This window comes from Juglans microcarpa x Juglans regia, chromosome 7D, assembly GCF_004785595.1.
Source record: "Juglans microcarpa x Juglans regia isolate MS1-56 chromosome 7D, Jm3101_v1.0, whole genome shotgun sequence".
In the NCBI taxonomy this organism is placed as follows: Eukaryota; Viridiplantae; Streptophyta; class Magnoliopsida; order Fagales; family Juglandaceae; genus Juglans; species Juglans microcarpa x Juglans regia.
The window spans coordinates 171,737-278,379 of record NC_054606.1 but is presented as its reverse complement, the minus strand read 5'-3'; the positions used below and the strand labels follow the sequence as shown (position 1 = coordinate 278,379).

Genomic DNA, 106,643 nt, shown 5'->3' with positions numbered 1-106,643 from the left:
TAGACGTTTGGAAAAGTCATAATAATTAAATGAAAAAGTTGAATATTTAAAATTGAAAAGTATTTTATGATTGAATAATGTTTGATAATGAAATTATAAAAATTTTTATGGTTAGATCATCTTAACTTCTCGAACGATGCCCAAATTGAAGGTTCTTTACCTATTCCATTGGCTTGATACCTAGGGGTGAATTTGGTCCCGTTCAGTCGATCCATATATAGGAAATTTTTAGGACCGGACTGAACCTTTTCGATCCAAGATTTTCCCTCCCTAGACCGGACCGAATATCCATATGGACCAGACAGGACCGTTAGCTATTGATTCATTCGGTCCGACCCAATAGCAAATAAATAAATTAATCTTTATTTTTTTTTGGTAGATAGATTAATAAAAAAAATTATTTAAATTACTAAAATTAAAATTAAGTTAATTCTTAATGTGGATTATAATATATTATTAAGTGATAGTATATATTGTTTAACATTTTATATGATCAATGATAATAGAATAGATAAAAATTATATAATTAACTTATATAATTACTATATAGAATAATATATATAATATTTTAAATATATATAGTTCGGTTGGTTTTGGTTCGGTAGGTTTCAAAAATCACCCACCCCGAGACCAGACTGAAAGTCGAGTTCCTCGAGGACCGAAACCGACCAAATAAATTTTACAGCCCTGTTGATGCCAATTTGGGTTTGGGAGGGGATGCCTCTCCTTTCCCGATCTTCGATCGCTCCTGGTTTCATCGTGTTTTCAGGTTAAACACGAGAATTTAAAATTTTCAACCCTAGCAAAGTTAGCCATTGATAATATGGTAAGCGATTCACGGAAAAAGAAAAAAAGAAGCAAGTTTGTATATCAGTTTCTTGGCAAAAAATAGAGCTAGAAAAATGGATTGCGTCATAGATCAAGAACGGTCATTGTTTTTTTTTTTAGTTTAATTGATCAATCTTTTTTCTTAGCAAAATTACATAAACTAGTGAAAAGTACCGTGGATCACAGCTTAAATCCACTCAACATTTGTCCTCTTATTATGATCAGCATCGGATAATATTACAACCAAAAGACCCCTAAACTTCTTGAACACTTATTCATGGAGCCTTCCTAGCTCGGGTCTAGGCTCGTATATCTTACTTCATGATTTGGCCTGCACTCAAAAAAAAAAAAAAACAGAGCAAGGGCACAATTTTAAGATCAATATCGTTGCATGATTTAAACTAAATGACGAGGTTAGTGCAATCTCAATCTCAATGTGGCTGTATTTATAAGAGTAATCTTATTTAAAGGCTTATCATCTACGTAACATAATTTGATTTGTAAAATTTAAAATTTATCTTTTAAATCAAATTATATCACGTAGATGGTATGTGGTGTAAACATCTTCAAATAGAATTATTCTTGTTGATAATGATGCAAAGTTCAGAGGAAAAGTGTTGACCTGGTCCTTCAGTATAAGATCGACTTCAAGGCCCATTGCACTGCTCGATCTTTTAACACATTTTTGACAGGGAGGTAATTGGGAACAGGCTTAAAACGACCCTAGAGATGGCATTGGTTTGGAATGTAGTTTGGTACATTTACTATACCCGAAAATGGAGACCCCAAAAAGCTATACTTACAAATAGTTTGTGTTATCAATCGGGAAGTTTCATAAGTTCATAACTCAAGGCTGTGGAGCATAAAACAAAATAAATAGTTGTGAAAGAGAGAGATTACATGGTTCAAAGTTGGCGGTGCACTTCTCGGGGAGTTGCAAAGCCATGTTCCGGTCCACACCAGAGATTGGGGTCCATTCACAAGCACACATAAGCAAGGCTGGCCTAGAGCTTTGAGGGCATTGCAGCAGGCATCACTTGGTGGGAGTGGGCTAAAAGGTGCAACTGCTGCCCTGCATGGTATCAGCTGAACAAGTGCCGAGAAGAAGGTGCTGGGACAAGAGGCAGCGGCCTTTCCCGGCTCCATCAAACTAATTGTCATGACCAACATCAACACCAGCGGTGGCAAAACCTTGGTACCAAAATGCGTCATGTTTCAACTGAGACTGTCTCCCTTATTGAATACTTTCTCCTTGCAAACAAGGAGTCTGAGAAGGGTTCGGATTTTATAGGAGGCCCAGGCTCATGCCAAATTGCAACTCTGTCCTAACTTGGGATCACACTAGCCATCCCACCTTCATGCCAGCTATGCTATTTATCTGTTTTGTATCTGGAAGAAAAAAAAAATGCAGAGAAATACGATTGGTGTTGCAGATGAAACGGTTAATAAACTCAAATATCGTGACTAGCTTCTTGCACTACTTCAAATTTTGATAAACATTTAGCATGCTCTACTGCACATCTATTTTCACAGTTTTATGCTCTCCAGGCCAATGAATTCCATTAATGAATCAGCCAAAACTACTTCACATCATATATAGTTGATAATTTAACTGCGGCTTGATGGTTTTCTTCTCGTCTTTGCTCATTTATGACAAATTATATATTTTGTTTTGCCTTTTATTTATAATGTCTTTTGCGCATAGCGACCATTTAATGCCAGCCACCCAAAAGAGACGGGAAAAAGCTCCACATGAGCTCTCTGCCAGTGACCACCGACTGCATTTTTATATTCAATTCCACTCAGTCAAAGGAACAAAATCAGTGTTCTCGATTTAGAAAGAAGATAGTCAAAATGAAACAAACTTAAAACCGTACGTAGCAAAACGAAACAACGTCATGCATGGTGCATGTTGCTCTTCTTTAATGTGACTTGTTAACGTCGTGTTTCGCGTACCTTTAGGCCAAATTCCAACAATTCATGTAATCGAAAACGGGCCTTGCACAAGGTATAAAAGGCTGCAGCTTTGAGAGGGCGGCCTAGGAGCCGGGTAACTTCCGATGCCAAAGTTAGTAAATATTATTGGAGAGTAGCAAATAAGTAAGAGTGTTTAGGAATCAGAAAAATATTCTCGTACCTGAGATCTGCTATTTATACTACAGGCCTGAGAAGCAGATAGTGCCTGCTACCATGACATCTCTATTCTCCGTATTGTTCCTTGTGTCAGAGTTTTTAAATGTGGCGTGGTTGTTCGACAACGTAGTTAATATGGCGTGTTGTCCGGGTGGTAGAACTATTAATGCGGCATAGTTATCCAACCTCATTTTCTCAATAGCTATTAATGTGACATGGTTATCCGACCTCATTTTCTCAGTCTATCTCCCTTCTGGTCCATTCATCCCCTTTCTGTCAGTAGATCAATGGCTCCTCGTATATTATGCCTGCTGTGTGGGCGGGAGCTCGAGAACTGGATACTACTCGAAGGGGCCTCAGATCAATGAGTCTCATCCTTTACAGCACCATTCCTCCTGCAGGTTGTGTATAGAGGAGCTTTCCCATGGGCTGGGTTAGGGGCTCGTTACTCCGGGCTAGGTTTTTTATCTTACTCCCTTCCATTTACGGGCCTCTTGGGCTTTTAGTGGGGAAAATTTCCTTACATTTACCCCGTTAATTCTCACTGGACGAGTATAGTGAGAATTTCTTTCTGATCTAATCCCGCCTCACTACCATGGCCGGGAACCTTATGATGTTATTCTTAGGCCCAGAAGGCTTTTGTCAATTGGCGTCTCTGACGGCGTTCCTATCTTCCTTGATAGGCTCACCTTTTCATGACACCTTTTCAAGTTCATTAATAAAGGGGTGTCAGGCAGTTTTTTCATGCTTGCATCGCTTCGTAAACCACATTCCTAGAACCCGAAACGGTGAGTACCCTTGTCGCCATGGTGCATGAGAGTCTAACCATCACCCTCTACTTATAAAACGTGGGAGAGAGACCTAGTTTCCACCCACTGCATTGTGATTGTCCCACTTTTTAGTTCTCTTGATTTTTCTTATCTCCGACCAATCTTCTTTGCTACGCTGGTGGTGATGGCCTCCAAAAAATATGTTCAACTCAACGTTTCCAGCGGGGTCTCTGCAAATACAAGGCCATTGTTTTTGGGCAGCGGATGGCGCTTGACTACTAGCAAACCAACTCTGACCTCCTTAGCCCTCACCTACCAAGTACCAGAGTCCGCTTCCTTTGAAGTTCCTGGTCCTGATGAAGGCGCCATCGACGTTGAGGGTCATTCCACTAGGGTGCCCCTGCACCCTTCCATGTTTACATGCGGCTTGAGATTGTCATTCCCTCGCCCCGTTCGTGATCTTCTAGATCATCTTGGTTTGGCCCCTTCCCAACTGCACCTAAATGGTCGGAGATTGTTGATGTGCTGCAACATTATCTGGCGGTAGGCTTTGTTGGAATCCTTCCCGGATGACGCGAACCTTAATAATCGTGAGTTTCTCCTTACCCACAAGGTGTTACAGCAAAAGGAGAATGTATGTAGTTTCAAAGCAGCCCATGCTCTAGTCACCTTGGAGTCGCGGTACCGCAAAGTAAAGGATTAGTCTCCCAAATTCTTTTTTGTATCTGGCCGTGGATGAGAGTTTCCAGTAAACCAGGTGAACCGTCGGGAGTTTCCAATACGGACAGATTGGGGAGGTCGAGATGGACGTCCTCCTCCATAGTATCTTCGTGTCCACCACTCCTAATGAGGGACATCAATCTTCTTCGTAGATCTCTCCTTCTTCGTCTCGTTTGGCCGTCGGGAGTCATTCTCTTGAGGCTGCTGATAAAAGGGTGGCGGCTACTTCTAGCAACCTCATAGAGGCAGATAATCATACAGAAGGTAAGTCCCCTCCAAACGTTGCAATCCTTAGGAGTTCGAAGAGTCCCACTGTAGATTCTTCTGTCCAGGTCGTATCTCCAGAGAGGGGAGAATTCCTTTCTACATATCTCAGTCGATGAGGGTCCGAGGAGTTCAGTCATCGACTTACTCGTCCAGGTTGAGTTCCCCGAGGGTGGTGGTTCCATAGGTGATACGGTCGGCGAGGGTCCACCTAATGAACCACTCACCCAGGCCGAGTATCCAGCAGGGGGTGACTCTCTTCCAAATGTCGCGATTGGTCCTCGTCCGGGGGGTTTGAGTGGGGATTCGTCTGCTCCTCCCAAAGTTTTTGCGAGATTGCCTAAATTTCAAGGCTTTGTGGAAGCTCTTCCTTCTTTGCCCTGGCTGGCCATGGAAGGGAGTCGAGAGGAGGCCACTGGTAGGGTTGTTGAGTGCTTGTCAGGTTTTTTCCACGAGGTTCGACCGTTCATTTCCCGCCTTTTACTCTTTTCTCTTTTCCTCTCCCTTTTTCTTAGTCTTTCCTTTGTGTCGCCAGGGTACGTTTTAGCTTGCAACTTTTATTGTGGATGGCCAGGAGGCAGCCATCCAGGAGAACTTGGGTCGTGCTCGCGATGAAAAGGAGGAGAGGGAGCAGTTGAAGTGAGAACTCGAGAGGTTGAGACTTAACCTATCAGATGAGCGCAAAAGTGCAAAGAAGCTGGAGCGTCACCAGTGGAAGCACAAGCAGAAGTGGGAAGAGGAGAAGACCTAACTGGAGCGGCTCAACCAAAGTCTTTAGGATGACTTATCCAGAGTGGGAGGAGAAGAAGTGGTTGGAGCAGCTGAACCAAAATCTTCAGGACGCCACCCTCTCCCTACAAGGGCAACTGAAGTGGTTTTCGAGACTTCGTGACGAAGCGTGGGGACGTGGGGTCGTTGAAGGCCGCAGATCAATATGGGCATTCCTTCTGGAGAGTCCAGAGTTGCATTCGAGATCTTTCACTAAGTAGCTTCAGAGGCTTGTGCTTGCCAATATTCCCACCAGCGAGACATCCTTTCAAACCAACCATGACCTAGGAAGGAAAGAGATGCCTGATACTTTCCCTCATTCGATCGTTCCTGCACCGACATTTGTGGAGTCAGCCAACCCTGCTTCTGCTGCCGTTGTGACCAGTGCCCTTGGAGCTGAAATTTAAAGATTTTATTGTTTCATTACACACACTTTCTCTCTTTTTTACACATGTATCAACCCGTTGTCTCCCAGCGGCTTGTAGATACATACATATATATATATATATATATATATATATATATATATATACTTTGACTAGTACCCATATTTTGTTTGTCATGTCTTGCCTTTGCCTCTCTCTCTATTTTTTTTTTTGGGTAGTCGGTCATGTTGCGCTTGCTTATCCTTTATAGATAGTCATTCTCAGAATACAACCATCGTTTTAATCGTACTGTACTTTGTTATTTGGACGGTTATGTCCCGTCGAGCTTTCAAAGATTCTCGACCCACCCCGTTGGCATCCGGTTTAACTTTTTTGACCCCGCTAGCCGCTTAGCCATTTGTTCATATCTTTAATACTGATTGCCTCCCTCGACATTTCTTGATGTGCTCTGTGCGAATTTTGGGTTCCTAAAAGCGGTCACAGACTATTATGCTGACCTGTCTCGTCGACTATTCGGCGCCCCTTCTTGGGAGATGTTTCATCCCTTAGGCAAGTTTGGGGGTCCTCGGCTGGGTATTGGTTGGAGACCCAGTGGGCTTTAAGTAGTGGGGACAAATTCCTTGTAGTTACCATGCTAATTCTTCCCATACGAGTCCGGAAGGAATTCTTCTCATTTCTTTTGACCTTGTGTCTAGTCAAGTTCTCAGTTCGTCTTGCCGCATGCTGAATGACCACTCATATTTTGCATACATGGCAACACAACGCCAGTTAAGCTTCCGCATTGAATGGTGTCCCTTTGATTTTTATGTCATGGCTCCATTTTTCATAGTCATTGATTCTGCACATCGTATCAGTAGATATGCTCTATAATGGTTGCGATAATCAAGGGTTTCTGACTTTCTTGGGAGAACATGTGGTGATACATGGAGTTATGACGCCTTGAGAGGCTAAACATCAACCTCGCCTATATAAGGACCCTCCTCTACATTAGGAAACCCATTATACTCACTTTGTCTTTTTTTTCTTTTATTTTGTGACTCTTGCTCTGCTGCTTGAGTTCTCAATTCCTTTGTTTTTCTTTCGAAGTTCCTTTGCATTTTCTTCTATCTTTCATAGCTCTGACAAAATTTTCACACCCTAGTGGGCGATGGGTCCTCTGGCGTCACTCAGGCCGCTACTGGCTTTGGCGGCCTAAGACACAGTGTCACTTCAAGCCCTATGCTAATATTTTCTTCCATCTCTTTCTTTACGAGAATTGAAACTCTCTCTCTTGAATCAGATAATATAACCCAGATATATACAACATTACATGTTCAATACTGCAAGTCCTATATTATAATCTCTCCTTAAATTAAACCTTAATATTTAATTTCACAATGATAGGAAAAATCTCCGTAGATTGTTCACAACTCTCTCTTCTTTTTCCTTTTCATCTCCCTCCACAATGGATAATCAAAACTTTGAAGAAGAATCTTGGGTACTAGAAATCAGTCGAAAATAACATAAATTGCCATTTTGATTACAACAGAAATGAAAAAAAATCTTCACGTTTCTTGGTAATAGAAAGAAAATAGATATCTACCACACCTTCAAACCAAAGAATGAAAATACCATTCAGTAATACAAAGAGAAAGAACCTAAAAACCTCTAACAGTTTGTAGATAAAAAAATAAATCACACATTTCGTAGATAAGAAAATCCTAAGAGGAAATTATGGAATGTTAATAGAAAATATACCCATTTAAATAGGACATCGGATTTGTGGTAGCAGACGTCGGAAATGAAGCTTCGTGCCGGAAGTGGAACTGCGTGCCGAAAATTCGAAAGTTAGGATTTTTCGGGATGAAAGGAAAGGAAAGTTAGGATTTTTTGGGATGAATGGAAGGGGAAATGGCTCTTCCCAAAAGATGAAGACGAAGGGAGGATGACGAAGGGATTGCTAACTTCAGTAGGAGACGTGGTTGAGGGAAGGAGGAATCGAAGGCTTCGTTCGTATGGGTGGTCTCAGACTTTCAATCTCGACACTGAGGGAGGTTGTAAGCGTCAGCTTTGAGTGGAGGGACATGGGCTTCAAGGGGACAAAGAAAGAGGATTCTCGTGAGGAGTAGAGAGGGAGGGAAGTCGGCTAGAAAGAAAAATCGAGAGGGAAACAAGTTTGGGTTTCACAGAACTCACTCCTAACATCCAAACGCAGCCTAATACTATTGGAGAAGAATTGTTAGAGAAAAATAAAAAGTGAACAATTTTAAAAAATTAAGTCTTTAGAAGAATAGTGAAGACGAGAAATATAATAATTGAAATTAAAAAAAAAAAACAGCGGCGCATGAGAATAAGAAGATAAATGATATTTGCAGTCGTGGAATGCGCAAGTGCCGCACAATTCTTTTGAAAAAAATAAATAAATACAGAACTTACATGAAAAAGAACTAATTTTTTAATCGTAAACCTCACTCTTTTTAAAACGATTGTACGATACTTATATATTCCACGAGTGTACTTAACATTATTTGAAAAATAAAGCCAAACAATTCAAAAATAAAGTTAGAAAACTAACGAAACTAACATTTTTTTCTGAATAAAACAAATAAATCAGAGAAAACTATATATATTTTTTAATTTTAGTTTTTCACTTTTCTTCATTTTATTTTCCATTTTTATATTTATTTTGAATTTATTTTTTTAATTTCTTTGTAAGCAATTCTCATCTTTTTATGTTTTTCGGATTCTTACAGTTTTTAATTTAAAATTAAAATTCGTTTTATTTTCTTGTCACGGCTCTAGATAAGTTAGGGCCCATTAAGCCCAAGCTAGGGTTTTGGATGCCTTTTGCACCTCTATATATATCCCTCTCAAACTAGGGTTTTGTGGCAGAGCCTCTCGTTTTCATTCACTTACGGCGAGAGAGAGAGAGAGAGAGAGAGAGGAATCCATGGCGCCGAATCAGAGAACCCCAAAGGTGAGCAGGAACCCTGATCTGATTCGCGGTATTGGGAAGTACTCAAGGTCTAAGATGTACCACAAAAGGGGTCTTTGGGCTATCAAAGCCAAAAACGGTGGCGTTTTCCCTCGCCACGACGCCAAGCACAAGGCACCGGCTCCGGTGGAGAAGCCCTCCAAGTTCTACCCCGCCGATGATGTCAAGAAGCCTCTTGTAAACAAGCGGAAGCCTAGGCCCACCAAGCTCAGGTATTTCTTCAGATCTCCTAAATATATACACGGTATGCTTGTTCGTAAATTCGGTTGTTTTCTGAGGGGGCTGTTTTGATGTTGGGTTCTTTTTGTATTGTTTTGTTGCTGAGAAATTTGGAAATTGTTTTGCTTTACAGTGGGTGAAAATGTCTACATGGAATTATAAGAGGGGTAGCTTTCATTTCAATTAATATCTTCCTGTCTATCTCCATTGGTAGATAATTGGAAAACGTTGAAAATTTTTGGAAGTTATGCTCGTCATTCGATGGGGTAGATTCGTATGTCTATCTAGTTTTTTTGTAGGGTTTTCAATTTGGTTTAATCTTTGTGAAATATGGGGTGACAGAAAGTGACGGAATAAATTAAAACTTCTGAATCCGGTTTACTAAAGCTATTATGGTATTTTTATTCACGCGCTTGGTTTTAAATTCAATTAGATGACTGAATTGGGGTTTTCAATTCTGGCAGCCGAAGTACCCATTTCTTACTGAAAAATTAATTACATTTATTATGTAGTCTTTATTATTTTTTTGGAATACATGTATTCATTTGATTTTATTTTCTTGCAATTTGTAGGGCGAGTATTTCAGCGGGTACTGTGCTGATCATACTTGCTGGGAGGTTCAAGGGAAAAAGAGTTGTTTTCCTGAAGCAGCTTACATCCGGGTTGCTTTTGGTCACTGGTGTGTAGCTTGTGTTGGTTAATTTTTTGTTCTGTTTTTGGATGAGAAGTTGTTGTATTAAGATAAATAACTGTTGATATCATACTAATTTGAGTTTTTGTTTCTATACATTATGTTCTACTTGTGAAATATTTGGAGTGTACTTGTGGTTGGAGTTGCATGAGATTGGTTTTGGGATAATTTATCAGACAAGTGTTGGTTTTATTGATCATCAGAGTGAGGTGCACTTTAATCACTGATTTTTTTAAGATATTACTTTTACTTACCCATTCAGGACCGTTCAAGATTAATGGTGTTCCTCTAAGACGTGTGAATCAATCTTATGTGATTGCTACTTCGATGAAGATTGACATTGCTGGAGTTAACGTGGATAAGTTTGATGACAAATATTTTGCTAAGGAAGTTCAGAAGAAGAAAAAGAAAGGAGATGGGGAGTTTTTTGAGACCGAGAAAGAGGTTAGTAGCTTGATTGCAAATAAAGTGAATGGTGTTTGTTTTTGAGAAATACTTTAGCCACAAAGAGATTTTATAAAAGTAAATCCACAAACTTTTGTGTCTTAATGTGATACATTAGATTGTAAATGTACTTTTATTGTAAAGTAAAACCTAACGTATCATATCAAGATATGTCAATTTGAGAGTTTATTTTTGTAGGATTTTTTATGGCTATAACACTTGTCTTGTTTTTTGGGTTTGTTTATTTTGATTATCTATTGTGTGTCCTAATTGTAGGAGAGAAATGTGCTCCCACAAGAGAAAAAAGATGATCAGAAAGCTGTTGATGCGGCATTGTTAAAATCCATTGAGGGAGTTTCAGACTTGAAGGCCTACTTGGCTGCAAGGTTTTCTCTCAAGGCTGGCATGAAACCTCATGAACTGAAGTTTTAGAGGAAGCGCTGGCAAATTAATAGGGCTGATTCTCTTCATTACTCTGTTTACTTTTTTCGAACTTGGTCATGGTGGTTGTACTCATCTAGTTCCATTGGTAATTGACAGTTACATTTTCTGTGTTTTGTTCGATGGATTTTCCTTTTTCCAATTTTGGTTGTGGAGATGCAGGTGACTAATGATATGCACATATATGCATACATGGTGATCGGGCGAGGCCATATTTCAATGAGATTGTTTTTGCACTCGTCGATTGAGTTACATATCATTTGATTGAAATGCTATGCTATGCCATTCCTATGTTATTTGCTCAAGGAAAAGAAGGTTAGGTGAATGCATTAAACGCGTTATGATCTTGATCTAACTTCCAACTGTGCGCCTCAACCCCGTTAAGTAGTCTGGCCAAGAGGAGAAACTCCAAGTTATCTGCTTCTGGTCTCTGGAAATGGTGTATTTTACGTAGGTTAACTTCCCGACAACAACCCCTAGCTTGGTTTGGTTTCTCTCTCTGTCTCAATAGATGGGTTCCCTGCTTGATCTCCAGCGGTATTGTTAGGTCTCATGATCTATACTTGGCTAACGGTAAAAGGAAAACCAAGAAGGTAAATATCCAAACGAATAGGAAATCAGTAGTGAGGAAAGCACGGTGAAATGAGCGCTGTAAAGCATGAATATAGCGAGAAGGAACTTATTATAGGCTCTGCTTCATGAATCATGATGTTGTATATTATTGTGGAATATATCTCGAGTATAAAGGGAATGCGTTATGAAAACTAAAAGAAGAAAACAAAATATTTATTGAAACTCAAACTCAATCTCAAACGAGACACAGATTGAAGTCACAGGAACGAAGGTATCCCCCAAACTAGAAATTCGAACCATTTGTATCACAGTAAGCTGTCTGTCTGAGCTGGTAATCTCTTAAAGAAATTGCTGGGTACAGAAGGCAGCTTACTCCGGAACCTAGGATGCCGCAAGTGATACAAGCCTGCCAACAGAGCCACTACTCTGAATGGTGTCACATAGAGCACCACAGCTGCACAAAGACAGAACAATATGAAGAGGCCAGTCGCTCTTGGGTCTCTCCAGCTGAGAAGAGACTGAAATCTCTCCCCCTGTGTTGCTATGTCTCCCACCACTGTTTGAATCCTCCCTGCGACGCTTCTAAGTCTGTCATACCGCATCCGAACTATATCATGCGGTCTTGAAGTAGGAAATGTGTCAAATTCCTCGTCAAGCTCATCAGGGTGCACTGCCTCTGCCCATGAGAGTTTAGTATCCATATGAGGCGGGTGTCTGGGGTGGAACCTATAGTTCCATAACCCAATGAGGAACATGTAGAGGAAGAGAGTTGGAAGAATAAGCTCTGGGTACCAAATCAATATTAGAAAAAGTATATGAACCAGAACTGATGTGATGGGGTTCTTCCAGTTGCAAACATCACCAAACCATCGGCTCACAGAAAACATGCCTGAAAGAAGCGAAAAAACTCGAAAGAAGTTGGCTTTGCTTCTTCTCATACTCCACATGTGGGAATCTATATCCAACATATATTCCACTACCTCTTTTCTGAGAGGCGGTTCGGCTCTACCAAGCCGTACTGCTACAATATTCATGGCTTGGTATCTCAAACTGTCCACTTGGTTCACCGTGAAAGGATGCAAGTAATGCATTTTAGGAAGCAAAGGATGCCCATAAACATATACCATATTAGCTAGAGAGAGTGTAGTGAAACGAACCGCTAGTTGGAGCTCCCCCATTTTCTTTACTCCGCGTGGTTGTAGAACAAGAAGTGGGTAAGCATGTGTATGTATCCTATGAGCTTCAAGTGTTGATAGCCGAATCCGCACCTTTCCAATCTGCGAGTCTTTTGCTGCATTGCCTGTTGATCTCTCCCCTCCACCCAAGTGGCAATTGTCGAAAACCCCCAATGTTATGACTGTGCAAGGATCGTAAACTTCCCATGTGTACTGCTCGTTCCACTTGGGACTCAAAGTGTCGGGGATTGTTCTTGTTCGAACCCATTTCTGGCCATACTTAGCTACGCAATAAGCGTCCGTACTTCCTCGGCCATCCTTCATCTTCATTGGGAGAAGTCCCTGTGCACTCAAAATGCCCACTTCCAATATCCCAACTGGTTGTTTCCATAGCTGCCTTGCTGTTGGCCTTTGATCACTTGTGTACATAGTTGATTCATCTAGTACATGGTATCCACCTTCAAGACAAACTCTCAGGTGAATTCTGCTTGAGAACTTGAGTTCTTTCCTCCTGTCAGCTTCCAATACTCCAAAACCAAATTTCTCAAGATTGAACCATCGAGAATGAACTGCTCGGTGGTCCAGTCGCCTTTCAAATGTGTCCAGCGGTAGGCTTATCTTTCCTAACACCTCATCTTTCGAAGGATGCATACGATCCTCAATGGTAATGAACAACTGCTCTTCAAAAGGCTCAGCTGCTACAAACACTAAATCTTCATTCCAAAGGGGGTTGGTAGTTGGGGTTGGACATATCTTGGTTTTGAGCACTTGGTTTCCAACCTGAGCTTTGACAAAAACTTCTGGGAGGCGGTTTCTGTCATTGGGCATCACATCCTGAGCTTCAATAACATTTACCCTGAGGTACCAGAGTTTGGGAGATACGTACACCTTTGACCGAGTGTTGAAAACACCCTCTCCATATACAAAAGCCGCATCTGAATGCCATGCCTCTGGGAAGGCTTCATCAGCCTGTGTTCCCATCCAAACTGCCAGCATGATCTCGCCCTTTACCTTCCCTTGTCCCCGCCGGTCCTCCAGTCTGTACCACTGAGGCGCCAGTGTGCTGTCAGGCGGAACCCTGGTTGGAATCTCATTCAGGTCAAAAACCACTCGTCCCAGATAATCATCCCTTCCCACCATTTCTTTATCCTTTACAAAAACTTCTAGTACTGATGACTGAATTCGGTCTTTTGAGAAAGCGAAGACCTGATTCCACTCTGGATTCAGTTTCTTCTCATAATGCTTGGTTCTTCCTTTATAGTTTCCTAGCTTGACTTCCACATAAGGATCACAACTACTTGTGATGGAGCTAGGAGGAAGATCTTTTGCTTTCACCACTCGAACATACAGATGAAACGTCTGCTCAACAAGGTCGTAAGTGCTTGTAAATCTCTCACTGCTCATCCATCCTCTTCCGCCATATCCTGCACCATTTGGCCATCTCTCACCAAGTTGTGGGTTGGTGTCTTTCAAATCATAGTCGTCTTGGTGGCTAGGATGGCCTTGTGGATTGACTTGGTGCATGGTGAATGGGACACTTTGTGAACGTTTATCTATTGATACGCCTGGATGCTGCACAAATTGGTGTTTGTATATGTGTTGGACTCTTCCTGCTCTCTCTTCTACAAGTTCTTTTACCTCCTCTCTCTCTTCAGCAGGATCAGCACCAGTAGACTCAACTGCTGCAACTGGGGAACTGGAATTGTTTTCAACAGCAACTATGGAAATTTCGTTCACGGTTTCTGCTGTGGTAGTTTTTGGAGTTTTGACAAAAGGAACTTTTGTTTTTGGAACAGTGGCTAGTGTTTTGACTTGGAGATTTGTATTTTCTGAAATGGGAGGGGTATTAAGAGGAGGTGGAGGTCGAGAACTCGGGGCTTTTGTTGGAGAGGATGGGGGAGGAGATTTTGGGTCAAATTCTGGTGTAATATATATTTTTAGTCCAATCTCACCTTTTACAGATGAGAAGAACCACTTCCTTTGTAATTGGAATCTCTGATAAGCTTCCTCACCTTTCTTGACAATATTTGAGCAAGGAATTCTTACTTGACCAAGGAAGTTTCTGCCAGAAATTGGTTTCCTCTCGTTGTAAACAGAAATTTCAATGGCTTGGTAATGATAGTTTTTTGTTTCATCAAAATCAAAGAGAAGTATCTGGTTCCAAATGGGGTTGAGGTTTTTTGGGATAGTTTTGGTTCGGCTTGATTGGTTTTCAAAATCAACTTCTACAAATGAACTGGCAGACCCTTCACCATCCTTGGGTATAAGATCATGAGCATCCACTACCACCACCACTAGCTTCATTCTCTTTTTCTTACATAGCTCCTATGAGAATCTACAATAAGTAGCACCTCACAAGAAATCTCAAACCCGATTCGGAAGCAAAGACGTTCTATTTAAGAAGGCAGAAGATATTAAAAAGAAGATAACAGTTAAAAGGTTCTCTCTCTGCCACAGCGGTGGCTAGTGTTATATATTTTGGATGAAGCAAAGAATGCTTTGATGAAGAAGCTGCCTGACTATTCGTAGAAACGCAAAGGACCAGAGGGAAATGGAGGGAAAGCATAAACTTTTTTTTTTTTTTTTTTTAAATGTGTAAAAAGTGCCAAAGGTTAACATTATCACTGTTGGTTACTTTGGTTGACAAGACATTAGAAATAAAAGAAAAATAATTATGGCTTAAATAATAACTTTGCTAATCTAATAACTACATTTCAAAAAATAAAATAAAATTATAAGGTTCAATTTTTCTTTAATAATTTAAGAGGTCAGATCTCAATGGTGCAGCTCAAGATTGTTGCAGTTTCAATTTCCCTGCACGCGTATGCTGAGATAAAAGCTGCAATTTAAGAGTTAAGCAGCTCGTTTTATAACAAGTAATATCCTTCCGAAGGACTAAACTTGGTCGACTTTATTTCACAGTGAATAAATAACATATATCAAGGATGGATGGCATGAAACTTGCATAACCAGTGCCCTTCCTTCTGCGTAACCATGTTTGAATAATATACATATAGATATAGATATAGATATATGATTCAAGGGAATGGAGGTCACGTGCTGGAAAAGTTATATATATACTAGCTAAATCCCTTTCTTCTTCGGACAGGAATGCCAATGTGATGTAAAAAAAAAAAAAAAAGGGACAGAACGTAAGATTTAAAGAGAAAGCAAAAGGCAGGTTAAGGGTTTGTGGAGCTTGGCCGAAGATGCATTTGCCGAGCTTTCTTCTCTTTCCTACTTTTGGATCACCGGCATTAATGATACCTTCACAAGTACCTCCAAAAACTTCATCTTCTCCATCAATTTGCATGGCATGTTACTAAAGACAATCAATTCCCCTTCAAATATATATTACTTGATCATTATCATGGTCTGTCTAGTAAGGGTTGCTTTCTTGGATTCCAAAAACCTCATCCTTATCTGACTTGTATTAGTTATTAATTTTGCAACATTCTACATACTTAATCAATATAAAATTTAATCCCAAACTATACATAAAGCTACAAAGTGATATCTTACAAATCCAACAACAATACAAATGCTAAACCTAAACGATTACGTCTCTCCTTTAGTGAGTCTAAAACTCCCCTATACCGCACGGTTCATTTGCTTTCTCTTTGGTAATGTCAAGTAGGTTAATTTTATGCTTGCCTTCTGTAAAGTACTTTCAGATTTACTATTTTACCAAATTGCTCTTAAGACCCTTAACCGCTTGACGTGTAGCTTCCCTCTAGAATGTAACGATGGATTATTTTGATATTATTACATATATATACCCCTTAGTGCTTTAGACATGGCTGAATTGTTTTTGGACTGATATTTTACGTGGGCTCTGATCTCTTTGACGGGCTTAAGTCTTATTTTGTTACAAAAATTAATAAGTTATTTTACGTTGGGCTGGGCTGGATTTCTTAAATAGAATTACATTGCTTAACAATTAAGTTAGGCTTAAGTTTTAAACTAAATATATTAGTGTAGAAATTTTAATACGTTATCAGTATTTTTTTAAATAATTTAAGATGTTAGCATTCATTGATTTTCATATTAAATATAATATTTATTTTATTATTTCCTATGGTATGAATTTAATTAAGTAGGTTATTAGGACACATTTTTCCAGACAGATTTAGTAACGTTTAATACTTCGTACATGTGATGAGCTACGAAGTGAGATCCAGAAAGCAGCGCAGCGATGTAAGTAGTTTAATCACAAATTAGGATCATCACATGTTAGTTTAGATAAATTATATTATTAAAGACAATTCTTCATAACCTCTTTTACATGCCACGTATGTCATGATTGTGCAAACATGTCATCCAGCATAGCATACGATCATGTCATTCCACATCATGTTCATAATTAGAAATTATAATTATATACGTATTATGTCATGCATCTCACATCGCATAAGATACGTAAGATATTTTAAGTTCAAGTGCAAAATAAGATCATATCAATTTAATAAATTGTTCATTTAGATGCATAGTACCAATGCAGTTTCAGGGTGGATATGCAAGCCACAGACTCAAGCATAGTCCACCATAATATGTCATAATACTATCAGCAGCTCCCCTTAGGACCAGTGCACAACCTTGCACACAGGGTTAAGTGTGTTGGTCAGTCAGATCAGTTAATTCAGATAAATCTGTCATGCATAACACAAGCATCAGCATGAAGAGTTTGAATTTTAAGCTTTCAGCATGAAAATTTTAAGAAAAATCTTATATTTCTTACATTTACGTTGTAATGGATTTCTTACTGAGTTTTTGACTCATTTTAGTTTATTTCATGTTTTTAACCATCCAGGTGAGAATGATGAACAAGAGTAGGCAGTGTAGGATTAGAATGAGCAATTGTTTTAATTTTAGACTTCCTAGAATAAAATTTACTTTTATGATAAAAATTTTATTCAGTTTATTCATTTAATATTTTTAGAAGACATTTTATTAGACAAATATTTTTATGAAATAAATGCTAATTTCATGTTATTAATATGGTATCTATTACCGGATTATATTTTATGAAAATTACGTAACACTCATAGTCTACGGGAAGATGTGTTACACCCACCAATCCAATACCGACAAGTCAATGAGGAAAAATGATGGGCCTAACAAAAACAACCCATAGCCCAAGAAGCTTTCAAATTTCCCAACATCTTCTACACAGAGCAAGACATAGGAAAGCCCATTGTGGCACGCACGAGCAAATCAAGTCAGAAGCTGAAGCATGAACTCTACCCATCAGCAACTCTGCCATCACTCAGCGAGAAGAAACAAAAAGCACAAGGGCCGAAATGAGTGTTGAGGCATACACCACTGATCCATGAAGATAGTTAGCAAGCAAAACTAAAAGTACAAAAAATCATCCACAAACCCATAGTTCAATCCAATGAAAGTGCTATAAAATCTATCAAAGAGGATGAATTATTGGCTCTTATGCTGCTGGAGATGCAAACAAAAGCTTCTGGGAAAATTAAAAAAACAAAAGAACGTTGCAGAGTCAAACCTTACCACAAGGTAACCCCACATGCAACTACTTTCAGAAAATCCAAAAAAGTTAATGAGGCGGGCTTAACCATACCTCTCCCTGCTCCATGAAGACTATGGTATAGAATTGCAGGGGTTTAGCCCCGCCCCAAGGCAATCAGAAGTATAAGGAAAAATATTAAGAAATATAACCCCAATATTATATTTTTGTCGGAAACTCTGATGCTCATTGAAAGCACTTTATCCATTATAAATAGTCTAGGTTTCCATCATTTTGTACACTTCACAGGCTCAGAAAAAAAGGAGGTCTTTTGCTAATATGGCGACCTGATGTAAATGTAGAGCCAGTACATGTTAATATGAATGCAATATCTATTTTAATCTACTATGATCCTCCTAATCACCCTTGGCTAGCAACTTTTGTTTATGCTCCAGCATAGTGGCAACACAAAGAGAAATTCTGGCAGCTGTTGGAAACAATTTAACTCTCATTTCCCAGCCCATAGATCTGCATTGGAGATTTCAATGATCTATTAAATCAAACATAAAAGATAGGGGGGACGCCCAGTAACATCTTCCTCAATTCGCGAGCTGAAAAATCTGATTACAACACATGGTCTAATAGATATCAGCTACACAGGGCCTACTTTCACTTGGACAAATAACCATCATAGTAATGGGTTTATCACAGAAAGACTAGATCGTAAAATAGCAAACCTGAAATGGAGGCTACTTTTCCCGGATGCAACCATCCAACACCTTACCTCCTCGGCATCAGACCATTACTCACTTCTACTCAACATGACCAAAGAGGAGAGGCGTGCGACATCTTTCAAATTTGAAGAATTCTGGACCCGAGAACAAGAAGCATGATGCAAACATTTCAATGGAAATACAGACTTTTTCTTTGCAGCAAAATTAAAGCCACCAAGGAAGCCCTCAAGCACTGGAATAAAGTTCACTTCGAAAAAATCCAAACCAACATTCAAGAAACCGAAAAGGAGCTTAACTAGCTATAGTGCAAATCTCTGAACCCACAAAATTTATTACGAGAGAGGTAGCTTCAAGTGAACCTACAGGACCAACTGAAAAATAAAGAAACTCTATGGCACCAAAAATCTTGAATCAACTAGCTCACTACTTCCGACCTGAACATAAAATTCTACCATCTTTCCACAACAATCCAAAGAAGAAGCAACGAGATCGACTCCATCAAATTAAGCCAAGGTAATTGGTCAATGGATCCAGATGTTATCGAACCATCTTTCATTAACCATTTCAAGTCCATATTCACTTCTACCAGACCAATCATTTCAAAAGAATTGGAGATCAAAAAACAAATCACAGATGAGGAAGACGTCTCTTTAACAGCTCTACCAAGTCAAGCAGTAATATATGGGGCATTAAAGCAAATACCAAATCACAAAGCACCTGTACCCCATGGAATGACGACTCTATTATACAAACATTATTGGTTGATTATTGAAAAAGAAGTCATAGTAGCAGTCCAAAATTTCTTCTAAAGAGGGAAACTTCTAAGACAAATAAACTACACCAATATTGCACTTATTCCAAAAATAGTAAATCCATGCTCTCCAAAAAAAATTCGCCCAATTAGCCTGCCAAACGTCATTTAAAAAATCATCACAAAAATTTGGACTAATTGACTCAAGCAAACACCATCCAATATCATCTCACCATTTCAAACAACTTTTGTCTTAGGGCGTAATATCAAAGAAAACACCATAATTGCATATGAGCTGTTTCATAAACTCAAGAAAAATAGGGAAAGAACTAGTCAAATGGCAATCAAAATAGATATGAAGAAAGCCTTCGACTACATTGAATGGAATTTTATGTTTGTGGTGATGAAGGCTCTGGAATACAGTGGCACTTGGATCAATTTAATCAAGGAATGTGTCACAACAACATCCTTTTCAATCCTCATCAATGGCTCTCCCCGATATTTTTTTAAAGCTAAAAGAGGACTCAGACAAGACAACCCCATCTCACGATTCCTCTTTATATTGTGCACGGAAGTGCTCTCAAGATTAGTAGCAAGATCTGAAAGCACAAAGAAAATGGAAGGCATCGAGTTAAGTCAAAACTGTCCCCCAATATCTCATTTACTTTTTACAAATGATTTAATTACTTTTGGGAAAGCAGAGGAAAGGAATGCCCAAACTATTAGCAATAACTTGGAAAAATATCATGAGTGGTCAGGCCAGAGAGTCAACAAGGAAAAATCGTTGATCTACATCACAAGAAACACTAGCCAAGCCAAACGATTAGCGATACTCTCCCAAATGCAATGCAAAGAATCAACATCAAGAATGAAATATCTGGGAATACTAACATCATTTAGGAAATCAGAGAAAGAAAATTATAAAGGACTGATGGACAATATCAACAGAAAAACTGGAAGATTGGAAATCATAAATTCTATCACAGGCAGGTAGAACAATGCTCATTAGAACAGTGGCAAGCACAATTCCCTCATATCAAATGTCAACACACCTTCTACCAAAATCAATTTGCAAATTGCTAGATACAAGTTTCAAAAATTTTTGGTGGGGCACCAAAAAAGATCAAAAGCACAAACTATATCTTAAATCATAGAAGTCGATATGTCAACCAAAAAAAGCAGGAGGCCTGGGCTTAAGACTGATAGAGAATATGAACTTAACTCTTTTGGCTAAAACAAGATGACAAATAAGCCAAACGAATCAAGATATGTGGCACTCACTCCTATTGAAGAAGTACCTAAACTCTACTCTTTCCTGGAAGGCTAAACAAAAAATATGCAACTCAATTTTTTGGAAAGGAATTCTGAAGACAATAGATCTACTAGAAAAATGTACGTGCTTTCAGATTTTTAATGGAAGAATAGTCAAAGTTTGGTTAGATCCGTGGATATCAACACTAGAAAATTTTAGACCCAAACCACGGAACCAAGATATATAAGCCATTCCCACTCTGAAAGTTTCTGATCTATTTAACCATATATCCCATATATGGGATGTACACAAATTGCACACCCTTTTTGAGCAGGAAAGCATAAAAGAAATTCAAAAAATCTTGCTGCCCCAATTCAGTCAGCGAACAGATTGTCTGAATTGGATAAAAAACCAAAATGAAAATTTCTCTATCAAAACAGCCTACTATATTACAGTTGGAATTGCAAACCTTTCACTGCCAAAATTCCCAAGCAGATTGATGGGGGGAATTTGGAAATTAAATATCCATGATTGGCAAAAGCTCCTTTTATGGAAAAAATTGCAGAAGCCTGCGCAGCTTCCCTTGCAACAAAAATGGCATAACACTTGCAAAAAGTTTATACAAAAATGTTTATACAATCATAGAAGGAGACTCACAACTTGTACTCTCGGCAATTCAAGGTGAGGATCAAGCTTGAAAAATAAGACCTATCATTGATGATATCACTTGAATGCGGGAAAATCAAATAGGCTAGAGCGTAAAAAAAATAGATCGATCTCAAAATCGATATGCGCACTCAGTGGTGCAATGGGCATCAACCAACTTTTTTTTTTTTTGCTGCATACCCATAGATAAGTTACCTACTTGTATTGTATATATTAACAGTGGAAAGGACCCTCCCTCAAATAGTCTATAATATTTTATTTTCTATTTATGATAAGAAGACTTAATTAGAAAAAAAAAATGCTGGAGACGCATGCGTGCGCACACAAACTAGACTCGATATATGCTGAAAAACGTTGAGCACCACCCAGATAAAAAAAAAAAAAATCAAAAAAAGTCTCTCCCACGGCTAGGGGTGTAAAAAAAATCGATGAACCGATAAACCGGGCTGAACCGGTGGGTTTGGTCTTGTACTGAGTTTGGTTCAGTCCGGTATTGATTTTATTTTTCTTAAAATCAGTCAAAATCGGTCCGGTTTTAATTTTTTTTCTAAAACCGGACTATACCGAACTGGACCGGTTCATATATATATATTATAATTTTTTAGATTGTATATAATTTATATATAAAATATATAATTATATATAAATAGTTTTGTATTATATGATAAATTACTAATTAATATAAGATTAAATTTAAAATATTATATCATTATAGTCTATAATACAATTACAATATATATTATAATATATTAGAATATATTATCACTATACTATTATATATTATAATATACTATTATATATATTGTATAATATAGTATATAGTATATTAAAATCGAAAAATCAGACCGAATCAGACCGGAACAAGTAAAATCGAAAATACTAGTTTAAGGGAGTAACCAGTGTAGAATCGGTTCTTGAAAATGTAAAATTAGTGCATACTGGTTCGATCTTAAATTTTGTCTAAAACCAGATCAAATCGGATCGGTTACACCCCTACTCACAGTCACAGGGCTTCCATCAGATAATTCAGATGTGCTTCTATACATAAAAGAGAAATGATAGTTGCAATCGTGAGTATGCAAGCGTCATATAATCACTTTAAAAAAAGTGAATAAATACGAGATCTGTATGAAAAAATTTAATTTTTTAACAATAGACCCCACCATTTTTCAAAGTGACTACACAACCTATTACACGACTGTATATAACATTACTATTTTATTTTATTTTTTCATTTTTTCAATAATAAATATATGGTATATAAATAATAAGTAGAATAATTCAATTAATTTAATAATAATAAAATAAAAAATAAAAAATAATTTTAAAATATATAAAATATGTGTTGTGAGATGATAAGTATGCATAGTAAATAAAAGAAAGAAAATAAAAATACCCATCTCTCTCTTGCTCTCTGCTCTAGAACCTTCCTGAATGTCACCAATTAGGGTTCTCTAGGGTTTATCATAATAAACCCCAAAACCCTAAATCCCTATCGTTGATTCATTTTCATACTCGCAAAATGGTTCGCTCCAACGGTGTCAGGCTCGTCCACTCTCTTGCTAGTCGCTCTCTCCTCTCCAATTTCTTCCACCAATACAAGAATTCCGTAAGCCTTCTCCGTCATAGCTCTGGTTTCTTTTCCTTTCCTTCAATGACAATTGCCTTTTTAACTCAATTCTCTAGTTGTTGGTTTTTTTTTTTTTTTCGAAAATTTTTGTTTCTTTGTTGGTTTTGTATGGATGCCAACCCTTTTTTCTTCTTACAGATATACGAGGCGGCGTGCAGAAAGGGATATAGGAATTTCAATTCAGGGGTTTGTAACCCATCTCGAATTCTTGGAAATTACGCTTCGAATAATGGTAAATATCATTTTTTTTCAAACTTAAAGATTTTCGTGGCGTTTTTTTATGGTTTCTGTGATAATTTCGGAAAATTTTGAAATTGTGTACTGTATAAGTTGAATGAAATCTCCCCATTTCAATTTGATGTTCGATGAAACTTTCTTCGTTTACTTATAAAAAAATGTGCGATGAAACTTCTCAACCAAATAAAGCACCGAGTCTACGTTTCCCCTACGTTTCCCTGCTTTCGGATTAAACTCTCGGCCAAACATGGTTTTCTTTTGTTTTAAATATGATTTATGTTCCGTGATGTGCAGTGACCCAGAAAAATTGGTTGCTGTTGGGAGCTCTGAATGCCAATTGGAGTGCATCTAGATCAATTCACAGCACTGGTATTAAATACACTCGCAAGGGTTATATTGCCATCTTATCTTTATATATTTCTTGATAAGTCATATATATGTATATACATATATGTATATATTTATACATACTTTTTTTTTTATCGGTAATCAATATATATTTATACATATAATATATCTATCTATATAGTAATCCTTTGCTCTTTCCCATTTTGGGATCATTTGTTCATTAACAATTATTTGGGAAGAATTTCCCCCCTTTAATGGTTCTATGTTTTGAGATATTTTGCAGAAAACCCCCGTGGGTAACCCAAGTGGTAAGGGCGAACTTGTGTGCATGAGCCCCATGTCAAAGGTTCGATTCCCCCTGGGATCAAACTGCGACTTAAGTGGGAGGCCATGGAGGCGGGTTACTATGCTAGTCTCCCGGGGGTTTAGGTTCCATGGGTGAGTCCTAAGGGCTCTACCGTGGGTTCCCCCATCATTTAAAAAAAAAAAGATATTTTGTGGAAAGGCTACCATGCCTACTTATATGGAAATAGTTTTTCGTTTTGTCTTCTACTAAAATAAAACCATCAGGAATTTTAAGTAAAGAAGGAGCTCAAGGTTGTGGTTGTTTATCGTCTATCCAACATTTAATGTTGAAAGAAACTGTGATATATACTGGGTTTGTTCTTCAGCGGTTACAAGAGATTATTATGATGTCCTTGGCGTAAGCAGGAATGCAAATGCATCAGAAATAAAGAAAGCTTATTACGCGGTAGGTCTTTGTCTCATCTCTTGATTTCAAATATAAATTTTGCACAAAGACGCAGATGCAGATACTCAGAAATACCAACAAAAACACGTTTATGCTTATTATGTGTGTAAAGCACGGATTACAGATGCTTGTCTGTCATTTATTGCTCACAGCATTGGCATGATTGTCTGCTTAAGTATAAATATGAAGCACTGGTAATTCTGAAGAGACAAAAAACTGGTAATTATGGAGCACTTTTCTCCAATACCTTGAATATGTGGGGTGGCATGATTGTTTCATTAGTTATAATTATGATACACTTGGTTTTTTTTTTTTTTTGGATGAGTTATAAGTATGATACACGTAAGTGAGAGAAGCTATTAGTTCTCCTTGAAAGCATAATGAATGATTGATTTATATGGCAGTAGGAATAAAGGCATGTGATATACCATTTATATATGTCGTTTGCTAGGATCGCATACTCCATTTTTCAAATTCCTGAGGTTTTTTTGCTCTGAACGTGTTACAATCTATTGTATTTTTTGTCATCTGGCATTGTTCTACAGCTTGCAAAGAAGCTACATCCAGATACAAATAAAAATGATCCTGATGCTGAAAAAAAGTTTCAAGAAGTTCAAACAGCATATGAGGTTTTTGTTTTTGAACTTTTAGAGTCTTTTGGATATCTTTGCAAGACTTACCCATGTGATCTAGTAAAATGTACTCTTCCTTGACTATTGTTGTAGGTTTTGAAAGATGATGATAAAAGACAGCAATATGACCAGGTTACACTTCTAATTTTCCCCCTCTTGTTATACTGCATCTCTACTAACAATTATTTCTTGATTATCATTCTACTGGAATATTTTGGCAGATTTGAATGCTGAAGTAGATTAGTAATTGTATATTACCGTCCAAACTCCTTGTATTTGAAATTCTTTACAAGTAAATTCTAGGTTCTGTTATGTATATAAAACGGAATAAGATGCAAGTCTTGAAAAATTGGAATCGGGTTCGGAGTTGGATAAGGACCGATTCAACAAATTGAATTTTGTTGAATCGGGCGATTCATGAAAATTTTGAATTGGTTATTTTAATATTGATAAAAGTATTAAAAATCATAGATAATGAAATTCAAGCATTTAATATCGTGTATAAAAGAGTATAAAATATTAATTCATTGACCAGTTTCAATAAAAAATATGATAGGAATCTAAATAGTATCAATAAACATGTAATTTATGCATTTAACCTTAATTGTCGACATTTTTTGGCGTTATATACAAAGAAGATCAAGACTTTTTAAGTTATAAGCACATGAAAAATGTAGTATTTTATGCACAACCACAAATTTAATACAAAATACTTGTTCATCTTCTAATTTTTTATTCTACTAAAGAAAATAATGAAGTACATGTTTTATCTGTCAATTTCTTTGCGATTCTTATTGAATACAATGATGAAAAAGTTAATATATGTTTAGTTTTATTCTATTTTTGGAAATAAAAAAAAAAAAACCTCAGTTGTTAGACAACGTAAAAATAAATATAGTTTTGAATTAGTTGGAACTGATTCAAATCAGTCTAAAATCGGTTGACTGAAGCAGTTTAGTGAATGATTAAAAAATTTCACTAAAATTGGTTTGGTTTCTGACCGATTCAATTTGAATTGAATCGGCTGAATCCGCTTGAATCGAACCATTTTTTCGAGCCTTGATAAATGCAGAAACTTGCATTGAATTGAACTTTTCTTTAGGTATGTCCATATTCTTTCCCCTAATGTTAAACCTATTACAGGTGTCCTACATATAATTATGAATTTTGAGAATCATGTAGTATTGAAGGAGTATTTCATGTTGCTCATAGAGACTTTTCTTAGCGTGCTTCCTAAATGTATTTGCCATTTGTTTTGTAACCATGGAGTTATCATCAAGCATGTGGAAATTAGATTTATTTAATAGGATACTTTTAGCCACTTGGGCCAAGGTTTGTAATTGGCTGGTGCAATATTTTTTTAATAAGTAATAAATTTCTTTCAAAAGCATAGAAGGCGCAATCAAGGTACTTAGGATGTATATAGGATAAATATCTTGCTAGAAGTAGATAAAGATATCAGAAAATCATAAAAGTTAAGCCCGTTAAAACCAATAGCAGCTGTCCAACGAAAGAGAGTATTGAAGAAATTTCTGAACTCCTCCAGCATCCATTCTCCATCTTCAAAATTTCTGCCATTCTTTTATCTCCAAATCATATGAGGCAAGTAAGGACCATCTTCCACAGTATTGCACTTTGTGGACTACCACTTGACCTCTCCAAGAACCAAAACGGTCCACAACAGATTAAAGATGCGATAAAGGCATCTACTTTCTAGTCATGAGTCGCTTTGATAAAGCTTACATTCAATTGAGTGAGGCCACTAGATATCGAAGCATCCTTAACATGAGCAACACTCTTCACATTCACTCTTCACATTCAGGAAAGCTTCTTGAGAGCTCTCTCTCCAGATCACAAATCATCCCAGAATCTAATTCTAGAGCAATCTCCCACCTAAAATCTAGTTCCAAATCTTTCTTGTGTTTTCCTGTAATCCCACTCCATGTGGCCTTAGAACACCATCCACCTATTGGCATACATATATGTAATATGCTACATCCCTCCACAATGCCACTCTCTCAATCTAATGGGGCCAAAGCTACTTCCCCAAGAGTGCACGATTAAACAAGAGCAAATTCAAATTCTTAATCCACCCTTAGAGATTGGAGAACATACCTTGGACCAGCTTACTAGGTGGAAGTTGACCTCTTCTTTTAACCCACTCCGAATAAAGTTTTGTTGTAGCTTCTCTAGATGGATAGCCATGCTAGAAGGAAATGGAAAAAGAGAATGCAATACGTGGATAAATTAGAAAGAGTTCTCTTAAACAAAGTAATCGTACAACCTTCAGATAAATACATCCTCTTTCAGTTAGTGTAGCAACACTCGATCTTGTCGATAACCCTATCTCTAATAACCTTGGCCATGAAAGTGGATCTCTAAGGAAGACCAGGTACAGAACGTGTGTTAAATTAAGGACTTCATAATTCCTATACTCCAAAAAGATACCAAATAGGAAACCTCCATTAGCATAGGCAGATATCATTTTGCTGAGCACCTATATGACAAGGACAAAAAGTAAAGGAGACAAAGGATCTCCTTATTGTGGGCTGTTAGAGCTTTTGAAGAAACCAAAAGGGGTTCCATTTACCAGATAGAAAAATGAAGAGGCATAATGCCCAATCCATGATCGCCATTTCCCCCAAACCACATCTCCTTAGTAAGTGCTTTGGGGAATTTACAGTAGCTTGCTTTTTTAAAAATGTGATAAATGATCTTGAGTGGGCCTTTGCCGGAGTTTATGGGCCAAACCTGGTGGGAATGCCTTGGTGCATTGGTGGTGGCTTCAACATTACCCGGTTCCCAAGTGAGAGATTGGGGGAGGCATCTTTGTCCCAAGCGAGAGATTGAAGAATCATTCACATGGTCATCCAATCGGGATTGGTCTAGATTGGGATAGGTTTCTAATTTCTGCCTCTTGGACTTTGTTGAGATCATTTCCCTAGCATGGGCTTAATGTTCATGATTTCCTTATATCAATTTCTGCTTCCTAGCCATGATTTTCTTGTTTCTATTACTTCTCTCTAACTAGGTGTGACCTTTTGTATACCATCTTGTGTACTTGTGTAACTCTCCAATGGAAAGCCCAAACCACATGGCCTATACTCCAAAAGGACTAGTCAATGATACAATTGGAGTCCCATTAAAACCTTATAAAGAGCAAAAACTTCTCCTTCCCAAGCAATATGGGATCTCATACACCATCCACCCTTATCCATAGCATATGGGGTATCACAATCTACCCTCCTTAAATTGCCGACGTCCTTATCGGGCCTGTCCATTGTAGGTGGCACGGCTCAAGTCCCACATTTTTTGTTGGGATAGGCTCTGATACCTTTTGTAATGCCTCAATGGAAGGCCCAAACCATATGGCCTATACTCTAAAAGGACTAGTCAATAATACAATTGGAGCCTTATTAGAACCTTATAAAGAGCAAGAACTTCTCCTTCTCAAGCAATGTGGGATCCCATACACCACCCACCCTTATCCATATCATATGGGGTATCACAACTTGGGCTATGGCTATTCACATCAATATAATTATTCACTTATATATATATATATATAAAAAAAAAATTCTCTGCTTCCTAGCTAGGTGTTTCTCTTGTATATATACATCCAGTGTACTTGGCTACAACTATTGATATTAATAAGTTTTTACTTAAAAGAAAAAAAGTATAAAAGGAACTCCCAGTTAACATTATCATAGATATTCTGAATGTCTACTTTGTAGACCACTCCAGGCTTTCTAGATCTCAGCTTACTATCCAATCTCTTGTTAGAAATAAGAATGGAGTTTGGTGTATTTGGGCTATGCCTATTCCTTTCATTAAATATACTTTTATCATCAAAAACAAGAAATAAGAATGGAGTCTATTTTTTGTTTACCTTTGAAAAATCCATTAAGAGGTTTTGAGATTTTTTTTTTCTATCACTACACATCGCCTATTAGCAAGAACTTGAGAAAGAATTTTGAAAACCTTGCTCACTAATCTAATAGGTGTATAGTCTTTAACATCCACAACCCCTGGTTTATTGGGTATGAAAGCAATGAAAGTGGCATTAAAACTTTTTTCAAAATTTCCATTGACATGAAGATTGTGAAACACCTGTATAATATCTTCTTTGACTACTTCCCAACAGACTTGGATGATTGGGGTAATGTTGTTTGATTCTGGAAAAATGGTTTTAACACTAAAACTAACGAAACAAGGATGCTGTTTATACAATGGACTGTGCAAAACTGACTAACAATAAATTGGTGGCAAAGCTTGGGGAAAATCTTGCTTGTACAGTTTACTGGCTTGAAAATAGGATTTGAGCTTGGGGGATCAAGACGGGCTAGCAAATAATAGGGTGACCGGTACGAAAGTTTCTAGATTATCTTGCAGTTTGTGAATTAGGGTGTTGAGAAAGGCCTGAGGTTTGGTTCAAATAGAGTAAAAAAACTGTCTTCATTGCTTGTATGAGGGGTGAAAAGTACCCAAGGACTGTAACTATGGATTATAAGTACTTTAAAGGCTTACTAAAGGTGGGAAGCGACCATTGGTTTTGCTTTTTCATAGGAAATCTTAAGAAGGATTTGTTGTTTGGGAAGAAAGAAGAGGAAGAGAAGAAAAACCGTGGAGGAAAGCTTTTTTCTTCAACTCAGTTGGAGGGAGATAAAAAAAAATGTATCAATATCAGTAGGCATAGCCAAATACATTGTATGTAATACGAGAGAAGACATCTAGCTAGGAAGATGAAATAGATACAAGGAAATCATGAACATTTTTTTTTATAAGTTAAACATTAAGCCCATTAAAATCTAAAGCTATTTCCCAAAGCTAGGATACATGCACGCGCCATATATGAATGTGCATATAAATAATGTCTCCATACATGTATGTCCTTATGTCTCATAAGTTCTTTCATCCTATGTGCAGCAATGGATATAAAATGGTTCCATATGGCATACTTTGCTTATGAATGGTGCTGAATATGGGGAAGATTATTCTGTTGACTTTGCTATGTGAATGAACTATGAATTACACCTAAAAAAAAAAAAAATGAACTACGAATTACTTTGCACTTGTATCTCAGTTAAAACTAGCATGTATAAGTATGCATTTTAGATGATTAATTTCTCAGATGTATGGTGCTTTTCCCTGGAGGTTATCTTGCCATATTTGAACTTAATTCACTTCTATTCTTCCTAGATGTCTGTACTTACATTGTCTGTATGCATAATCTTATAGGTTGGCCATGACACATACGTACAGCAAGGAGAAAGTGGCTTTCCCAATGATTTTCACGGTCCATTTAAAGATTTCTTTCGAGATAACGTAAGTACTTCCTTTTTGATATCTTTGAATTGGCTGTGGTTCTGTCCATGAATCTTCTTTGTTCAAAATCATTTTTTATGTACATCTTTGACTCCAGTTTTATTGAGGTTTTGAATGTTACTTGCTTTGGTCCTAAAAGAAAATTAAAAAAAAAGAGTTCTCTCAACATATGCTTTAGAGCAGTGTTTATCACGTGATCTGTCAAGCCTCCCAAATAAGTGGTCCAACTGCAGTTCCTCCATTAAATCCAGGGAGGACCTAGGATTAATGGTCCTACCATCGGGATACAAATCTGTCTTAGCAGCATCCAATAAGAAAGACAATCATTTGTGCTACCTGTATGATCATAATTCTTGAGATCCAGAGTCTTTGATCCAGGAGACTGCTTTGGTAACTACTTGCTTGGTGCCCAGTTTTTGTGTAATATTAATTTGGTGATTACAAAATTTGTCTATTTCCCATCCTGGCGAACTAGCAAGGGTTATTAAACTTTTGTTACTAATGTAGCCAAATCTCAGATTATGGTGTTACAGTCCATAGTTTAGTATGATCAAAATATGGATTGTTGTGTTGCAAACAAATTCTGCGTTTTCAGTTTTCTGTTTTTTGGGATATTAATTCCATATGAGAAATCTGAAAATCTGATTTTTATTTTTGTTTGTTTATGTGCTTGCTGTGACACTTTCCATGGAGATCAGATTTTTGATGAATTCTTCAATCGGAGACTAGGCGGTGAAGATGTCAAGGTTTTATTTCTGTTTGTTCTCATATCGAAATTTTTTCTTTGCATTGCTTTTTCTAAAGTTAATGATATTCTCAATGAAAAGCTATGAGGGTGCTGCCCAAGTATAGGAGTGGAGTATACAGCAGAGACCCAAAAAACAAAAGAATGCTTTGCCTTTGATTTTGTTCTTGTTTTGGAATTGTTCTCTGGCTTACATTTCTTCAGTTGTTTATCATCACAGGTATCTCTTGAACTCTCCTTCATGGAGGCCGTTCAGGGAACCACAAAGACTGTGGCATTTCAAACCGAGTTGCCCTGTCAATCTTGTGGTATGAAGATCCTATTCGCTTATCAAATGTTTCCACTCCATGTTTCAGTTCTGTTATATATGTGACTGATTTTCTAATCTCATGTATACTTCCTGTGTACTTGGGCTATTGCCTACTTCAATATCAATAAAATATCTTCTTACTTATAAAAAAAAAAAAAAAAAATTGACTGATTTCAAGAATTTTGGTTGTTTGCTCTGTTTGTTTGTAGGCTTAGTTTAGTTGGGATGGAAAAGTTCTCAACCTAATATTTTATTCTATTTCTGGAGTCTTGCAGGTGGACGTGGTGTTGCTCCAGGAGTAAAACCAGAAAAATGTACACGCTGTAGAGGTTTAGGAACGGTATGTTCTCTAGAAAAGAAAATCTAATAATTTATGGGATGAAAATAGTGTGCCATTCTTAAATTGTGGTTTTGTTGCTGCGCAGATAACCATGCAACAGGGCCTATTTACGGTGCAGATTACTTGTCCTCAGTGTCATGGAGAACGAGAAATTGTGCCCGTAAGTTGGACAACTATATCTTTCTTTTGAGATAATCAAATCTTTTTCGCTATCCTCTAGCTGCTTTTATCATGCATCTATATTTTTCATTTTTTTTTTAAGTCTATAATAGCTTTTAGCCATTATTATCTGCAGCCTCAGTACATCTGCAAGTCATGCAAAGGAAGACGAGTTGTGTTAGGAACAAAGTCTGTCAAGATTAACATCGTATCAGGTATTGATTTTTTCAGCATGCACTGATCGTTGCATTACTAAAGTTCCTTCTTGTGGTTTAGCTATTTCCTTCCCAGTTATTTAATAAGCAAGCTTCTACTTCAGCAATTTTATCACTCAGGTTGTGCCTATTCTGAGCATTGACACATGACCTGAGTTGGTTTAGAAAAATTGCTTTGATGCGAGGTCTAATGCATGATCCTATGAATTCAAAAATTAAATTTTGCATGGTTGGTTAAGGTGTAGAAGAATGGGTATTTGGGAATGATATTGATTGTTTAATTGGCTTATTTAATATCTCCAAGTCTTGTTTGCTTCAGGCGGCAAATTAGATTTTGTTTCTCAAGCTTTAAGAGGAAATTAAAGAAAAATATCTGGCTTTATAGGTTTCTTGTATGCTAGGTTGTTTAGGTGCTTGACTCTTTAGTACTTTTGCATTTGCAGGGTAGATAATAATGAAACTATAAAGGTAAGTAGAAGTGGTGGAGCAGATCCTGATGGAAATCAACCCGGTGATCTTTATGTTGTCATTAAGGTAACTATCATAATTTAGTTTCTGTTTGTTTTGTCATCTTTTGTTGCCTTCTGCATTTTTTTCATTTTTTGGATGCATTTTTTAAGTTTCTTTTTTTCTAATTTAAAATATCATATCCTTCTTTGCAGGTTCGTGAAGATCCTGTTTTCCGCCGAGAAGGCTCTGACATTCATGTAGATGCCGTTTTGAGTATCACTCAGGTAATACTTTCTTATGTTTGCTGTCATCCAATGATGAAGAGCTCTAAAGAAGAAATCCTGTAGCTCCTCCATAGTCTTCTTCCTATTTTCAAAGACTGGATCATTCCTGTGTCCGAATATACTGCACGAGTTAAATTGAGATCATTTTTCACTAAGTTTCACTATGTAGGCTACCAAACTGACCTTTCCAACACAAAAAACTCAGCACCCACACTTCCCTTAATGTTAGCAATTCAAAGAAAAGTGAAATTACAATAAATAAGATAGCAACGCTGCATAAACTGTAACAAACAGTTATTCTTGGACCAAAGTCTTCTTTATCAATATGAAACCCTTGGTTTTGGTTTTCGGTTCCAATTAAAATATTTATTCTGATCATTCCATGGCTGCTGTATCAAGTCAAACTTAGCTTGAATTGCAGTTGACAAGCAATCACGTGAGCTGGGTACTTTTCCAGATTGCATAAGCTTCAGAAATGAACAACACCCAGTTTTTTACTGGCCCATTTTGTGATCACCCAGATGAAAGTCGTGTGATTGAAGTTTCTGCCCATGGTCCTTATCCCCCTTAATTGCTTGTCTCAAGTTCTCCCGCCTTACCTTAATAGGTGATGTGCAATGGCTACAAGATTGAAAAAGAGAAATCTGTTGGTATTGAAGTACAATATCACTAGGCTGGAGTGGTAAATTTATTCCCCGAGCAATAATTGTAGTGGTTATTCACCATCATGTATAGTTTCAATAACAAGCTAGTATACTTTTCAGTCACAGCTGGCATTAAAACTTGATGCTAATGAGACTATCAGAATTCTGATAACTATAATTTTTTGTATCATTTGTCTCTACTTTCCTTGTCTGATGGTAATTTATCTTTTGGTTTATCCGATTGATCTTCTCCAGGCAATTTTGGGGGGAACCATCCAAGTCCCTACTCTCACAGGAGATGTTGTCGTCAAGGTTTGATTGATTCTTCACATATGATTATTATATTTGCAATGGGAAACGTTATAGCTGATATTTCTGTTGAAGTTCTTTCTATTGTGATGACTTGATCCCAGTTTTGTGGGGGTTCGAAGGGAATTTTAGCCTAAGGGCTATTGGCTTCTTGTACGATTCTCTTTCCATTGTTCCCTATAGAATATCACGATTAAAATAATTTCTGATGTTCAGGTCCGCCCTGGCACCCAGCCTGGTCAGAAGGTAGTTATGAAGAAGAAAGGTTAGTGAACTAGACTAGCTAAATCTCATTCTCTTTGTTTGTGTAATGCTTTGCTTGACCAAAAATTCTATATTGGCTTGTGATTTACATTTTTTAGTCTATTGAATAGCGTGGAACATAAAGTTCAAGTATTAGGTCATTTTTACATTTAGACCCTTGGACTTTGTCCCTTGTTCAATTACGCCCATCAACTTTCAGTAGCAGTGTTGTTGCGACTCTGGTTATCAAAAGATTATTTGACTCATGTTAGAACATTTGGGTCACGTTAAGATTATTGAAGGAAAATGGATGTTGATTATCAATTCAGTGGAGGATATGATGATTTTACTGTTAATGATTAAGCTATTCAGTATTTCTATGTTGATGTTGATTATGATTTGTATATAACAGTCAGCATGCATATTTCATGAACTCTTTTATGTGTTATATTTAATGTTTGGTATTAATTATTTACTAAAACTTATGGAATGGAATAAATTATACACAGGACACAAGTTCTCAGGTGAAGTCGTTTAAATTTAAAGTTATGGTGGGTAATTGACTGAACTTGTACAAGCTGGGATGGTGATGTGTTAGAAACCATACACAACCGTTATAGTTATGCAAGGACAGAACTGAACAAAGCCATAGTTGCAAACATGGTGTAATTCGCAATCATTAACATGTTGTGGTGTTCTACGTTTTTAACCAAAAGTAGTATTATTGCACATACCAACTCACATTAGGGTGTGAGCATGAAACCACATAACATCATCATGAACGAAAGGAAAATAAAAGACCTATTTACTCTATACATGCAAAAATCGTTCACACATAAGGTAACCTGCTCTATCAACATCCAACAAACCCCTCATCTCTCTCAGAAGACCAAGCCAACCAAAATATTTGTGATCAATGCCATTTGCACCTGATTCGGCCAAAGCACCTGCCACTTGGGTAACTGCTCTGAAAATATGCTCCTTTACAACCAAATCATGATACCACCAGAATCTGATCCCACAAATCTCTTACTCCATGGAACACCCCAATTTCTGAGGCATCTAGCTGGTGAGGGAGTGGCAATTGGACACATCTGACCTTAACTTTTCAACTTGAGTATGTGAATCAGGTGTTGGGGTGGGATGGACTCTACTCAGCAACTGGCAGTTTATGGCTGCCTTGTGACCCTTTTTTTTAAGTTAATTATATTTTTGTCTTCTTTCTTCAATGAATCTTGAAATTTGAGGGCTTCAACGATATTTAAGTTGGATTGTAAAACTTACAAAGTACAGGCTACATGCTAACTCTTGATCAATTAGTGTCTCATTACTGTATCCTTTTGATTTGTACATTGATGGGGATGTTTTCACCCTGACCTTGTTTTTGAGCAGGGATCAAGACGAGGAACTCTTTCTCATTTGGTGATCAATATGTGCACTTCAATGTCTGCATTCCAACGTAGGTGTTCTTGGCCTTACACCATTGTTTGAGATGCATTTCTGCATCCTCCAGCATGAAATTTTATGGTTGACCACAAGTTTTCCTTGTGATTAGATGCTTGATTTAGAAAATTGATTTGTGCAGGAATCTAACTAAAAGGCAACGTGAATTGATTGAAGAATTTGCCAAAGAAGAACAAGGGGAATATGATAAGGATGCAGCTGCTGGAGCATCGGGATAAAGCGTAGACCAGAGAAGGCTTCTGTTGTGCGCTAGTATATTAAATTCATGATTAGTAAGAAATGATAAAGGAACAGAAATGAGAAGCATTGATAATAGAAAGACAACGGCTCTGGAAGTTTTGTAGGAGTGGTCTTGGGTAATTTTGTCCGTGGCTGCTTATATTCTGATGTTATGTAATTTTGTTCCACACAAATCTCAATGGTATTGTTATATCATATGAGGCCAAAAATATTTTATCACTTGCATCCAGAGAGTATCCAAGATTGCATTGTATATATTCTTTATTGTTCAACTACCATTTGAACAATGTACGCATGACAATCATATAAGGTAAAAAAATGAGAGAAAAAAAAATGATATGTCACACGTATAGAGATTAAGATGGCAATTTTCTTTTAATAATTCTTGCTAGTGTGATACGAGTAACACTTGCACACATCACCAAAATAATTATGATAGAATGTATCAGTTTTTCCTTAAATTTAGGGGTTATCCATTCAAATTGGAAATGCAGATATCAAATTGAATTTAACGCTTAAGTTCAATGGTTGTATACATATATATTTTCTTTTGAAAATACTTTATAAATAATAAAGATCGAGAATGTATTTGTAAACCAGCTTTGTATCTAAATTGTTGTGCAACCAGCTGACATGTTAGAATTTAACAATCTCATTTTTCTTGATTCGTACATCTGCAATCTCCTTCCCCTCCACCTTTATTGCTACGCTCTTCCCGGTCTGCAAGTTCCTGGCAAGGTACACCTTGGTGAAAGTGGACAAGAATATCAAGGAGAAAGAAGAAAGCTTGTTCTCTAGTACATTTGCAAATTATGAAGACACTGTCGCATTGGCTTTTCATTTGGGGCTTCCAAGCCCTACTTCTGCTGATTTGATCTCAAGATTCTCCTCCACAGAGATCTTTGATAAAGATGAAGTCACTCTTGTTTCTGGGTATCCTTCAAACAGGCTCAACAAGGGACAATATTGGATTCCTATCCCTGCTCACATTCTGATCGGTCCAACAGAGTTCTCATGCCCCCTTGCTTCAAGACCTTCAACAGATACGACAACATGCAGGTTTGTAACTTTAATTATTTGAATCTCATCGTTACAAAAAAGAACCTGAAAGAAAAATGAGTCCATTTCCCTCTTTATTTTATCTCAAGTAAAAGAGAAAACCCATCTTACCTGGAAGGATTAAAGAGGAAAACAACAAACACAACCCATTCCTGTCTTTGCTTGGACACTTCTTTTATCGCTTGATTTTAGCCTTTTACTTTTATTTTGAGCAGACTGATGGAGCATGAAAATAGAACTTTCGAGCATTGCCAAATGCCAAGTTCTTCAGATTCCGTTCACTATACATACTACATTGCGACGGAAACAGCAAATCCTATGCCAACATATACACCTGAATGCGTGAACTCGATCAACTTTTACATTTAAAAAAAAAAAAGAACCATCATTTGGGAGCCTTCCATTCATCTCAAGCAGAGAAAGCAACTTTCATAACTTAAGCACTATCTTTTATTATTTTTTGATTCGTTAATGCTAAGAAAACCAACCAGACAATGGATGCTACGAGGGAGAAGGTCGACGCGATAAAGGTCGATGAAAACATAGTAAACACAGTCTGTGGTCGGTTCGCCGACAACCTCTGTACCAGCACTCCACCCCCCTAGCTTCACCCACCATGATACTCTAGACCTAGAAGTCGTCGGCAAGCTCACTATTGAATCTCCTTGCCACAAATCTTGAGAAAGTAGAATGCGAGAGAGAGAGAGAGGGAACGAAATGAAGAGAAAAAATAAATTTTTTTATCAAAAGGTGCAACCTTGTTACAAAGGAGTTTCTCCAGCCGGTTCCAAGTAGAATTTTTCTTTGTAAAAGTAGAAGATTTTAGTCCCTAAATTTTCATGTATTTGTGAAAAAATTCCCTCTATTCTTAAGATTCTCCTAAATTTCATTTATTATTTTCAAGTTCAACTACTTCACTATTTACCAACTCAACGCAATTCTACATTTCTATTGCCACCAACATCAGTCTACAAGTAAACCCCCTAATAAGTCAACTACGTGATGTGTTAAAAAGATAATTCCACATCAAAACAAAAGCAGCGGCCATAATGAACCAAGCTGTTTTACATTTTCCAAAAAAAGGGAAATTATGCTATCTCATTCTAGAGATCATTTGTCACTGTTCTACACAAAACATTGAAATGCTTTCAGACTACCCAAAAATAGGCCAAAAATTTAAAAATAAAATACAAAATAAAATACGAAATAAAAACCGAGTTTAAGCTCATTCATGTCAATACCTGGAGAAGTGCATTAATCTATTTGCACGAGCAATTGCTGCCATGCTATCTATTAGCCTGATTATTGGTTAAAACAAAAAAGGAATACCTATGGGTCAATTCGCACATCCGAACACCCTTCATAGCCTCTGAGAGCCGAAGTTGAATGGGGTACCTCATTTCAAACAGACCCAAAAAAGATCTCATGCTAGGATAGAAATTATTTCCAATCAAAAAAACAATCCTCGGCTTTCTTGCCAATCAATTGAGTCCCTGCTGTGCATACAAGTCAAGCTGAAACTTTCGCCTTTGCTTTCTGTTTCTTGGCATCTGAAGAAGGTAAGCCAGCAACCAATCCAGCAGGAGCCTGATCCTCTTGCCCAGATGTCAATTGGTCGTTTTTGGAATCTGCTGGACCGTTAGAAGGATGGCCATTGGCTTCCTTCTTCACTCCTTCAGTTTCCACGGTCTCTACTGCATCTGGGGTCATACCTGAATTGATGATATTTAGTAGCTGTGTAAGGGGTGGCAAAGCTTGAACTGGAACACCATGTGGACGTATCAAGAGGCCTCTTGCTTGAGCTTTCTTTCTGACTTCAGCAGCTGCACGAGCAGCCCTTTCATCAACTCCTCTCCCTCGAGGAAGAGTCTCACCAATTATCGCAGCATTAAGGGATTTGTTGCCAGAAGTGCCCGAACTCCCAGACCCTCCAGACGCAGCAGCAGCTTGGAATGCATGTATTAAGTCGGGATGAGCCTGTCATGCAATGACAACTATAAAATGAGAACTTTACAACTACATTGGAGAATCCACCAGAAATTCAGAAAACTGGAGTACCGTATGCTTAACCAGAAACATTTAATAACACTTTCTTTTCCTTCTTTTTCAAAAGAAAAATAAAAACAAAAGGCTAGTGCTAGACATGCATTGATTTTAGACACGAGTACCAGGAAAATTCACCAACTTCTTGAAATGTCCTCAAATAAGAAATGTAGGGAGTTGTACATTCCATATAGAGAATGAGAACAGGCATAAAAATGACAACAAAAAAAAAAATGGCGAAGGAAAGTATTTATTTCAATCAAGCAGAATCTGTTATATGATCTGATGACGCCTTATTTTTCATCTAGGATTATAAAGAAAACTTCCATAACAAACAAAATAATCAAAAAGGGGAATTCAGAAGCACCTTCAAAATATCAATTGCTTTTTGAGCAGAAGCTGCATTCAAAGCTTGGCCTTTTTGCTTTTGTGCATTCATCTGTGAAAACCAGATTCACACAATTGTGATAACACGTAACTACTGCATTAAAATTTTTACTTTCCAAACACTAAAGAGCACCATAAATTTACCTGTAGCTCACGCATCTTAAATGTCTTCATCCAGTTTTGGGAGTCACGTGTCCTTGAATCTTCCTCACCAAGTTGTTTGACGAGTATATCATAGGTTTTCTTCTCATGCTGGCAAGCCAAACGATATAATTAGTAAATTCTATCATTTATAGCTGCTCGATGATGAAATTCCAAAATCAATTTTTCCAAGGTACATACATACCTGGTGAGAAAGCTTGAATGCACCCATACAATTAAATGCAATGGCAAGAGCATGATAGCATACAGCAGTTTGAATATGTTCCTCGCCCAGAAGCCTCTCATTCTTTTTCAAAGCTTCTTGCAGATAACGAAGAGCTGTGTTCATCTTTCCAATGTCTTGGTACATCATTGCAACATTTATGAAGGTTGCTGCAACATCAGGGTGATCTGGGCCGGATGACAAACTTAGCAAGAGCAATGCCCGGGACATGTGACGCAGTGCAAGTTCAGTTTGGTTAAGCCCATGGTAGAAAAGAGCCATATTGCCATAACTGCATTCCCATTATTGCAGATCAAGTGGATCAAGAATTAGATCAGAGAGAGACAGAGAGAAGGGGTTGATTGAACACCCCAATGAAAACTTTTTTTTTTCTTGTTCTACACAGCACATGAAAAGACTTTTTCGCATTACTCATGATTTTCGAACTTAACATGACATTGCATCCAGTGCCTGTTTCTTCATGCTCGTAAGTGATTGATATATTTGTAATATTAACCTTGTAGTAGTTGAAATAACAATATCCATTGGTTTTTTAGCATCAAACATAAAGAATCTACAAGAAAGAACAGAAAAGCATGCCTGTGAGCAGTGTCAGGGTGGTCCAAACCCAGGCAACGCTCATTTATGATAAGTTCCTTGTGCTGTTGCATTATTGCTCCAGCCATATCTCCCGCATGGTACAAAACCATCGCAAGATACCTGAAAATTTAAGGAAATGTCAGTCTTGTAGGGCCTCATAAACACACATTATAATTTATCAGCTTTACTGTTGCAATTCAGATCACTGAGTTGATAACCCATTTTATAAGCAATTAAATAGCTAATTAAAAGAAGCATAATATTATAGTCATGTCTTGCCAAGGAACATTAAGACTAGGAGATGCATTATTTATTTATATGTTTTATATACCACTAAGATTTAGCAAATAATATTATAAACAAAAATAAAGAATTGTTTACAGATGTCTACCGGCAGCAATTGGCAACCTCCCGATGCATTGGACCAGTAACCTGCAATCCAAAAAAGGAGTGATGATACACCAAACCACATATGGTCCAAGAGGGCAAACTTGAAACTACAGATAACATACCTGCTGAAGTATTGAAAATGCTTCTGAAAATAGTGTGTAGGCTTCACTAAGCATTCCCTGAAACGCAAAGCCAATGCCTTAAGATCATACTAAATAAAGTTGTGATCGCACTCAGCAGAAGTTTCAACCTCTGCAAAAAGTGGTGATGTGCAAATTTCATGAAACCTAGATTGATTCCACCAATTGGCTCTATCTTAACAGATACCCTGGAAAACTGTTCTACAATTTAGAATTTAAATAACTCCAAGACAGTAATTTTTTTTTTTATAAGTAAAAATTTATTAATATTGATAGGCGTAACCAAGTACACTGGGTGTATACAAGAGAGAACACCTAGCCCATAATAGAGTACCCCTAATGACCAGTAAGTCTATCCGATATACCCCAAGCCCGATTGGGACATAACGCTCCTCCCCGCAGCAAAGCAACTGCAACTACCCCAACCCCTAGTGTCCACAAAACTAAGACACCACCCGAAACTCCGAAGATAGTAAATTGCTTTTCTCATAGCAAGTAATTGCTCTAACCCACATTGTTTAAATCTCGAGTCAGCCTCCCAGCATATAATGCTCAAGTGTAAATAATATTATCAATCTTTTTTTGGATAATAAGATAAAGGGTAATTATCATAAGCACCACTAACTTCATGATCCCAATATATTTTTAGTACTGAAGTATTGTGTGAGTAGTTTGGCATTGTCTGGACTAGAAAATGCATATTCTAGTGATAGATAACAAAGCACGGTGCATACCTCAGCCAATTGGATTTTACCCGTTTCTACAAGATCCTTAGCTTCTGAACATATGGGAACTGAATGTTTCACTACTGGTTGGAGATTCAAGATATCTGATGTTTGGAAAGGTGCAGCCGAATCAAGATCGTATTTGCGTGCAGCAATAGTAACGCCTACCTATAAAGGGAAAAAAAATTACATTCAGGCAAGATGTAGGCCATTCAAAAGCCCAAGCTTAGTAATAAAAATTCTAGAAAAAATATACATAATTACATAGAATATGCTGGGATTGCTTATTTTTATTTAGTGTCACATATGATTAAATGTTGAAATCAGGGAACTCAAGCTGTCGACAGTACAACAATTCACCAAGTGCCATACATAGTATTCAGAGAACTTATCCACGCCACAAGTATTATGAAAAAATACGGGAAAAATACAATTAACGTTGTCCAACATTTTTTTCCCAACTATACTGACCTTTGAAGCCGAATAATCATAGTTGGTGATCTCTGCCAATGAAGTCACCAACATTGTTTACACAAGTAAAATGGGAAATCAAACATTTAAGCAACATTTTTACCAGAATAAACAACATTTACCACTTATTCTTTTGTTAAGAATACATATTGTGAGCGACCAAAATAATCTATAGGACACCACAATAAGTTAATTACTTACCCCTATGATATATGGTGGTTGCTTAAATTAAAGAATTGGTTGAAAGCATAAAAGTTAAACACACCAATTGGAGAAGAACCAATTTCCTGATGTGAACAACACATAACATGTAGACAAAAGAATTAGCATTAGAATGCTCAAGGTGGAAGAATAGAAAGGATATACATAAAGATTGTATTCTTTCAAAATACCATGCAGAAGCAATTAACTAGTTTTGAGTTCTTGTGCATCTGTCTGAGCATGTGCCACAATGCTAAAAGATAGTGCAAAAGAGGTCACTCCTAATTTAGGGGACTTAGTCCTAGAAGGTTGAAAAATATCATTGCAACGGCATAGGAAGGCATAGGTGAAACAATATATACCAAACAAGAAGTAACGTAATGGGATATTTTGAGATGCAAAAGCAGAATCAATTCTAGAAGACATGAACTAATAATTACCTTCTGGCAAAGATTACGTATAACGGAAATCTTCTTCACGCGTGATCTTGCATCCTCCGGCAACTCAAACTACAAACATAAGAAATTGTATTTCAAAAATATAACAATGCGCATCAGAGATAAATCTTGAAGGAACAATGGATGTGCTTGGAGATCCCACATGGTAGAGGTTAGTCCATTTTATTCTCTACAGAAATGGAAGGCAAAATACCAACCTAAAATGTGAGCCCAGTAAAGAATTAAGGGCCTTTTGACCAGAGATAATATGATAAGAAATATGGTTTAAAACTAGGGTTTAAAACACTCTTAAGATCTCCTGATTTTACATATTTCTTAACAAAACATGGTTAAAACTGAAAAAACAAATACTACAAGAAAAACAATTTTTTTTTTAAAAAAAAGTGACTCATTCAACCTCTTAAAAATGCCCAGATTTCTCTGTAGGGTCATGGACAATTGACCCTTTTTTTGACATTGAGATTTTCCATTTTGGTGAATGGCACTCCAGTTGGGTTTTTTAATAGTTCACGTGGTTTGAGACAAGGAGATCCGCTATCTCCTTTTCTTTTCATCCTTGTCATGGATGCATCGAGTAGAATGTTGGAAGCGGCGGTAGAAGGTACTTGTCGGGTTTTGAGGTGGGCAATGAGGAACGGAAAAGCATGAAATTATCTCATCTTCTTTTTGCCGATGACACATTGATTTTCAGTGCACCCAATCAAGAACATATTCGATCTTTGAGAGCATTGTTGTTATGTTTTGAAGCTGTCTCAGGTCTCAGGATTAACCTAATCAAGTCTAAAATTGTACCTGTGGGTGCCGTAGGTAATATTTCAGATTTGGCTAATATTTTGGAGTGTCAGATTGCTTCACTGCCGTTGAAGTATCTTGGTCTTCCCTTGGGGGCTCCTCACAAATCTGTTTTGATATGGGATGGGGTTATTGAGAAAGTTGGCTGGTTGGAAAAAATTATATTTGTCTAAAGGGGGAAGAATTACTTTGATAAAGAGTACGTTGTCTAATCTTCCTATGTATTTTCTTTCACTTTTCCCTTTGCCGGCTGGGGTTGATAGTAGAATTGAGAATATCTATCGTAATTTCTTATGGGGAGGAATAGGAGAGGAAAAAAAGTTTCATTTGGTTAGTTGGAATAAGGTTTGTCAACCGGTTTCTTGTGGAGGATTGGGGGTGAGAAATTTGAGGTTGTTTAATAAAGCACTCCTTGGAAAATGGCTTTGGAGATATCGTGAAGAGAGAGATGCTTTATGGAAGAAAGTTGTTGCCATTAAATATGGGAGTGGGTGGGGGGATTGGTGTTCTAATGAAGTTAAAGAAGCGTATGGGGTGAGTTTATGGAAGGGTATTAGGAAAGGTTGGGGGGAGTTTTCTAAACCTATTAAATTAAGGTGGGGGAAGGGAAGATGATTCTCTTTTGGCATGACAATTGGTGTGGAGAATCAGCTCTTAAATCAGATTTTCCATCTCTTTACAAGATTGCAAGGGATCAAAATGTTGCTGAGGCAGATTACCTTCAATGTACGGATAATAACATTCTATGGAATTTTGACTTTATTAGAGATGCAAATGACTGGGAAGTGAATGTTGTTTCAGATTTTCTGGGAAGAATTTATAACTCAAAAGTGATGCAGGGAAGAGAGGACATTCTATCATGGGATCATGCTGGAAATTTCAGGTTTTCAGTCAGTTCTTTTTATAAGGTGCTTAATTGCCATTCTGGCTGTGTATTCCCCTGGAAAAGCATTTGGAGGGTGAAGGTACCTACTAAGGTGGCGTTCTTCAGTTGGATGGTTGCTCTAGGGAAAGTATTGACCATGGATGACCTTAGAAAACGTGGTTTGTGTATAGCTGATTGGTGTGTCATGTGCAAGAAGGATGGTGAATCTGTAAATCATCTTTTTTTACATTGTGAGGTGGTGAAGTCTTTGTGGAATGAGGTTATTGGTCGGACAGGTTTATATTGGGTGATGCCTAAGGAAATTCTGGATCTCCTTGCATGTTGGCGTGGTTTTGAGGCAAGAGGAAATTCTGGATCTCCTTGCATGTTGGCGTGGTTTTGAGGCAAGGAAATGTGCTGCTGCCAGATGGAGAATGATTCCTTTGTGTTTAATATGGTGTTTATGGCAGGAAAGGAATGGGAGATGTTTTGAAGAGAGAGCGTTCTGTTGAAGATCTTCGTTATTTTTTCTTTTCTACTTTTGAGTTTGTAGGCTAGGATCTTTGTAAGGAATGATGATAATGTACTGAATCTGTTTCTGTCGTAGTTTCCTGTTTTCTAGTGCTTAGTAGGTATTTCCTTTATATACTTCCTATATACTTGGGCTGTGCCTATTCTTGGTAATAAAATTCTTATTAATTATCAAAAAAAAAATGATACCTGATATTTGAGTTTCGCAAATTCTTGTATGTCTGACCAAAGAGTTTCTGAGCTGACATTCATGTATGAAGATTGATTTTTTCTAGCAGATGATCCACCTTTCCATTTTCCTTGTCCCCTAGAAGGCTTTCCCAAAGATTGATGAGCTCCTTGGTCCTGTAAATAATTGAACAAGTTTTTTTAGTCAGTAAATAAGGATTTTATTGATGAGAAAGGAATTGAACAAAGATTATGACAGTAGATCAAGCATTCTCCACCAGAAGAAAAAATTGTTATGTGATCAGTTCCATTTGAGAAATAGTAATTTGTTAAAGATCTTAGATTCTAATAAATCTCATTTATTATTTTTCGATTTTTTTTTTCCCTGAAGAAAGAGTTTCAACTTAATTTCTTTTAAGGACCATATGACCTCAAGTAGCTGATAAAAGCATTTTTTTATAAGTAGCTGATAAAAGCATATAACCAACAAGAACTACTTTTTTTTAATAAGTAAAGCATAAATAACCACAAAACCAATAACAACACCAAGCAAAGTAACAACAAAATTCTAAAATTGTTCATCTAAGTTGCACGTACTTTTTTATGTGTTCTGGAGTGCATAACGTTAGCAATAACTTTTGCACCAACAGCTTGATAACTTCCAAAAAAGCAGTTGAAGAAATGTGATATAGCTGGCCCAAAATCATGATCCTCTGTATTTCTCAAAACATCCTGTATAAAAAAAAATTAAAAAATGACAAAAATATAAACTTCAGTATGTAAAGCTAAAATCTGGAGATTAATTAAACACGTAAAGAGAAGGCAACCCTCCGGACCCCTATCACTATTTTTTTTGTTAAGTGCAATTTTGTTCAAGCTTAAGAAGTGGTGCAATCCAAGAACACATTAAGCATGCAAGAAATGCACCTGAACAGTAAAAATAAGAAGAAAATCTTGAAACCTAGGAACAGAATTACCCTATCCACTCCAAATAGACTAAATGTATGGTTCCACAAAGCACCAGCTATTTCACAGTGAAGTAAAAGATGGTCAACAGATTCTCGACTGCTTTTACACATACAATACCATCCATCACCAACACACGCCTCTTCCTTAAATTATCTTAAGTGAGAATCTTCCCAAGGGTGGTTGTCCAAACACAAAAAGCCACTCTTTGTAGCCTTAGTCCTCCAAATCCTCTTCCAAGGAAAGGAAATTCTTAGCATGTGCATGTATGGCTTTATGGAAATATCTAGCTTCAATGCCTCCATGCTAGGAACGGGTCCACCAATTCTTGTCTTTGCCACCTCTTCCCATGATGAAAGAACATAACCAATCAAAGAAGGAAATGAAGAGGCCCACCTCCCAGTCTTGCAACCCCCCAATGAAAGATTTGTTGAGAACCATTGGAGAGATGTAAATAATCCGCCAAAGAAGCATCCATAGATCGGACAATGCGAAATAATTATGGAAAAGCATCATTGAGAATGATCTCCATGCCACATATCATGACAAACACACTTTTTATATAAGTTAACGTATACCTTTAAAAACCCAAGTAGTCCCTATCAATGTAGCTTATTAAAGCACGAGAAGAGGGATTAGAAGTGCTGGTAAGTCTCTGCTGTTTCAATTTTTCCCTGTTCATGTATTTTGTATTTTACATATTTTCCATTTTCCACCAGGATAAACACAGTTTCTTTCTCACTATGGGTCAACAAATGAAAGGAATTATCTATATTCTTTCATCTTATACAAGTGTAGCAAACAAAACATCTGCCTAGTTTAAGCTGAAAAGGAAGGGAGGGATGAACGGGAAATGAAATTTCAAGTGCATGTTTGCAAGGAGTGCAAGACACTCTTGTTTAAGTCATGCACAAACTGGTCGGTAGTTGTCACTTCCAATAACCAACAGCAGGAAGGAGTCACATGTTACAATATTGTAACATCTTACACCTCTTTGCAAAATCATAATGGTGAAACTTTGTGGAATAAAGTGAACAATGTAAAAGATTTCCAATTGTTTTCAAACTCAATGAGAAGTAGAAGCTGGTACTATCGTGCTTACTACCTTGAGGATGTGCTTTGCAGACCTCACAACAATCTCATTAGAACAAAGATCCCACAGATGAGGTAAATGTTTCGTCCCATCAGCCACCTGTGATAAAGATCCAGACATGTAAAATCAATATAATCACTGACAGAAAATAAAAAAAAAAAAAAGAAAAAGAAAGGCGCATAACCATTTTTAGGACCAGGCAAAATTTCTTAAAAAAGTTTCCCATAAATTGATCAAATTTACATTTAAGTGAAACACTAATGCTTACTTTTCCAATATAGCGAACATTGATTCCATGAGCATGGACTGCTTCAGTTAATGTTTGCCCATCCATAGGAGAAACTTCAAGTGTACAAAGATCTTGTATAAACTTTGGAAGCACAACATCTTTAAGATACAAACTAACTTTCCTCACATTTTCTTCATCTGCTGATATCTCCTGGTGAAGACAAAGCAAACAAAACTATATGAGAAGAAATCAGAATTCAATAAACTTGACGAACAATATTACAAGGTCCAGACTTGCCTTCTGACTCCCGGCCAACTTAAACTCAGTGAACACATTAGGGTTGAAAAGAATTTCGTCAGAAGATTCAGTTTGAGCTGGTGAAGAAGCATCCTCATCCCTCCCTTCTTTTGTTAAATCCTGTAAGAGCACTAGAAAGAGTCACATATTGCAGATCAGAATGTCAAAGCACAGGCCATTATCATATTATACTCTATACTGGTGCAAGTGTACAAGTGACAAACATGCAATTTTTTTGTTGAGCCTAAGTCCAAGTATTATGAAGTTTCTATTCTCGCCAATTACTGCACCTGCTGCTTTTTTATTCATTGGAACAAAAAAAAAAAAATCATATACTCCTCTTTTTTCTTACCAAGTGATGTACTCCAATTTAACCTTAAGTGCAATTGGTTATTTCCATAATCCATACGCCTAGGAAAATCTGCTTCTATTTCAAGTACGGTGGCCTTACTCAAGGAAGAAGAAGAGGCAAATTTCTAAATGAATCAGGAGAGATAAGGGTATACGAGTGACATCTTTAGCTTCGACTAAGAGAATATTCACACTAACTCAGTAGGCAAGTCATACTGCAACAAGTCTAATAGGCAAACAAATTTAGTTAGCAGTACGTGGTCTAAAACTACAAGGTAAAAGGTTTAAAAAGATCCATTCACAAAAACTCATAAAGCATACCACACACACACATACACATGTTAATCACATAAACAACACAAATTTTTTAAGTAGCAGTATGTAGTCTAAGACTACAAGGTAAAAAGTTGAAAAAGTTCCATTCGACAAAAACCAATAAAGTATACTGTGTACACATCAAATCACACAAACAACAATCACAGGTGCAATTCAAAAGCTTTCCATTTATTTTCATTTTCACCTGTTCGTCCACACCAGGAGCCTTTAAAGAATCAGAGCTCAAAGAAGCATCTCCTTCAGACTTGCACTTTGATCTTTCTGCAGCTTGGGCCTTCTCCCATAAAGCACACATTTATGTAACAAATGGAATATATGAGATAAGTTCCAAACTGACATAAATGTCATCAGACCACAAGGTACCTGGCAAAACGCAGTAATTAGTTCTGGTCTCAAGATACAGAATCGTGATCCAGGTCCAGTGTAGTTTGCATCACGAGGAGTAACTCTCATCAAGTCCAGAAGATAGTGCCTGAATGAGAAAATTCACAGATTAAAAAGCATAAAGTACTTGAGCAATATAAGATTTAAATTGGCACGTTAGTCAACAGTTGTACCCTAAATATAGTCAAAAACCATTTTTTTTTTTTAATCATCGGTAATCAAGGTAATTTATTCATAAGAGTAGGCAAAGCCCTAATATACAAAGAGTATACATGAGAAATACCTAAATAGAGTTTACAACTGATAGTAAAAAGTCATGGACATTTAGTCCGTTACATACAATGCCCCCCCCCCCCCCCACGAGAACAATGTTTTAAAGAAAAAAACTTTCGGCTCCTCCATTGTCTTCTCACGGTTTTCGAAACTTCTATCATTTCGTTCCCGTCATATACACCAACACATGCAAATAGGGACCATTTTCCAGATTGCTGCAACTTGTGAATTACCGCGGAGACCTCTCCAACTAGCTAGAAAATCCACCAAACTAAAAGGCATGACCCATGATAAACCGAGTCCTGTGAAGAGGTAATCCCACATGTTCCTCGCAACCTCACAATGAAGAAACAAATGATCGACCGATTCCCCATATTTCTTGCACATACAACACCAATCCAACACCATTATCCGACGTTTCCTCAAGTAATTTGTGGTGAGAATTCTGCCCAATGCTATTGTCCAGACAAAAAGTAGCTTTTGAAGGAGCTTTTGTCTGCCAAATGCTCTTCCATGGAAATGTGTGCATGCCTGGGCTCGTTAAAACTCTGTGAAAAGATCTGACAGTGAACTTTGTGATCATCTCCAACTCCAGTCTTGGGCTGCCCTAACGAAATCAACATTGCATTGAGGGGAGTCACCAGAAAACACCAAGAGGTCCGTTATTGTTGCATCCTTCACTCGTGTGAGCTCAAATTTTTTGATCGGTACTCGTGTGAGCTCAAATATGGCAGGAAAAGTATCTTTGAGGCTTCGTTCACCACACCAGTTGTCATACCAAAATCTGACACGAGAGCCATATTCCACTACAAATTGTGTGTCTCCTGAACATCTCCCAACCCTTTCTAATGTATTTCCACATACTCACCCCATATGGGCCACGTACCTCATTCGAACACCAAGCACCCCATGTCTCCCCAACCTGCACATCTATAACAGACTTCCACAGGTTCCCCCTTTCATGTTGATAACCGCCACAACCATTTACCCAATAGAGCTTGGTTGAACTTCATCAAATTACGAATTCTTAGTCCACCCCCTGAAGTTGGAGTACAAACCATTGACCAATTAACCAAATGGAATTTGAACTCGTCCCCCAAACCACTCCACAAAAAGTCACGTTGTAGCTTCTCAAGACGATTTGCAACCTATGCTAGTAGCGGGAGCAAGGACAAAAAGTAAGTGGGTAAGTTGGATAGAGTACTTTTAATCAAGGTGAGCCTACCACCTTTAGACAAATACAACCTCTTCCAAGATGCAAGTCTGCGTTCCACCTTCTCAATCATTGCATTCCAAATCTGCTCTGATTTAAAGGAAGCGCACAAGGGTAAGCTAAGATACTTCAAGGGTAGAGAAGATACCTTACATCCCAAGAGAGAGGCTAGAGTGGCCTCGCCACATCGGGAACAGTCCCCATCGGTATCATTTCAGACTTTGAAAGGTTTAATCTCAAACCTGAGACAGCTTCAAAACAAAGAAGTAGAGTCCTCAACGATTGGATCTGCCCGGTATTAGGTCCACAGAAAATGAGAGTATCATCCGCAAACAACAAGTGAGAAATAACGATAGGGCCATAATTACCATTCCCCACTGAAAAGCCATAGAGAAAACCACCCTCCACAAGGTCTACAATCATTTTACTAAGAGCTTCCATGACAAATAAAAAGAGTAATGGAGAGAGCGGATCCTCCTGTCTCAAGCGACGAGATGAGTCGAAAAAACCCACTAGTAAACCATTCACCAAGACAAAAAAGCAAACAGTTGAGATGCAGAATTCTACCCAATTCAACCATTTCTCTCCAAAACCACATCTTTCAAGTAGATAAAGCAAGAACTTACAATTTACATGATCATAGGCTTTTTCCATATCTAGTTTGCATAGTAACGCCGATTCTCGAGATTTGAGTCCTCCATCCAACACTTCATTAGCAATTAAAACCGAATCCAGAATCTGTCTACCTTTAACAAATGCGTTTTGCAGCTTCAAGATTAGCTTGTCCATCACCGTACTCAATCGGTTCGCTAGCACCATGGAGAGAATTTTGTAGACCCCATTCACATGACTAATGGGACGATAATCTCAAACATCTACTGATCCCACCTTTTTAGGACTGAGTGCTAAAAAGGTAGCATTCCGACTTTTTTCAAATCTAGCATTATTATGGAAATCTTGAAATACCTGCATAAGGTCGCCCTTCATCACTTCCCAACAACTTTGGAAAAAACCCATTGTGAATCCATCAGGGCCTAGGGCCTTGTCGCTAGCCATACCTTGAACGACTTTGCGTACTTCATCTTCTTCAAAGGGCCTCTCAAGCCACCCTGCACTCTGATGATCTATTGCTGAAAAAGTCAGTCCATCTACTGTCAGTCTCCAAGGATGTTGTTCAGCTAGGAGATGTTCATAATACTGTGCGATGTGGTTGTTGATGATTGACTGATTCGAAGAAACTACTCCATCTATCATCAACGTATCAATAGCGTTGTTCATCCGATGCGAATTTTCCACCCTATGGAAAAACTTTGTCCACTTATCTCCCTCCTTGAGCCAAAGTGCTCTTGATTTCTGTCTCCAAGATATCTCCTCCATCAATATTTTTTTTTTTTTTGATAAGTTAGAACTTTATTAAGCATAATGAAATAGGCGAAGCCCGAGTACACAGGAAGTATACACAAGAAACACCTAGTTACATTCTAAAACTTAGAGAAATGACGACAAGAACTCATTTACAGCCCCACCCTTGAGTACAATAGCAGAGAACCAGCAAAGTAGAGTGCTTATAAAAAACATCCATAATGCATCACTATTGCGTTCCCGATCATTAAAGCACCTCTCATTTCTCTCCAACCAAATACACCACATAATACACAAGGGTATCATTTTCCATGCAGTTGCCACTTGGGAACAAGTATGCATTTGAAAGTTGGTCCAGCTTTTTAGGAAATCAACCACTGCTTCTGGCATAACCCAGCACAGCCCAACCCTTCCATCAATATTACTCTTTCAAGTTCAATGACTACCTGACTCTTGTGAGCTTTCTCGGGTTCAGAGATTGTTCTAGCCTTCTCCTCGCCCTCCAGACCATGTAGCTCCTCTAGAAGGGAACGATGTTGTAGAAGTACATTGCCAAATACTTGTTCATTGGAATGCGTTGGGCCCTGGGCTGCGGCTTGTGTGCATTCTTTCCACGTCCAATTCCCATTTGACCCATGGAGTGCGGCCCAACCACACGGCCCAAGAGATCTGCCTTACTACCACTCACCTTAGAAGAGGATGGGGGGTTTTTACCAGTGATTTAAATTGCGTACCGTACCAGCCGGTACGGTCGAAATTTTTCGTTTCGGCCGTCCGGCCGGTACAGGTACTATACCTGTTCCGTACCGGCGAAAATACCGGCCGTACCGACCGGTACGGGTCGTACCGGCCTGAATTTCGGCCTATATTTCGGCCGGTACCGGCCGATATTTCGGCCTGTGTTTTTTTTTTTTTTTTTTTCGTTTTTTCAAATTACAAGCTTATTTTTTAACCCTCAATTTAGACTAGACTATTTATAATTTATATATATATGTATTTATATATAATTTATTTATATATAGACTATTATTTTGGAATATAATTTTTATATATATTTATATGTATAATTTATTCATATATCGACTATCCCGAAACGTTATCCCGAAACGCTATCCCGAAACGGTACTGGTACCGAAATATTTCGTTCCAGTGCCTTGACCGGTACGGCGTCCGGTACGGTATTCAAAACATTGGTTTTTACTCGACATACTCGACTCCAGTTGGGTGAGGGTTCCAGGATTAAATTCTATAAAGATATTTGGTGTGGTGATACTCCCCTACAAGATTCATTCCCTTCACTATTCCAAATTTCTAGTGCTAAAGACGCTGCAGTGGCGGATGTCATGGGGTTATTGGATGGGCATTTCCATTGGGACATCGGTTTTAGTAGAGTAGCACAGGATTGGGAGATGAGCAGTTTTGCTGATTTTTACAGCCTTATGTATTCCGTTAAACCGAGCAATCAACAAGAAGATGGGTTGTGATGGTCACCCGCCGGGAAAGCTGTATTTTCAGTTCACTCTTATTATAAGGCTCTCATTCAAGAGCCCAACATTCAGTTTCCTTGGAGAAGACTTTGGAGACATAAGGCGCCCTCCAAAACTGCATTCTTCGTGTGGACAACATATTTGGGCAAGATCCTCACAACAGATAACTTGAGGAAAAGGAGGGTTATCATAGCAAATTGGTGTTGCATGTGTAGGGGAGGGGGAAAGTCGGTGGACCATCTCCTACTACATTGTGAGACAGTAATGGTTTTGTGGAATGAAGTGATTGGTAGAGTAGAGCTAGCTTGGGTATGCCGGAGACTGTAGTGACAATGCTGGCCAGTTGGACAAATATAGGAGGCATGCAATAGATTAAAGCGGTTTGGAAGATGATCCCTATATGTAGCATGTGGTGTTTGTGGCTGGAGCGTAATGCGAGGACATTTGAAGACAGAGAGATCGCTAGAGGAACTTATAGCTTTATTTTACAGTACTCTATGTACCTGGGCCATTGTTGTTGATTTCAACGGCATGGAACTACAAGACTTTCTTGTCTCTTTTGCGCCCTCTTAATTAGGGCATATAGTTGTTCTTGTATTTGTATCGGGCTTTGCCTAATTCTTTGATCAATAAAATTTGTTTACTTATCAAAAAAAAAAATACTTGTTCATTCCATTGCTTCAAATCATGTTTCAACACTTTTAGCTTTCTTGCCATTATGAAACTTGGAGAGCCTTGGAAATCATAGGAAGACCACCATTCTGGCAAGAGGATATCATATGTTTACAAAAGACCAAGCTAGAATTAATAACAAGGAAAATAATTTGAAGTTTGTGGGGACAACATCATGTTGGGTGGTCGTATTTACTTTCTAAAGGAGCATCCGGTGGTGTTCTTATTATGTTTGATAAAAGGGTGGTGGAAAGGTTAGAGGACTGTGTGGGCGAATACATTGTGGCCTGCTCCTTTGAGAATGTAGAAGATGGGTTCCAATAGGCTTTTGTAGGAGTATACGGCCCCAATATTGATGCGGAAAGGTCATTATGGGAAGAATTGGCAGGACTTATTAGTTGGTGGGAGTTACCAAGTTGTATAGGAGGTGACTTCAATGTCTCTCGTTTCCCAAGTGAGAGATCAGGTATGTCCCACATCACACCAGCTATGAGGGATTTTTCTAATTTCATCACAGATCAGGTGCTCATGGATATTCCATTAGAGGCACGTACACTTGATCCAACACTCGTGAACTTCCATCCTGGTCGAGAATTGATAGATTTTTGCTAACTCCAGAATGGGAGTGAGACACCCCCGGCTAGCACTCCTCTCCCCTCCATCATCATTCATAGCCCATGTAAGCCTCTTGAAGTCAGAAACTTTATATATATATATAAGTTAATGCAGTCGGGAATTAGGAACATGAAGAAGAGATTACAACTATATAATATTTTTTTTCTTGATAAGCCAACTTTTATGAAGAGATTACACCTATATAGTATTTTTTTTTTCCTGATGAGACAACTTTTATATAAGTAACGAAGGATTTATTGAAAAAATAGTAGGCATAGCCCATGTACACAGGGTGATTGATAGGTAACCATCTCAGACACCCGGTGCCAATGAAAAAAAAGATTGATAGGTAACTATATAGCTTCTTTTTTTTTTTTTTTTTTATAGGTAATCAAGAAGTTTTATTGATAAAAGTAGGAAAAGCCCAGGTCAAGCTTTAAATCCTTACGTGTCCTGACACCTTTTTTATGAAAATGTGTTAAAAGTGCTGAGAAATAGGAATTCCAAATTTCAAGCACATTCAAATACCAAATTTTAACAAATCTTGACCACTATGTATAAAGATATAGAAACAGTAAGGAGAAAATCAGCAAACTCATTATTGGTTTCATCTGATAAATAACCAACCCAAGAAAGTAATCACCTGTCGTCACTGCCAACAATACCCTTGCATTCCACTGGGGCAGCTAATTTGAAAACATTTCCAGATCCATCATGCACAGAGTGTTCCTTCAAATGAAGGCGTTTAGCAGCCTCAAGCACCTGATGATAAACAAAAGCTTAAAACTTCTAACAAGGATATTCATTTCTCTGTTCATTTACAGAGCTGAAGAACCCAACAAAATAGAGATTAGCCCGGTACCTACTGAAACAACATATTCTGAAAATATTAAATTATGCCACAGGAAAATTATGCATAAATATTTTTAACCAAAAACAGCCATAAGAAAATATGTACATCCTACCTGGATAAGCTCAAGAAGTCCTCTCACATAGACAAAGAAGTAATAAGAGAATCTGAAAGCATGAAAAAGCAACAAATTCAAATGATCCCTCACCTTGGAATGAAAATCTTCATTCCAACATATCTTCTTGCCATTGTCAACAGATCCATACAGAAGAGAATCTGATTTATCACCTTGAAGAATTCCAGGTAAAACACTCTGCACCAGAATGTGCAAAAGTAATTCAGGGCCAACTGGAGACAAATTTAAGCAAGCCAAGATAGAATTACCAACGATGGACAGTTGCCTCCAAGTACAGAAAAGTACAGAAATGTTCTAATGCAACAAGAATTTTTTTGATAGTTAATAAGAGATTTTATTCCAAGTAAATAGGCATATCCCAAGTACATAGGATGTATACAAGTAACAAGAATTACCATATATAAACAGAAAGGCAAATAAAAAATAACAGGCCACATAACTAATGTTGACTATAATAGACCTGTCAACCCAGCTCGCTACTTGCATCAGTGATAAGGTTAAAAAGGAAACTTGGCTATCTTATCAATGAGAACGCCAATAAGCATCTTTGCAACCAATGCATGATCTATAAAGTTTGGTAACCTGCTTCTAGTCAACAAAATATATATCAACCAGCAACATAATTTTTATGTTAGCTACAAACCTGAGCTACCACTCTATGACCTCTGTAATCAATTATGGCCATAGCAAGATTATAAAGTCCAGAGACATCAGCTTCCTGGTATGCCTTGGTGCCTTTCAAATCATTATTTGCAGAAGCATATGTAGCTTGCTCGCTCTCTGTTAACTGTGTTTCAGCTGACACATTTTCAGCTGACACGTCAGAAGTCACATCCACAACACTATCCTGTTCTTCTGTAGTTGAACCTCCACATTTTTCCCCATTGGCAATTCCACTGTCTCCATGCAACAAAGAACTGGAAGCCTTATCAGATGAACCATTCACAGGGCTTAAACTCTCAATATTTGAATTAGCATTGGATGCAGGTTTCTTGGACAGCTGCTCAAGGTCCCCATCCACAGCAAAACTAAAGAATATGTTGTTGTGAACGTACCTATGACCAAAAAAAAAGGATAAAAGATAAACCATAATGCTAATGCAACAAACTCACATAGCTCTCAAGGAAAAAGAAATACGATAGCTCTAATCCAACAAACTAACACTGTCAATGGCATTCGCGTTGCCCTAAATTCATATCAAGAACAATTTGTAATATATTTTTTTGATATAATGATAAAAAAAAAAAAAAAAAGGCATTATTGAAGTACACATTAAGCATACATCATATACACCTAATTAGAGAAAGAAAAGATATAAGTAAATCCTACAAGTTAAAGCTAGAGACATAGGTGGGCTACCATCCAATGTTAAAGTGAATTAAAAAAGAGAGCCTTGAGGTCTTTCACCCTCCTTATGTTATCTTCAAAACTTTGATTATTTATTTCCTTCCAATTGCATCACATCAAACAAATCGGGATCATTATCCACAAGGTCTCACTTGATGACTATCAAAGCATCCTTCCAAAACACTAACAGACCAACCACCCCATCTAGGCATCACCCATACTAGCTCAAATAGACTAAAAACAGGTTGCCGCAATGTGCTAGCTACCTCACAGTGGAGAAAAAGATGATCCTCTGAGTCCTCATTCCTTTGTGCAGCTAATCAAACAAAGAAAGCCGCTATCAAGGGAGCCTTGCTCCTCCAAATGGTCTTCCATGAAAAAATATTGTTGTCGTGAGGATGAATGCACTATAGAATGATTCGACTTTAAACACCCTCTCCTATATATCCTCCAACACATCGTGTCTTCACCACCAAGTCTCAATCTAAAAGAATACTGTCCAACATAATAAAGAGTAAAGAAATCAACCAATTAGTCTTGTGCTGCATGGATGAAATCCCTTTACCATCTAGGATAGCCAATTCAGAGCTGTAACTGTCTGTCACTGATAGTTCTTTGTCCCTAGAAATAATGAATAGATCCATAAAAACCCATTTACAGGGCTAACCACCACACTTAATTTCACTCAGAACCACTGTTCTAATAAACCTCCTGCTCCATTAAGAAATTGGTAAACTTAGGGCTGGTTTAGTGAGTTAAGATGAGAAGAGTTGAGATGGTTTGTGAATAGTAATGAGATATTTGAGTTGAGATGGTTTGTGAATAGTAGTGGGATATTTGAGTTGAGATGAGATGAGTTAGAAATGGTTTGAGTTAAAATGTTTTATAGGGTTTTTGGGAAAGGAAAAAGGAAAAAAATTGAATAAAAATATTATAAAGTTAAACTATTGTTAAAATATAATCTTTTAATATTATTTTTATATGGGGATTTAAAAAAGTTGAATTGTTTTTTGTATTTTGTTTGGAAGTTTGGAAGTTTGGCAAAGTTGTAATGATTAGGCAATGATTAGATGAAAAAGTTGAATATTTGAAATTGAAAAGTTTTAGTGTTTGTGGTGTTTGGATATTGAAATGAGATGAGATGAGACGAAATGAGATGGGGGACTTTCATTATCCAAATCAGGCCTAAGACCCTCCTCCATTTTCAGCTCAGAGACTTTGGTTTCTCCAAATAAACTATGCAAAAACCCTTGCTATCTACCCATTCATTGAGTGAAGAATTTTTTTTTTTTTTGTTATAAGTAAACGATTGTATTAATATAATAAGATAGTCCAAGTACACAAGATGGTATACAAAAGGAAACACCTATCTAGGATGAAGAAATGGAAACAAGATTGAGATGAAGAAAATGATGTTGAGTAACACTAACTTCAGTAAGCATAGTTATACTTGGCCAAAGTCATGGAGTAGAGAGACATCTATAAAATCCATTGAAATGTTATTTTTGGATAGGTATAAAACCGATAAATATCAAGATAGAAGGATGACAAACAAGATCATTTAAAATTTATCATCACGTGCAATAACCATTTTATATACCCTCCACCAGAGTAAACTTAAAATTAATTAGCTAAGTACAGTGAGACCTGCTTCAACATTGAGGTATGAAGACAAAGTAATAAACATTGCATCTTATCATCTACAAGTTATAAAGCATTAGAAATGAATTCCTTAAATAATGACAAAAATGTACAAGAAAAAGACTATTTTAAGGTCCCACTAACATGTGAAAGCACTCTGGATCTGTTGGATTTATTGGGGGTATGCATCTGCTGATCACTCCAATAGCACCACTAATCGCAGCATCAACAAAGTCTGATGTCACTTTGTAGAGAGCCCTGTCCCGCAGAATCCTGCAACAAATTTACTTTTATAAGGAGTAGAAACAGTGGAAACCATGTAGAAGAAACTTACATCAAACAAAATTATTAGACCAAAGGGATGAGTATCAATATAACAAGTCAATGGATAAGAGATCAGATACCTTTCTTGAGGAGTTGTATGGGGGAATTCACGACAAGATTGCAACTCCTCATTCCAATCTCTTTGCATTCCAATCAGCTCACTACCGTAAGAAAGAGTAAGCGCATCCTCTGCTCTGGCAGCATCACGTTTGTGATCTGGCATGGTAGCGCATAAAATTTACTTAGAATGAAGGAAAAAAAAAATATGACATCAAACAACCACAAAGTTGAGAAAGATAAATCCATTAAATTGTCATGCCAGTGCAGTAAGCAATAAGACAAAAAAAAAGGGCATAGATGAGATGTCCTCCACAAAAAGTTCTTTTACCTATCAAAAAAGAGTCTTTTTTGGACCTTAACCATTAGAGAATAATGATTGGGCCACCATTAAATACTAAGAGACCAAGAAAGTCTAGCTCTATTCTTATTTCAATACACCAAAATTAACTTCATTTTCAGTATTACAATACAGATGTACCCCAAGTTAAAAAGACATGTCTGTCGATCTTACAAAATGTAAATAGATTATTTTACAATGCTTTGCACTGTAATTCTTTCTTCTTTCAAGATAGCAACAGAAACTGAAAATGCCTGGATTAGGCTAACATAACCCCAAGTCTTAGAGATGACCTAGGATGAAACTAAATACAAAACTTGATGTACAAAATTAACGAGGAAAGGAGGCCACAGAGAATTAGTTTCAAAGAAAAATGGGACACTTTCCATGTCTACAAAACCCTAAACTACATTCATAAGGACATCGATTTAAAGGGATAAAAAGCTCAGAAATTTAGATGAAACTGAACTCACCAGGAACAGGATATAATCCCAGCCATGAATTTGGTGGCAACAAAGATTGAACATTTTCAAAAGGGTGTGCAGAGGCCCTCCGCTCCAAAATTTCACGAAATGCTTCAAAACAAGAATACAGGATGGCAGAATCAGTCAATGAAAGTAAAAAGATGAGCCCATCTGAGACTTCAACAGAATCAAACGGTTAAATCATGTGTTCTCACCTTTTTTAAACTTAGGACTTATTTTCTGCAAGAGCCCGACAAGGGTGGTTGCTTCAAAAGTGGTCTTACTCAACCTTGGATCAAGAGTGTTCCCAGTGCTCGAGTTGACATAAAACATTTTTGTTGTTCCCGTAATACAGTATTTATTACCCTCCAATGTTACTACATCCAAATAAATCAAATCCCCAACAAGCCTGGGGTCAACAAAAACACCATCAATTTTTCTCCACTGAAGAAAATTATAATGGTTTTAATTCTTCTTCTTTTTGGCTAAATAACAAGACTGCATTTAAAGGCATGATCCAAGTACAAATGAAATATACAAGAAATGCAACTATCCAGATGGAAAAAGAGAAACAACAAAATCACCAAATTTATGCACGTTAAAGTCTATCAAAGTTTTCCAAAATTTGAGCTCCTCTAGCGTCCATTTATGTCCTCAAACTTTCCCTCCAAATACACCATATGAGACAAGTAGGAACCATTTTCCACACAGTCATAATGATGTTATACAATGCAATAAGGCAAACTTGAGGAGGAGCTTTAATAAATTCACCTTCTATAGCTTGGAGCAGGATTGAAGGACGAAAACACAATGCCGTCCATGCACTGGATCTCTTTTGAAGATGACAATAGCAAATTACTCAGTGAACCAGCAACATCGTCCATAAAACCCAAACCATCAAGCTCTGGGACCTCAGTTTTTGCAGTATCTAGGTCACAGTAAATTCCAGAAGCTTAAGTGTGTTATGGTGTAAAAAATATTGGAAAATAATTGGGTGGCATTGATTGTTATTTAATATTCCAAACCTCCAGAACTAGAGGATTTGCTTTGTGATGTCTCATACTGAAATGCAAGCGAAGTTGATAGTGAGGCATGAAGTGTGGAAAGAGAAAGTAATTCTCTCGTACGGTGTACATGAGCCCTTATAGATCTATCATCGTACAATGCTGCCAAAATACTTTCCATGTCAGAGCCACCAAATAGGCTTTATTATTAGAGAAACAAAGCAGTGTTAGTAATACCAGGAACAATCTCCAAAGAGGAACCACCAGTAGTAATGTCAGCTACTTCAGAAATTTCATTATAATCTTCTAGATGGTGAGTAGAACCATCCTTTGTGTGCAATAATAAGTCATAGCATGTGATATAACACGTCTCTGGAGCATCAAGGAGAAATTGCCTTATGTCCATGACAGAATCTCCTGGATTCAGCTGCAAGTACATTAAAACATTGAGCAGTTCACACTTTTGATGGATAAGGTAAATACGATGCCACGAATAAACAGCTGAAATGTCAGAGTGAAAAGTTGAACGACTTCTGAATTGTCAAATGTGAACAGGATGATTCTGAGAGTGCTGAAATTAACCAACCAAATGCATGCATGGTTCTGTGTTCTAAACCAATTTAGAGTACGACAAGCTACAACCAAAGGTTTCACTCACTTGGAGCTCAAGTTTCTCGCCGCTTTGTGTTTTGACAGAAACAGGATAAAGATGAAGATCACCTGCATTCACAGAAGGGAAAGAAATTGAATTAGAGACATGACAGCAAGCTGAAGAACAAGTGTCATGATCCATCGTAACAGCCGGACACTAAAATGTAGAGGGATGAGGCTTTGTTGAGTTATGAATTCATGCATCCAAATATATCATTATCCAATGGAAGAAAAATTTTAGTATTCAAGACTCAAACTTAACACAAACTATAATGAGTAGACTGCCATCAGCCACTAATTTGACAAACAAAGTCCATTATCTATACATATAGATGGAAAATTTGATCCTCATCATCTTAAAAAAAAAAAATCAGAAATCATTTATTACACAAAATTTCTTAACACCCAAATAATCTAAATACAGGAAAAGTAAAAAGCTAAGACAACATATATTTGCAAACTTATAAAAAATATGTATATGCAAATCTTTCAATATGTGCAACCTCAAAAAGCAGTGGCACCCAAGTACAAAAAGAGTATACGATAGATAGACCTCAACATTGGAAGTAATAAGAAGAAAATCCTGGGATTGAATATTAGTATCAGAAATATGTGTGACACCCAAAGAAAACCAATTTTAATAAAACTTCACAACGATGGTGTGAACATATATGCACGTACAGGTGGATATATAAATGAGTTATGTATGCCTATTTCTATTAATAAAATTTGTTTACTGGTAAAAAAATTACGTATGCACGAATCTGAATAAGCATTGGCACTTACTAATATTCATCAGCTCATCCTCCCACACCGAAAACATTTCCAGCTAGCCGAAAACATTTTATATTTTTGTTTTTTGATAGGTAATCAAGAAGCTTTATTCATGAGAAAAGAAGGCATAGCCAAGTATACAGGATGTATACCTGAGAAGTACCTAACTAGAGTATACAACTGACTATAGAAAATCATGGACATTAAGCCCATTAAAATCAATGGCCCCCCAGCCCATAAGAACAAGGTTTTAAAAAAATAAAGTTTGAGCTCATCCATGTCCTCTCGCGATCCTCCATTTAATATTCAATTTTAACGCTCCTCTTCTTTTCGTTAAACTACCATCTAAAGTTTTCAAGATAATAAAATATAATGCTGCCCAACTTGTGTGAATTTCGGTTTCATTTCCTTCACATGGTTAAATCTCTAATATAGAGAAAAAGATTAAAAGAAGTTAATTTAACATTTTACGTAATGTCAATATTCCATTGGAGCATTCAGCAGATTAACTTGCTATAAAGCATATAATAGAGCATTCATGCAACTAACTTCACCTTGCTTCTGTTGGCTTGCTGAGTTTTCGGTTTCAGACTCCGTTACCTCCAGTATTGCATTAGCTGATTCATCCACAGTTGCAACACCATTTGCATCAGCCTTGGAAGACTCTAACGCACTTGAGTTATCATTCACAAGAGCATCGGATGAGACTGCTGATTCAGAAGAATTCACGGTATTGATGGTATTATGTGCTCCCCTCCGGTTCCTCCCTTTGTTTGATTTCCCTGCCATCTTTTCCTCCTGATTCAAACAATTCACATCAGCAACAAGATCACTAAGAATTTCAATGCAAGAACTAAAGCCATTAGTAGTAGAAACAAACCCAAAGCATTGAATTTAGAGCATCAATTAAATATGTTAACCACAAGACCATATTCCTCAAAACAATGAAACCCAGTAACACCAATCAAAATTCACCATCATTGCATTTAATTCACAGCTCACACAAACAAGCATATACATGCAGCATCATACATCATAAATCATGATACCATTATCTTTCATGCCATTATCTTTCAGATTAACCTTACGATCCAATTCAGAAACACCGAAACCCTTCAATAAACCAACTCATACAAATCTATACTAAACAAAACAGTAAAAAAAGCACGTATGCCCATTAAGTTGCCACTGCCTCACACGAACAAAAACCCAAAACCATCACTCCATCATATGCAGATTAAGTAAACGATAAATAAAAAACTAGACAAAAATGGAACACTACTCTGTCATAACCAGCAGTACTGAGCATCTAAACAACAGCACTTAAAGCATAGAAAACAAACAAAATTTGAATCTTTTTATGAGGGTTTTCCCCCAAAAATAAACCTTCACTGAAGCCAAAACAATCACTTTTGACACACCCAATAAGAGTTTATTATTATTTTTTTAATAGACAAAAATAAAGAAGCAAAATTCCACGTTATAATTTTCTTTTGTCTAAGCTTTCTCGGTAACCCAACGGAGAGTAGAAGGAATATAAACAGAGTAGAAAGATATCTTTTACCAAATGAGACGCTAGGTGGTTCTCTAGTCGCAGCTAAACTGTTCTATACAATCGCGGCGAAAGAGATATAAATATAAATAAATAAGGGGAAAGAAAGTTATCTGAGGTTTTAGGAGAGGGTTATGGGAAAAGCAGAGGAAGTGGCTGTGGCTGAGAGGCGGCGAAATTTCGCCCTTTTGGTGTGTGTGTGGAGAGAGAGAGAGAGAGAGAGAGAGAGCGCTTACAATTATTTAGGAAGACCCAACTTTGTATGGGCTTTGGCCTTCTTTTTAGGTTCATTTAGTATTTCCTTTGTTTATATTTTTTATTTTTCACATAGATTATTTTGTTGACAAAACAGTTGAATAGACTGTTAGTTCTTCGAGCTTCATTTTGTATGTTATTAGTTTCCAATTATACCTTATTCAGGATTTTTCTATATAATTCATAGATCCAAAATTAAAATTATAAAGTGACTCAAAATACGATTTAGAAAGCATAATAACAATGAAATTGTATAAAATATAACACCTCCTCAACCTGTCAGAAAATTTATTTATTACCTTTTTTTTTAATTGTCTCTTGCTTCGAAATTTCTTATATTGTGCCATTGATAAGTTGGAATGACGTGTTTCTCAGGTCAAAAAAATACAACATGCCATACCTTTTTCTTTAATTATGCTACTAGATTTTTTGTTAGCGTAAAAGTGGGCAATTCAAGATAATTTATTTATGAATTTCAAATCCAAAATTTAGAACACACAAAATCAAAGATGCATTACATTTTTTAATTATAAAAAATTGAGACTTTATGTACAAATCATGATATTAATTTTTAGTTAAAAAAAATAATATTTATAATCATAAAATGCACAATTATCATACAATTTTTTTTAAAAAAAAATTGAATAAACGCGATATCTATCTGAAAATAATAAAAATAATAAATTTCATTTTTTTAAAATCGATTACGCAAAACTCCACGTTATTATACTTGCTCGGAAAAGATTCAAAGAAATTTACTCCGAAAACCAGCCCACAGAGTTCCGAAAGAACAACGTGTCCCTCTCAAAAGCCCAAAAGCCACATGCCTTCTGGTTCTTGACTCCCCAAACTCAAAACATCAAATCCGAACTCTCTCTCTCACTTATATTCGCCAGAGAGACGTCAAACTCGAACAGAAAAATTCAGTAGTCTCTCTTCTACATTTATAAACTGATATGGCTCTTGCCGACAGACTCCAATTTCTTTCTCCATCTTTATCTTTGATTCATTTCAGAAAATCCAACTCCATAAACATTCACCCCCTTTGCTCTTTACATTATGATTCTTCTTTTACTTCTTATTCGTCCCCTTTCACTGAGAAACACTCTATTCAGAGGTACCAAAGGGACCAGTGGCTGTACAAGAACCAACTGGAGCAAATTACATCATGCTCCTTCCCACCTGATTCCCACTTAAATAGGGAAAACAACATAGCACTGCAATTACCGGAGCTGAAGAAGCTGCTTCAGGTGCTGAGAGAGAAGAGAGAAAGTGAAGGATGTAGTAAGGGGAAGTATGGGCCAGGGAATGTCTTTTTGGTGGGAACGGGGCCTGGGGACCCTGAGCTGTTGACACTCAAGGCTGTGAGAGTGATTCAAAGTGCTGATTTGCTCTTGTATGATCGGCTGGTGTCCAATGACGTGTTGGATTTGATTGGCCCCGATGCTAGGCTCCTCTATGTTGGCAAGACTGCTGGTTACCATAGTAGAACCCAGGTAAAAAAGTCTCTCTATATGCTAGCATCTCTTGTCATTTGGTTTTGCAGGTTTCCTTTGGTTTTCAACTAGGTTTCTGCCACAAAGTCGGCCTCTCTATTTCTCTTCAATTCCCTTTTTTTGGGCATTTCTCTGATTGGGTATTTTGCGTTTCTATTAAATCTCAACCGATTTTGTAAAATTTATCATGAAGTTGTTGGATTGGGACTGTGGACGTGCTTATTTTTTACTTCAAAAAAATATATATTACATATATATTTGGCTTTATAAAAGTGGGGTCTTGCTGGTGGATTAATGGGAGGTTTTAAATTGTTTTTTCTTACAGGAGGAAATACACGAGTTGCTTCTGAGTTTTGCCGAAGCCGGAGCTACTGTTGTGAGACTTAAGGGAGGAGATCCACTGGTAAGTTTCTTTTTGGGAAATGTACCTAAAATTTGGTAATCAGCACAGTGGTATAAGCCCTGAAATGCTCTCTTGTAGAGATTTTTGTGACGTGTGTCTTGGGATTCAGGTGTTTGGGAGAGGTGGTGAGGAGATGGATTTTCTGCAACAGCAAGGGATTCAAGTGAAAGTAATACCAGGTATGTGATGGTTAAGTAGTCTCTTGAATCTCATTATCAAATAGCATCTCTTGAAAAAGATTCATGATGTCTCCATACTTTAATGCTCCATTGTGAGTTTAAATAGCATATACAGGGAGCAATTATGGAATAATGACTGCCATATCGCAAGTGATTGTTAAAATCTCGAATGTTGTGCACTTTGAGATAACGTAATATTGATTTAGTTCCATCAGCTGACGTACGGTTGGCCTTTTACCTAGACAATTACTGTCTTCATGTGGAGAATTCGTTTCACCTTCACCTTCCCTTATTTGTGAATCACTTTGAACGAATGGTACAAATTTTGCTAAATATGAGAGGGACAGATCAATATTATGAAAATTGAGTAAAATGATTAGTGCAGAAAAACGATTAGTAGGAAGAGGAAAATATTACATGTGTTGATCTAATTTGTGATGAATGAAGCAATTGACATGGTTCTTGTTTCTGAGTTAGCTTGAGTTTGCCTTCCAATATAGTGTGGGACTTGAATTCTTCATCGTTGTTGTTTTGTTGTTAGTACATAGTCTTCTTACAAGCATACAGAATGTTGGTCTCTTTCAAGAGTGAAGTTAGCTGTGGGGGTAATAATAATAGTATGATTGTTGTTTGCAGGTATCACTGCTGCTTCAGGAATAGCAGCAGAGCTTGGAATTCCATTAACTCAACGAGGTGTTGCAAACAGTGTAAAATTTCTGACTGGGCACGCAAGGAAAGGAGGAACAGATCCTTTGTTTGTGGCAGAAAATGCAGCTGACCCTGATTCAACCTTGGTGGTTTATATGGGCTTATCAACTTTCCCTTCTCTTTCCCTAAAGTTACTCCATCATGGTCTCCCCCCTTATACTCCCACTGTTGCAGTTGAGCGAGGGACCACACCTCAACAACGCACGGTAAGCATGATTCTCTTTTTGACTTTTTCTTTCTTCTCTTGCTTTTTTCTTATTTTTTCAAATTCATTGGCTAAATGCCTTAAAGTCATAACAATCATAGAAGCTATCTTGTTTTGAGTCATTGTTTGACATGATAAACTGTTCTTAAATTAGTAGCTAACTATAAAGACTTATTTTACTTTTCAGTTTGAAGAGAGGTAGGGAAAGGATGAAGGAAACATTGTAACTGGTTAACCCAAAATTTAGAAGCATCACCCCCCCCCCCCTTCTTCCCTCCTTTTTTGTGGATAATTAGTCGGCAACTCTCACCCCTGCTGCCTTGACCCATGACCTCACTGATCACCACATTTTTATTGGGGTTGCAGGTATCATTTGGCCGCGACACATTCATTGGATAGGCTAGCTTCATTCCTCAATCTATTATATTAAACTGTGAAACCTCAAAGTAGACAATATCTAATAAATACTGTATAGTGTAATGCTGGTGGCACTCTACTTCTTGCACCCCATTTCTATTTTTTGTATTCAAATTTGTCATCCATGTTAGGGTGTAAGAAGCTCCCTGTGTACTTGGGCTTTACCTACTTCTATGAATAAAACTTCTTGATTACCTATCAAAAACAAAAAAAGTTAGGGTGTAAGAAGCTAAGGTGAATACTGTTCCAACAGCTATATGTTATAGATAAGGTGATTTAATGACTTCAAAGCCATAGATTTATTGATGAGGTTTCAGTTTCAGAAATGGGATTGCTAAACATAAAAATAAATAACTGACCTTGGCTCTTAGTTGAACAAAATTTTATTATTACTCTTTTTAACTTGTGTGTATGAGTTTCATAGTGCTTTTGCCCAGAAATTGATCTCGTAGAAGGAAATAGTTGCGTAAGTTGCTAAGAAAATTATAATAGAGTACAAAAGATATTTATTGTATAAAACAACACTAGTTAACATATGTAGAGACCTTTTTTATGCTTTCAGAATCTATTGCCCCCCTTCCTCATGATTATGATACATCGCTTGCTAGGTTCGTGATGTTACAGTATTGATTTTCTACATGTGTAATATACATCAATTTAAATGAAAATTACACTTTACACCATTAAACTATTACTTTTGCAATTTGATTGCCAAGCTATCAAAGTTGTCACTTTTTTCTCTAGCCACAGCTCCCCTTGCAATTTTCCTTCTCTTTTAAGATCTAATCATTAAGACCATATCACTTCGCCCATTATAGTTGAATCTGCATTTATACAGGTCTTTGCTGAACTAAAGGATCTTGCCCAGCAAATTACATCGGCACAGTTAATATCACCGACTCTGATCATCATTGGAAAAGTTGTTGCGCTTTCACCTCTATGGTCAATTTCTTTGAAAGAAACATCCTCTTTAGTAGAGGCTAAATAGACATGTTTGAGGCACAGGGCAATCAATCATGCTGACTACGGATGTTTTTGGGAATTTGAAATTTCTGTTTGTATTATTTAATCTGTGTGACGGTGGACATGGAGACTGGAGTTAAAGAGACTCAGTTGACTGCTACTTTTGCATGCGGTACATCTTTTTTTGGATCGTGTTGCAATGGTTAATACAGAGATTGTGGAAGATTTTGTTGATGAGCAGGCTGACATGCCAGAATTTCGATTGAATACTTTGATAGGGTCGGTTAAAAACTGGGTGGGAAGCTTGGAGGGAGTTTGAATTTTCAACAATAAAGGTTCCAGGGAACTTCATGTCTTTGATTGCAAGGTGCAACGAAGAGCAAGCTTATTGTTGCCTGGGTAGCGTGATTGGATTCAATTGAATTAAGTGTAATAATTATTTATAAATTATCACACGTGAGCCGACTCTGTAATGCAGATAAACATCAAGTTTTGGTTTGATTCCTTGAGATGAGTCGGTAAAATTAAGGTTTTAAATTTCTTTAGTTTTAATATTTCCTTCTAATGAGTGTGATTGCGCATTCAATTAAGTGCAAACTTATTGCGCTTTGGGTTTGCAGCCATTCTATTGCTTGCTTACAAAAAAGTTGAAAAGTTATTGTTTGTTTGCGAGATGAGATGACTTAATTCAAAATTAAATAAAATATTATTTTTTTAATTTATTAGTATATTATATTTTTAATCTTATTATTATTTTAAAATTTAAAATAAATATAAGATGAAACGAAAACAAATGAGATAAAGTCGATTCTATATCTAATCGGAGCTCAATAACAGTGCATGTATCATCATTGGGGATGGTGAGCGGGTAAAGTGGACTGGCTTCACATCAGAATTTATGTAATGGCTTGACTGGATTGGTGCTCCCTCACCTCTAACGGTAGGTGCATTTTCTCTTGGCATGTCGGAAAGTGTCAGAAAATTGCAAATATAACTCTTAAATAATTGATGACATATGATTCTGTACCGAGAATGCTTGCCAGTCTCTATGAGATTTCAAGAATGGAATATATTCATTTCACACATTTGAGTATTTACACAGTACTTTATTTATAGAGAGAGCAACTTAACAAACATGTGGTGTGCTAGCAACCTACAACTAGCTGTAAGGTAGTGGTAACAACAGAAAGATGCCCTTAGTACAAAACAGAATTACACAAGAATATCCCAGAATTAGAGAGAAGAATTTTCAGAGAGTTCTTGCAGCTGTGATGGCTTGACGTCCTTGTGTGCAGCTGAGGTGGAGCACTGCAATTTAGTGTGCTGAGTTAAGTTTGAGCTGGAATCCGTTGTAATGTTGTCACCCTCCCGCGAGTCCATCAGTGGAAGCATGGTGAGACTCGTTCTTAGTGTGAGAAACCGAGAGGAGAGCAGTGGTTTGGTGAATATGTCGGCTAGTTGATCACGGGATGAGATGAAAGCAACATGTAATGTCTTTGAGGCAACTCGATCACGTACAAAATAGAAATCAATTTCCATGTGCTTGGTTCTTGAGTGGAGCACTGGATTGGCTGAGAGATATGTGGCCCCCAAATTGTCACACCATAGAGTGGGTGGGTGTGAGAGAAACAGACCAAGTTCTTTAAGGAGGGACTGCAACCATAGTAATTCTGCAGTGGTGTTGGCAAGAGCCTTGTATTCGGCTTCAGTGCTTGATCTAGCAACTGTTTGCTGCTTCTTGGAATCCCAAGAGGCTATGTTTGATCCAAGGAACACACAATAATCTCCCGTGGAGCGACGGTCATCTGGGCACCCCACCCAATCGGCATCAGAAAATGCATGGAGATTGTAAGAGGGAGAGGGCCGAATGTGCAAGCCATAGTGAGCTGTGTTTGAGATACCTTAGTATTCTCTTTACAGCTTGCCAGTGAGGAAGTTTTGGGTTATGCATGAACTGACAAACCTTGCTTACAGCAAATGCAACATCAGGTCATGTAAGGGACAGATACTGGAGGCTTCCAACAGTGCTTCTATAGAGGGTAGGATCAGAAAATGCAGGGCCATCAGTGAGGGAGAGATGAGTAGAAGCTGCCATAGGAGATTTGACAGGTTTGGCCAAGTCCATATTGGTTCTTTTCAATAAGTCACAGACGTATTTGGTCTGAGATAAATGAAGACCATTTGACATGGTATTTATTTCGAGACCAAGGAAAAATCTAAGAGGTCCCAAGTCTTTGACTGGAAAGGATGTGCTGAGAGAAGTGAGAACAGAGGTGATGACATCCGAACTGGAGCCAGTGAGAACAATGTCGTCGACATACACTAGAATAAAAATGACAACATAGTTGTTATTGTAAATGAAAAGAGAGGGATCAGAAAGTGATGATATAAAACCAATTTCAATGAGACGAGAGCTTAATTTGGAGAACCATGCTCGTGGTGCTTGTTTAAGGCCATAAATGGTCTTGTTTAAGCGACACACATGATGAGGGTAGTCTGGATTTATGAAACCTACTGGCTGAGACATGTACACTTGTTCTTGGAGATCCCCGTGAAGAAATGCATTATTAATGTCTAATTGCCTAAAGGGCCAGCTTTCAGACACAGCTATTGAAAGAATGGTTCGGATGGTAGTGGCTTTAACAACTGGACTAAAAGTTTCAGAGAAATCTATACCTGCCTGTTGATGAAATCCCTTGGCTACTAAAGGAGCCTTGTAGCGCTCGACGGAACCATCCAAGAGTTTCTTTGTGCGGAAGACCCATTTGCAACCAATTAAATTTGTGATGCCATATAAGGGAACTAGGGTCCAGGTGTTTGTCTGCAAAAGAGCTTGAAATTCATCAGACATGGCTTTTCGCCATGGTTGATATTTAACGGCCTCTGTGTATGAACTGGGGGTTTCAGGGATGCAGCTAGTGGTGGTAAGATTGCTACAGGGGGTGGCCAAAGCACTGTACCATCGGTAAATTTTCGAGGACAAAGTGAGTTTATACGAGATCGAGTGATGATGAGTCTTGAAGGAGGAGCTGGGTGAGGAGATAGAGATTGCGTTGGAGAAGACGTGCTGGAAGATTCTGGAGAAGACGAAGTGCTGAATGAATTTGATGAGGGAACGGGCTGAGAATGAGAGTAGTTTTGGGCTGAGTTGGGCCTGGTAGGTGACGTGCTGGGACTGATTTGAGTGGAAGTAGAATTAGGAGCTGGGTGGGGCCTAGGGAGTGGGCTGAGAATGGATGGAAGAGTAGTAGGAATGGATGTGGGATTATAGATGGGAGTGGAGGATTTTTCAGCAAAGGGAAAAAGACATTCATCAAAGATGACGTCTCGGGAAACATAGAGTCTACTAGTAGGGACATGAAGACAACGATATCCTTTGTGAGAATCACTGTATCCCAGAAAGAGACATTGTGTGGATCGTAGATCCAATTTGTAGCGATTGTATGGCCTGAGATGAGGCCAACAAGCAGTGCCAAAGACTCTGAGGAAGGTGTAATATGGTGATTTAGAAAATAATTTTTGAAATGGTGATTGATGATGAAGAATTGGAGTGGGGAGACGGTTTATTAAATAGACAGCAGTGTGGAAAGCATCTGCCCAAAAATGTTGAGGTAAAAATGCGTGGGCCATGAGTGCTAATCCGGTTTCAACAATATGCCAGTGTTTTCTTTCTACAACACCATTTTGTTGGTGAGTGTGGGGACAAGATAATCGATGGGAAATTTCTTTTGATTGGAGAAGGGTGTGAAGTGATCTGTATTCACCACCCCAATCACTTTGTAACGAGATTATTTTAGAATTAAATAGCAATTCAACATGAGTTTGGAATTGAATAAAGACTTGAACAACTTCTGATTTTTGTATTAAAGGAAACCACCAAGTATAACGAGTAAGTCATCTAAAAAGGCTACATAATAACGAAAACCATCTCTTGAAGGAACCAGGGCAGGACCCCATACATCAGAGTAAATGAGTTGATAAGGTTTTGTTGAATGCTTATGAAAAACAAGAAAAGGTTGCTGAGAACTTTTTGCTTGACAGCAAGATGAACATGGTGATGGAGGATCACAAGTAGACACTGGAAGAGAGTTGTGTGAGATGATTTGGTGAACTAGCTGAAGGGAAGGATGCCCAAGTCGTGAGTGCCACTGAGTGGAGCTAGTGCGCTCGCCAACAAGTGCTTGAGGTGATGGAGTTTGAGCTGGAAAGGAGTAGAGCCCATCATGCATGGGGCCACGAAGGAGGGGTTTCCCCGTCTTGGAATCCTTCACAATAAAATGGGAACTGTGAAACTCAAAGAAAACCATATTATCAAGGCAAAATTGTCTGACCGAAACTAAGTTCTTTGTGATATTAGGCACATATAACAAATTTTTGAGAATGAAAGAGCGAGAAGAAGAGGAAAAGACAGAGTCACCGATGTGTGAAATAGGGAGTGCATTGCCATCGCCAACCCGTATCTGTTCATGACCACCATAAGAAGATGAGTGCATGTTCAGGTTGGCTAAGTCAGAGGTGAGATGATTTGTTGCAGCGGTGTCAGGATACCATAACTGGTCAGGAGACGAAGCAAAGGTTGTGTAGTGAGCTGTGAGAGTTTTCAGTGGGTCACTCTGGTAGGCTTGGTCAAATCTATGATAGCAACGCATGACAACATGGCCAACTTTTCCACAGAGTTGGCAGATGGGTTTGGAGTGGGGAATAGGATTTGATGATTGGGAAGAAGAATTATAGGAAGATGGTTGAGGAGAAAAGGAATTGGTGCGACCTCTGCCACGACCACGGAATCCACCACGATTATTTCCTCGGTGAAAACCACGGCCACGGGAGAAAGAACTGGAGGTAAAATTGGCTGAGAAGTTTGTGGGAGTGGGAAGATGATTGGAGTGAGACAATTGATTTTCATGGGTAAGTAAGAGACTGTAAATTTCTTCAGAAGATAGAGGCTCAGTGCGAGCAGTAACTGAAGTGACTAAGGCATCATAGTCACTGTTAAGACCTGCTAGTAAATAGGAGACAAATTCTGGAGATGAAAGAGGAGTTCCAGCTGCGCTCATAGTATCAGAAAGGTGTTTTACTTTTCGAAAATACTCAGAGATAGGGGTAGAGCCCTTTGAGATGGTGGCAAGCTGGTAACGAAGTTGAATAACTCGAGCATGAGATTGGGAAGCAAAAAGAGTTTCTAGAGCAAACCAGACATCGCGAGCAGTGGATTTGCCAACCACTTGTGCGATGAGGTTGTCTGAGAGAGAAGAAATGAGGGAGCTGAGGATTAGTTGGTCTGTTTGGGTCCAGGTAAGATAGGCTAGATTTACGGTGGTGGAATCAGGAAGGAAACGAGGAGGAGGAGTACCTGACCCATCGACGTAGTGAAAAAGATTTTGGCCTTTGAGGTAGGGTTCCATCTGAGCTCTCCATAGCAGAAAATTCTCATTGGTTAACTTGACAGAGACTAGATGAGAAAGATGGGAAAGAAGAGAAGGTGCAGGTGGGGTTGTGTTTTTCACCATGGAAGACGTTTGTCTAGAATGGCTCTGATGCCTTGTGAGATTTCAAGAATGGAATATATTCATTTCACACATTTGAGTATTTACACAATGCTCTATTTATAGAGAGCACCTTGGCATCGTAACAAACATGTGGTGTGCTGGCAACCTACAGCTAGCTGTAAGGTAGTGTTAATAACAGAAAGATGCCCTTAGTACAAAATAGAATTACACAAGAATATTCCAGAATTAGAGAGAAGAATTTCCAGAGAGTTCTTGCAGCTGTGATGGCTTGACGTCCTTGCGTGCAGCTGAGGTGGAGCACTGCAATTTAGTGTGCTGAGTTAAGTTTGAGCTAGAATCCGTTGTAATGTTGTCAGTCTCCGCCAGACCTTGAAGAAGCAGCACTGATTTAATAATAATGTCATTAGGCATCTTCCGTCAGTGCTTTTTCTCTATATTCCATTTTTATTTGATATCCTTGATTTAAGTTTTTCAACCATTCCATAAAAGAGAATTGGTTTCAGATTTGTTTCCGACTCGTCTTCATTCAAGAAACCAAACTGTTTTGCATTGCGCACGAAATAGGATGAAAAACTTGCCGAGCATCACGCATTGCAAACAATACTATAAACGACGATGGGAGCTATCATCCTGAAACTAAAAATGTCTCAAGAATCTTAGAGAACCATGAAAAAATGAACGGTGATGTAGAAAGGAGCTTGCAAGGTAAGATGTAGTAAAAGATTAATGGAAAAGCTCATTTGGGAAAAGCTCATTTGGTTACTTCTACATATATACACGTATGGCTCTGTAATACATTCATGTGACACAAAGAATGATATGTACTATATCCTAAATACAGTCCCTATAAAGAATTAAAAAAAAAAAAAATGGTTCTTGGACTTATCCTGCCATGCAGTCATAACGCAAGCATCATGCCGGGTACACTTGCATAAGCTGTCAGCTCAAGTGTTGGTGCCTGACTGGCACTCCAAGGAACCATCATTGCCCCGAAAGCATCACTTTTTGGTTTTCAGGGGCTCAAATTCAAGGGATTTACCATAATCTTTCCATTATTCAATGGAGGAATCAGTTGATGGTCACGTTTGGTTTTGAATTGGAGCCATTAAGCATGATGAAGCATCGCATTGGAAGCTTTCTGCATGAAATCACAAGTAAGAATGAGTGTGCGAATCATTGCACATACACTCGGGCACAGGATACTTCGTAACATCCCTTTCGGCTTTGTTAGTTCTGAGTTCCGGCTGGCCTAAGGAGTCACCGTGTAACTCCTTTATGATGCTGTTGAACTCCGATTCTGATAGGGTAGATTTCAAAAAGTAGGGTAGCATTTTTCTTTTGTTTGGGGTTATATATTTTTTGTGTCCTGCATAGGCCCGGTGTCCCTGCACAAACAATTCATTTCAGTTTTCGGAAATAACAGTATAAAATGTATTACAACCAAAGAGAGTACAGAAGACATTTTGAAAATTAAAGGTCACAAATTTGCGATCACTAATGATCTGCTTGACAGCTTAAAAGATTGACAAATGAAAAAGGAAAATAACGGTGATGTCAATAAAGACACGTGCAGCATATGGTCAAGGTAAAGGCAATCACAGGTGAGCTGAAAAAGAGGAGAACAGGCATTTTTGTTCATTTTGATTCCAGCTTCTATTAATTTCAATCCCCGACCTTGTAGCCTTTCATAAGAATATTAAAAGCATAAGAGCATTTTAATTAATGACTTCCCAGTTCAAATGTCTTGTAAGATCTAATCCTTTTGCCTGATAGCATTTGTCAAGGTTATATGAGTTTAGCACGGATTTCTGTGCTTTAGCAAATCATATGTTACACAGAATGGGAACTGGTGACGCAGTAAATCTAAAAAAAGATAGTGATGGAAATACCTGGATGGCATGGCCCATATTTCCCCCATGGGATGGCATGAAAACATCACTATTCTCAGAGACTATATAATCAATGGCAGCCATTAAAGATGCTCTGTTTTTAAGTGGTTCTAGTTCGCCAGGCAAAGCAAGATCTTCCTTGTTGTAAAGCTGAGGAAACTCTTGGGTTAATGGTAGTAAGGCTTCTTTGCCACCTAACGGCTGCCCTCCAGCCCAGTATATCCTTGCAGTTTTTGGAGCTCCGAGAGCTTTAAGCAGCCTATCCATAAAATGACAACACAAAACAAAACAAAAAATCAGTATATTAAATAATTTAAGCATAAGCGTGCCAAGGAACTTAGGTTTAAAAGCATAGGTGCACAAATTAAATCTATTAGTTTTCTATGCTTACCTGGCTACCTCCAAGCCGTTCAAGGGGCAGAGACCTGCAAGCTTTCGATCATGGTAAGTCATGTTTGATCTTGCAGTTAGGAGATCTGGCCGCTGTTTTCTTTCATTGTTCACTATCTCATCATACTCGTGGCTTAGACCAGGAAGGCAACCGGTCCTAATCCATACATCCTTCTCCATTCGTAGATGAAGAGCAAGATAGGGCCCATTGGTCCGCATCCTCTCAGCAAGCTTGTTACCAAGTTGCAAGATTGGTGGGGTAAATCTCAATGCATGAAAAGCAACCTGACGTTGAACCAAAAAGAGATTAGAATTGGCTGTCCAGATAACCTTGGCTGAATTGAAAACGCAAGGATAGATTCTGAAATTCGGACAAGCAATATTCAGCAATGGAACAATCTGAAGTTTGGGAATATAATTAAAACTTTTGAAGGGGAAGACCAGTGCTCAGTAGAATTGAAGATTAGGTAATGATTAGATGATTAGGTGATTAGGTAAGTTGGGAAAGTTGTAATGATTAGGTAATGATTAGATGAAAAAACTGAAGATTTGAAATTGAAAAGTGTTCTGTGTTTGAGTGATGTTTGGGAATGAAATATCTAAGAATACTTGAGATATGTTGTGTTTCCAAACGGGGCGGGGCCTTATTCCTTCAATAATTTGTGAGTCATCTCGACCACAAGATGGGAATAAAACAAATGTAAGTACTAGTGTCTAAATGAAGGACTCTTAATAAAAACGAAACCCTGCAATACCTTGCATCGAAGCTTCTGCAGATCAGAGGGAAGATCCTTAGAGAGCCTTGAGTCCAAGCCACGTAAAAGCAAAACCCCTTCTCTGTTAAGCTGCAGAAACCAACAGAGATTCCATCAGTTTTTTTCCCACCCAGCATTCACAGCAAGACTGTTCTTCATAATACAGAGCCGACTCCAAATTCCATATCAATAAGGTAAACATGAATGGAGAAAAAGAAAACAGTTTGTTTTGAACGTCTAGAAAAAAATAAATTAAAAACTAGAACTGATAAGAGCATTGGGATAATCGGCTAAATTGACAAGCAAAAGATTCCATTCAAGAAAGATGATCCAACAAAGAGAGAACATTTAATGAGAAGTACATAATTTTAGCTAATTAATAAACTGCTCTTAAAGTGATGCCATTATAACTCAAGCTTTAGAGGATTGTCGCAACTATAATCAACTAAATGTTGGCACCTTGATAATAAGAGGTCTCCCTCATTACCATAAGGCAATACTTTTAAGGACATGGCGGGAATAGACCTGGAGATAATAGAGCATCGCCTGGGATTACTGTATATATGGTCAAACCGAAAGGCTGACGAATAATTCAAGCTTTTTAACGTGGGATAACAAACATACAGCTGCCACTACTTGGTATAACAAACCGGCATTTCTATATAATAAGCAAACAGGAGGAACAAGTATAATTACTCTACAAAAAAGAATACAGAAATTGTTCATACACGTTTGAGATAACGAGCCCGGATCCATTTGGGGGAGACGTGTAGTGGTGGACTGCCCTCCACTGGCCTTGTCATTAGATGTGTAGATGGTAGTGCCGAAACTATCCGGACGTCATTGGCAAGAACTCTCTTGAAGTGCTCGATATCAAATATATCAGAGAATTCACTACACCCATCAAACAACAACACAGAAAAAAAAAAAAAAAATTTATGCACTCCTCCCTGCACTGCAGTCCACAAGGAAACTAAAGAATCCCTACCAAAATATATAAACACAAGTAAGGCAAGAAATTCTTCAAATTGAACCATGATAAAAGGAAATTCGGGACTAGCTAAATTCAATTGCATTGACATGATAAAATCCTAAATTAGGCCAAATAGTTTTGTTTGCTCGATTGAGAAAAAATGGCACGCAATCATCTTTTTTTAATAAGTAAAAACACAACGGAAGGCGTTGCCCGGTTACAAAAATGGCAAGTATTCATTAATCTAAAAATTAAAATCACTGGCAAGAGGCAATATATTTTCAACCAAAATGTAAAGGTAGAAGGACAAATACCTTTCATCTCCCCAAATAACATTGACTTGTAAGATGGGAACAACCAAGGCAGCCCCAAGAATCCTAGCAATGACCACCGCATCAACTATCTGATTTCTCTGCTGGTTCATCCCACCAGAAACCACAACCATCAGATACCTTGTCCTATCTTTTACAATCCCATCACTTGCTCTCCTGTACTCCCGGCTGAACACCAAGCAAGGCTTGTAGCCCAACCCATCTGGCTGCTTCCAAAACTCACTGTCTTCAACTTGCTCCTCATCATTCTCGCCGCCTGTTACATTACCCACCTCTGATTTTGAAAACCCATTTGAAATCAACGGCCGTGGTTGATTAGTTCCATCCAAAACCTCATCTTTCTCAGCATTTTGACCGCCAATTCCACTCATCGATGCGAAACCAACCTCTGATTTTGGATACCCATTAGAGATGAGGTCCTGTGTTTGAGTAGTTGTACTACATGGGTATGGAGCAAATGGGATCATAGGGTCAAGATTGTAGCCCAACTTTAACATACCAAGTAGGCCAAATAGAAAGAGAATGAGAAACCAAAGTCTTGGACTTTTGAAGCTGAGGAACCAGCTGTAGGTCCTCGAAGATTTTTTGGGTGAGAGAAGGAGGGACTGCAGAGAAGATGATGACAGAGAGTTGATTATCTGAGATGGGACTGCGATGTACGACATCCTCTTGCTGTTGCAGCACTTCGACTTGGCCATGACAGAATGAGAGCCGCAGAGGCTCTTCTTCTTTTTGTTATTCTTGCTGAGAAAGGCTGTGTGTGTGTTTGCTGGCTTTGCTTTCTTTGTGGGCTTTGTAAAGAGAGACAGGGCGACGGAGACGGAGAGGAGACGTGCTTAGGGAGAGAGAGTTTTAGAGAGAGCAGGCGGCGGGAAGGCCGAGTCTGATGAATGTGTTACGCGTTTTGTTGGAAAGTACTATTACATGCGTGTGTTTTGGGACAGCTTTGTGGGCTAAGCTGCGGGTTATACCTATTTATGCGGAAATTGAAGCACGGCTATGTTTTAAATGTTTATGATTGTTTGGGAAAAAATGACAGCTAGAGTCAGAGACATTACCCTTTCCATATTTTAAAAAAATAAAAAATTATTAATATAGAGTGTGAAAATAAATAGTAATTAATGTATAAAATTTTTCTTTTCATATAAATTCTCGGACAATTTTTTTTAACTATTTATATTTTCATATAAATTACCGTGCAAATTCAAATGAAAATTTCAAGGCAAAAACTATTTTAAAAAAGATAATTCTTCAATAGGCATAGAGATTATCTCTGTTTGAATTTGATTGTTCAGTTTTTTAAAAATAAATAAACACATTATATGAATCATATAATTCAATATTGTGTATTACGAGTGCTTATGTTGACTTTACTTAAAGGCGGCCAGGATTGATGCGACTGAGTTTGATTTTCTCAACGCGGAATTGGAGAGAGATATACAATTTTTCCTCTGTTGGCATCAAATATATATATATATATATATAGATAATAATAAAAAGTTGTATGCCAATACAGTGATTGCAAGGTGGCATTGGTAAGGCGTTGGTGGCCGTGGGGCTGTCCATAAGATGTATTTGCTCCAATATTTTGTTAATACAACGACAGATCTCCATGTATTTATTTAATGATGCCACGACCACCACTTATCCAATAACTAGCAATCATTTAACTGCCACTTAGAATGCAATGCAAGCAACATTTTCTTCTTAGTTTCTATCTCGGTAAGGAAATAATCTTGGAACATTTCGCTATTTTGTTACGAGGAGGAATCGGATAGCAATAGCATATTCATCATTCAAAACGCAGAACAGAAAAATGTCAAAACAGTAGAGAGGTAGATTCTGTGTCTTACACCTCGAGAATGAGAAGTGTCGTGTCGTGTTGTGTGTTGTCCAGGAGCCAGGCTGCCCCGCAATAAACAATGAGCAGTACTGAGTAATATACATGTGACCCTGCCGCCAGCCACTCCATCACTGCCCTAATCCAACAGGCTGGTGTCCCAAATGGCCTGCCCCCAATATTGTCCCCCCCAACGCTTCAATAATTCTCAAAATCAAACCCTTGAATGCCAACTGTCACCCACTTAGTTCCACGCTGGCACCTGTACCACGTTGGCAGATAGTGACCTATCAACCCCATGCCACATGGGCCTCCAGTTCCTTTTGCTTCTTTGTTTTTTTTTTCTTTTATCTGTGGGGGTTTCATCGGGCCGGATGCACAAAATTGTAGCGAATAAGAAACTCATCATGCATGTTCTGTTGGGGAATGAAGAGTTGGAATCCACACTAGGATTTTGCAATCATTTTATGGCTTCTTGTTTTCTTCTGAGCCATCCGTGATCAAATCTTCCTTCGCTTTCCAGCAATCAGCCTTTATAATTTAGGTATAAAATGTCATAAAGAGTTTAGGATTATTAAGTAATTATGTTGGGGGAGTAAAATAAATACCACGAGGCTGAGGATCAGAGACGACGACACAAGTAGGTAACGTTGTGACCACGGTATTGATCATCTTCGCATGGGGTTAGAAGTACGTACACTACTGACTACTACATTCATGTCAAAGTCCTTTTAATTTAAGGTTCCAGCTGGTCATGTGTGCCAAACAACCTGTGTCTCAGCCATCCGATTGCTTATTGGCCCTCCAGTCCTGTTTGATTGTCCAAATTTATTATATTTTAGTGAAATACAGAGGGTTGTACGGTTTTAATTAAGAAGTTATGTTACTTATAGTACGTACAACTCGTTATAATTATTAAAATTTTAAAATATTAATAGGTTTTTAGACTAAGTAGTAATATATATTTCATATTTATAATGTGCTGGATGTACTAATTAACTAAAAAGTTTATAAATATATATTCTTTAATTTAAAGATTAAAAGAATAGTCAAATCTTAATTATTTGGACGCCATTTTCCAGCACCCAACACCAGTACTAACTACTACCTACATAGACCGCGGTTGAGTCTGTCAACAACTTTCGGGAAGGACCCTCCTACCTTCCACCTTCGGGTGCATTTTGCCTATTAATTGATCCCTTCTGGCAAACTCTTAAAAATATTGTATTTTGGAGTTAATCTAATGTTCAAATAAATTAAAAACCGTAAAAATTCGGGATTTTGAGGTGTTTACTTCATATAATAATATATTGCACCTGCGATCAGGCATGCAGTTCATATGTCATCCGATTAAGAGATGTCAATAATGTAATATAAAAATTTTATGTGCAGTTATTTAATTTGTATATTCTTTATACATTTTGTTAATGTGGTTAGTTGTATTATTTTTTTTTAATATAAAATAAATATTGAGTTCCGTCATATCAGTAAAGTGTATAAAAAATACATAAAAATAATTGTATGTAACGGAATTGCCACTTACATCCAAGTAAAAAAATAAAAAATAGTAACAACTGTGGCACTAGCTAGTTGTCAAAGCATACGCATTTAGATTGTCAAATTCTTTTATCATTATTCCGATCGATCATTTCCATTTATACGTTAGGGCCACTTAGAAAATAGTTTTGAATATATATAGTTCCGAATTGGATCAATTAGATTTGGTGAAAAAACTAATTATTATTTTTTATTATATAAATAAAAGGATGAGATCACCTGATCTAAAGTATTATTGGCCAATATTTTGACAGACCCTCTTGTTGAAACTGCTGACTTATTTTACAAGCAATTTTAATCAACTTCTTTATGCTTCTCTCCCTTTCTTCAATATAATAATACAAGTTTATACCATCGTTACAACCCATCTGACGTGTCTATAGATAGACACGTACACAAATAATACTCTTTAATTTATTTGTAATATAATATATATATATATATATATGTGTGTGCGTAATGTTATTTAACATAAAACAATTAAATTTGTGTCTTAATTTATATTACTATACGTTTGAACAATATATATATATATATATATATATACCAACCAATTAAGGCAGTTCAAAAGCAATAATCATGGCATTATTTAAAATTATCACCCAAAATTTAGTCGCTATAATACAGCATAATATATAATAGTCACACCTATATATATATATATATAGGTGATTATACTTAGGCATGCAGCTTGCGTGCTCGATGTCACATATATTCGTAATGAACATGAATCTCCATGCAATTAAGAGATTCAAAACCCAAAAAAAAAAAAAAATCATGCTGGCCTGCCGGGCCTAGCTGATCAAATATTCCACTTTCTTATATATATGATCAACCACTTGCATCCAAAGAATTATTTTGGAAGGAGGGATTCAAGCTGTAATAGATCAATTGTCATACGTACCTTAATATCAATTTTAATTTAATTAGTCAGTATAATTGGGTGGTTATAGTGTCGGTAGCTTAACAACCTAATTAATTTTTAAATATTAATTATCCATAATTTCTTAATTAGGTGAGAGTTGTTGTACTGCTCGATCGCTCCTAGCAAATGAGTAATGGCTGGGAATCTTTGCCAATTAATATCATGTACGTGTAATATCCTTGATCATGTCATTGCTTGATTCCAAAGAAATAATAAGTTTGCTTCGATTACTAGTATTGCATTATTTACTCATGACAATGAAAAAGACAGAAAAGAAAATCATCATGTAGTACTTGCAATATGGGTTTGATATATATCCAACATTAATCAACAGGTCCTGCCAAAGTGGGTTTGGTTATAACTTATCATACGGCATGATGAGATCATGAATTTAATTAATTAGGTAGTTACATCATGATATTGCATGTCAAAAATTAATTTGCATATATATATATATATAGGCGAAAAAATATTGGACTAGTCTCTGATCGATCAATTAAACTTATGGCTGGCAGCTTCAGTATGTAGTTGACGGCCGTTAATTTAGTTGGCCTCCCACTCTATCTATATATATATATATATATATATATAATTGTTGTCCTTTTAAGCACCTAAACTTGATATCGACGTTTTCCTACCAACGATCGTTGTAAATTAAACACGTCGCGACAAAAAATAAAAATAAATAATAATAAAAGGTAAAAAGAAGCAGATATATATAAAATTGTCAAATTTCATCACGTTGATTTCATTTACATTTTACTTCCCCATATCTGTAAAAGAGGCATTTATTTCTGGACAAATTAAAACTACAAGAAAAATAAATATTTATAATAAATTATTTGTGACGAGAATAATTATTTGTGATAAAAATAAATTTAATAAAAAATAGTTATTTTCATAAAAAATAACTGATCACATATAAGTAATAATTTTCTTGTTATGTAAGTACTAATACTCCTAGCTAGTTATTTAATTGATTCGTGCATAATATATATATATATATATAAATTAAGATCAGTTTGGAATTAATATATGTATATATATGCGTGCGGAAGTTGAAGATCAACTCATGTTGATGAATCGGAAGTACACGAGTGATCAGGGGTTTAACAAGTAATTTAATTAACACTTAACAGTAGGCTTAATTCATGTTTTATTCAAATAAAAGGACGGGGGAATAAATTATTAGATCGCTATATATATAGATGTGCCAGGTGGGCGGACAAGGTGGATATATATATATACACACACAATTATATATGTCATGAATTGCAATTATATATAACCGGCCAGTACTTATTGATGGGTCTGTCGTGATATTCCTAGCTAGCTTCTTGAGTTTGATCTAAAGACCGGCTTTTGATTTAATTAATTAATTAATATATATTGGCATATATATCACGATAATAATGTTGATTTTGAATATTGTAGCATGCATCGATGGAATTAATATCATTACATATTATTATATGTCTGGACCCTAATTAATTAATTAAGAGTACAACTGAAGAAAGTAAAATCGTGCACTCAGCCATGATGTCTGACGTCGTCCATGTATCAATAGGAAAGATCAGTACTATATACATAAACTAGCTAGCTACTGGAACAAATTATCTCATGAGGACCGCCACGTAGCCCGGCCTCTAAGGACAGCTAGCGTACTTATATATGTATGTATGTATATGTGTGAACGAACTGAGTGAACAAAGTGAAGGAAATATTTTGGCCGATTATATAGATATGCGCGCAACTTAATTGCTGGCCTGGATCTAATATTGGAATTAATTAGATCACGATCACGATATATATATATATAGGACATCTCCAATGCAAGTAACAAAAACAATACTTAGATAGAGAAAATTCACAATAAATTATCTAAAAATTAAATAAAAGACAAAAAAAAAAAAAAAAAGGGACCTTGTGTACGCGCGGATCCATGCATGGATTCCTCTCAGTTAAACGTGGTGGTAGTACTGCTCGTAGATCATTATTCATAGTCGTTTAATTTGATAGGTCTTCAATCCCTCCCTTAGTCATGTGACATGTCTGCCAATTATTAAGATACACATTCAAACTAATTAAGCTCTATTACAGATTGAGCATTTAAACGATCTGCATTCGGCTTCATAAAAAATATCCCTAGTGTTATATATATATATATATATATATATATATATATCTTAGAATATCGATCGATGTCCTCTTAAATCAGTAGTACCAAGAATTATATATATATGATCATGACCATGATCATGTGCATGAGTTGCATACATTGATGAGTTAACAGTACATGCATCCGATCGAAGCCAATTTGTATCCTGGCCTAGCTGTTTGGTGGAAAGAGATCAAATAAATTAGAATCCACGTACGTACAATTTCCTGCATAAATAAAAATTCATGAGCTTGGCGTCTGGGATTAGATAATACTCATCAATGATGGCCGGGATTGACATGGCCAGACTGATTGTGTTCATGAGATGGCCGCAGCTAGGAAAAACAAGCAGTACTAGGTCCACTGGTTTGGCACTTTTTGATACATATATAGGACACCACTTATTGTGCAATGACCATGCGATCGATGCTTTTTGTATCCCTAGCTATTGTTATTATTATTATTCTTGTTGGTATCATTCAATCAATCAAAGGACAACATGCATTTTATTTGGCCATTCATTATTAAGATCAGGTTCTATATATATATATATATATATATATTGTTGATCTGGTAGAAATTAAACAGATCTAGTCTAGAAGATCAGATCAGGGTCCCAAAGTGATTGCTCGCATGCAGTGAAATAATTGTATTTTTCTTCACTTGTATATTATATCTGATAAAATAATTCTGAGAAAGTGGATAAGATAAGGAGATCGACGTAGAGGACAGGCCAGATCGAGGATAAAGCAATTAAATTAAGAGAGACTGCTCTGAAATGAGGAAGCAAATGCACAAGGGAGTGCCATGTTTCTTTCATGTGAGTATTGTCCCCTTTCCCATGTGCATTTATGTTATGTCACCCTCTTTAGCAGCCCTTGATCCCCCTCAATCAACATCCATCCCGTCTTTGTTGGGTCTTGACCACTTTTACTTTTTGTGATAACTCATCTTTGGATTTTGCAAGATCGATGCAGCTACCTAGCTAGCATTGGTTTTGGCGTATGTTATTTGTTGTTGTGCCTGACCACCCTCCCCTTCTTCTAGCTTTATGGCTTTATCAAGCTATTTACTAAGATTTTGATTCTTTGGAGATATTAGTCTGAAAATAACAGCACAGCTCGTGAAAATAATATCATAAATACTTGATAACGATGGAAAATAATTAGCAAACGAAAATATTACCTGCATCTACTTGAGGTTGATATTATATATGAGACCGTGGAAATTAAGTTCATTAACCAACTCTTTTAAGATTTTCCATTTCGGATCATTGGGTCTGAACGTTATGATTGGGTGGAGCTCTTGTTATCAAAACCACTCTCGATCGATCTCTCTCTTTCTTGCTAGGTAGTTCATTACAGGCGAGAAAGAGAGGATCGTAAAACAAGTTCATGATTAAAGACAAACCTGATCACTACCAATTCTAAAGATCACTAGGCCAACCTGATATATATTTTTCTCTGTGCATTAATTTTACAACCATTAATGCATGAGAAAGAAGTATCTTATGCCGGACACCATGCATATAGCTAGCTAGCTAAGGTTCTGTCGCAGAGTTCCTATAAGAATAACAAGAAAAGGGAAGAAGAGGAAGAAAGAGCAGAGGGAGAATGGATGGAAAAATATCATGTTACCGTCAAAAATTGAAATTGCTGCAAAAGAACATTAGAGACTCGTTATTACCAACCATGTAGCGGCAAAAACAAATGGTCGGAAAAATCTTTTTGCGATATTTCTTGTAGCATGGAGGAAACTCAGCAAATATATACTACTCCGACCTAGCTAGCAGACCCGGCCAGCCAAAGCACAAATTAAATGTAAAAGGAGTAAACATTATCTAGAACGAAATCTCACCAAATAGATAGATAGAAAAGAAAAGGATTTGAAAGACAAGTGCATGAGATAAATATATATATATATATACATATATGCCGCATATATAAAGTAGAGGTTTAGATAATGAATTGAGATGAGATGAAAGTTGAATAAAATATTGTTAGAATATAATTTTTATTTTTAAATTTGAAAAAATTGAATTGTTTATTATATTTTAAAATTTGAAAAAGTTGTAATAATAAGATGAGATGAAAGGAATTAAGAAACTTTTTATATCCAACCCTCCCCCTAATTTAGTTTGTCAAACAAGTACAAATCCAATCAATTTGTTGAGTTCATCGAAGAAGAATGATTGTTAAAAATATAATAGAAATAATTGGTGATTTCGTATGGATTGGTTGTTCTCCTCTCTTACCATCTTCAATGTCACAGCAAACTACAAAATCCCCATTTCACAACACTTTATACAACTGATTTTCATCATTAATAAATACATGATGAAATTCTCAATGACATATATATTATTGAACTGTGAACAGATCACAAAAGTTACATCCCCATACAACAAATCACTCGCTATTAATTTGATTACTACACACTGTACAATAAAGGTAGCCTTCTCGTTATGTTTTCCTTTCGAAGGAGATTTTTGTACCATAAAGCCGAGTTTTTGACGTATCTTCTCAATCCATTTGTGTAATCTACGTAAGTCATGCCATACCGCAGAGTATAACCAGATTCCCATTCGAAATTATCGAGAAATGACCACACAAAGTATCCTCTCACGTCAACCCCTGCCCTGCCAGCACTTTTCCCGTTAATATCTTTAGCATTAGTGTTCAAATATGTATTTGCAAAGAAACGTTATGCATCTACAAAAGGATATTACCAAATCTAGGAGGTTAGAACTGTTATTGCAGTTCTGATTATAGAAGTGATAAGAATCCCTTTGAACACGTGTAATACGTTTTCCCAAAGTAGGCTAAAAGAGAGTTTGAGTAATGAAATCTGCACTCACTTAATAGCCTTTAAAAGAGTTGATAGATGGCTATGGTGGAAATCTATCCTCAAACTATCATCGAGTGCATCTTGAATGGGCAATGAGGCATTGTCATTAACTCCTGAAAAGAACCAATGTATAAGTTTGATTAAGATTTCAAGTACACTACTGCTGAAAGCATTCAAGGATTAGAGATTGTTTCTTTACCGTTTTCTGCAACGTAAATAAGTGGCTGGTTGAATTTTCTATTTATGTATGAAAGTAGATCTAGAAGCCCTCTGGGATAAACGTATTGCCAGCCAGAAGCGGTCTGCAAAACCATTTATAACATGGTTTACTTAGTGTAAGAGGAAAATTATACTCTTAATTTGTAGCTGAACATGGCGTGCAACTGGCCATGTTGCAAATCTGTGTTTGAGTGTGTGTGAGAGAGAGAGAGAGGGAGAAAGAGAGGGAGAGAGAGATTACAGGTTGACCAATAGGAAGGCCATCTTTTTCCGCTGTGGCAACAAAATAGTATATGTGAGTGTTAAGGGAAAACAAATAATACTAAGCAGATATATGTTGTGCATCCTGAGCTTACTGGTCAGATTTACGTGGCTATCTGTTGTGTAACTTAGGTTGACACTGCTAGAAGATGTAGAATCATCTGCATATCTTGCTGTGTAGTAAGTTACTCCTAGGAAATCAAAAGACCCCTTTAGCATTTCAGATTGCGATACAGAAAATGTGGGCAGTCGATTCCCCACCAATAATCGCATGGTCTCAGGGTAGTCGCCGAAGGTAATGGGATGAAGGTACCTACAAAGATAATAATTAGCGATAAAGATGAAGATGAAGTGCACATTTAAGCATCTTTTTCCTTTGAGCTTGAATGGTTGAAGATAAAGTTCCATAATAATAATATAGAAAGTAGTGAAAAATTGCAGAAAACAAGATTGTCTGGGTGGGCTTCCCATTGACCAATAGTTATTTCTAAAGCTATTTGGGTTTACAAGACAACTCACCAAACTGAAAAGTAAACTTTCCAAAGACAAACACAAAAGTACCTTGTTATATTGCGTAAACAAGCAAGAAATTTAAGTTAGAACATTTATGTGGATACCTGGTGTCTGAATCTTTTAATTTCGTTATGTATGGTAAAGAGCCTGCGTGCGATCAAATGATTTGCACCCAGTGTTCGTAAAATGTACCAATTATAAAGCTCAAGTCATTCGGAACTAAGATTAACCTGTTTCAACATGTAATACCAACTCTAGCTTATATTAGCTCAAAGGAGGATGTGTTAGGTGCATACAAAATTTAATCTCAATTCAACTTGTAAAATTAACTATCCAACATAAAATCGTTCAACTTACCATCCAAGCATAAAATCAATGGCTCTAAAGGCAGCATCAGTGCTAGCAACTGTTTGGAATTTGGGCACCATCCAGTAACAAGCTAGTACAATCCCAATGTTCCCCTTTTGTGAAGCCTACAAAAATCAAACACAATTATTTTTTTCTATTGCATATGATGTTTAAGACATTTTTATTGTGAAAGACAATGGTTGCAACCCATATTACGATTTCAATTTTTTTTTATTTGCATGAGGAATATATGTCGAAGCATATAACAGGTTATCTGCTTCCTTCTTAAAGATTATTCACTCATAATATGTATATACAAACAGAAGAATCTATATGTGAGGGAAAAAAATCGAAAACACAAGTTTTTTTCCATTTAAAACCTCAAATATAAGAAAAGATGTCAATTATGGACACTAATAAATACAATTGATTGAATATTCTACGCATCACAAACCTGATACTTTTCCCTGTACAATTTTACAGCAATTGCATGAGAAAGAAGCATGTGATGGCCCACTGTATAGGGTTCTGTTGCCGAGTTCCCAAAGCTACAGTTTCCGATATAGTTAGAACATCGACCAGGTGCCTCAGTACCCGTTGCGTACCCTCCACTAGCAAAATCATTTGGCTCATTAAATGTGACCCAAAACTTCACTCTATCACCGAATTCTTTGAAGCAGAGGTCCACGTATCCTTGATAATCATTCCTAATTATTAGAAATTGATGAATCGTCAATTAGTTATCTTGGTCAGATGTATACCTTTTCTTCTCCAGCTTTGTTGAATCGATTTTAACATGTATATGTCAAACTTACACAATGTTTGGGCTCAAGAATCCTAGATACTCGTCTTCGAGAGCTTGAGGAAGATCCCAATGAAATAGAGTTACAAAAGGTTGTAAACCTGCTTAAATTGTAGTCAAATATTAGGGAGAGGCTCTGCATAAAATTATGATTAGCTTGATGGGTGGCATGAGAGGGAGAATGAGATTTCACCTTGATATAAGAGCTCATTTATGAGGTTATTGTAGAATGTGATGCCTTGCTGGTTCACTCCCTCACTAATTTTTCCCTCTACGAACAAAATTAAGTTCTAGTTAGATCAGATGTAGATTGGAGTATTTTGAGAAAACTTTGTAGATTAAATGTTCTAGGTTTCCAGTAGGAAAAAAAATAGGTTTAGGCGGTCTATCTTTTTCTTCTTATCACGTAAGATGGCAAAGGTTGTGTTAAGCAATGATCTTGCTACTTACTTGGTAGTATTCTGGACCATGAGATGGAGAACCTAAAGGAGTCTAAACCAATTTCTTTCATCAGAGCGATGTCCTCCTGGAACATTTCCCAATCTTTTCAGTAAACAGATTTTAACTGCAGAATAATGGATTTGTAGAAGGGTAGGGATTCTGTAACTTCGATCGTACCTGGAAAAGATAATAAAACTCATCGGCTATATCCCCCGTGCTATGGTCTGCAATTTTTTCTGTCACGACAACATAAAAATTTCTCAAAAACCATCAGTTGGACGGTTAAATGGTAGTATATAAGTATTAGATGTATAGATACACCACGACCTCCAATGCTATGTGTGAGGTTGAAACATTTTCTCAAACACCGTGCGTGCACTGAGCCTCTATTTGGATAAATTTTGTAGGCTCCTATGGCATCAGAGCCTTTTGTGTAATGTCCATTGTCCAGTTCAACCATACACCTTTCACCTCAACTAATACAGTGGCAAGTTATGTGGCAACAGTTTTCTATATATTTCAATAAAACTTTGAAGTTTTTGGTTGTATATTATCCAAAGCAAAATGTGGTTCTTCGTGAATTTCTCATTTCTAATCATACGAACTGATGTATTACATTTTAAACAGCTTTTTGTTCAAGTGATCGAGGCCCTTAAAATGCACCGCATCAATCAACACAATTGAAGATAACAAGATCGGGATGATCATTACCTGGGACAATGCTATAATATAAATGATGAACTTAGACAGTTGGATTGGGGGCGTGGGGGAGTCCCTTTAAAACTGTTGAAGGTTCTCATGCCTCTTATGTTAGGAAAATGAAAAATTATAAACATAAGCTTCACACCCATACATGTCCCTTAAAAACTTAAAAACATGTGATTTTATCTCTTTACCCTCATATTTCATTAACAAAATCACACATTTTTTTAAATAGAGTGCAGATTGTGAACCTTTTGTATACCAACTCTCTAGGAAAATAAGATATAGAATATTGTTATATATTCATTTATTGTCCTTCAAGAACGATGGCTCTGTTCTTGTATGGGAGGATTTTGTGTGTGTGTTGGGGTCTGTGTTTCTACCTTCAGAAAATGTCTTTGAATTTGGAAAATAAACCTGGATGTACGCTGGTGAAAGTATCCCATATGCTGGACCCTTTTCCATCTTGATATGCGGCTCCTTCGTACTGAAAAGGAAACAACGAAAAGCTAAACAAAACATTTTATGAAGAGAACTGCTACAACACAAAAAATTATATAAAATAAATTTATAAATTAATGTGATTTCATCGAATCTGTTACATTTAATTTATAATAAAAATAATTTTATTATATTAAATCATTTTAATTTATAAATTTATTTTGTATAATATCTTTATGATAAAAATATTTTCCTTTTATGAATACGAGATGCATATAATAAATGCCAGTGAAGTAGCATATATACCTGGTAAGCACTGGAGGCGGCTCCAAAAATGAAACCAGCTGGAAAATCTGTACGGTTAAGACCCAAAGTGCAACCCAAAAAGGAGGTCAGAGGAAGTAGAAGGTACCATAATAGGAGACTCCCATGAATTATTTTCATGCCTATACGTTCACTCTTTTTCTGTGCAAGCTGCAGCCACTCTCTTCTCGTACAGCCAGTCCTACAACTTCAGTCTTCTATGCTGAAATGATATTTCCAGTCATGCCTCGCGTATTTTCGAATCGGGACAGTTCCACGCATACCTCTTTTATACCTCTTTTCCACCTTATCAGCTAGCTACCATTCCTGCAAGGGTAGCTACCATTCCTGTGATAAACAATTTTTATCAACCTTATTATTATAAGAGTAATGTTTGAAAAAAATTATTATAACAGTATACATTTTATACTTACTATATAATTATTTTTTATTCTTTATTTTTTTATTTTAGACTTAAAAAATGTGTGGTCTGAATAATACCACATTATGTGTGTAAAATAGTTACTTCTAATAGTGACTTCTATCTATATTTATTCTTATTTTAATTTTTTTAAATTTTTAAATAAAATATAATAAATAATTCAATTTTATTAAATTTTAAAATAATAATTATTTTAATACTATTTTTTTTAACTAACATATTTTATTTAAAATCATCTCATCTCATATCTAAATACAACCGAACTCTAAAAGAATTTGGATATTCTGGACTCTAGTAATAATTTTCTCAACAAAATATATGGATAAACTTAAAAAGTTAGATCTATGTTATATAAGTTTGTCTTGATATTCCTTCTATAAAGCGCTCTCCACCCAAGAAAAACTTGCTTTGCACCATCATCATCTCTTTGGTTTCCCCCCCTTTCGGGAGCAAGTTGAATTGGCATCCATGAACATATCAGGATTTAAGCGTGAAACGGTTCGATTGGATCCAGTTTTGAATATATTTTAAAATCAAATCGATATATAATAATTTTGAGATTTGAAAATTTAATATCACACCGGTTATACTCATAAACTAATATTTTCAATTTTACAGGTTCGGTCTAATTTTTCAGATATATTATATAGTATATATAATATAATATATATTATAATATATAATAATATAATGATAATATATTTTAATATATTATAATATATATTATCATTATCATTATATTATAGACTATAGTGATATATTATAGTAAATTATAATATATAGTGATATAGTATTAGTATAACTACTAATACAATAGACTATAGTAATATTATATAGTTATTTATATAGGATTTTAAAATTTAATATTATATTAATTAATAATTTATCATATAGTAAAAAATTATTTTATATAGAAAAATTATATATAATATAAATAATCATATAAATAATATTTTATACAATATAAAAAATTAATATATATATATAAAAAAACTAGTTCAGTCCGATGTTAAAAAAAAGAAAAATCGAAGTCAGACCTATTTTGAGAAAAATGGAACCGGTACTTGACCGGAACGGACCGAACCCAGTACTAGACCAAACCCACCGGTCTGGTCCGGTTTACCAATCTTTTTTCGCCCCTATTAAGGTGAGGCAGGAGATAAATAGACAAAGATTCACGTTCAAGTTTTTGGTAAGGATTTTAACACTGAAAATAATGAAATATATGCACAAGAAGTATCTTTTGCCCCACATCTAGATTATAATCATTAGAAGAATAAATTGTGAATATAGTGGATCGATTCAAACTCAAACGAAGGGACTAAGAAATCCCTCCCCCAACCCCAAAAGAAGCTGACCCTGAAAAAGGAAATAAAGAAATAAAAAGCCACCCAATGCATACAGTGACATACGTGTCAATATTCATGTTATTAATAATGAGCATATTACTTGAAATCATATATTTACTTTTTGTTACTGGTAAAGTCTCGCACTTCTTTAAAATTTACAACCTGTTAGGACAAGTCGTTAAATTAGTTTTTGATAGAAGAAACTAATCAATAAACTATCTAACAAGCATAACAAATAATAACCTGGCAGTTTTCATCTGTGGTATACGCCTCAACCACAATTTTGCAGGGGTCGTTATTAGAGCTATCAGTTAAGCCTTTGGTTAGAATCAACACATTCAAAATTTCAGAATCCAAGAATAATACAATTTCATTATGAGTAAGTCATTATTTACATTAATTTGTCTAGAGACGATAATATTTGAAGAGGAACATAGTGAGAAAACACATGAACCTTAATTCATTTTCAAACACAAAAAGATAATTTGAATTTCAAATAGAACATCAAGACACTTCAAGCGCTCAGATAAATGTAAATATTTGATTGTCAACATGTTATCTTTCAAGCTATTAGCAACAAACGCAAAAACAAAGAAATGTTTTTGTAAGAACACTAGTGAATAATTCTACCTTTAGGAGTCTAATACGAAGTAGCGCTTACATGACTTTATTGTATTTTCCTCTCATCTCGAAAATGAGCAAAGGCATGGTGATCAAAACTAAGGACATGCATAACTTGCAGATAAAATACTTGTTGATCATCAAGAAAAAAAACTACCACTTCTTTAATTCTTCAAAAATATAAATTTATACGTAGGTATGGATATATATAACAACTGACCTCGTGTATGAGAGCAACTGAAAGTAAAGACTGGGCTTCAGTTATCAAACCGCGAGGAGCAACAATTATATGGCCTAAAATAGAATGAAATATTCTCAAATCAGGAAAATAATGAAATATTTTAAAAAAAGATGCAAACGGAAACACTCGTTGACAAAAAAAAAAAAATGATGTCATGACCTCAACTAATAGAATAATTATAGAGTTACTACTCTATTACTATTTTTTTATATTAATTTTTTTTAATTTTTAATTTTACTTAATGATTAATGATTAAAGAAGTAATTATTAGTAAAATTATATCTTTTTTAAATTTTTTATTAACGATTAAGAATGCTAAAAAAATAATAAAAAAATAAAAAAACTTGAATTACATTTAAATAATAGATAAGTAAGAGCACCAGCATCGGTCTCATCAAAAGAGAGTTTTCATCAAAATTTGGTAATTTGAGGGTAAAAATGCTGGCATTGGATTTAGTATGCTATCAAAGCTCAAGCTTTGAGCTACAGTACCTTCATCTTCATCTCTATATTTGAAGACTTACTATTCATTCTCTATTCCTATTATTTTATTATAAAATATATTTCTTACATTTCATATAATTTGTGTAATGTAATTCTTTCATCTTTTCTTTTGAGTACCTTTTTTACTAACACTACTGCATAGTGGTTTTATTTTCTAGTCATATTAATGTATATATGGTTAGTGTAATTGTAAAATAAGAAAAAAAAATAAAAATATTATTATTAAAAAATAATATTATATTATTATTTTGATGAATCTAATGGCTAATCCAATGTGTGGTTATAGATAAAGAAGTTTTGAATTTATGAAAAATATATATTTTTTATCAAATTTTAAAGATGAATTTGATGAAACCAAGACAATAAGCCTATTATAAAAGGGCAAAATGACTGCAGTATGGTTAATCAGCCAATTTTGAAAGGTGACTGTTCCGTGCATTTTTATCATTTCCACCACTCGTATTGTCATATCATTTGTAACTCTGCATGTCACTTTTACCATTGCAAAGCCCTTCTGAGCCGCTAATTAAGACCATTAGGATTGGATTGGTCATCCTATTATATAAATTTTGATTAATATGTAACTTTTTTACTTTTAGATAATCATTCAAAACTTAAAGTTTATATTGAATTAGTCATCACATTCTATATAATAATAAAATATTATTATTTATTATTTATTATTTATATCTTTTTAATTAATTTATATTTTATTTTTATAATCTTCAATAACTTCCAACAATCATATTCATTTTCATTTTCATAATCTAACAATTTATAATATAATAATCTCAAAAAATACTTTTAAACTTGTTATAATTCTTTTCATATTTGAAAAGAGGAATAGTTTACTGTAACTTATAATTTGGATGAAAATAATTTAATTAATTTAATGTGGAGTAAATATAGATAATATTTATTAAATTTAAAGATGAAAAGACATTTGACCAATGCTCTAATAGATTTTGTACCCATAGATTTTGTATTCATTTCGTAGTCATTTTCATCACCACCTCCACCAACTTCTGCAGTTGCTGGAGAAGGCTGAGAAAATCGAGCTCCTCCTCATCTTTTGCTTCTTTTTGGTCTGACTTCATTGAGCTCATCATCAGAAGACGAATCTTCGCCTCCATCATAACCATTTGTTTCCTCATTCTCATCGAATCCTTAACTCTCGGCAACATTTCGATAGTTTCTCCTTCCACCCAGATGAGCATTTCGATAGCCTCGTGATCTCCTAACAAATGCACCTGCTGTGGCTTTTGTTGTTGACCACTTCTTACCCAAAGCTTCTGCTTGCCGTCAAGAAGTTTGGGCTATGGAAGCTTGTATCTATCCAAAAATGAACTCATAGCGGTCAATCTTTCTTCTTCTCTTGGCCATGTCTACTGAAGTTGTTCCATCTTCCCATGGAAAATACTTTGTAGGTGCACAAAATGGGTCACTACCAGCCCCACAGAATGTGCGCCATAATGCAAGGAACCATTAGCCTGGGAATAAAGCTAACTTTCATTTTATTCCCAAGAATCTCTTCATCAGCATTGTACCATTTTATATGCTAGTGAATTCTTGCTAGAAGGGCCTTGAAAATATAAAATAAAAGGTATAACTTTCCTTCGGAAAATAGTATTGTATGCACCTGTAAAATAAAAAAGTACTATATGTAAACCTCCATAACAAAAAGATTTTAGGCGTTGTTAATTTTAACGAAGTTGTAAAGAGACTCGTAAACTTACACAAGATTTAGGGTGTGATGGTCATTAAGATAAGAAAAGTTTCCTAGTTTTACATTCTAGGTGAAACAGATGAACATAGGATGGACAAATTGATGGCAGAAACTTGATCTCGAACGCAAAGATCTTGAGCTTGGGAGATGAGCTCATTATCGCTGAAGAACTGAGACGTTTCTTTGAGAAATCAGAAAACATTAGACACTGAAAATATGAGAGATACTGACAAAAATTTAAGGAAAATAAAAATGAAAAAATGAAAGAGATAAAACACATGGACATTAAATATATATTTGAATATTATATTGAGTTGGGTTGATCCGATCATAATATTTATTTTTTAATATTATTATTATTTTAAAATTTTTTAAAATTAAATTATTTATTATATTTTATATTAAAATTTAAAAAAATTATAATAATAAATTAAGATGTATCGATAAAAATTTAAAATTCCAACGAGTCTAGACTTACACAGACTGACGCAGACAGCAGCCCTCCCATCAGCCGGCCAAACCATCCTTCATCTTGACACGCAACAAAACTTAGCCACAAACTCACGCTTTGAAAGAACTAAAAAAGAAAACTCTGATAATACGGAAGATTAGTGATAAACATATAATATTTTATACAATATTTTTATAATATATTATAAAATAGAAATATTTTTATAAAATAATGTTAGTTTTATAAAATATTTTATAAAAATATTAAGATATTTTATAAAAATATTCCGCATTTTAAAATATTGTTATATAAAATATTTTGTATTTATCATTTTTCTATACGAAAACACCAATGTAATAAAACGGAAGAAACAAACAAAATTGAACCAACAGAGGGGCAAAAATGAAAATTTGGCAAAAAATTACTGTTTAGAAACAAGAGTAATCGCTATTTATTAATGGCTTTTAATGCGAATAGCAATCACTATTCATTAATGTTCACGTTAATATCCACAAAATGTAAAAATAATATGTTTTTTTAAATAAAATTAATTAGTTAATAATTTAATGCACGGGAGCAGAAAAATAAATTTTAACAAACATTATAATAATAACAAAATGTTACAGCAATATGAATAATATGAAAATTAAAAGATTTTAGATATTCTAGTAATAGTTTTCTTAGCAAAATATATGAATTGTACAATTCAACCATACTTCTTAATGACCCAGGGAGCATTAAAAAAATACAGAATCTTTGATTTTTATATTGTTCTCATATTTTTTCATCATTAAGGTAAGTCTCTTCTATTTTGGAAACTCCAAAAATATTATAATGGTAAAACGTCATTTTATTTAAATGATTTTAGTTAATTAAGAATATTATGAGATTTAAATTATATTAAAATTTCTAATTACTTATATGATTTTATTTTTGTTTGACACTTTCTGAGCCGCTTATGCCCTTGTGTGACTTGCTATAATTACGGTTGTGCTCTCTTGTGTTCTACTTTCCGGTTTCTTTCACAACATTTTCCTGCACTTTATCAAACTCAAATCTTCCTCTGTGTTAATAATAGGGTTGATGGTGACCTTATTATTAGTTTAAATAATATTCTACCTTAATTTTTTTCAATATTTTTAATTAAATTAATGTTTACGCATTTTCAAATCAATATTTTAATCTTTTACCGTTATATCATTTTGAAGACTCCAAGACAAGTGGACTGGGTTAAATACCCAGACCCTCTTCATTCTCCCTCACTTTTCCCTCCCCTCTCTCTCCTCCCTCAGCTCACGCGTACGCGGTATGCTGCCCCTCTCCAAGCCGATTCTTCCTCTGCCCAGCCCGGCGTCGCCGTGCGCCGGTTAGCCTCACCGCCCCTTCCACCGACACCACCTCACTTCGGCGAGTCCCCCCACACCGGTCTCCCTCTCTCACGCTCTCTCTTCCTCTCTCTCGGCTGTGCACAGCCCGAATGGGTTTGATGTTACTGTGCCGCCGTGCGCCATCCTCCAGCGCCACCACCTCCACGGTAGCCTCCCCTCCCACCGGCCATCTCCCTCCAGCGAGCTCGGCCTCCATCTCCCTACCGTTTGCCCCCATGAAGTCCACCTCCCTCACGCACGGGTTCTCCCACTTCCACAGCCGTGCGTCGCTACCCACGGTGTCCAACCACCGTCATGAGCCTCTTTTAGCCACCATCGACCTACCCCAACCACCCATGGCCCCGATCTACCCCTCATGCATGCCCATTCTCTCTCACTCTCTCACGGACTCTCCCTCCTTCCCAAGCTCCAGCCGAAGACCCTGATTTGTTATTTGTGTGAAAACCTGTGTGTTGATTTGGTGATTTGTGTGGTGATTTTTTGATTTTGTAGTAATTTTGTGACGATTTTACTGTGCTTTTATCGTTGTTTTGCTATGAGGAGGGTCACGGATGCAGAGAGGGACGTAAGGCGTAAGAAGAAAAGTGTAAAACACGTATCACTGTTCATGTAGGCGTAAGAAGAAAAGCATAAAACACGTATCACTATTCATGTAACTATTTATTACTGTTCACATTTATAGTGGCTTTTAAGTATAAATGGGATAACTAGAAAGGTCAATGTGCACTGCACGTATGCCCAGATGAAAAATATAAGGAGAAAATAAAAATACTTAGAAATAGTAAATGGAAATGTGAGAAATGGAATTTAAAGAAAAATTGAATAAAACGTAAAAAAAAAGTGAAGAAATAAAGATAAACTTTATATAGAAGTCAATGTTATATTTTAGTATATAATTACAATAGTGAAAACGATAAGAAGACAAGATTTTCGGTGTTTATAATATAGCTTGATCCATAGGATGGACGGAAAGCACGTTTCTGGCATAATTATCCATATTGATTCATTTCTGCACATAAGTATATAATATTTTTTTTTTAACTGTATTTGCTATATTTGCTAAATATGGTAGGTGTTCTTATAATAATGAGAAAATATAAAAACATAATACATTAAATTTTTTTAAATAAATTTATGAATATATATTTTACCTCACCTATGTGTTTGAATAGATCAATAGTTGTAGAATTCAATATTTCTTTTGCCCTCAATCGGAAGACAACAACCATTATAGATCTAGTATCGTCCTCTACTTCCAGATAGACTCAACGGCTAAAATTAATGAGAATATTAATATTGTCTAAATTTAATAATCATTGTGTTATATTTATCATGTCAAAAACAATAATTTCAAATGATGAGATAAAATACTTACCGAGATTGTGCGATGCTCATGTTTTTGCAATTATAGCACATAAATTTTTCATTGTGATCATATTCAGTGGACTCATTACAATTAGAACAGGACATGTAGTAGAACTGCTGATGCAAATCGATTAATTAAAATTTTCTTTTAACTGAGAATGTTGGTTTCTACATTAAAAAAGCATGAATAAATGTATAATATAAATGCAGTATTATATTAAATTTAAATAGAAACAAATAATTTATATTGATATAAATAGGAAATAAAATGAAGAAAGTATTATTTTAGTAAGAGATAATTATGAATAAACTTGATCGCTCAATATTAAAGTAGATGCATTATGTTGTTAGAAGATAAATCACTTTGACAAAGTATTGAAGTTTCGACAATATTGTTAGAAGTAGAAAGTGTTATATTCGCTAAAGTGGAAGGATCATTGTGAACATTAGTTTGAGAAAAATTAACACTTGAAGATGATCCAATCTATCTTATACAAATGATTTCATTGTTGTTCGAATGAAAATAGAGAATATGCTGAGATTGCGTTTGCGTTTGAATTTTAATATTTGCAGTTTTTTTTAACTTAGCAAATCTCTCTATTTTTTTTTTTTGTGGATGTCTTCTTTTTTCTCCTCTAATTGAGCAGCATACCAATTTCTTCTTACTAAATCTTCTTCATGTTCTTCAAGATTTATTCATAAAAGTAGTTAGATAAAAATTAAAATAATTAGTGTTAATAATGTTTAAATCTATTTCTATTTTTAATAATCTTGTCTTACCAATTAGCATAAAGTTATGGAAGGTTATAAATTCTGCGTTGATTTTGGAATGCAATCTAAAAAAGATTTGGAAACATATCAAAGATGTAAATAAATATGTATATACAAATATAGATGATATATAATAAATATTACAAGCATTTATAGCTAAAGCAGAAAAAGAAGTCAATTAATTTCAAATAATAATTTCATATAGATTACATTAAATGAACCAAATGAAATAGCACACTTTAGAACAGAACAAATCTATTAAGACAAATTAATATGATAATAAAAGGAAATATTCATATAACAAACATATAATGTCAATAATTTATTTTAGCTACAAGTGCATTTATGTAACTATAAAAAATTTGAATAACATTTTCTCGAATGATATAGAAGAGAACATACCAGAAAGTAGAGGATAAGTAAAAGAACAGTGGGAACAAAGGAAATTGATAATAGCTAGTTTGAAGAACGGTAAATGAAGAACGGAAGTAGCAAATCTATTAATAAAAGAAAACTTACAAACATTAGATCTATATTAATAATTATAGTCGATTGCATATATCGTATATTTATTAGTTCAAAAATAAATATATAATGTGTTAAATTTAAACTTAGAAAGTACATTGCTAAGTGTTAAATAATTTTATCATATAATTATAATATAAATCTTCATCAATTATAACTACAAGAAGCAATTTGATCAAATTATAATACATTACAAATTTTAAAAGTTCTCAAATGTTGTTATTAATTTTGGATTAGTTATTAAAATACGAATTAAAGGGAAAAAATGCAGAAAAGAAATAAAATTTCTTTTTTTTATTTTATTTTATTTTTTATAACAATTTTATTTGCAGTTGATATATTAATTTAGAAAAACATTTAGGTAATAGTTAGGTTGGAAATTATTTTTAATATCTATGAATTTTTTTTCTATCTAAAGCCTAAAAAAAAAAAAAAAAACCCAAATTCTCACGTGAAAAACCGTGTCTCTGACATAGCCCCCACACGAAGTCATTTGAAGATGGAGAAAATCCAAGTTTTTTTTCTCCTCTTTTTATTTTGTTCTGTACGCCAACGCTCCCATTTTTGTTTACAAAACTCTCTATCACCTAATCTTTTAGAGTCTTACTCCCTGTTCAATCTTTTTTTGGTTCTCTCTCATCTGTGTCGTAGCCTCACCATTAAACTACAAATTGTTACTTATTCTCTCAACTGGATCAACACCAAGAAGGCCTTCCTCACACACACACACACATTCTCTCTCTCTCTCTATAACATAAGCCATTATTTTCATCTCCATTTTTTTTTACGTTTTCATTGGTCTGTATTTTTTTTAAACGGTTTTATTTCTTTGATTTTTTTGAAGTTTTTTTTTTCTTTGAAATTTTTTTGAAGTTGGTCTATCTCTGAAATTTTTTCTCTATAGATCTAAACAGATCTTCATATATTTGAAGACATTATGTTGAGATCAGAGTGGTGGAAATTTTTTTTTTCCCTACAGATCTACAAATCTTCAAATCTGAGTCTATGTTCATTTTTTTCTCATATTTTTGTTTATCTTAAATATTTTTCTTCCTAGATATCTGAGTCAATGCATTTTTTTTTTTAAGTCGGTTTATTTTTTTTTTTTTTCTCTACAAATCTGAATAGATCTTCATATATTTGAAACTATTGTGTTCAGATCTGAGTGATGTAATTAACTTTTTTTAACTTTTTTATTCATCTGTAACTTTTTTCACTTTCGTTTTCTCTGTTTTTTCACTTTTTTTTTGTTATTATTTTCTTCCATTGTGTATCTGTAGGTTCAAGAAGACCAAAAATTGTATATAAAGACTGTGAGTAAATAGATAAAACAGCAGGATAAGCATAGCAAAGAAGAAGAGCAAATAAAAAGACCGAAAAGTAAGTCGGTTATGTGAAGAATGGAACAAAACTAAGGCCAAAATTAGAAAAGAAAATGTTAGACGAGAATACTGTTTATCCAACATTTGCGCTTTTATAAATACTAGGAATGGACAATGTGCCTTGCACATGTCTCCAGTTTAATTTTACATAAATTTTTGTTTTGTAAACAAAGAAATTACTTTAAAAAGTAGAAATAATGAATTATAGAAAAAAAATTCAGCTCATCATCTTTTATATTATAGAATAACATGTGATTTTTCATTTTTTCCATTCAATTTAAACATATATATTGATGTTTAAATATGTGTGTTAACACATCAAGAAAAAAATAAGAAATTACATATTAGTGTGTGGTGATGATGAATAGAATTTCTTTAAAAAAAATCATTTTAAATCTAATATCTTTATTTTAAATCTAGATGATGATTTTTAAATTGAGTAAAGTATTCTAAAATCCTCTAAATATTTTACTAAAATCATTTTAAATGAGGTATTTGTAGTGTTATTGAACAAATACTAATTTTCAAGTAAACCTTTTTATATTTTGAAGTTATGAAAATAATATAGTTTCAAAAAAATTAATTTATTTCAATGATTTTATTATTTTAAGAATATTATTTAATATTCAATAATTTATTTTATGTTAAGAACTCTCATTATTTAGATGACTCTATTCTCCTAAGAAGTATTTATTAAAACTCATCATTTTATTTTATAATAAAAAATTTAATTTTAGATCAAGAATAAAAAAATTTGATTTTAAAATTTAGTATATTTTTTTCCTTATCTATTTATTTCTCTCTTATTTTTCTATGTATTATTTTCACCTATTTTCTTTTCTTCCCAACCCACCTGCGCCAAGTTCTCTCTTTTTCACATGTGAATAACAAAGTCCAAAATATCCCCTCTTTTCCTTTTCCCCCAACCCACCTACTTCTCTCTCTCTCTCTCTCTCTCTCTCCCCGCTTCTTTCGCCGACATGGTCACCCAATTTCTATCCAACATTTTCAGTTCCATACAATATTTATGATGTTGCTTCGGTTACAACATTGATAGAGAGTACCTTCAGCTTGTTTTGGCGCAATTATCCAAGATCATTTATTTTTGCGCCTAAATGGATCATCCATTATTTTTCTAAAATTTGACTTGCAATATTTTAGAAATATAGGAGGTGGTCTTGTAATTTCTTATTACAATTTTATGAGCAATTGGTATAATAATTTTTAAAAACAATGAATAGACTATAGGTTAATAGTTAAGTCCAAAGTCATTCCATCTATATTTACATTTATTAAATAACTATATATTAAGAATAATAAGAGATCTAATAAATATAAAGATTTATTTAAATTATTAAAATATTATAATGCATTCCCCAATGGAAATTTATAATTATACTTAGAAATATATTTATTTTGGAAGAAAATCTTCAATTTATCCGAAAACAGAAGAAACATTTAGGTTTAGAAAGTATATATTTTAATAAATCACCAAAAAGAAACCATTAATAGAAACAGAAGAAATTATATAGCTAACTACATATTTGTAGTAGAACACAAAAATTCAATTCAATATTTACAGGATTCAAAATTAAAAGATATAAAATACTGCACAACATAAAGTTTAATTTGTAAACATTTTCTTTTGAATCTTATGAAGGGAATAAAACACTATGCAACATTAAATTTCATCTCTTTAGAGTTTTTATTTACTTAAGAATTTTATGAAAATTTACTATCAATTTCGAAAAATAATATTCAAGATTATTTCTAATAAAATCTAAAATGCACTTGTAAAGTCCAAAGAAAATCTTTTATATTTATTCTCATTTGGTCAGCCCAGCTCAGCCCATCCTTTTTCTTCCCCCCTCCAGCCTTCCCTTCCCGATCCTTCTTCCCCATCTTCTAATTCTCTCTCCCTCTCTCAACTTCTTAGAAACCCCCACTCACTTTCTGCTTTGTCTCTCTCTTTCTCGACCCTCCTCAAACTCAATCTCTCACACCTCTTTCTTTTATAATTTATTTTTCGTTGGAAACCAAAGCTCTCTCTCTCTATCCTCACGATTCTTCAACCATGTCTCTCAAATCTCCTCTACAAATATTTCCCGTGTTTGGTCTCAAAGAAAATGAAGAAAACTGCAACCTAGGTGTCAACCAACGAAGAACACGGTTGTTCTTCATGGGAAAGGTGGATTTTTTTTCCTTCTTCTGATTTGAGTTTTTTTTTCCCTTCAAATCTGAATGTAAGATTTTTTGAGATCTGAAATTTTTTTTTATTTCTTGTTCAAATCGTATATATGTTAACAGTCTGCACCTTGTGTTGTAATCTGGGCTAAGGGAAATACAAATGAACGATGGAAGAAGCAGTAACAGCAGTGCAAAGAGGGTGTTTTTGTTTATGACTTTGTTTTTGTTTGGTTTTTGTGTATATGGTATAGTGTTTTAGTGAATTTGTAGAAATTTTGAAATCTTAGAAATCTTCCTCCTCAAATCGGAGGGATTGATTTTTTTTCTTTTGTAAATCTAGGTGTAATGTTCTCTAATGAAGAATTTTTGAAGTGTGAATTGAGAGAGAGAATTAGGGAGGGAGAGTAGAGTCGACAATGAGAGAAGATTTGTGTTGTGTGCGGAATAAAAGGAAACATAATGTAATTTTGGAATACAAGTAAGGGCAAAATTGGAAATGAAAATTTTAGACGAAATACTATTCACCCAACATTCGCACTTTATATATAAGTAGAAGTAGATACTAGTAAGGGCATACGTGCATGAATTGCAAAAATATGAAAATAAATTGACAGTTAATGAGATAGGAGGAAAATAAGAATTATAGTAACAAAGTTTTTTATAAAAGTCAATGATTTACGTAAGTTAATTTTTAATAACTTTTTTTTTAAAAACATTAGTAAAATAGGAACACTTTTTAATTCTAAATTTGTAACTAATTATATGTAAAATACTTGAAGAAAGAGTTATATAATGTCTAATAATAAAATGTAATAGATAAAGTCAATAATCACATAGTTTTAAATGGAAGAAAATAAATATTGTCTAAGATTAAAGTTTATTTTTTCAAGAGTACAATATTTTTTATAAATTTTTTATAAAGAGGCTCTTTTGGTTCCCAAGCTGAGCCCGATATCCTCTGCTTTAAACTCATCCAACCATCCAAACATGAATTTGGTGAATTCATTTTGTGTAGATGGATGACTGAAGGTTGAAAAAACTGATGTTTCATTTTTTTTTTTTTTTTTTGTCGTCAACTCTCTCTTTCTCTCTTGACAAAAGATGATTTTCCATTTTTTTTTTGCCATTAACTCTCTCTCTTCTCTCGATTTGTGGCCAGTATGGGGTTGATGTGGAGGCTTTGACGGTGGCTTGGGTCCATGGGGGTGGTCGGGCATTGCAAAACCACTAGGTTTCAATCTCATATGATGAAGAAATACTATGAATAACGTAACGCAAGATCATGGTTCGACTTCTAGTGCAACTGAGCTATCCATGTTTACCACTGGGGCGAAGCTCGAGGACTTCCTTCGCCGCTACATCGCCACATCCGGAGCTGTATCGTTGGCTCACTTTTTTACCCAGACTCCCATGGTTGTGCATGTGTCGGAGAGGTTCAGTTTTCTTGGTTGCTTGTGGCCTTGCTGCCGTGCATGAATCTGATTTTATACTCAAAATGAGTCGGTTTAAGTAGTGATGAAAATGATAACATCTAGAAAAGAATTTGACAGAAGCATAATAGGATAAGAACGGGAAAAGCGGTGGGAAAAAAATTAAGAATAGAATCTGATAAGATCGATACTTTTCCAGAAAGTGGCAAAAAATAGTATATTTTATACCTAAAATCAGTTGCGGTTAAAGCACTAATGAACATGTATACAAAGCGGCAAAAAAAAAATATTATTTTACACTTAAAATGAATCACGGTGGAAGCAGTGATGAAGAGGATAAGAAAGGGAAAATAATTTGACAGAATCGAAATCTAGAACATGCAAGAGGCGAAAGACAGCAGGGAAATATATAGAGAGTGTAGGGTAAAATCGAAAAGAAATGTGAGAACTCCTGCCTGCTTATTTGCACTTATATATAGTAGATATATAGTAGATATATATATATATAAGAGTAATACTATACACCACACTCTCATCCTATTTTGATCATACTAAGTGGTATGTAGCACATTCATCGCCATTAGATGATAAAAAAGCATGCAATAAATAAACATTTAATGATGATAAATGTGCTACATTATACTTGGTGGGAGAAAGTAGGATGGTAGTATGATGTATTGAATTTTCCTATATATAAACCCTGACAACTACCTAGATGCACGAATTGATGAACTGACAGACGGACATAAGACTCAAACTTTTGTGTTGACACAATCAGCAAACGTAAAACACAAAAGGATAAAATAAACAGTTCCGCTTTGAAACGGTCCAACCGAAATTGTGGGTATAACAGCCTCCCTCTCTGCTTCTGCTACGTCAGCAATTTCACCAAAATAACAATAGCCCAAACACACTACATTATATCTCACAAAAGCAGAATACGCTCCATTTCACTGAAGCTTTCCGTCGCTAATAGCCCCCTTTAATTTCTGTCTCTTTGCACTGCCGCACGACATCATTTCCGTTGTGCATCAGTTCCGTCGTCTCAGTCCTTCGCTCACATTGATTTCGCACCATCCGTTGCCTACACCTAGACCATCAGTTCTGCCGCCACTAGTCCGTCGCCCACCATCCCAGTCGCCAACTACGCCTATAATAATTGATAACAAGAAATTCCAAGCAACGAACAAAGCAAAGCTTTCTGACTAGTAAAAGATTACCCAAATTTC

General features: G+C 36.1%; 8 protein-coding genes and 1 long non-coding RNA gene across 13 annotated transcripts; 3 read left to right on the top strand and 6 right to left on the bottom strand.

Moving 5' to 3' along the window:
* Positions 1-891: 891 nt before the first annotated feature.
* LOC121239708 (protein LIM1) lies at positions 892-2,188 on the bottom strand. Its single transcript, XM_041137007.1, has 2 exons — positions 1,729-2,188; positions 892-1,159 (listed from the first exon to the last, which is right to left on the bottom strand). Exons 1-2 carry the CDS (start codon positions 2,038-2,040, stop codon positions 1,148-1,150), a joined length of 324 nt encoding a protein of 107 aa, XP_040992941.1. The 5' UTR covers positions 2,041-2,188; the 3' UTR covers positions 892-1,147.
* A 6,537-nt stretch (positions 2,189-8,725) lies between these two features.
* LOC121239275 (60S ribosomal protein L6-like) lies at positions 8,726-10,780 on the top strand. The gene is made up of 4 exons (XM_041136486.1): positions 8,726-9,055; positions 9,635-9,741; positions 10,016-10,197; positions 10,474-10,780. The coding sequence occupies exons 1-4, from the start codon at positions 8,799-8,801 to the stop codon at positions 10,627-10,629; spliced, it is 702 nt and encodes a 233-aa protein (XP_040992420.1). The 5' UTR covers positions 8,726-8,798; the 3' UTR covers positions 10,630-10,780.
* A 77-nt stretch (positions 10,781-10,857) lies between these two features.
* LOC121239274 (FT-interacting protein 1-like) lies at positions 10,858-14,806 on the bottom strand. Its single transcript, XM_041136485.1, has one exon. It carries the CDS (start codon positions 14,688-14,690, stop codon positions 11,517-11,519), a length of 3,174 nt encoding a protein of 1,057 aa, XP_040992419.1. The 5' UTR covers positions 14,691-14,806; the 3' UTR covers positions 10,858-11,516.
* Positions 14,807-22,645: 7,839 nt separating this feature from the next.
* LOC121239251 (chaperone protein dnaJ GFA2, mitochondrial) lies at positions 22,646-35,860 on the top strand. The gene is made up of 18 exons (XM_041136456.1): positions 22,646-22,871; positions 23,031-23,124; positions 23,424-23,498; positions 24,149-24,228; positions 24,774-24,857; positions 24,954-24,992; positions 30,099-30,185; positions 30,884-30,931; positions 31,151-31,238; positions 31,516-31,580; positions 31,666-31,740; positions 31,876-31,954; positions 32,397-32,488; positions 32,617-32,688; positions 33,588-33,644; positions 33,858-33,906; positions 35,277-35,343; positions 35,470-35,860. Exons 1-18 carry the CDS (start codon positions 22,785-22,787, stop codon positions 35,564-35,566), a joined length of 1,335 nt encoding a protein of 444 aa, XP_040992390.1. The 5' UTR covers positions 22,646-22,784; the 3' UTR covers positions 35,567-35,860.
* A 383-nt stretch (positions 35,861-36,243) lies between these two features.
* Positions 36,244-37,508, bottom strand: LOC121239253. The gene is made up of 2 exons (XR_005935265.1): positions 36,759-37,508; positions 36,244-36,622 (listed from the first exon to the last, which is right to left on the bottom strand). It is a non-coding gene; the product is annotated as an uncharacterized LOC121239253 (long non-coding RNA).
* Positions 37,509-37,694: 186 nt separating this feature from the next.
* LOC121239250 (clustered mitochondria protein) lies at positions 37,695-63,424 on the bottom strand. Its single transcript, XM_041136455.1, has 29 exons — positions 63,213-63,424; positions 62,203-62,446; positions 60,882-60,943; positions 60,461-60,650; positions 60,245-60,385; positions 59,991-60,147; positions 59,435-59,628; positions 59,229-59,330; positions 58,439-58,574; positions 58,179-58,307; positions 55,690-56,101; positions 55,119-55,223; positions 54,704-54,822; positions 48,418-48,526; positions 48,239-48,328; positions 47,368-47,487; positions 47,110-47,280; positions 46,854-46,940; positions 45,379-45,514; positions 44,804-44,955; positions 42,409-42,477; positions 41,306-41,464; positions 40,554-40,610; positions 40,433-40,473; positions 40,042-40,161; positions 39,424-39,733; positions 39,222-39,329; positions 39,058-39,129; positions 37,695-38,624 (listed from the first exon to the last, which is right to left on the bottom strand). Exons 2-29 carry the CDS (start codon positions 62,435-62,437, stop codon positions 38,157-38,159), a joined length of 4,251 nt encoding a protein of 1,416 aa, XP_040992389.1. The 5' UTR covers positions 62,438-62,446; positions 63,213-63,424; the 3' UTR covers positions 37,695-38,156.
* Positions 63,425-64,229: 805 nt separating this feature from the next.
* On the top strand, positions 64,230-68,330 carry LOC121239252 (S-adenosyl-L-methionine-dependent uroporphyrinogen III methyltransferase, chloroplastic). Of its 2 annotated transcripts, none has more exons than XM_041136458.1 (5): positions 64,230-64,951; positions 65,277-65,354; positions 65,464-65,533; positions 66,170-66,447; positions 66,813-67,683. In XM_041136458.1, exons 1-5 carry the CDS (start codon positions 64,412-64,414, stop codon positions 66,843-66,845), a joined length of 999 nt encoding a protein of 332 aa, XP_040992392.1. In that variant the 5' UTR covers positions 64,230-64,411; the 3' UTR covers positions 66,846-67,683. The 2 variants fall into 2 exon arrangements, with proteins under 2 accessions (XP_040992392.1, XP_040992391.1); XM_041136457.1 differs by lacking the exon at positions 66,813-67,683 and adding an exon at positions 67,702-68,330 and having other exon boundaries at positions 64,233-64,951.
* Positions 68,331-74,047: 5,717 nt separating this feature from the next.
* On the bottom strand, positions 74,048-78,648 carry LOC121239757 (O-fucosyltransferase 20). The gene is made up of 6 exons (XM_041137067.1): positions 77,658-78,648; positions 77,099-77,264; positions 76,371-76,460; positions 75,617-75,900; positions 75,226-75,484; positions 74,048-74,721 (listed from the first exon to the last, which is right to left on the bottom strand). Exons 1-6 carry the CDS (start codon positions 78,371-78,373, stop codon positions 74,485-74,487), a joined length of 1,752 nt encoding a protein of 583 aa, XP_040993001.1. The 5' UTR covers positions 78,374-78,648; the 3' UTR covers positions 74,048-74,484.
* A 7,807-nt stretch (positions 78,649-86,455) lies between these two features.
* On the bottom strand, positions 86,456-91,355 carry LOC121240077 (beta-glucosidase 17-like). 4 transcript variants are annotated; one of them, XM_041137533.1, is made up of 13 exons: positions 91,036-91,353; positions 90,706-90,775; positions 89,764-89,822; positions 89,596-89,671; positions 89,339-89,416; positions 89,159-89,246; positions 88,798-89,050; positions 88,353-88,468; positions 87,578-87,795; positions 87,463-87,494; positions 87,202-87,304; positions 87,013-87,115; positions 86,456-86,793 (listed from the first exon to the last, which is right to left on the bottom strand). In XM_041137533.1, exons 1-13 carry the CDS (start codon positions 91,171-91,173, stop codon positions 86,586-86,588), a joined length of 1,542 nt encoding a protein of 513 aa, XP_040993467.1. In that variant the 5' UTR covers positions 91,174-91,353; the 3' UTR covers positions 86,456-86,585. The 4 variants fall into 4 exon arrangements, with proteins under 4 accessions (XP_040993467.1, XP_040993469.1, XP_040993470.1 ...); XM_041137535.1 differs by having other exon boundaries at positions 90,706-90,768; positions 91,036-91,177; XM_041137536.1 differs by having other exon boundaries at positions 90,706-90,798; positions 91,036-91,054.
* Positions 91,356-106,643: the final 15,288 nt, after the last annotated feature.

Bases quoted from the DNA above. Each gene is read 5' to 3' on its own strand.
- LOC121239708 (XM_041137007.1), bottom strand. From the start codon at position 2,040: ATGACGCATTTTGGTACCAAGGTTTTGCCACCGCTGGTGTTGATGTTG.
- LOC121239275 (XM_041136486.1), top strand. From the start codon at position 8,799: ATGGCGCCGAATCAGAGAACCCCAAAGGTGAGCAGGAACCCTGATCTG. The intron at 9,742-10,015 runs GTGTGTAGCTTG...TTACCCATTCAG, and splicing joins CGGGTTGCTTTTGGTCACTG to GACCGTTCAAGATTAATGGT. The intron at 10,198-10,473 runs GTTAGTAGCTTG...TCCTAATTGTAG, and splicing joins TTTTTGAGACCGAGAAAGAG to GAGAGAAATGTGCTCCCACA.
- LOC121239274 (XM_041136485.1), bottom strand. From the start codon at position 14,690: ATGAAGCTAGTGGTGGTGGTAGTGGATGCTCATGATCTTATACCCAAG.
- LOC121239251 (XM_041136456.1), top strand. From the start codon at position 22,785: ATGGTTCGCTCCAACGGTGTCAGGCTCGTCCACTCTCTTGCTAGTCGC. The intron at 22,872-23,030 runs GTAAGCCTTCTC...TTCTTCTTACAG, and splicing joins TCCACCAATACAAGAATTCC to ATATACGAGGCGGCGTGCAG. The intron at 30,186-30,883 runs GTAAGTACTTCC...CATGGAGATCAG, and splicing joins AAGATTTCTTTCGAGATAAC to ATTTTTGATGAATTCTTCAA.
- LOC121239250 (XM_041136455.1), bottom strand. From the start codon at position 62,437: ATGGCAGGGAAATCAAACAAAGGGAGGAACCGGAGGGGAGCACATAAT. The intron at 60,148-60,244 runs GTTTGGAATATT...ACTGTGACCTAG, and splicing joins CAAATCCTCTAGTTCTGGAG to ATACTGCAAAAACTGAGGTC. The intron at 39,330-39,423 runs GTATGTATGTAC...TTGGCTTGCCAG, and splicing joins CATTCAAGCTTTCTCACCAG to CATGAGAAGAAAACCTATGA.
- LOC121239252 (XM_041136457.1), top strand. From the start codon at position 64,412: ATGGCTCTTGCCGACAGACTCCAATTTCTTTCTCCATCTTTATCTTTG. The intron at 65,355-65,463 runs GTAAGTTTCTTT...CTTGGGATTCAG, and splicing joins TTAAGGGAGGAGATCCACTG to GTGTTTGGGAGAGGTGGTGA. The intron at 65,534-66,169 runs GTATGTGATGGT...TGTTGTTTGCAG, and splicing joins TCAAGTGAAAGTAATACCAG to GTATCACTGCTGCTTCAGGA.
- LOC121239757 (XM_041137067.1), bottom strand. From the start codon at position 78,373: ATGGCCAAGTCGAAGTGCTGCAACAGCAAGAGGATGTCGTACATCGCA. The intron at 77,265-77,657 runs GTATTTGTCCTT...TGATGGGTGTAG, and splicing joins GTTATTTGGGGAGATGAAAG to TGAATTCTCTGATATATTTG. The intron at 75,901-76,370 runs GTATTGCAGGGT...GTTCAACGTCAG, and splicing joins TGCAGAAGCTTCGATGCAAG to GTTGCTTTTCATGCATTGAG.
- LOC121240077 (XM_041137533.1), bottom strand. From the start codon at position 91,173: ATGAAAATAATTCATGGGAGTCTCCTATTATGGTACCTTCTACTTCCT. The intron at 89,823-90,705 runs GTTTATTTTCCA...TTGTCGTGACAG, and splicing joins TTTCACCAGCGTACATCCAG to AAAAAATTGCAGACCATAGC. The intron at 89,672-89,763 runs GTACGATCGAAG...GAAATGTTCCAG, and splicing joins AGTTTTATTATCTTTTCCAG to GAGGACATCGCTCTGATGAA.